This window comes from Haemaphysalis longicornis, unplaced genomic scaffold (genome assembly GCF_048455015.1).
Source record: "Haemaphysalis longicornis isolate Haplotype H1 unplaced genomic scaffold, Haemaphysalis longicornis Haplotype H1 scaffold_14, whole genome shotgun sequence".
Classification (NCBI taxonomy): domain Eukaryota; kingdom Metazoa; phylum Arthropoda; class Arachnida; order Ixodida; family Ixodidae; genus Haemaphysalis; species Haemaphysalis longicornis.
Genome location: NW_027526245.1, coordinates 55041258 through 55185436, shown reverse-complemented (window position 1 = coordinate 55185436; position 144179 = coordinate 55041258). Strand labels below are relative to the sequence as shown.

General features: G+C 46.4%; 1 protein-coding gene, 1 long non-coding RNA gene and 2 pseudogenes across 2 annotated transcripts; 2 read left to right on the top strand and 2 right to left on the bottom strand.

Annotated features, from left to right (window-relative positions):
• Positions 1–8395: 8395 nt before the first annotated feature.
• Positions 8396–49633, bottom strand: LOC144165285 (oxamate amidohydrolase proenzyme-like). The gene is made up of 5 exons (XM_077695410.1): positions 49470–49633; positions 42594–42759; positions 41213–41383; positions 29524–29618; positions 8396–8665 (listed from the first exon to the last, which is right to left on the bottom strand). Exons 1-5 carry the CDS (start codon positions 49520–49522, stop codon positions 8422–8424), a joined length of 729 nt encoding a protein of 242 aa, XP_077551536.1. The 5' UTR covers positions 49523–49633; the 3' UTR covers positions 8396–8421.
• LOC144165113 (uncharacterized) lies at positions 14459–15456 on the top strand (annotated as a pseudogene).
• On the top strand, positions 33180–38472 carry LOC144165334 (uncharacterized; annotated as a pseudogene).
• A 12664-nt stretch (positions 49634–62297) lies between the features above and the next one.
• On the bottom strand, positions 62298–126313 carry LOC144165287 (uncharacterized). The gene is made up of 5 exons (XR_013321441.1): positions 126057–126313; positions 125579–125732; positions 104742–104895; positions 68379–68580; positions 62298–62548 (listed from the first exon to the last, which is right to left on the bottom strand). It is a non-coding gene; the product is annotated as an uncharacterized LOC144165287 (long non-coding RNA).
• Between the last annotated feature and the right edge of the window lie 17866 nt (positions 126314–144179).

Below are 144179 nucleotides of genomic sequence, written 5' to 3'. Positions count from 1 at the left end.
TTGTTTCGTAGGTAGAGAAAGGGGCTTCGATACCATGAGCAATAATTTGAGTGAGGGCGGTATTTTACAGCTTTCTGTCCTCCCCTTCAATCAGTATGCTGCCTCCTTAAAGCTTTAGTCGTTGTTGCTTTTGCCCTGGTCTCCTTGGCGAAATTAGGATATTGCATGGTTTGCCGGTAAATGGGGCTTTGGGAGGCAGATAGGGGATACGAACCCTGTGGACTTTGTCGTAGGTGAAAAAACGTTATTTTCATTTTTCTTGACAGGATAATGTTGGACAATGACGAGGAAGCCGCAGACATGCAATAATGACTCATTTTTAAATTCGATTACTAAACATAATAAGAAAATAGGTTCAAAATGTTTCTAATTTTCGACGAGTAATGTTCCTAGTCAGTAATCCCTTTCGGTTTAACGACTAATATTTGGCCGATCCCCGGATTGGGTATGCGCCATTAACTTGAGGAAACAACAACAACAACAACAGCAACCTGTGCGGACGATATCATGGCTGCCTTTAAATGCTTCCTCCATATCGCTTATTATCGTATGCCATGTTTTGTGCCGCCCTGACCCTGCCCCCACGTAAAATCTTTGGCAAAGTGTGCGGTGCCACATTTATCCTGGCCGGAACTTCGCACTGTATTGGAGTGGAAGCATTTGTCGAGGGCACGCGGACCGTGTCGAGCAGTACCATCTGCAGATGAACTGTAGAGTGGAGCGTAGCAACCTGTTAACTCTGGACTGATGACGAAAACAGGGACAGAGTATGAAGCCCACTTCCCGGCGGGAATGGCCATGACCTCATGATCATAGACCTTGTCATGGCTCCGCCACCAGGCATGTTTTGTGCCATCTTTGTGCCGCCCAACGAAACATATTATTTCAAATTGCATCGGCATGGTATGAAGGAACAATTTACAAAATACCGTACGGCACGAGCAATTCCCAATTGGTGTGAGGGATGCTCAGTTACTAATCATTTTCCCGGGAGCCACGCAGCATACTAATAAGTTGACAGACAAGGCCGCCGTCATCCATACGTGGAAGAAATTCTGCATGACGACTGTTGATGGTCTCTTTTATCTACAGCTTCTCAAATTATCGCTTATTCACGGCGTGAGTATGAGGCTCGGGGCAAATTCAGCAGAAAGAGTGTGAAAGCGTCTGAAATAAAGTGGTCAGTGAATGAAAAGCTTAACAAATTTTTTGCAGCATTCAACTGAAAGCACCAAGTGCTATGCGGGAATTTCACCTGAGACTAAAATCTGCCACGTCGTTCAGTGCTGCAATGGCTAAGTGTTGCAAGTATTTGGGCAGGACCCTAGTGTTTGCACTCTTGCCCCTTAATTTTTGGGGCCATAAATAATAAAAATGATTTTCACATAACAGTGGGTAACATTTATTGCCCATCAAAACAAAATATCTTGGTGAAAACCCCTGCACACTGTGATGCGCATACTCGCGTAAAGATTTTCTTCCTGACACTCATTTGTGTTGAGCTGAAGAGGCACATCTCAAGTAACTTACTTCACTATTATGCAAATATTTATAACGCTGGATCGTAACGTAGAGGGCCGCATGGAGCCTGTGCGAGAAGCTGAATTATGAAAAAAAAAACACGGACGGTATATATTGGCGCTTTTAGTACTCCAGAAAAATATTTAGTGAGTCAAGTATAGCAAATGTGCATAACAAATGTAGGGGCGCTGGTTTTAAAACGCATCTCTAAGGTATCAGAACATGTATTTAAAAAGTTTTGCTCTTAGCTGTGAATGCTTGAAACATTTTCCCGTGGTTGGTCCACAAACGTGGCCATTAGCCTACTAGTCTCAGTCAATAAGTGCCGCTCAACCGCTGTTTGACATCTCTGATTACACTATTGCATAACTGTGTGTTTCGAATACCTCTCGGCTTCTCAAAAAGCGTTTACTATGGAGGCCTTGGTTATATAAGCCTTCTTGTACATAGTGTCTGTTTTCATTGTGGAGAAATTAGGAAATTCTTAGGCGGTTGCGATTGAACGCATATAGATAATTTAAATAGCAGTTATACCCATATACTGCCTCTGCGTCGCACTGTGATTACAGGCTGCGAAAAGACAAATTGTCCACACTATGAAAAAAACGTTCAGCTGGCAATGGGATTGCGCTTGCTGTATATTCTGGTTTTCTGTATGTTTCAAAGCTGTGAAACAGAAATTGGGGTAACATACTGCAACAAATGACACAAACTTTTCGTTACGAAAATCTGTGTTGATTTTTACAGGTTATATATGTTATATCTCCATGCTAAGTGGGTAATCCGCAGATCATGATTTCAAATTTAATGGTATTCGCATAGCCAAATGTTTCACCAAGTGTTCGGCTAGTGGACAGTGAAACGCTTGTGAGAAGAACTGGAGTGATAGGACAGCAGAAAGCACGCAGGTTTTACACTAAAAAAACTGCGAACATAAAGGGAGTTTGAGAAAAATAAATAAATAAGAAGGTTCAGATTATGGGGTAGTTTGTTAGCGCAAATTTTGTTCAGCACAAAGGTATTTCTGGCTTTACTAAAATGAAAAAAAAAACAGAAATAACAGTACGGTCGCCATGACCGTTTAGTCACTTCCACATATGCAAAACTGACTCAAACCTGTTTGAATACTTACACGTAAGCGGCCATTGTCATAGCATTCTTTGCTTTCATAATATGTTTCATTTGTTAACCACATAGAACGGCTCACTTGGCAAGGACCGCCATCCTTGCGGTCATATAATCAGGCACTTTGTCGCCGATGGCAAAATTTTTCTGTAGAACACACGGCGTCTCTTTACATACGGTAGTTTCGCGCATTAGAACCACGATACTGCTGGGAAGAAATGTCAGCGCATAAGGTCTTAGCAACAAGAACATTTTTGTCCGCCGGGAGTTTAAAAAAAGGTACGGACTACAGCCTGCACGGGGAATCAGTAGGGCTATTGTACGAGCTTGCGGAGAAGAGTTGCCATACAAAAAATACGCACAACTTGATAGATGCAGTCAAAAGCAACGGGTATATTTTGTTTTGTTTACAAAAACTGTATCTCTCATTGCTTAGTTGTAGTAAAATATACAGTGAAGATGAAGGTTGAGGTATATTCCTGGCTGTTCCTTGACTAACTCTTGTGAGAAACATGGTGAATTATATGAAACGAAGTTGGGCAAAAATGCGGTTGTATGTAACCTTTTATTTTTAGATGACATTTCACTGTAACGGTTTCAAGTTAATAGAAATACAACACTACAAGAGTCGCGAGGGTTTCTACACAATTAAACATGAATAAAAGCGCCAGCAACAAGCATTATAATAGTCACTTTGAGTTTTTTTAGGAAACAAAACATTCTTTTAAATCACGATTTGTTTAATTCATTCTTTCCGTATTCCTTGTGCACCGTGCACACAGACTAGAACACAAACTATTTTACATTAGAACTGTTGGTAAGAGGTTTCTCACGCTTTTCTTTGTATTTTTGGGCTATTTGCGGGGCGCCCATCTGGTAGGGAGCTATTACGTAACTTGATTTTTTTTCTTTTTTCTGGAAACACACTACGTTGTAGGTATTCGGGCGCATACCAATCACTGCGGCAATTTGTTTTAGAAATTTAAAGAGGTTGAGTACGTAGAATTCTCGATTTTCATTTTGCATGAGGCCTTAGTAGTTCCTTTTTGTAGTGTCCCTTTTTCTTTTCTAGTAATAATTTTATGCCCCTATCTCGTGGGTATTTGAAATCGCAATACAGTCGATCTGCACCACGGAGCAAGAATATATAGGAGGCGAAACGGCCCATTGGGACAAGCGCGGGTGAGCGACCAGATAATGTTACAATAAAAACCAAGGCCTACTGGAAAGCTTCGTAGATGCGACGGGAAGGACACAGAAGCGGCACCTCATGGACAAATTGATGGCGGCTGCACTTATTGCGCGGCTGAGCAGTGAAATGCCGATTGCGGCGGCCGCGAAGTTTCTTCACCTGCGGCAGATGCCCCTAGCCCAACGTATGACAAGCGCTTGTGACATTATCTGGCCTCGCTAGGAAGCCTAGTTCCGCCTCCTATCTTATTCATGCTCCGTGATCTGGACAGACCTTAATCCTGATGGGGTACGGCTACACTGCCAGTTTTCATGGCGATCGAACACGATCCAGCTAGAATTAAATCGTGGTTTCCAACATTGGCTGAGGTATTGAAGTGCAATTACAAGGCACCGGTGATACTGTCGTCGTCGTTGAGTAATACCATCAGAGGCAACAGCTTCAAAGAACGGTACAAATTGCATCAAGGAACATGATTCAAAGACGCTGGCGTAATATTTGTGCCTGTAAGTACAGTTACTTTTTTAAAACTGAAGTTATAAACTGTCAACACCACTGGTAAAGCCAACCTGAAACCAAACGTTTGTTGCATTGGAAGCCTCTGGTTGTATCGAGTAGAACAGTTTTAGCGTGTTCATATTAGAGTAATGTCTCTTTTCGGACGGATGTGACGTGAAAATACCACCGAAGAAAGCGGTCGTAGCTAAACAAGGGCTCACAGACAGCAACACACGGCATCGCACCTGCCGCTGCAAACAACTACGCTAAACGGATGGCCTTTGCATAGCAGCGAATTTGGCAGATACCACATACGACTGCACAGGGTTTCCCGGCGATAGCCGTGAAATACATTTTCTGGTGCCGTGTGGCCTGCGCGAGTGCAATGTCTCAGTCGGGATCTACACGCTTGGAGTATGAGAAGCCATGCGTCGAGCGCGCTAGAAAACTTAATAGTGCTTAGCTTCAATCTAGATTGAAAGTTCCCGTTTCACAGGGGTATTAGTCACGTTTGAACCTTCATGGTATATATTTCGTGCACTGTTGTAACCCAGAAGTTCTGGGCAGGGAAGTTTATTCAAACCTCGCCAGTATTTTTTCTATAATTGAAGCGCACCTCAAGATGATTCATTTTACGCATGAAGGGTTAAAAAAAGATGTATCGAAGATAACGCGATAGCGTATCTTTAATGTCTAGTTATAGAAGGGCGAATATGTACTACCGCTGACTGTAGCAAACCAAACGAAATAGAACTTTTGTATTCTGCAAACAGGTCCGAAAGATTTGTATGTGTGTTTTACAAACCTTTCTCCAATAATTTGGGCTAGCTTCAGCACTACAGATTACTGTATTTATCGCAACAATAGCGCGCTCTGATGTATTTTTTTAATTTATTTACAAAACCACACTCAACAATCCTTATTTAACTGTGCATGTGACACAAACAAAGCAATAAGACGTAGTAGATCACACATTTGCAAGATAACATGCAAGGCGTAAATGAAAGCACATGTCCGGAGTGATGAACACTACTAAAACGGCTACCATTTTAATGCTTGTCTACTCTCCCTCGCCAAGCTCACATGTTCGCCCCGTCCATTTTGGTCCTCCGAAGGTGAGCACGGAGGTGTGGAATGATTGAGCAATTTAAGAGCACGGAGGTGGAATGGTTGAAGTCCATTCAATTTTCGTACCTTACACTCATTAGGCAATTTACTGGAACCTAGGAACCTTTTTATTGGAGTCTAGAAAAGCTCGACGGGCGGTCTGCGCGCGGGACGTTACCGACGGCCCTCACCTTGTTACCTTGTTATATCAAGAACTTTGGTCAATTTTGGACCTTGTTTGCCTTGCTGTGTTTCTCCACCGGCGTTCGGGCGTGGCGCATTCCTTGTTGATGTGTGCATGAAATAATCGCGCTATTCTCTGCTCACGCATACGGTTCGATATCTTTGTTCGGTCAGTTAGTTTTGGGCTACACTTCGTTGAGTCGGGTTGATCCAGGTCTTTGCTGTGACGGCTGGCCTTGTTAAGGGTTACCATGCGAGGGCCAATGACGCCCGGATAAGCTCTGTGGCTGCCGTCTTGCGGCCCCCACTATCCCCTCTTTCCACTTCAGTGTTTTCCATGCCCTCCCCGATGATTGATTGTTAGGCGCTAACTGTTGATTGCCCAAGGGGCTAGGTGGACAGTGAATTAAAATCCCCTATTAAAACCCTGTGTTATAAGATCGCTTCCAGTTGGAATTATTGGAGTACGGGGGAACGAGCCGATCTTGCTCGGTGGCTCGGGTTGCTCGAACCCTTGGGGGACTAATCATCATTGTCCAATCTGTACGGGAGGGGTAACAAAAATATTCTATTTAAAAGATACTATTCTAATTCAAGTGTCGCGAGTTCATGCTGCCACCTCACGTTGGGAAGCAGCTGCCCGTGTAGTTGCTTCTATGTCCTGTCGCCTGCATATACTGTCGGGATATGCAGGCGACTTGTGTTTGTTGTGTCTTCCAGTAACCTCGTTCCACGATGCAGAAGATTCAAGCTAGTGCTTGACGTATATCTAGATGGAATATCGAGGCCGCGTCCCCCTGTGGTGCAGCTAATAAATCGTGTACACGTCTTACGACTAGCTGTGGTTGGGCGTGACGATTCGTTTTTTTTTTTTCAAGAGCTGCTTGCACGCCTCTTAAGCTGATCGCAGATAGGCTTGTTTGCGTTGCAACGGGCCCGGAAATACGCGGGACATAATGCACTGCTGGTGGTGCCAAGGAAAAGTATACGTTCCGGGCCCATGGCGCCTGTCATTATTACGTCGCCTAGGTAACTGAGACGTGGAATGATTCTAAGCCAGCGTCCCCAAACGTCAGAGATGCGTTCCACTGCATCAAGGTATTACGTGTACTGCTGTTTTTGTGGTGATGTCATATTAAACCCTCGTAATTACCCCTTGTGAAAATAAAATTTTCAGTTCGCGCTGGCGCGACATGGCATATGCAGTTGAAAATCCACCCTTCCAGGTGGCTTGGCTCGGTCGGACCCGTAGAAGCTATCTCACCGCAGTCGATATTCCACGAGAGTCCGAAGTAACACAGGTTACTCTGTGTTAATGCTACTACTCTCTTTGTGGTGTAGCGGGGCCGAAAGGTAAAACATTCTTGGGCTTATCACTATAATAATTCTCAATGTTATAAAGACAGGCAAGTTGCCACATCTATGCAGGATTAGACCATTCCCTTCCAACAGAATCGAATAGTGTAGACGAGGCACGCGCGCTTTTGAAGCAAATTCAGACAGAGTTTAGAAACTGCGCAAAAACTTGCAATTATCTATGAAAACCATGATAAAGACGGTATCTTCACAGTTTTGGTCACCTTGGGGTTCACACACTTTCAACAGCCGCCCCCCTCCCAAACAAGAGTATCTGCGATGTTTTGAAACACTTAGTTGCGCGGGTGTTGTTAAGGTTGAAATACACGTGGCGTTGGTTTAGTGTGTACGCTCCCAAAGCGCCACAAGAGAAGAGCTGCTACAATTTTATGTTCGTCACCTCACGCCTGTACAATTTTATCCGAAGTAGGGGTTATACTGGCGTCATGCATTGCTATCGCCATTATACTATTGAACAAAACACCTTGGAATTTTTTGCAATATTCGTGTACGTAAAATACAAACAGTTAAAAATAGGACGACAAAAAGATGTGTGATGACATGAGTTGCTAAACTGATTCCTAGGGCATATTATAAAATATAAAAATGGTTACGTCAACATGGTTGTGTCCGAAAAAGTGTACATGCGACAAGAATTTCTGAATTATACCTCATTGTAATTATAACTTAAATACTTCACTGTACATGTGAAATATTGTTGGGTGATTTCTGCACGAGGTCTATTAAATTGTGTAAAATGAGTTTTTTCCCACGTATGCCATGAAGGTACACTGCATTCACTATATGGCGGCAGTATCAAACGCATGTTTCACGACCGAAAGTTTGCACGCACTGTGCAGACCAATCCAGATATAGCGGTAAACGTCTAAAAGGCTGCCAGCGCAAGCTATACCAACAAGGTTACCGTTAGTGTTGACCGCTGCAAATATAGTGTTTACCGCTACTAAAAGCATTCAAAGAGTAACGTACAACTCTAATAAGAGTTTTTCAGGGCAACTTTTGTCGCCTTATCAGATAGAACAACAAAAATATTTGCTCTAGAAATTATATAAGGCGAAGTACCTTGGTTGTCCCATTGTGTAAGGCAAAGAAACTGCTACGTAGAGAAAATCTATCTAACATTGCCAAGGCGCTGATAAAGTACATAGTGTACCGGTCACTTTATCCAGAAATCGGCAAACATACAAACTGCACTAGGAAGCTTTTCGTGACCAAGTACTTTTGCTCAAAATAATATTTGCTTTACTTTTATGGTTGCCTCGATTTAATCCTGAAAATCACAATCGCTACCGGCGAAGGTTACAGCAGAGAGTTTGAAAAAAGTAGCACCACGAGGAACAACGCAGCGCAGGTAGCGAGGCAGTCAAATAGTCGTCCTATATATATGTACGTATATATTTGCTCTTCCATAGAAACTTTCAGTATCCAAGAGCGGCTCCGTTACAGCGGGGGTCGACCCCGCACCACAGTGAAATTCGGCTCTTGAATGCTTCATTCTGCCGTTCCTGCGGGATGCCGAGGTTGCGACCTCTGCACAGCACGAGAGCGTGGCCCACGTTGAAAGGGTGACCATCTGGATACACTTGGCCCACTTGATGACCACGCATCCTTAGGGCATGGAGAACTTGCTTAGCCATAGAAGCGTCCATGCTGAGAGGACCACTGCAGGTCAAGAAAATACGTTACACTGGCCACAGTACTCACAAAAGGTATATGAGAACACTTTGAGCTAATGGGTGATATCTAGTTATACACAAACCCACTGACAAGCGTACTCACACAAGCACACTCACGCGTCGCACACTCACTCTCACACGCACACTCACAAGCACATTCACACATCTAGGTTTTACACGAGCACACGAACAAACACACTCACACGCGCACGTGAGCAGAAACCTTTTTACAGCGAAATTGTCCGTGAATAGAATCCAGCAGACTATCTCCGGCAACAGAGCAACGTACACCAGAAAAGCAGGAGCACGTAATGACACTTTGTGGCGTTCACACAAATATCCCAGATTGCAAAACTGAGCGCCGCCCCCCTAGGCTATTAAAAAAAATTAAATAAAGAATCCCAATTGCCTTCATATTTTGGCACTGGGCGGCTTTCAATGCTCAGAAAAAAATTTCTTCCCAATAATGTACTCCTGTTTAGATATGACATTTTCTTCCAGGGAGGCGATGTATGTTAGGTTTTCGTAAGCTGTCTTCTCCACATTACATAAGGAACATCAAAGGTTGACTGCCACCCACAGGTGGAGTGTGATTAGAAAAAAAAACTTTAGTTGTTGTTTAATAGAAATATTTTAAAAATTAAGCGGAAATCAGTCGTTAAAAAAGAATTCTCTATTACGCTGAGCTCCAATTAATTTTGATGATTAGTTAGGTCTCAGTCAAATTGTAAACGTTGCAGAAGTACTATTTTCTGTCCATACATGTCCGCCTACGGGGTGAGAATTGTTAAAAAAAAAGCATTAGCTCTTGTTGATTAAAATATTTGGAAAATTATACGGAAATCAGTCGTTAAAAACGCATTGATCATTACGCAGTCTCAGTTACATTTTGATGATAACTTATGTCTCAGTAAACTTGTAAACGTCAGAAGTACTGTCTTTTGTCCATGCATGTCCGCCTACAGGGTGAGAAATTTTACCTAAAATAGCCGCAACTATTTTTTGGCGGAACTATCCGGAAATTATAATGTGACAATTACCAGAAAAAAAGGAGTCCAACAGGACATACCACAGGTTTGCTACTCATCTTTCCTCCCAGGGTGAAAGAGCACTAAGCTTTGTTTTCGTCTAATAGCAGCTACCAGTTACCTGTGCAAAGGGACATAACCGTGTAATCAACGGGTCACATTGATGAAAGCACAAAACTTTCACTCAGAAGAATCGCACGGAAGTGCACTTTTCTAAAAACTCTGGTCATATAAATAATTACCCGAATCGACAGGCAGCGTCATTTGACTAGCATGAATATTTTTGGCCCCTAATACTCTCTGTTCTTATGTAACCTTATGTCAAAAATGTACAAAATAATTAGCCTACTTAAGGAATAGCATACTTAGCTGCGTCACTTCCTTTCATCAACTTGCTAATGAGACCTACGTTTTCCCAATACTTGAATAGGGCGCTTGCTAAAATTATAAGTTTACCTATTTGAAGGAGTTTAAAGACAAGACAGTTTGTGTCATTTTTCATAAATAGGATCATTTTATAACCTGAACATTAAACAGAATAGCACAGAACTATGTTTTACACGTAAGGCACCTACCGCAACACTGCGCAGTTGCATGTCTATGACAAATACCTTTGTGGTACATCTGATCTACGGCAGGCTGCTATCACACCAAAAACCGGAGAAAGGAGCATGCCAACTAACTCAAAACTGGCATGGGCACATGATTTCGCTACAGGTAAATGTGTTGAGGCGTTCAGCGCAGCTTTTAGATCGCAGAATCAAGAAATATGTAAACACGCGCAGCGGTGAACACTGCCAATCGTTCGTCACCTTCAATAGGCGCATCGCGGCCATAAGCAGTGCGTAAGCGGCGTTATAAAAAAAACTCAGCGCCCACTCACGGGTTAGAGGATGATGACGAGTGAATTAGTGTTGCGTGATGTAAGAGGCGTCTTATAGGGTAATTATCACACATTTTTCCCAGCATAGTTCTGTCGAAACAACAGTTACAGCAGTTTTCTCTAACCATGCTTTCTCCGTAGTATGTGATGTATTTGGTGACAGCACAGAGTAATTGTGAACTTTTAGGTGCGGAGTACCTTAGAGCAGCACAATGCCCGTCCGGGTTTGTACGCATGGCATTTGCAATCGCAAAAATTCACACAGGCACCAGCTGGATTCGAGGTTGTGCTTGGTAGACCAGACAGAGTTACTGTCAGTCGTCTCACCCCTACGACAGTGAGTTATTAAATGAGAGTCAAAGCACTTACTCCCTCGCTTGTAACGGTGCGGAGTACCTTATGACCTCTCAATGCCTGTGCGCGTCCATCGGTGCTCCCACCACAATCAAGCGAAAATCAACCGAAATTCGATTTGAGCGGTGAGTTGCAGTTTCATTAACGAATATTCAAAGTGCAACTCACGGCTCAAATAGAATGGCGGTCGGGGTGCGAATCGGATGTCACTCGGGTCGCAACTTGAATGTCATTTAAAGTCCCCGTACTCCGCTCCCTAGCCGTCATCGACAGAGTGGAAATTCTGCCATTTATGCTGGTTATATTTGATCTAACTTTGACAAGCAATCACAAGTCTGCCTAATGATACAGCCGTTTTTGCGGCTAACTGTAATGTAATTGGTTTTGGGATATTTTTATAAGCCAAGAGTTAGAGCCATTCTCTGTAATCATACTCCCTCCCTATGTAGCTATGCTTTATTCTGCAACCTAGCATGTAGAAAAGGCAACTTGCAATAACCAAGCGTACACTGGTCTTTTTGAAGTCGGCTTTACCTGTAAACACAAAAGCAGTGCTGGCAAGCCATTCTTGCAAAAGCAATATAAGTAACCCTACATAAAGATATTTATGGCTTAAGTCCTTCTTATTTTGAGGCTTTTTTGGAAAGCTGAAGGAATGGCGCCCAGGTTCCCCATCTCGCTGATTCAAGTTAACGGGGCACGGTGGAGCTACGCCACCCTGCAATTCCTGTCTACAACGCCTCGTTTTGAAAAGATTATTATGTATTGTAATCACAAAAAGCTTCGTTGTGAAAAGTGCCTGCGCGGTTAGAATGTATTTCTTTGATATTCGCGACCCCTCCATCTGCAGCTATTTTTTGTGTCCTTTATCTTTCGACTACTGTGTGTAGGGCTAGCTGGTCGAACATCTCTGTATATATTGCTCCATTTTCTCGAAAAGAGGCAGTTGTTAGCAAGCGCTTTCAAAGGCCTTTTTTTTCTCTGTCCTCTTTTTGCCCTGTTACGCTCTTACTTGAACCCACTCTCTGTATTTTTTTGTTTTGCTTTCGGGAGATGTGGCCTAGATTGTGCCAGATACATACATACATGCATACATACATACATACATACATATATATATACATACATACATACATACATACATACATACATACATACATACATACATACATACATACATACATACATACATACATACATACATACATACATATATTTTTAAGGGGACGACCATGGCAATGTACATCATGTTTAACACAACACGCTCGTTTACAGATGTAGTAGTTTCTGAATTTCCCAATAATAACTTTAACAATGTACATTATCTTGTTTCAAATCAATTTACTAAAACGGCCAAGGTGGTTGGACACAAATGATTCATTGATTGTCGTTAGGAAGTGCTCACTGGTGGTTTGCTCCGTAATGAAAGTGACGATGCTGGGATGGGCGTACTCAAATTCACGAAAACATTTCAACTTTAAGGTCGTGGATCCTTGAGTGGGGCAAGAGCTATGAAACAATGGCTGACGATCAAGATACTCTCTAATGCGAAATTTGTGTGCAGCGCGAACTGCAGTCTTCTAGGTAACGGCCAGGGTTGCGAGATCTGGCAATTTCGCAGAATACTGGCGAATTGTGCAGACTCGTGGCGACAGAAATTTCAGTGCGGCGACTTGGCTGCTTTCGGGGTCCTTTCATCATTGGTGATTTTATATTTCCCGACCCTTCTAACGATGCCTCTTTTCACAAACAGATACCTATATGATCATTCAGTGCACTTAGGCCGTCGAGACAACCTCAACAAACGGAACAGAACAATCTTTCAGGCAGATGACGGAGATCTGGCAAGGTCTAGATGAATGAGTCACTCAAACACTTCACCGTACAGCGCTACATACCGGCACAAACCGAAATTCGCCTTGCTCTTTTTATATCCGACACATGGGGATGTATGGATATCATCAAAGCCTTCAAGAAACGCCGTGGGTTAACTTGTAAAGTTTCAGTACTCACGAGAGCTTGAGATTTCAAGAAGAGTGGTGGGAAGTCTGAATGACAGTGTTAAATAGGCAATGGAATGTAAAGAGGTAGGGAAAATTGGTAAAAGATGGTGTGCAGCAAGCGCCCGTTTTAAGGTTTTCCAAAGCTTTGAACGCTTTACTTAAACTTGATTATTTTAACTTTTTTTAAACAGTACTCAACAAGCCTCGCTTTCTGACACCACAGAAAACGAGTGAAATGTGTTATATGGTTTCCAACTTCTCGCCATTTCTGCATTTTGTCCGCGAAGGTAATCAAAGAAAACCTGCTACCATCGTCTTGCGGAGCATGTTGACTTTTCTGGCTCGTTTTCAAACACTCACTTTAAGGTCTCGGCCTTTTCGGTAATTTGGGCAATTTTGCGTCGAATTTTTCTACTGCGGACTTCGCAACCCTGGTCAAGGATAATAGATTCAGCGTCTTGGTTTCGGAACTGATCGCGTGAGGAGCGAACATACGGCCGGCCTACAGTGCCGCTTTCTTCTAGTGCGACGATGCCGCTGTGAGTGGTATTTTACAATGTGTGTGAGCCTCCCAAGCGAACGTCAGCTATTGTAGGCCGCTACTCCAAAGGCGCGAGGTGCGTATCCGGAAGGGGTCACAATGTGTTCTAGGGGATGGACCGCGAACTGCGTCTCAGGAATTTAACGCGTCATTGTCGAGCGTACGGCGGCACGGGCTTTTATGGCGTCATCTCGAAGCACGCCTCCACCGCCGCGCATGTTTTGATGCCTCCCCCTCGCACATTTTGGATGCCTCATCGCCGAAGACCGTCTCGCACAGCCTGAGCAACGCCATCTGTATAATCATTGCCTAACGCGTGAGCAAAAAATGGCCAAATATACAATTTCCTGTTGCTCTCTCCTACTCTTTCCGGCTCCGCAGCCTTCGCGCGTGCTTTCATGTCCGTCGGCCAGCGCCGCTTCTCGGAAACTATCCAAAATGGTCGAGAGTTTGTTTATCGTCCTCCCAGCGGCGCTTCTACGCCTTCTTATTTTTCACCATGCCTCTCTGTCTTGGCCTGCACTATATCTTGCTCCGTGGCCTGCACTGATAAAACGACCTTGGCGACGGACGCAAAATAACTTGTGCTGCCGCAGGCTGATACCTACTTTGCGCGTTTACCTACTTGGATCACCGTCCACGAAAAGATCTGCGTGAGGCATCACCCCTCTGTTTCTTTGCGCATTTCGCCCTTGTTTTGTCTCCGCTGTTCACACTCCTCATCGGTACGCACTTTTAAAATTGGGGAATGTACAGTAGAAGCGCCCGGACAGCGGGGCTGGGCCGTCAGCTGCTTATACTTTTGTTTTCTCTAATCTTGTGAAAATTACAAGGAGGTCATATTTATAAAAAGTAATGGTAGAAGTGAGAGCATCAACAAAATCTGGGCACACGATTTTTTGTTCCCGAAATCCTCCAGAGACACAAATATCATTAAAATAGTGGTGGCTGTTATATTGAGTTTCGGTTTACTTTTATGTTCTTTCACCCCCAGGGACCGCGTCTGTTCTTTAGGTATATGATCAATGTGTATATTCAATGTGTATTTATGTATATATTCAATAAACGGCTTTTGTACGGTGGTGCTGCCGGTGCTTACGTCCTTCGCAAACACCACATTGGCGACGAGGATGGGATAACGACACGTCAGGCCACCTTCAGCATCGAGTGCCGTCCGGATCTGCCCCACCATGAGTTTCTCCGGCCTTGCTCCACCGCCGCCGTTCCTCCCGGCGCCCGGCCGTCCGCCATTTCCATGGGAGCAGACTACCTTCTAGTCTACCTTCTAGCGTCCGGAGCAGCTGAGTTCCCACCAGAGCGACGCAAGGCCATTCTTCTGCATTGTTTGGGGGCGGAAGGGCAGCGTATTTACCGGACTTTACCTGCAGGGCAAGCGCCGCAGCACCAGAACCAGCAAGCGCCGCAGCACCGGCAGTACAAGAGAAGCCGGCAGTACAAGAGAAGCCTCCCGCGCCCGCTACTGACGAGTACGAGTGTGCATTCTTCCCCTTCCGGCAGCAGTTTTCGACGTCGTGCAACGTTGTCGCCGAGCGTCATCGTTTCCACCGCCACAGCTAGCACGCAGGCGAGTCCGTTCATGACTTTGTTGCTGCTTTACGGGAGCTCGTTTCGCATTGTTCGTTCGCTTCACAAAATGATGCTCTGCGGGACCGATTTGTAGCCGGCGTTGCTTCCAGTCGCGTTCGTGAACGGTTGATGCTCGAGGGTTCCTCCCTTTCGTTCGATAGCGCAGTGCGAATCGCTCTTCAGTTTGAGCAAGCAGCTGAAGAGCTGAAGGAATTTTCTGCTTTGGTCGAGCCTGTTGCTGTACGGCGTCGTCCCCAGTATTCGCATTCTTCGCGAAAATTCAATTCACAGCCACGAGAGCATTTCCAGCAGAACTTTCCAAGCGCGAGGGGTTCACGTGCGCCGCAGGGGCCCCGCCCCCCCTCGGCGAGACAGAGATAGCCGGTCCGTTTCACCGCACTGTTTCCGTTGCGGCTCGCGGAATCACGGCGCATCAGCGTCGCAGTGCCCAGCGCAGGCAAAGAAGTGTTTGTTTTGCGGTATCAAGGGCCACTTTCAGAAAGTATGCAACCGCAACCGACAGATGCAAGGCAGGGTTCGTGAAGTTGGATTTGATGACGATGCTTTGTCACATGAAAGTTCTGAGCATGTTTTGACTGTGCGGCATCCCGCTCGCAGCGCAATTTACATACAAGTGCGCGTAGCAGATGTCAAGTTCGCGTTCGTTGTTGACTCAGAGTCGTCTGTTTCAATTTTGTCGGATCAAGAATTTCGCCGACATTTTCAAAGCCGTTTGCTCCAACCAGCTCCCCACGTCACCTTGTTTGACTATTCTAAGCATCCAATTTCCATCTTAGGCTGTTTCCAGTCAGACGTTCAATTTAAAGGGCGCTCTGCCCCACTTTTTTTCTACATCGTCCGCGAAGGAACCTGTCTGAAGGGCCTTGACGGCATAAAGGCCTTAAATCTTCGAATTCAGGGCTCCACTCTCGAGTGCCTGCGCACGTCCGTTGCCCCGTCGCCGCGTGTCAATGACCCGACACCTTGTCACATTCCAACGCAGTCAACCCCAAGAGAAATCCCAACAGACATTCAGGCTGTTGGACCGACAGCCAATCCGGAAATTCGGCATATCGGTCTGTCGGTCTGATGGCAGCCTGTTGGCCTGATGGCAGTCTGTCGGTCTGATGGCAGTCTGTTGGTCTGATGGCAGTCTGTTGGTCTGATGGCAGTCTGTCAGTCTGATGGCAGTCTGTCGGTCTGATGGCAGTCTGTCGGTCTGAATGCAGTCTGTCGGTCTGAATACAGTCTGTTGGTCTGAATGCAGTCTGTTGGTGAAGCTATAGGTTTGATGACGAGATTGACTTAGGACACATGCTGTGAGGTGTGGAACTGGTTTACAAGTCTGGCAAGTATGTAGGCGTTTTAGCAAAATAAAAATAGAGAAGTTCATTTCGTGCTGCTCACTCATTTATTTGCGCTGCATGTCGCCGTGCTTTTGCGAAAGGTGCTTTCGCACCACCTTTAGCCTGGCTTCAGTGGGCTCCGCAGACGCAGCCTGGCCACATAGACCTGAAAAAGAGCTGTAGATAGAGAGAATTAAGGGTTCAATGACCTTGTGAACAAAAGACCATGTGGTAAAAGGGTAACAAATATTGCCAAACAGGTTGCCAGTAAAAAGCAACACTTTGGGGAATAAACTAATACCCTGTAGCATTTTTTCTTGCAAGCCAACCCATGCTGGGCCCGCAGCAAACCATTATTCATGAATGGCATTCAGGCACAATAGAGAGTTTTAGCAGTCCGTCGTTCCGTTGGTTACATTGTTACAGGGTTGCCGGAACCGGTCTGCGCCTGCGCGCGCAGAAGGGCGAGGAGGCGTGGACATGGCGAAGGCAGGCGTGCGGAACTTAATTGATTGATTGATTGTAGGGTTTAACGCGACGACGCAACGCAGGCGATGAGGCGCGCCGTAGTGGAGGGCTCCGGATTAATTTTGACCACCTGGGGATCTTTAACGTGCGCCGAAATCTCGTACACACGGGCGTTTTTGCTTTTCGCCTCCATCAGAAAAGCGACCGCCGCGGCCGGCGTGCGGAACTAATCCCCCTACTGTGAAGAATGCCTAAGTGCCCAGACGGGCCCCGGTAAACACGCTAGCTACGTACGTGACGGAACGGACGGACTGCTAATATGTGAGACCATTTATTGTGCCAGAAGTTTCATATTAGGGGATGCTTGCTTTTGCTAAATTATGAGTTAGCTATGAGTTCTGATGCCAGATATCACATGCAATACCTTTCAGGGATGTGACCTTCTCTGGTGTCAGGGCTGGTTTGGGCTTCGTTTTTGCATGGCCCTTGTTCACTACGTTCCGGTGCTACATTAATCTTCTGTGCAGATTGCCTGTTTCGCCAATGTACACTGATTTGCATTCGGCGCACGGAATCTAATAAACAACACCTGGAAGCTTGAAGCGTGAGAGGGGGTCTTTCACGCTGACAATGTCAGAACGTAGCTTGCTAGTGGGCACGTGCACGATGTGCACACTGTGTTTCTTGAAAATGCGTGCAAAAGCTTGATTGATGTGTAGGACGAGAATTGCAACACCTTTTGACACAGGCCTTGTGGACGCTTCTGCCTGCTAATGTCAATGCGGATTCCTGCTAGTCGCCCTCTTAGCTTCTTTTTGAATACAATGCTTTAGGCAGCCACAAGGACTGCATCCAAACGTGCAGTAATTACCTACGTCCCACACATCAGTGAAACTCTCGCACGCATTTTCAAGAAACGCAGTGCATACATCGTGCATGTGCCCACTAGCAAGCTGCGTTCTGACATTGTCAGCGTGAAGGACCCCTTCTCACGCTCCAAGCTTCCGGGTGTTGTTTATTAGATTCCATGCGCTGAATGCAAATCAGTGTACATTGGCGAAACAGGCAATCTGCACAGAAGATTAACGCAGCACTGGAACGAAGTGAACAAGGGCCATGCAAAAAAAAAGTGCACTGGCAGAGCACCGTGAGAGGACGGGACACGTGGTCGACTGGAACAAGGCGAAATTACTGACAACTGAGTGCAATCTATCTTCTCGATTACTGCTCGAGTCCCTCATCGTTCAGACGACGCCCAACATTATCAATATAATGGATGGCAATCCGCACCATATCTATGCAAACTCTTTGCGCCGCGTAATGCCCAATATATAGCTTCGTTTTCCACGACACATGCTCACCGTGAACAAGCACCAAACCGTTAAATGGGTTTTTTGACTTGGTCAGTGACCTACGTTTCATCATTGCAATAATGCTTTTACCTGCCTACACGGCATTTTGTCAAACACTGGACTACACTACATGAGCCATTGCCGTTCTTAACCTGCACCAGAGTATATAACCTTTCACTACTGCTATGAGATAGACCCATAAACGCACTTCAATATGGCCTTTATATTTAGCTCTTGGAAACATGCATAATTTCACCTTTATGTTGCACCTGCTACAGCAGCAGGTAATATTCCAAAAACATGAAGAAAGAAAAAAACGGTGGTTTAACACGCCAAAGCTACAGTCGGGATATGGGGAGCACTGTAGGGGAAGGCTTCGCATTAATTTTGACCACCTGGGTATTTTTGTGCGGACCGAAATCTCAAAACACGGGCGTCTTAACGTGTTGCCTCCATCTGAAAAGCGGCCACACCAAGCGGTATCTAACCAACATTCGCCTCCACAGGACACCAACCTATCCACTGCAGTCAGTTAAACATATGAAATAAGGCGAGCTTTGGAGTGAAAATGAAAATATTAATCACACGTCTTATTTTCCCAATTGATCTACCTTTTGAAATCCACCATGCAACCCCCCTCCCCTACCGGCCTACCAAAACACCTTTGTCTCAAGAGGTAATCAGGCTGTTGTTAATGAAGTAAGTATTTACAATTCGAGACTTGCCACCGTTAAAGACATGCACTTTGTTTTAGAGTTAAGCGACATTAGCCATTTGCAGCACCAGGAGTTAAAATTGTGTTAAGATCAGATTGAAAGCATTGACGGTAGTAGTTGAAAGAAATAAATTACAACATCATCTGCAAATAGACCTACATGGGAGGATATGCAACATGGAAGATAGACAGGACCAAGCAACCTGCCTGGGGGACAACAAAGTGGCACAACCAAAAGTATACAGTTATTAGGAGAAGTAAACTGCATTTGAGAAGAATGAAAATCTTTCGCTCAAGTGAGGACATTAGGGTGAAGTTTGAAAAGTAGTCTGTGGTGTGCAATGCGATTGAATGCTTTACAAAAATCGAGAGAAACTACCGCAGTTTGTAAGCCTGCGTCAATGGATCAATGTCGATCGTGAACAAATCCTGAAAGTTGCGTTTCTCAAGTAACCCTTGTGAAAACCGTGGTGATATTCGAATGTGATATTGTGATTTTATAAATAATTAGCCACCTGAGAGTGAATGAAATGCTCCCCGACCTTGCATATGGTGCTTGTTAGGGAAATTTAATGGTGAAGTACAGTCTCCTGATTTAAAGATTGGTGCTACCTCGACTATCTTCCAATTATTGAGAATAGTGCCTGTCATGAGAGACTGCGAAAAAAGCGCTGTCGGAATTCTACAGACTGCGGGATGTACTTTTCGGTATAGTATGATTAATACCAGTATGATCTGAAGTAGATAAAATTGTTAGCTTACTTAAAATGGAAAGTAGTTCCACACCAGTTTTTGTTGCAAGTTCAAAACCATATCGAAAGATCATAAATGTTTGCTTGGCTTGATTACATACGAATACTTGCTTCAAAGTCAGTCCAATTTCTCTTTTTGCCATTTAGTCATCATTCTCTTCAATATCTCTGCTAAGCAATGACACACTCCGAACGCACAACACTGCTTCATGAAAATGTTTCAAATAATCAGAGGCCACAGCACTGCTAACAGGTATACATCATGGCAGGTTCCACAACATGCAATAACTAACCTGAAAGTACATAATCGGTGGGTGCACCGGTATGGCAGCAGTGCCTGGACCGATGTGTCGAGCAAATGCGCTGGCTTCTGAACGGGTGGTCCAAGCGGCCAGATGATAGATGAAGGAATGATCATTCCTGGCGGCAAAGCGTACAGAGCACCAACGAAAGGCCAGGCAGTACTTGGGTACAGCAGGTGCAGTGTCGGTTGGCCAAGGGAGGCCCTGGCAAAGCTTTCGAAACTGGATTGGAAGGCAGCCGACCCAGGACAGCCAGCAGCAGCACCTGCAGGTGCATAATCTGAGTGTGCTGACACTTGTTGAAATACAAGAAGAGCACACACAAAGTACGAATGCTTACATCAAGTAGATTTTTAATCGCTTAAAGACAGTAACCTCCAAGGCACTAATAAGAACAATCCCGGAACACCCCAAGTGAAATTTAGGTCACAGTAACAATGTATTTAATAGACCCGCAGGTACTGTGAGTGGGGTATGCATGATATATGCAAAGCTCACTGCTGAGCTAATTTGCATGGAACGCATGCTAGCAGCTAATCTGCATCCCTTGCTTTCAATAGGTTCTGGTGTGTGATAGTTGAGGCTCCTCCATTTCAATGTCTGACTTGTATCTGCACGTTCAATTCTCAAATATAAATCGAGTTGAGTGAGTGCCTACAGCTTTCTTGTTAGTCTCTGTATGGCCTGCGGTTTTGCGAAAATGAGAACTTGCGAAATCGCTCAATTTTCTGCACTAATTTAAACAATAAATATGCCTCTGATATCAAGCCCCAGACTTCCCGAGAGCTACTCTGACGGAATCGGCAGGCGCCTCGTAGGCGTTGTAAAATCTCCCCCACTACCCCGAGACAAATCTCTCCCACTACCCCGAGACTATGCTAGCTCCCTGCGAGGCCACATGCGCGCATTTCACCTTCAATTTGCACGTATGTGAATTCTATACCTCTATGAACTCTCAGACGGGCGTCGTCATATTCGTGCCGGACTCGTGAAGCTCGGCAACTTCAGGCGTCGTGAAATCGCCGCAATCGCTCGCTGGCGCGCGGCCCGAACTCTCACCGTTTCCTGCCCGTGCATACTATTTTCTCACTTGCACTTTCCATCTGTTTAACTACACCTCCTGCGTCCTCATCTCTTGCCTGCTTTTCTTCCAGCACTACTCCGCCAGCACCCGGTCGACGCGTACGCTGTCGGGGTGCGTCGGCGAGCGATTTCACGACGCTGCGGCCGAGCGTCACGAGAACAGCACGCATATCGCGGCCCGAAGACCGCAAGGTCGCAACGGCGGCAGCCGGTCTCGCGAGCGCAATAGCTGCGAAGCGCAGTGCACGGAATTCGGGTAGGGGGGGAGACTTCACACCACCTACGAGACGCCAGCCAAAGAATCAAATGTACGCTTTCTTTTTTTTTTTAGCAGACGTGTACTACAGCGCGAGCATCGTAGCCAAGGTCTAGCTTCAGCGTAAATTGATGCTGACTTCTGCGGAAACGGTGGACCGGGCGCGAAAAAAGTATGCTAAATCACCTAGGCTCTCAAGAGTAAATGAGATGGGGGTCTAGTGAACCACTGAACTCGTTCCAACCAAATACAGAATAATAAAAAATGCGTACTTACCCTAGCAAAAACGATGTTTCCGACGTACAATTCTCCTTCACTGTCGTCTTCATCTCGCGGACACGAACAGGCAGCAGGCTTTGTTCGAACGCAATGTCATCCACTTTTGACGCGAACTATTTTATGCGGCGATGATCGTTCTTCCCGGGTCTCCATGTTCGACACACGCGTAGGTTGGAAGGGTAGACATCATCCATAAAGCTTTTATAACTATGATTTAAGCTTGAAATAGATAAAACTGAACCAGCAACCACTCGGCACAACACGCCGTGAACAAACACACAAAAAGTGAGAGATAGTTGCCAGACTTCAATAGCAGCACCTTTATGTTTGACAGAAATTGTGTTAGTGCTGTAATAATGGTAACTATCTTTCTGATTTCAAAGTTTGAAAGGTGTTTATAACTTGAATTTGAGGTTTTTAAACGCAAAAGTGAATACACATACAGTAACTGACATATATACTGATATTGTAAAGAAGTTTCGACGTTTGTTTTGGTTTTGTTTTCACGGCGGGCTTCTCAAGGGAGAAGGGGCGAGACAACAAGCTACTTTGGGTTTAGGAAGAGGGTGGTAAATGTCGGCGTGATGTAAAGCAAGCAACAGGCGCTTACCCTGGTCTTAAACAAAAAAGCTACAAAATCCTCGCCCGAAAAAAAAAAAATGCGAGGTTCGACGAGGAATCGAACCATGGACCTTCAAAACAGTAAGCAGATGCGCTACCACTGAGCTATCTTGACGAGCGGTCGGGGCTCGCCTAAGACAACTGTATACTTACGTAAGTTGTCAACGAATCTTGTCGTTTGTGTCTAGTTTATGCTGCATTTTTGAAATTCTGGCTGTCCTAACGCTTATTTCTCACGCACCGATCTTGCAGACGAGGCCACATTGCTAGCGCTGCAAGCGATTGAGCCAAAGCTCCCTTATTAGACTCAAGAAAAGCTATCGCAGGTCAACCCGACCTTTTCTGCGCAAGCCACGGTAGCCACGAATGAAATGGAATGTGCCGCTAGAATTCTGGCGTTGATAACGCTTGTTTGTCCGGCACCGTCTTGCAGACAAGCAACGTCGCGCTAATACTACAAGCGATGTCACTCCGGGCATGTCAGGCGCATCAAACCCGTCGTGTAAAACGACTGCTAACAGTGCGAAAAACTCTGAATTTGTAACAAGTGGGGATAATGCAAGGCAATATTAGATAGCGACCGAATCATGCAGTAGCGGCGACATCATAGGTACAGCAAACAGGTACCGTGGACGGCAGCGACGAGCAAAAAAGATTTTACAGGGGCCGCCCCGGGCGGCCTGCGCAAAAAAGGAAGATAGAACCCCTGCATACACGCCCTCGAAGAAAGCTGTACAGCCGATTCAGTTTGTTCTTGACGAAGAGCAACCGAGGCTGCAAACAAACTATTGTGCTTGCCGTGGTATGAGCCAAAGCATATCTTGACATCGTTATGTTATCGTCCGTCTGACTGTTACTTATTGAAGGGAAAAATCAGAACACAAACGTTGACGTTTAGCGTCTATGCCACGCTGCTGTTTAGGCCCTAAAAACACCTTCAGGGCGTCTGTCGGTTCTGTCTGATGGCGCGCTCGCGCCGCTGATTACCAACAAGGCGTCTGTTGGCGTTCACTGATCGTGTTGGCGAGCCGGTAAACGCCATCACGGTTGAACTCCCTGTCGGAAGACTACGCTGTTGGGACGATAGAGTGCCGACAGAGCTTCTTATTGGCCCTACAAGCGCCATCAAGGTTAAGCTCCCTGTTGGAAGACTAGGCTATTGGAACGATAGAGTGCCGACAGAATTTCTTATTGGCCCCACAGGCGTGCTGTCAGCCCAACAGGAAAGTCTTGTTGGACTTTTTGTCCGGGAATAGAGCAAACCAGGCAAGCAAACCTTCCCCCAGCCTTGGCACACGAATTCGGTTCACTTTTAAGCCCTGAGTTGGGTCTTGCTAAGCGGTTCACCCATCGTGTCAAGATTCGGCAAGGCGTGCAACCGGTATCTTCGAAGATTCGCCGTCTTCCATATTCACTTCGGGAACTAGTGTCGAATGAACTTCACAGGTTGTTGAGCCTTGACATTATCGAACGTGTCGATGCTTCTGAATGGGTTTCGCCCATTGTTGTCGTTGACAAGAAAGATGGCAGCATCAGTATTTGTGTTGATCTTCTGGAGCCTAACAAGGCTGTTGTACCAGACAGCTTCCCGTTGCCTCATACAGAGGAACTTCTTCATGCCTTGGTAGGCGCGACACACTTCTCAAAACTTGACTTGGCTTCTGCCTACCATCAGGTTCTTTTGCACCCTGACAGCAGGGACCTGACAGCCTTCATTACACATGAAGGGCTTTTTCGGTTCAAAAGAGTTTGTTTTGGGGTAGCTTCTGCGCCAGCGGCATTTCAGAAGATGATGGCCATAATTCTTGATGGCTGCCCTGGTGTGTTGTTCTACATTGATGATGTGATAGTCTTTGACAAAACTGCAGAAGAACATCTTTCGAACCTAACAATGGTCTTGCAGAAAGTCAAGGACGCAGGCCTGAAATTGAATGACAAATGCCTCTTCGACGTTCCCGAACTTTCTTTCCTAGGCCATAAGGTCACGGCGCAAGGCATCTCACCGCTTCCAGAGGAAGTTGACTCGGTAGTTAACACTCCAGTGCCAACAGACGTTGCCGCCCTCCGTTCATTCCTGGGTCTGGTAGAATACTATTCCAAGTTCGTTCCACGCTTGGCCCAGGTGGTCGAGCCTATGCGTGTCCTGCTTCGCAAGAATGAGCCATTCGTATGGTCAGCCGAGGCAGACGGCAGTTTTCGGACGGTCACGAAAATGCTCTCTTCAAGTACAGTTCTACACATGTTCGATCCCACACTTCCAGTCATCGTGTCAACCGACGCTTCCGACTGTGGGCTGGGAGCCGTCCTGCAGCAGCCAAATGGCCCCGAGCTCCGCACAGTTGCTTTCGCGTCTCGTAAGTTGTCATCAGCGGAAAGAAAGTACTCGGTCGGCGAACTCGAAGCATTGGCATGCATTTGGGCGTGCGAACGATGGCACACGTACCTTTGGGGTCGCCATTTGAAGATTCGAACGGACCATCAGGCGTTGGTATCGTTGCTGTCGTCGCAAGGAAGTGGAAGAAGGCCACTCCGAATTGCACGCTGGAGTGCACGACTCCTATGTTACAATTTCACTGTCGAGTACCGCAAGGGGTCCACCAACACGGTGGCAGATGCTCTTTCTCGGCTGCCAGCTCCCACGGCGGCGGCAGAGCTGGCCAAGGAAGAAGAAATTGTGTCGTTGGCCGAGCCGGCTTGCGTGACGAAGGAAGACATCAAGCAAGCCGTCCTCAACGATGGCTGTCTGCAAACTGTCAAGTCGTTCGTGCTCGGTTCTTGGCCACCAGAAAAGTCCGTACCCGGGGATGCCAAAGCTTTCTACTCTGTGCGCGAAGAACTTTCTGTTGTTGATGACCTTCTACTGCGCGCAGAGCGCCTCGTTGTTTCGTCCTCGCTCACGGCTTAGTTCATCGCCGTCGCCCACGAGACACATCCGGGCATCACGCGCACAAAGGCGCGACTTTATGAGCTGTTATGGTTGCCACGAATCGATAAGCAAGCTGAATCTGCTGTGAAAAACTGCCACATCTGCCTGGAGGCAGATAAGTCCGCCAAAACATCGCCAGCGCCATTGCAGCCTGTTGACTGGCCTGAAAGGCCGTGGCACAAACTGAACCTAGACATTGTTGGCCCATTGGAACATGCACCTCACAATAGCCGATTTGCTATAACGCTGGTCGATTACCATTCCAAATGGCCAGAGATATATTTTTGCAGCGACGTTGCCACAAGCACCGTCAAAGACTTCTTAACCAGTGTTTTTGCTCGTGAAGGATACCCGGAGGAGATTGTTTGCGACAATAGGCCGCAGTTCCCTTCACGTGAATTTATCACGTTTCTTCGAAACCGAGCCATCAAGCTGTCTCATTTGTCTGTATACTACCCTTAGACGAATGGGCAAGTCGAGAGGTTCAATCGAACTCTGAACAACTTCATTCAAGTTTCACTCCTCGAAAGGAGACCTATATGACAAGCAGTAACGGACTACCTCTCTACCGCTGTACTCCACAGGCTACCACTGCGGTTGCCCCAGCAGTTCTGCTGCATGGAAGAATGCCCCAAATCAGATTCGGTGTTGTGGGGTTTTCAGCACCAGCTTTTGCAAAAGACCCAGCAAAGGAACTGGCGCGACTGCGCCAAAGGGTCCGGCTTCAACAACAAAGCAGCAAGGAGTACACGGACTGGAGGAGAGCTGCTACGGAACCGAAGATAGCTGTGGGTGATTTAGTTCGATTCAAGAAGCCGTCCGTTCGCTTCAAGGGGAATCGCTCCTTTTCCTCGCCAACTGAAGTGTTGGAGAAGAGGAGACCTGCCTCTTTCCTACTTGCAGATGGCCTCACATGGAACGCCTCCAAGCTGTCACGGGTTCCCGAGAGGGGGACGAGCGCTCCATACCAACGTTCGAAGCTACCTGCGCCGCAGCTTCCAGTTCGAGTGGCGCAGCCTGCCCTGCTGCCGCCGCTCTCTCCCGGGTTGCAGCCGCCGCCCACTGGCGTACTGCAGCCTGCCGTACCGCAGTCGCCTGCTCCTGATCCGCAGCTGCCTGTTCCGGAGCCTGCCGTGCAGCAGCCGCCTTCTCCTAGGCCGCAACCGCGGTCTCCTGGCGTGCTACAGAGCTCTACGAGCTCACTAGCATCTCCGGCCATGCAGCCGGTGAAGCGTCCCCATCGGCCGTCTCGAAAGCGCCGGCCATCGGCTTGGCTCAAAGACTATCAGACGCATTAGTTGTCTGTGTGTATAGAACAGTGTGTATGTAGAGTGTAAATATGTACAGTGTATGCTAGGGGTTTCTAACACTTACTAACAACTAATCACTAAGGGAGGATGTTATATTCAGTTTCGGGTTACTTTTATGTTCTTTCACCCCCAGGGGGCTCGTATGTTCTTTATGTATATATTCAATGTGTGAAGTACAATAAACGGCTTTCGTACGGTGGTGCTGCCGGTGCTTACGTCCTTCGCAAACACCACAGCAGTACCATCCGAAAAAATCGTTCGTCTGTTCGCTATTTGTCTACCGACAATATAAACTTGTAACTTGGCGGCAGAGCAAATGACAAGAACCATGGTTGAAAATGAAGGGATGTATTAAAAGGTAGAACGGTCTATGTACGGTATTTACTGGGCGGCCATTAGAGAGCCAGTGCAGGGTACACCAGAACTTTTTTTGTCGTCGTCGCTGGTCCTGTGTAATGGCGCTTAGTGGTATTGCCCACCACAAGGCCTCGTGAGAATATGTTCTTACACTATTTCAGTTTTACCTCAATTAGGTATCTTTCGCAAAGTGCAGCAAGTATGAAGCGAGCGACACGTTGCACGAGATCCTAAGTGCGCGCCAGAACTAGCGGCCAGTCGCGGCTCAGATGTGAGCGAAACGGCTCTTAAAGGGGTCCTGAAATACCTTCCGCCGATGCGTGGATACCTTCCGCCGATAAAGCACTGTATTAGGAATCTCCTCCCGCAAGAATGTTGTTAAAGCGATGAGTATTAGCTGAGAAATCATAAATGAAAAACCGCGCATTATCGTACCGCCGCGTTTCCTCCTCCTTTCAACTTACTCTCCGCTGTTGACGGCGAGAGAGCCTTCCCTCCCATGATGCTGCGCTCCTCGGCGCTGACGTACTTCCGCTATTGCGATGCTCACACAGCCGTCTGCTACGGGCAAGCTTTGTTGACACCATGAATCCCACACTCCACTCAAGGCTGGAAAAGCGAACGAAAAATCTGGCCGCATGTGTGCGGCTGCCTGGCCTTGCCCTTTCGCGGTGGACGTTGCTGCAGAACTTTGCTATCGGCGGCACGTGACTTTTTATCGGCGGCGAACTCGCAGCCGCACGGGGAGGATTGTGCGCTCGCTCCCTTGGATGCACAGCGCACTGTTTATCCAAAAAGCGCCGTATCAGATGCGGCCCCGCTGGTGCCGGGTCTTATTTTGTCGCGGTGGTAATTCCTGCTGGTGGCATGTGAAAAGGGCATTTTAAACCGATACGGAACCCGTGCACAAAACGCCAGTTCAGCTTGGGGCGACGCGTGGTGGAGAGCGGCAACGTTGGCAAAACATGCTCTGCCGCGGCTCTGAGCTTTCTAGCCCTGGAGCGAGCACCATTTCTTTGACAATATCAAACATCGGTTGCCCTGGCAACAAGGCACAAACCGCTCTAGAAGTCAGTTACGGTTGCGTGATCCCGGTTCAGCTTGGGGCCCCACCTCGCGGCATATGGGCACTGCAGGCATGCCACTCACTCTCATTTGGAAGTGCGAGATGCGTTTGGCATTACAGGAGGCGATGGTGTATGTGTTGTGGACGCCTTTGTTTCGCGATGAAATGCGACGTTGTGCTTCTGCGGGTGGATAGTGCTTCCCATGGTCTGGATTATCTTTCTCGAGCGGCGTACTACTCAACCTCGCATGGGGTATGTGCAGTGTGCGTGGCTAAAAGCCATCTCGGCTTGTGCGCCAGAGTTAAGTGACTTGCTGTTCGTCCCCGCAAACCGCGCGCGAGGTGAGTGCCGAATTTACGAGGGGCAGGAGGAGGCAATCCATCGTCTGTGAATCGCGGTTCGGACTTCCAACGCATGTTGTGACGTGACGTTGTGTTCGTTCGAAACGCATCTCTGGATTGTTTGGAAGTTGAATAAAATGTATGCGTCAAACCCGGGCATTCGGCTCAGGGCGTTCTCTGCGATTGCAAGAAAGGGGTGCCACGGGGCTTCAACGCTTTCTTTATGAAACGTACTCAAGTAAGAGAATATCCATGTCGTGTTATGGCCCTGTTGCATTCAATACAAACGGTTAAGCGTTTGTTTACACTTGTTTCGTTTGTCGTAAAATGTCCAAGCACTCCGGCACTCCGCTGGCAGATCAGCCCGCGAGCCGACACTGAGCAGACGACTCATCTCTTTGCCGGAAGTGCGTGAAAAAGCCGCCCAATAGCAGGATGTCTAGCTCATGACGAACATCTGGGAATCGATGACGTAGACATGTGAAGATGGCGGCGTCCAAAACCACGAAGGAAAGGGTGAGAAAAAAGCGACGAACTTTGCAACAAATGTGTGAGCTTTCCGCTGCGCGTAAAAGAGTAATACTTGGCACAGATGATGTTGACGACCCAATCTAACGATTGCGCTAGTCAATTTAGTGTGCTCAAAACGCCTTTCAGGGCCCCTTTAAAACCCAACAAGCAAGCTGACAGGCACACGTCGTAGAAGTGCGTGCAGCGTTCGCGATTCGCCACGTAAGGAGGGATGTCAGCCGGCGAGCACCAGGTAGCGGATGAGTGCCTTAACTGTGCGTCCCTACCCTTCACACTGAAAAGCGCCTGACGCGTTAGGCAATCTTTATACAGGCGGCCTTGGCCTGATCGGACCGCCCTCCCCTCACACTGTCTCCACACTTTCTTTCTCTGTTTCTTTCTGTCAGGATGCACAACGCCCCTGCCAAACTACAGTAGCGGGCGCCAAACTGCTGGACGCTAAAGGGAGATATAAAACTACAGTTAGCCAGGCCATATAGGTCACTGTCAACAACCCCACACAATGCGCCTTATTTTTATTCTGTTCTAAAAATTTTTCTCTTGTTACACGAAGAGGCGCACAAACGCGACTCATAAAATTATAGTGCTGATGGAAAACCAACTTTAGCCTAGGAACTTTCTGCGTGCGGGATTTCATGCTGCGCTTGTGTGCACGCCCACTGGCAGTTTTGTGACGAGGAAACCTAAAACACTGTTGTGGTCGTAAGATCATATTTCAGCATGTATAAAAGTGGTTCCTTACTCTGGGCACCCGCGGCAGAAATCACCAATTGCGAACCTGCCTCTGTTGACGGATTGCTGCGGGTCCATTCCAAGATGAATCATATTCATGAGAAGCTGCAACAAACGAAAAAAAAGCTGGAGTTACTTTTCTCTATTAAGCAGACTGTTTTGACTTCGCAAATGAGCAAATCGACAGAGAACTCGAACACTGAAGCATGCACGATACGCGGGAAGCGGACTGATTACCATACGTCGAGTATTCCAAACGCGTCGAGCACCGGCATAATGGCGACAAGAACGTAGCCGGTCCATCTATTACTAATGCAGCTGTTGAACTTTCATCCAAGGCATGCGCGCCAGATAGGAATAAGCTCCAGCAAACAGCTACAGAAAAAGGTTCGGCCGTCGATGTCGCTTCAAGGCAATGGTAATTTATATGGAATTTCCGCACGTGTGTTTGCAGAAAAAAACAAATATTTGTAATCAAGAATTTGCGCTCTTGACAATCACAGCTTTTGCGAACACAAAAACGTTCAAAGAAAACACAGTAATTGAACATGTAACGATTACGTGTGTAGGTGGTGACAGATATCGTCATAGTTCTTTGTTTTATTTGAAGGAATCTTTCTCGCCCGAAATAATTTGTAAATTAGGCAGCATTGTCTCGACTGTTCCAACAATTATCTGTGGTACGGCACACGCATTTGTTGCGGGACCCATACGCTTACCTTATATGTATACGAATTTTATCTAGCACTTTAACATCGACACGCTTACCTTATATGCCAATGAGTGTAATAAAGCCCTTTAATATCGCCACGCTTTAGGTACGTTGGGCATATATCAGGTAAAAGTTAACTAGACAGAAAAATGCCTTTAGTGCTGAGCATTTCAAACTTTCACGGTGGCCTCAATATAGTGAACGCGGCTTATACATCTCAAGGTAGGCAGCGAGGCAGTGGAAGTGGTAAGCGAGCATATCTACTTATGCCAAGTACTGTCCCCGAATACGAACCATGAGGCAGACATAATTAGAAGAATAAGAAGGGGCTGGACTGCATAAAGCCGGTGTTCTCAGATACTGAATGGCAGCCTACCGTTGTCCCTGGAGATGAAAAGTGTAAAACAACCGCATCTTACCGGTACTCACCTACGGGGCAGAAAACTGGAGGATCACTAAGAGTGTTCAATTTAAATTGAGGACGACTCAGCAAGCAATGGAAATGAAGATGATAGGTGTAACATTAGGGCAAGAAAACAGCAGAGTGCGTCAGGAAACAAACGCGTGTTAAGGACATCGTAGAAATTTAGGAATTAGAAAAGGGTGTGGGCAGGGCATGTAATGGGAAAGCACGATAACCGTTGGTCATGAAGGGCAACCGAGTAGTTCTTTTGAGAAGGCAAGCGTGGCCGGTAACGACCCAACCTTAGACGAGCTCACGAGATCGAGAAGTTTGCAGCGATACATTGGTCGCCTTTAGCACAGATCCGTGCTTATTGCAGGCCTATGCGAGGTGTCTTTGCTCTGCAGTAGGCGTAGATAGGGCGATTGTGATACGTTTCAGGAGGAGAAAGACATGATACTCTCCTGCTACTACAAAATCCTGACCACGCAATCTATTATGTTCTTCATTGGTGACGATCTTTTACAGTTGGATAAATGCAACTATCTATGCCCAACCATGAATACTGGTCACTTTCTTGTGTAATCTGTTGATTTGCAGTGCGTTTTTGTTCTGTTAAACCCGGGCCTACGTACATAAAATACCTTTTACTCTTCGGTTTCATGTAACGAAAACGCCGATTTTGTCTAGACATGGCTCGAAACATCATTTTTACATTGCCGCGAACCATGTACGGGTTTGTTTATTTATTGTTTGTTTTTACCGCCCGGCCACGCCTGGCTCTGTTATCGGTGTCCACACAGCCCGCCTTTCATTGTTTATTTTTAGGCCGCACGTGCTACCTCATTCAGATAAGCAGACTGTTTCGCCCTAACGGCACTAGCCCAGAATGATCTTCTCTGATCTAAAGTGTTCTGGATGTAAATCGACGGTTCCAGAAATTTCGCGACAAAAGAGGAGACGCCGCGGCATTTGATCGCCTACGCTCGCTTGCGTACACGTCACATTGCTGACTGCTGCTTCGCCGCCTCTGTAATATTTGAGTTGTTAGGGGAGCTCAACTTTGCTCCAATAAACTTGTTTTCCTTCAAGACAACTGCGTCGTCTTTGGTATCGGTTTGGTACCGTGAAACCGTGAATTCTCACATGGGTTTTTAAACTACAAAGACAGTAAGTGCTGCAGTATTGCAGCTCGCGGTACCCGATTTTTGTGATGTTTCCTAGAAGAAAGGTCGCAGGACACAGGACGAACTTTCCAAGGCGGTGAAATGTATGAAAAGAATAATCTGTACACATCTGAAAACGAAGCGCTGAGATCCGAGGCTCGCTCTCTCACTCTAAGCGAAAAGGGCAGAGGAACGGATGGACGATTTACAAAGAGCAGAGATGTGGATGTATTGATCAAGACAGGATAAAAAGGAAGGCTGTTCAACGATGAAACTTTAAAAGCATAAAGCAAGTTCATGTACGTCCGTTGGTTCAGAAGGAGCCACATGTTACAATCGATATACAAACTTTGGACCGAGCTAGTGCAAAAAGCGCACGACGCAAGCCGTAGCCCCAAGTATAGCACTTAGTCAAGCATTCGCAACGCTGTTTCAGTCGTTCACCCATATAACACAGTGTCATTGTCAAAACGAGACCCAACCAATGCAGTATAGAAGGGCAGCAGGAGTTCTTTGTCTTCCCCGTACGATTTCTTGGAGAGAACCTTAAGGATATTCATTGTTTCCAGACATTTATGCTAAAGTTTCGTGATGTTTGGAATGAATGTGAGTTTGTGGTCAAACACAACACCCAAAAACGTGTGCTTCTGGTTCACAGGAAGTGACACGCCATTAGGAGTAATGTCTGGGTCCGGATAGGCCCCAGGCTTCCTGGAGAACACAACGCAAGAGCTTTTTGCAGGATTCTGTTTAAAGCCTTTCTTGTCTGCCGAGCCGGCAAGTGTCTTGACACCTAGCTGGACTTGACGTTCGCATATTGACATATTACATGATTTAAAAGATATCTGTACGTCGTCTACATGCATGGAATAAAAGATTGTAGGTGGGAGTGCCTTTCCAAGAGAGTTCATCTTTACTATAAAGAGAGTGCAGCTCACCAAGCCACGTTGCGGCAGACCATTTTTTGCACATGAACCTTTGAGAGTGCAAACCAACTCTTACTCGAAACATTCTCGCTGACAAGTAACTAACGAGGGTGTTTAACATGTTACCCAAAACACCGTATGTCTTGAGGTCACTAAGGATCCTATAACGCCAAGTTTTGTCGCAGGCACTTTTGAGGACAAAAACACAGGTAAACAAAACTGCTTATCCACGCAGGCATTATTGATGTACGATTCAAGTGCTACCAGTTGATCGTTCGTCAATTGCCCCAACCGGACGCCTGCCTGGCAGCTCTAGAGAAGACCGTTATACTCAAGGAAGTACACCATCCTGCGATTGATCATCTTCTCAAAGAACTTGCACACGCAGCTCGTCAGGTTTATATGACTCTAACTTGATGGGGATGACGGGTCCTTTCCCTCTTCAAGAAAGCCACTATTATGGCCTCCCTCCAGGTGTGTGGAATGTTCGCCGAAAGCCATATTTATTATATTGATGTTGAAGTGTTTAATGGGTTTCTATGTCTAGGTGTTGTTTCATTGTATATGTGATTTTGTCTGGGCCTGGAGCTGAGGGTTTACACGTGCTCAGAGCAGCTCTCAACTCATGCAGTGATAACTGTCAGTTATAAGAAGATGTTGACCTAATGTTATCTTGTATAGGCTTCTTTTCTGCGGGTTGTTTGTGCTTTATGGAAGCGTTTGTGTAGTGTGCTGAACTGAACACGTGTTGGAACAGTTATGCGAGTGTGTCAGCCTGGTCTTCGAGTGTGTCCCTTGTTGTGCTAACCAGAGCAGGCTGTGCGTTTGTTGTTCATTGAGTTTGCGTATGCGTGTCCATATTTTTCGTGTGTCCCTGTAGGAGTTTATGTTATAAAGGAACGCCAACTATATCGTTGGGCCTTACGGCGCCCACATTCTCCTAGCGCCTTGGCCCGTCTGAAGAACAACAGGTTACCCGACATGGAGTACCGACGGAGGATACCCCACGCCTTGTTATGGGCCTCTCGCGTCCTCATTCAACAGTCCTCATTCAACCACGGCCTCCTCTGGTTGCTCAGGGCACCAGAGGCTTGGGGAATGGACTTTTCGGAGGCGTTGAGAATGTGCGCAGTGATGAGTTGGGTACCTTCTTAAACATTGCGGTGTCCAATGGATGTGTGGCGTAGGTTGGATGTCTCTCTAAATGTATTCCAGTGAATGATGAAGTTCTTGAATGAAGCTCTTGCTTCGATAAACCTGTTTTGGGAAGATGGACTGCATGGGCCTTTACCAATGTTTGTTAGTGAGGTGGGGAAGTCGTAGCTACAATATGGGTTCGTGCCCACGCCCCACTCCAGAAGTGGAAAGAGAACATCGGAACCAATAGCCAAATCAAGATATGAGTATGTGTTGTGTCGTATGTTATGGTATGTAGGCTGTTTCTTGTTGAAAAGGCGTGCACCACAGTATGTTGGAAACTTCTCTATCATGCAACCTCGGGAATACGTGCGAGAAAACCTCAAAAAGAAATGTGTACATTAAGGTCGCCTGTTAGGATATATGGTTCGGGCAGCTGGTCGGCCAGCGCCTCAATGTCCGAGCTTGAGAAAGCAAGCTCAGGAGGAATGTAAATGGAGCATACCGTTATCAACCTATTAAATATTATTGTGCTTATTGCTAAAGCCTCAAGGACAGTGTTCAGAGTGGCAGGGTGGAATGGTAAGGATTTCTCGGCGATTATTTCCAGAACTCCGGAACTTCAGAAGGTGACTGCGCAGCAGCGCAGTTCACTAATCCGTTTGCCTTTGCCATGGAGATCTACGCCCTCTTCGCCGTACTCCTGTTTTCTGGACTCGTGCTGCCCCAATCTGCAGCCTCACCGATCCTAGTGACTCACAATTGCGGGATCGGCGCAGGCAACTGGTCACGCCACTTCGTTCACGCTTAGGTGTGTACGGAAGCGCCATCCCTCCCCCTTTTCTGCCCTCCCGGATACCTGGATTCATAATGGAAAACACCATCGCCACCGGCCCCAGCCGCCGCCTCACCTATAAAAGACCATCACCGGCCGCCTGCGCTATGTGGTCTCGGTGACTGCGCAGCAGCGCAGTTTACTAATCCGTTTGCCTTTGCCATGCAGGTCAGTAATTCACACGGTCTATTCGCTAAAAAATCTAGTAATCACTTTTCGTTACAGTCCCCGAGCCCACAGTGTTGCATTGCCATTGCCGCTGAAGGCGCAAGCGTAATTTATTCCTTGTTGCACCAAGCCGGTGACGATGAAACAAACCCCGGCCCTGTTACCATTGAAGAAGTTGCCACCAAATTAAAAAACATTATCCGCTGGTCAATCCACTGTTCTCACCGAACTAAAGGAGTTTAAAGATCAGCTGCAATCCAATGATAAAGAAATACTAGACTTACGTAAACGAGTAACAGATCTTTAGAGCTACTTCAAGTCCCTTTCATCTATGAAAGTTGAAATGGACAGCTTAATGGCTACCATACTTCAGATGTCCCGCTAGATAGACAGCTTATCAGCCCGAGTGGATGACTCAGAAAATCACTCCCGCAGGAGCAATTTAACATTCTATGGCATCCATGACATTAACGCTTCCGAACATTTTCGTGAACCAGGAAAACTAGTCATTGCTCTTTGAGCTAATCACATGGAGCTGAGTATTGAACCAAAACATATAGATAGAGCGCATCGTCTTGGCCATTACGCTGTAGACAAAAAAAGGCCGTTATTGTAAAATTTCATACATTTAAAATACAGCACAAAATTTTCAAACGGCCGCAAACTCAAAGACACCGAATACAGCGTTGGCGCAGACTTTTCTGCCACAGTTCGAATTCCTCGTAGGCATCCTATCGCTTTCGCAAGGTCCCAGTCCTCTCCATTTATGTTGACCTTCAAAACCCTACGCATGGGCAAAAAACGCTATGTATTCGACGCATCGACACAAACAGTTAAAAAATTGCTACAGCTAGTTCCTGGCAATCCACACGTGCGTCATTGCCCCAGATCCACCCCACGCCCACTACTTTCCCTTTCAGTTATTTTTACTAATATACGCAGTTTTCTACCGAAGTGGCACGTCATTTTTATTCTTGTTTCCTCGTCGAGTGGCAACGTATTAGTTTTATCAGAAACGTGGCTATACAGTTACATCAGCAAGCATGAAGTTCCAGCAGACCTTTCAAATTTTACGGTATTTCGGAAGGACCGTATATATAGGCGAGGCGGAGGCGTGGCGATTGCGATCAGCAAAAATGTTTCTTGCAATGCAATTAACATTCAGACTGACCTCGAAATTATATGGTTTCTTTGCCACGCCACTCCTGAAATTGTTTTAATTGGTTCTTGCTATAGAACTCCCCACAGCACTCCCGATTTTGCTCGTAAACTTAAGGACATTTTAAGTGATTTAACTACTGCATTCCCTAACGCCCGAATTCTTCTTTTGTGGGATTTCAATCAACCTCTCACTGATTAAGTAAACCAAATTACTTTGACGTCAGGAGAACCTGAAGCGCACGACTTATTTGATGGGTGCCTTAACTTTAACTTAACCCAACTTGTAGCAGAACCAACTCGCGTAAGTCATACGTGCGCCAATACTCCTGACTTAATACTAACGGATCACCCCGAGGGCGTTTCATTCATTTCATATCTTCCATAAATTAGCGATCACAAGGTAATTCACGCTGAGTTTACGTTCAAACCGGTGTCTCGTCAGAAAAGTAAAAATATATACGTCTTTATTGCAAAGGAAATTACCCAGCCATCATTGATGAACTCCGCTCTTTCTTTCCATCATTGGAATCATTATTCCAAAATAGATCTGTGCAAAATATTTGTAAGTTCTTTACGGACAAAGTAGATTATCTTGTGAGCAAAAATATACGCACATTTAATTTCCAGGCCAACACTCAAAAGCCCGCGTTCACAAAAATGTTAAAACGCCAAGAAAACAAAAAGAAACGCCTCTTTCGTTCAGCCCAACAGAAGGGAAGGCAATGCGCGTGGAAAAAATACTATGTAGCCGAACATGACTACCTAGGAAAGATATCCGAAGCAAGGCACTCTTTCTATAACTGTAACTTGCGGAACGTTCTAAAAAGTGACCCACGCGAATTTTTTGAAATTATCAACCCTGACCCCATGCAGTCTACAAACTTCACCGATGATGCCGGCAGACCAGTGAGTGACGTTGATTGTGCAAATATCTTTATAACTGATTTCATCAGTGTTCACCGAAGGAACAGACCTTCCAGTTTTCATACCGACTTCCACTATCGAACTCTTTATGCCATCCATAACATTTTCTGTGTCTGGTATATTATCTATAATAAACAAGCTAAAGCTGTCGTTCTCCACTGGTGTAGACAATATTAATTACAAGTTTTCTAAAAACACTGTAGATGTCTGTGTCGAATATTTATGCCTATTGTTCTCGCAGTCACTCGCAACAGGCCCACTGCACGAAGATTAGAAAAAAGGGAAGGTCATTCCAGTCTTCAAAACCGGTAACCAAAACTCACCTTTAAATTATCGTCCCATCTACTTAACTTCAGTGCCTTCCAAAACCACGGAACACGTCATATTCACTCACATTATCAGTTTTCTTGATAAGGTTAATTTTTTCATCGTGCACAACACGGCTTCCGAAAAGAATTTTTATGCGAAACTCAACTAGCACTTTTGGCCCATGATCTTCATTCCAATCTCTATAATAACATTCAAACCGATGCCATATTTCTAGATTTCACCAAAGCATTTCAAAGGTACCCCATAAATACCTGTTACTGATACTTTCCCACTTAAACTTACACCCCGCAGTCTTAATCTGGATCCAAGATATTTTAAATAACCGTTCCCAATCTGTCCTTGTAAATGATCAACTCTTCAATTTTATTCCAGTTACATCTTGTGTCCCTCAGGGTTCCGTCCTTGGCCCCTTGTAATTTTTAATATATACGACCTCCCAACGAACTTAACTTGTAACATACGCATGTTTGCTGATGACTACGTTTTGTACCGCACAGTAACTAAATGCATCCGATGGAATTTGCCTCCAAAGTGACCTTAACCAAGTACACCGTTGGTGTGAACACTGGCAAATGGAACTTAATTCTAAGAAATGTAAACTTATGTCATTTCAACGTCGCCATAACTTGCTGACCACTTCCTACATAATTTCTAACACTCATGTTGAACTTGTGCAATCATACAAATACCTTGGCCTAACCTTGTGCTGCGACATAACTTGGACTGAGCGTATTCGGACTATCATCGCAGCTGCTAATCGTACTCTCGGCTTCCTAAAACGTCATCTGCGCAACGCACCTAGCCATGAAATATTACTAACTTATCAATCCCTCGTAAGAAGCAAGCTCGAATATGCGTCGTCAATTTGGAGCCAACAACACGCGTATCTCATTACTGCACTCGAATCATTTCAAAACCGTGCTAATAGGTCCATTCATTCCTCATATGGCTATCACATTAGCCTGTCATCTTTAAAAGTAGAAATCGGCCTGTCACCTCGGTCTTCCCGCCGCCGCATTGCTACCCTTTGCTTGTTTCATAAACGTTTTCACAGTCGACTTGCAATCGAACCTTACATCTCCCCCGCATTTCGCAGATCATATCGCATTGGCCATATCTTTCAAGTTACCCGTCAACGTTCCCGAACCGTTGCTTTTGCTGCCTCATTTTTCTTCGTGCAGCAAAAGACTGGAATAATCTCCCCCGCCATACTGCAGCAATCACCTGTCCGTCAACATTTATGCATAGGGACACAATTCATTTTTCAAACTAACTGATTGCTTTTTGTACGTTTTTTTGTAACCCCGCTCCTTATGTAATGTCCCTCCGGGGACCTTTAAGGTAATGAAATGAAATGAAATGAAATCAAATGAGTGTGTGCAGCCAGCCCTATCCGTTCTGAATACCTTATAGCCATTTACGAAATTTGTGTTCTTGGAATTCAGATGTGTTTTCTGAACACACATTAACCTTTGCTGATTAGCATGCATGATCTCTTACACGTCGTCAAGATTATTCAGAAGGCCTGTGCAGTTTCATTGAACCATATGGTTTCTCCCTATTATGATGTGTTAGACCTACTGGAGTGCGACTATTAACATGAGGTCTTTTGGGGCTTGCACTCTTGGGAGAGTTTTGTTACCGGTTCTGGAGGTTTGGATAAAGCTACCTGCTCCTTCCACTGCGAAGCAGACAGGATAGGCCCCACATTCATATCGTCATCAGATCTGAAAGGGGTACCCGGCGGACCAGACCACCCGGACTTGGCACCCTTTCCGGTGCCCTTCGAGCGAGCCGCCACCGCCGGGGGTGGGAACTGCCGCGGGCGCATCCGTCTCCATCTCCGGGCCCTCGCGTGTGCTTTTGGCCGTTGGAGAGGAAGCAGTTAATGATGCAGCATCCCCACCAGCCGCATCCACAGCCGCTGCTGGCTGAGCAAGCGGTGCGGAGGCGTGTTGGGCTGTCCGGGGCAACCCTGGGGGGGGGGGGGGGGGGGGGGAAGCGGGACCATGTCCGACTCTTGGTACTGGGTCCCCGCCGAAACCAGACGCTGCTCCGCCACCCGGCGAGCTGCGTCGGCGTAGCTCCATATGGGAAAGAGACGAACCTCATTCGCGCCTTTGGGAAGGTGATGTTCGCTTTCACTTTTGAGGCAATAATTTGCTTTTCCAGCGTGAACTTTTCGCAGCTCCTAGAATAGGCAGCGTGCGGTCCCTTGCAGTTTGCACAGTTGAAGCTCTTAGATTCACAATTGTCAGTTAAATGATCTTGTGGTGCACATTTTGCGCACGTCAGTTTACTACGACAAGAGGTTGTGCTTGCCCAAACCACTGACACTTGAAGCAGCGGCGTGGGTTCGGCAGGTAGGGTCGGACCGGAAGTTTTTTGAAGCCTGCGTTGACCGACTCAGCCAGTGTTGAGCGGTCAAACGTCAATAATCGGTTCTTTGTTTGTATTATTTGATCGCTTCGACGTATGGTGATTTGCCTCACTGCTGTCTTGCCCTGATCTCGAAGGCCCTCGAGCAGATCTGCTTCAGTCTCATTTATTAGTTCGCGATCAGAGGCCACGCCCTGGCCGCTACTGAGGCAGTGATGGGGCGTAATCTTGATGTCAATGTCGACCATGCGCGTTTGCTCGAGGAGGCTAGAGGATTGTTGTTTGATTTGGACTTCAATTGGGATTTCTCCCCTTGTGGGCTTCTTAGCCTTGTACGATTTGCTATGAGGCTTTCAAGAAACTTGGAAATAAGAAAGAGAGACTGGGAAGTGATGGGTTTTGACTTATCTAGGTATTCCATTACCAAAAAGCGCGAGAAATTATCGGGCTTCGGAATAGAGATCGAAGACAATAGAGCAAAGGATACTTCGGTTCGCCCCTTTTGAGGGGCAGTCACGTTTGGAGGGGGTTTAGAAAATGCCATATGATATAGTAGAACGCAGGGGGCAGGGGTACTTTCTTCGTCAGCCTTACCCTGATAGCGGAAGAGGTCCCGGAGCTCCCTGCCTGGTAAACAGGCAGGTAGCGCTTTCACCAAAGCTTCACCTGGGCTCCAAAGGCCACAGTTTCAGCTTGCTTACCCTTCACCTTTAAACACATCACCCCGGTAGGTTACAGCTTATGTTGGGGGGCTCGGGGTCGGCGGTGTCGCCAACACCGTCACAAAGATTGCTCAAGCTGCTCCATGCGGGTACCGCAAGGACCTTTACGTCTCCGTTCTCCGCAGGTGAAACCTCAAGGCCCCCTACGGAAATAGCCACTTTAGTTCACGGTGAGTTACGCTACCGCAGTGGCTGGGCTGTTGAAAATAATGTAGCCTGAACAGTGCTACGCGCAGATTGTGAAATGAACTATTGTAAACCCCTTAGTACCTCCGAGTAACGAGCACAGGGTCACCTTCGGCATGATTCCATGTTACGAAATCTCCCCGCACCGTCACCGTTAGAATCTTCAGTTGGCAGTTCCAGGCAGCTCTGGGGCTGTCTGGGCGTGTTCGACGCAACGTTGTTCGCGAGTGCTTGTAAACGGACAGAAGACGCGCGTGTATTCCCGTGAGCCAAGTAACAGCTGAAAATAAATATGTGGAAGGAGCGTTCCGAATAACTACTACATGCAGTAGGTAGACTCGTAGATCATACTCACAGTAAAAAGTACGACGTTGCGTCCCAGATTTTTGCTTGCCGTCGGCGGCGGTATACATTTTAGTCTCGATTGTAGGTCTACCCCTAACTTCAATATTTCATGTATGAAGAATGCGTCGACCTAAAATAGCGCAAATACCGTACTTAGCACTTAAGGTTAGAGGTCCATGCCATTATTTTCTGCATCGTGTTGTAATGGTAACGGTACTACCATTACCTCATGTTAGTTACTAGCAATATATATTACGCGATTTCTAGTCACCCTGTCTAATTTTAAAGTACAAACACTGACTAACCTGAACGGTGAAGCACGGTTGCCAGACGCCCCCCATTGTTCCAAGCGTGCAAAGCCAGTCGTTCGTGCGAGCGTCAGTCACCAGGACTGGCATGAGCGTGTGGAAGGGTTTCTTACGAGGACCAAAAGCATTTATGTGCCCTGGGGTGAGGCTGAACGCGGAGCCTCGGGTCTGAAAAACAAAATATTGCTGTCACCATTCAGAAATTTTCGGCTAGATTTACTGCTCTCATTGCTTGGTGGCTAGATAACCGGCGCAAAAATGAATAAAGGAAAGAATAATAGACCAGTGGAGCAGGTTGCCTAAGGAAATACTCCGAAGCGTGAGAAAGGCTAACATCTACAATCGCAAATAGGATTATGTGCTGAGAAATAAATTTTTCGCTAGAGAATCTGGGTTTTTTTTTGCAAACATATTAAAAAGCTGACCAACCTCCAACCTGTGTATGACCATTACAAATAACTACCCTAATAGCATAAATGCCACATCCCCAAATGCCGACAGGCATCGTCATGCAACACTGTTTATCGGTACCGCATTATGCTATAGGAAAGGTATTTCAGTGGCAAAGGCGTACTTACTCCTCGCGCCGGTTCTAATTTATTAAAGACCCCACTAACTATAGCATCTCTTTCTTGCTCCAATGCGAGGTTCGTGCAATAGTGTGTGGCATATTGGCAATAAGTTTCAAACATAGAATGAGCATCCTGTACGTAGACCACAAGATTAACTCCAAACAGCAATAAAATTACGGATTGTTGGCATATTGTGAACCGTTTTAACAGCAGAGATGCTTAAGCTTTGACCTCCGCGGTGTAGCGTTACCCGAAAAGTCAACCCGGACTAGCGCGCGTGAGCCTTCGCCTTGTGAGGAGCAGCCGGCGTCGTTCAGGCTTGCGCGGGGAATTCCGCCACGTGATGAGCTGACGTAATATCCCGAGAAACAATACCGAGCGCAAGTGAGCGTGCGCCTGTTGAAGAGCGCCCGCAATATGCCAGCTCTACGTTCGAGAAGGCTCTTGCCATAGTACCTGGCGTGAAATTTCGCGAACATGTCCTCGCTTGTTCATGTGCATTTGGTTTTGATGTAGTCGGAGGGGCGCCGAGTTCCCGCCCAAAAAGTAGAGTTCACGAAGCTGGGTTACGTGGGCTCTCGCGCGTGCTAATGCGGTCCACTTTACAATAGATGTGACGGCTAAGTGCAAAACGAACCGGCTTGCCTGTCATGGAGACCATTCAGCGGCTAGTTCCGAAATTTATGGAAGGTGCAACAGGCAGGTCTCGAACGAAGTGCCCGCTGAGCAATAGTACAGGCTGAGCAAATTGTTTTACATGTACTTTTTAGGGAGTCCCAGATTGGGGCCGAATGTATATTGCTCACGTGAACAGCAAATCCGTGCTCCTCCACAACACCGCATCCGAAGAAACGAGCATTGCTTCCCAACAGGCCACACACGTTACCCGCCTCATCCACCGCAGCCACGAACGTAGTTCCACTTGCTCCTCCCGTAGGTGACGCTGCGTCTGGGAACACAGTTTTCGCTCTCCTGGGAAGAGGCACCACATTTACAGGTTAAACCACAGTGAACGCTCCAAAATGGACTCGGCACATTGCAGCAAAGCACGCCATCGGCTTCTGCGGTACCTTGCCGTCATTGTTCTGTGCCCTAGATATTTTCCAACTAAAACTAGCCATTTTTGCATTTTTATAACTCTAACTCCGTAGCCCAGCGAAAAATATGGATGCACAGTGCCAGCCGACGCGTTGGCTGGAATTCAAACGCGAATACGTAAGTGACGGTACTGCGCCAGCTGCGCTCTCTTTTGGCGTTGGGGTTCTTCAATCTGGTTCAAAAGAGTCAAACATTTGTGTTTACATCGTCACAGCGATGGCGGAGCTGTCTTTATCCACCTGATGTAGGTGTTACGGGATTGGCACGTGGAATAAGGGTCGTATAAGGCATCATTATGCGTAACCGCGACATGCCTGTATGCTTTGGCAGGGCTATGGCGATCCGGCGTCCCTTACTACAAGATACCGTGCTATAGCGGATGAGGAGAAGTTTAGGTAAACGACGCTTCCAGGTAGGATACCATCAACAAAGAAAAGAGGTGGTAACCTTGTGAGGCATGGAAGACATGTACTGTTCAATTTCAAAGCAAAATTTATAAAAGTACGGCAATTTAGAGAGTTGTAATGAAAAATTTCGTCATTGCAATTGTTTCCAACTATGAGACCGATACTTCAAAATCCATGAGGATTGCGTAGATGGACGACACCCATAGGGAAGACAATAGGATGAGCGCTTGTCCTGTTGTCTTGCTTAGGTGTGTCATCCATCTGCACAATTCTCATGGCTTATCAAGTATCAGACCCACTGGCCCGTCAACAAATCTTCATGAGGGCGATATGCAGAGCGATATTCTTTCTGCTTTATTCTCATCTATATCTATTGTATGACGGTTGGTAGTTGTGGTTGTAGTTATGGGTTTCTTTTTTGTTCCAGCTGATTCAGGATTACACAGCGTGTTTGGTATTTTTGTTTGTTTTCACACCACATTGGCTTTGTTCCGCCTGCGTAATACCCTCGTGCAGATGGCATATAGGGGCGCACTGAAAAAAATGAATAAATAAAAAAATGGCTTCCCGTACAATACTTCCATGAGATGCCGAAAAGTTTTTCAGTTTTGTAAGGCAAGGGTTTTTTGCAGAATATTCAAATTGATGCAGCTGGAACCTACAGTTCTCCCGAAGTGTTAAACAAAAATATGAGAAATTATGCTAATTTTTTGGTGGTGGCTACTGTTTTCTCAACTGTTAGGGCTTCACAATGAACTTGGTAGTAGAAATATGGCGACATTTTTTCACACCCCAAACGCAATCTTATTTTTATCTCCCTTCAAGCTGTATTTTAACTAAATAATACTCATGCGTGGCGCCTGCCGTCAATGTAGAAAACGTCCTGGCTTCTTCATCACCACCTTTAGCTTCAGCACAGTGACATGAGAAATTTCACACATTTTTACGCGTAACACCTTCCACTTTTGCAGAATGTTCCACCCCACATGTCTCAATGCACGATGTGCCTTTGGATGAGAAAACTGTAATTATCTACATAAAGCTTAGCCTCCTCGGCAACATCGGTGTAGGACTGACAGGCCGAGATAGAATTAGCCTGATTCCGTTTCATTCAGCTCACTTCAAAAGGATGAAGCGTGCTGTCGCCTATTTGGGGTTTTCGAACAATGTGGCGCCGTTCTCTTCCCAGCGTATCCAAACCTGTTTTCAGGAACAACTTGGCTGCCGTTTTCGCACCAGTTACAATGAGCATTGTTGGACGCTGTTACTGACTGTACTGAGTAAGAAGTAAGAAATCTGAAACGAAAAAAAATGTTGTGGAACCAAAAACGCACTCGTCTTCATACATTCACAACGTGAAAAAGATGGCCTGCCACGCCGGTGACATATTGTCTTGTTCTAGATGTTTGCGGATTCTGCAAGGTATTCAGTGCAATATTTGGTATTACACCCCCAAAAATTGCCAAGCTCTCCCGCACATAAGCCTACGTGCACGCCAAACTTGATCTCAGTGAAAATACAACAAATTCATTCTGCGTAATGAAAATGCAAGACGTTTGACATTGAAAACATTCCTCAGAGGACGATAAAGAAAGCCTTTCCTTTCGCTGACACGTACCCTAATTCACTGCGGATTATAAAAATCACGGCCTACACTTGCGGCACACGTCGGTTGACGCGCCTTCTCGAGAGCGTTCCTGCGATTCGGCGTGGTGCGCCGTGCATAGCGCACGTCCGCTAGCTGCGCTAAAGAGCGCCACTAGCTGGTGAGGGGAAAGATAGAGACAGAGACATAGAGAGGGTAGCATTCTTAGGAGCAGGGTTTCTCGCGACTCCACCGAAGGCGCGAGTCACTGTGGCATGATGTGGCACCCCTTTTGTGCGCGCGGGCACCAACACTGCAGGAGAAACCACAGCTGCGGGCGAGAAGACCGAATGCGTTTTATTCGAACGTCATCGAAGGGGTGTCAGCCAATAAAATCTTCGCCTAAAAAAAGAGGCACCAAAACTGGCCTACAGCGGGGATGGAAGGAGGCTTCCGATATGCAATATCTTTCCTGTTGGATATGGTTCCATCGTAAACAGTGGCCGCTGCTTGAATAAACTGCTACACGACCAAAGCATGCAGGAGGCTGTACGCAGCGATCTGGGCATTCAATGCGTGCAGTATGGTTGCGAACGAGAGATAATGGTTCAAGGCTTGAGATAGCAGCAGCGAGCCGGTCACGCTAAAGATCGTTGAAGCTCACACAATCGTCTATTTTCCTAATAACTACAGGAGAGGAAAACATATGTCATTTATTGATGTGGTGCATAAACCACCGATCCGAACAATATACTTTCAGGATGAGTGAGCGCAGTGGTGTGTTCTCTTGCCAACCTTTATCCTTCCCGCTGTTATTTTCTATACCTTTTTTATTGAATGCATAAAACTCAATAAAAAATATCAATGAATAACACTCCGTTACGGTGTAACACCGCTCTTTTATGTACTGGCCGGAGTAACTGTGACCCCGACCTGCTAGCAACATGTGATGTTAAAAAAGGTTTGTAAAGAACTATTGCAAAGGTAACATTTTAAAATAATGATAAATAGGAATTTGGTTGATGCCGTGTTTAATATAAAAAACAAACTTTAAACAAGCAGCCTCAGTTATACACCCACTGATTGTTCGTATTTAACAAATATATTGCCTATTTTACGCATAACATTATTTATCGTCATGTGGTGGGTGATTTTGTCACCCTCACATAAATGCCTAAGCTCACTGAACAGAGAGTACAATTTTTTCACAAATTAAAAATCTCACATACATTTCAAAAATTATAGCGCAAACGAACCTTAAGAAATTTGCATGTATATAGCCATGCTGAAATTGACTTTGTCGGTACTCCTGAATTAAGAATGGTTTAGAAATCTTGACCACAAATAAAGTATATGGTAGCAATGGTTAAAAATTCAGATTGGCATATTTCGGACCGACAGAAACCAGGAGATTTTCGGAAACTGCTCAAAAAACGATGCGAAGCTTTGAAGTAAGGTCAATTAGTAAAAAAAGGGACGATAAAGGGCAACAAACATTTGCCCTAATTCTTCTTCTATAAATCTTTTGATGAGCGACGATACTTTAGCGCACAAAATGAACACATTCTTGTTTGGTTGTAGGTTTTAAAGCGCTGACGCAACGCAGGCGATGAGGCACACCATAGTGGAGGGCTCAAGATTAATTGTGATCACTTCGGGATCTTTAACGTGCGCTGGTATCTCGTACAAAAGAACAATGAACACATTCTTCTCCTCGCCTAAATTTCGCTCTTTGTTTCTTGCATACAACCTTTCCAGTGGAGTAATAGTCACGCTAAATGTAATTAACCTGGTCAGGGGCACAAAATGGTTCCATGCTCTCAGTGGCAATGTGACGTTTAAACTGAACCAAATTGAAACCAGCGCATTGTACCGTTGTTGAACGAAAGCGTGGAATTGCTAGTTCATTTTAGAGTGGATATGAATTAGATTGACGGCATGTGTCATCAAAAAGATACAAGGAGGCGCTGTATGCATCCCAGTTTACCACGTGTTGCCCCCGTAAGCGCCCACTCCTCCGAGCAGGGTCTGTATTTTGTCTTGCATTGCAGTTCTGCGCACATCCACTGTGTCCTCATGACACCAAAAACCAGTTATCGTTCGACAAACATGATTTAGCCGTGTTGAGTCATAAAACATGTGCACAAAAGTTCAGCGCCACCACCGGTTAGATGGTGTGCCAAAATCATTGCTGCTTATCCAACGTCGCACAGTGGAGTGGGTCAATTTCTTGTAAACAATGTTTGTGTGACCTAATTAAAGCCACGCACGTAGTTTTCAGTAAGAGCCAGCCTGGCTTTTTTTTAGTTTAAGTAATCAATTTTCTAAAAATGGTTCAAATTGGACTACTTTCCTTCTAAATATTAATTTAGGTGCAACATTACTTCTTTTCACAAGTCTGTTGCAATACCAGTAGAATATTTCCTATTGCTTAAGTTCGAAACAAGGGATACGGTGGGGTAAGGGCATGAAACCAAGGTATATGAGGATCTGTCAGAGGATTTATCATTTTCTACTTAATACGGCACGCAAAAAAGAGAGCGTATGCAACGCCCCTTTACGGGCCAGGTTTTGCGGACAATCATTTCTGTAGTGATCTTAAAGCACGCTTTTTGTGAAGCCAAAAGAAGTCAGAAAAAGTCACCGTAAATATATGCAATTCGTACAAAAGTAATTTTCCGGTCTGAAATTTAAATGGATTTGAAGAAAACACTGTTTTTAGATGAGCACTGGCATGCGTTCACTCATAGGATGTTGACAACATTCTAATTTTGAAAAAAGTTTAATATGTATTTGAATTAACCGACGAAACTACTTCTGCCGTAGCACGGCCCATATGCTATGACAAAACTTACTCAGCCATTCCACTTTGTGATGCTGGACGTCCTGCAACACACCGACACTTTTGATAAAGCTGTTGCAAGTTTGAGAACCAAAATTAATTTCGTTGTTTTCATCTTCCCTGCTCGTTGTCGAAGTAGGCAGCGCGAGCTGTATTATAATTGAAAGCAAACAAGACACGGCAAACTCCGTTACTCAGATCGCTTCCTGATGGGCGGTGCTGAAAACTGAGAAAATTAGTGAGTTGTCGCTGCAGATCGTTACTAGGGAGAAAACACCTGGCTTATTGAATGACTGACGCCAATGCGAAAATGGGAGTGTGGTGTTGTATTTGGGATTTTTGTGATCAGCCCTAGGCAAGGAACATGTATTAGCTGGGAATTGTGCATACAATGCAATAAATTGATTCCCCGGACAAGTTTCTTCTCTAAAAATTTAGTGGCTCTAAATACAGTACGCAGGAATTGTTTATATATTACCATTGCAGCTAGTCTTCATACATTTGTTGTAACATTAACTCGGTCGGTACTGTTTTGATGATGGCTACTACAAGTGAAAAGCCCGTGTATAGAAATATGTACTTTTGCTAGAAATACTATGTTAAGTATTTAAAGGAAACTGATAAGTGTACAAATTTGTCGGATCACAAACTCCTTGAAATGCTTGGTTATATAATGAGAGCAGTACTTTCACAATTTGTAGGTCTCTGTCACTATAACGTACTCGTCAGTGTGCAGCATTCGCGAGGAAATGAGGGCGAGAAAATTACGACAATTGTGGGTATCTACTGTATCTGCTTTAAAGCCAGGTATTCTTCAAGAGGCAAGCTCGTGCACGCTCTGAACAACTTGGTTTATTGATTGAATAGGGGTGGGGAGTTGTGGCAAAAATATTTGGATAGTAATAACTTACCTGAGAAAACCACGACTAACAAAATATTATATGTGCATATTTATTCCAAACCGTGCCAAATTACATCCAATATCACAAATCTCTGCCATACCAAAACATTTGCCACAACTTTTACGTGCCAGAGTTGTCTTGATACCTCAGCCTCGTAATAATAACATAAGGTAAATTGGAAATAGTAAATTTTAATAAACAATAGCTGGTTAAAAAGAGAAAGGCAGAAGTGTAATTCTCATATCCAAAATATTTAATTGTGCTAAGCAGCTTATGGTGGTTTGTGGCCTTTTTTTATTTGGTTTAACCATTAATGCTGTAAATGTTGCCGGAATGCCGTTATGAAAGGCGATAGGGAAGCCTGATTGGCACTGACAATTTTATGAGGTAGAAGCAACCTGGGTTGTTGTTTTTTCAAGGCTCATTTGTTTTGTGCAAAATAAAATGACCAGTGGACATCAAATAGCCGTCGTACAGACATTAAAATCAGAATTATAATATTCTTCCTCCCTTCATTCGTCAATTTAAAAATGAAGCCAGGCTCTGCAGGTTGACCACTAAGTCTACCTAATTATAGGAAAATTTACAAGTATGAAATACGCTTTCTTCCTTCAGTGGTCCTAAATCGGTTGTTGATGATGGTGACGATGATTGTGGCACCCAGATATTTAGGTGTTGGCCTTCACCGATAATCAATTTTTGTCAATCAGCACTGAAGAAAACCGTTTTCAGAGCAAGCATTTATGAACGCATTTGCTCCCAAGTATTCATGCAACTCCACTTTTCCCACAAAATGTCGAAGCCATGTACGCCGCCACTGCCGCTTTGAGTGAATAAGGCTGTCATACCTGTCATAGCTTATTTGGCTCCCAAGGAAGTGCGCTCGCTCCCTGGACAACATTGTTCCAAGAGAGGTGCCGAAGGCAGGATCTGCCACGTATCGCAGACCGTCGGCGACCGCATGTCGGAGTGCCTCAATGACGACGTGCTCAAAATCCCCTGGTGGGTCGTCCGCGCCGGCGGAAAATGATCGAAGTAGACAAAAAGCGAAAGTAAATTCAAAATCAGGAAGCTAAAAAAGAGAGAATTGCTACAATTTTATGAAAAACAGAAAGAATGATTAAGCTTAGCGCAGTTGGTGCACTTGCAAATGTGTACCCCCCTGAACGGCAAGAGAGCGATGAAGGCACCTTTGTGTCTAAACAAAGGATGAGTAGGCAACATATTCGACTGTGTGAACAAATTCTTAAGAAGTGTGTGAGCCCGGTGAATGAGTCGTAATTCTGTTCGCGTATTCTTGGGATGTTTTAGTCAACTTGGATTGCTTGAGTGATACGATATGCATCCCATTCCGCGACAGGTTTCCTGCGTCAAAAACGTTAAAGTAGTTCATAGGTTCTGCATATAATCGTTTCATATCCATGTTTAGTTCGACAAGGTCTGCAATGTGCATGCAGAATCACGTGCATGCAGAACGTTTTCTTCATTTGGATATACAAATAAGAAATACATAACGTGTATTTGCGGACTTTATGAAACTAAGGTATATCAGTATACAGCCGGTAGAAGTATTTCGCTTTCACGTCCTCTTGTTTATTAGCAGTTATTTTACCCTAAATTTTCAGGCTTTTCGTATGAAAGAAACTCCAATATCTCCTGTGACGTGTGGCTGTAGAAGGTCTGTCACCGGGTTAGGAGAATCCGCAGCACAGGCCTTATGCCCACGTCCGAATAGAGGACCCACTTTGACAGAATACGAGGTTCGTTCCTAAAACAGGCTTTATCATTATTCTGACTTTATTTTCATAAAATATTCCACACAAAAAACAAACCAGGTTAGGCAGTGGCTATTCCTCAGCCACTATCAGGAGAAGTCTCTATGACATCACCGAATCTTGTGCTTACGATTGGTAGCCGTCGAGAAGAGCTACTGCCAGGAAACACAACGGTACGACTGCCGGGGCCTCTGTGTGCGTTTGAAAGTAATATTTCATTTCTAACGTGCAGTTGTTTCTCTGGTGGCCATGTTTAGTGCTTTTCTCAATTCAGGCACTTCTCACATTGTGCAGAGCAAAATTTTGAAACCTTTCCAACACTTGCTTGTATTTCTGCTAAATAATTATCAATGTACCTGAGTAAGTTACCAAAGGCTAGCTTTTTTTCAATTTGATCAGGGCTATATATTTTCTTTTTTACTAATTTATTGCGCGGCCGCTACAGTATGTGTACCTTTTACAATATTCCTTGTCATAAGTTTCTGCTTGTTTTCTTTATAAACGCCCGCCTCTTCCTGACCCCAGTACTCATTCGCGGCTTCCTAAGTAAATTCTAATCGAAATTTCTAAACTCCGTCTAGAGAGAAGAGCTTCTCAGCAGTCCAGAATAAAATGAGTAGTAAAAAAACGGCCGGGTTATGAGCAGAAACATTCTTCATCTACTTTGCAAGCGTCTGTTGAGAGTTCTTAAAATATGTATAACGCTCCACGTTACGCCCAACCACCCCCTGGATTCCAAAACTGCTGCTTCGGCACCACGTTTGAGTCTTGGGCACTCACAAACACCAGTGATTCAAATTCACAACTCAAATCCTCGCATGCAGCTGCGATTAATTGCTGCCATTGTGTGCAATGGCACGGCGCAAGCCGGAAAGTATGATGCGGCCCCTGTTTATGCCAAACAACAGTGACTTCTGGCTAGTGGAAGAAAAACCTGTACTATCAAGGCTTTGTGAACTGACGGGTCGGATCACGTATGGCTAGTCAAAATTTTGGTATTAGGACCAAGGGTATTTTCTGCCATAGTTTTGTGCGCACAGGCTTATTTTTTTCATATTCTAAGAAAACGTTTCATACATCTGCAAAAAGACAACGATGCTTACTATAGTATACTTCCAGGACACTAGTACTCCCAGGAAGTACTACAAGCTTCAGAAGCGGATCGCACAGCTCACGGCCGATGCACCCTATATGCAGCTATGTTCTGCCGAGAGAATTGGCTCACACTCAGCGACGGGCTTTGGGGTACATTGAGCGACCTTGAAGTACTAGTACAAGAAAGTACTGCTACTATAGTACTTCTACCATAGCACATATCACAAGCAAGGAACATATACAAATGGGAACAACCCCAGCATAAGTGGACTTGTCACCTCCACTAATGGCGTGAACGCGCTAAGGCATCGTTTTAGAGCAATATCGCACAGCCGTTGTCGCCTCTTTCATACACTTCGCTTTAATTACATCAAAACGACTACTTCAAAACTTGATTATAATCACGAGTCTTTTAACAAGCCCGCGCTACACACACGATGAGGCGCGCACAGTGGAGGGCTTCGCAATATTTTTACCCCTGGGAATCATCAAGGGGCGACTAAATCTCGAACAGGCGAGCGCTTTTGGTTTTCGCCTCCATCAGAAAAGCGGATACCATGCCATGAATGGAACCCACGTCCATACTTTAAAATTAACTTTATCGTTTGCTGGCTGACCCTAGTCTACATGGTAGTCCCTATTTATGGCATTCCCCAAAAGGAGCTTAATAAAGATGGGCGAGCTCGGCATTTAAATCTGCAGTGTGATTTTGTTCTTTGGCGGTGTACTGGTAACCAGACGTTCATCACACTTAGCACCGTGTCGTATTAATGATACATAATCGAAGAGGCGAACTAGCGTTCTTTACACCAGAAAACATCATTAAAATGGCCACAAGCAAACGAAAGTCGAGCGTCGTCTAGAACATGGGAAGGAAAACCGTGTTAGCGCACTCCTAGATTGCCCTGGGCGGTCTCCACGTTATAGCTGCCGTTCACGTGACGAGCGATCCGTCCATCGGTGAGTTACTCTTGGCGTTGTGTATTGGTTGCCTCAGCAGGGGTATTGTGCAGGTTCGCTGATTCGCTCCTTCCTGTCTGCTCCCGAAAGCTTGGTTACGCCCAACACGGCTGGGCTTCCGTAGCTCAATCCAGCTGACTCGGCGATGTCTGAACTCGGTGCCTTGCGCTGTCCGGCACCCTTCCACAAGCATCATCGCTGACCTGTGGTTATTCGTGACCCCGTCTGTTCGGTCGGCCACCCCGCTGCTTGCGCTCTTCCATCGGGCTCTACTTCCTGCTCTTCCTTGGCTCCTCCAGGAGAAAACGTGGCGGAATTTCAATGCTGCGCTGGCAGTCTTCAGATTGTCGTCCCACTTTTAAACGTTCATTCTGGAAGCAACTCGTTAGGATGCTCATGTTTGATTGGGGAAGCTAAAAACTTGTAGAAAAGTGGCAGCTGTGGGGACATGCGACGGTGAATAAGTCGGGTACGTTGCACTGAACATGTTTTTCTTCTTAAAATATTTTAAGAACCATTGGGCACAACAGAAAATAGTGAAGTACATAAATAAGGTGCAGTTGTTTTGCGAAAAGAGCATCAAAATGGCAAATTAGGCCAAGTGACAAAAGATTGGTTGAACAAAGAACATTGTGACTGGCTGGTTTAAAGTGGGTAGCATCTTTGATGGCAGCGATGGTGTCTTCCGCCTTGTAGAAAAAACACGCAAACTCAAAGGAAAGCCATCATGTCTCAAACACCTATTTTGTCTATACGAAAGCAACAAATACGTCAGGGCTTTACTTATTCAGACAAGTCGCACACCTAAGTGTCCGGTCGCAGTCCATTCGTACAGACTCTCCTTCTGCTTGCCTTGTGCAAACTCTCGCACTGATTTCCAGGAACAACAACACAGTCATACCGAACATATTGTACGAATTGAGAAATCGGCTGACGTCCAGTGCGCATCCGGCTAGTACGGTTCTCCCAAGACCCATTGTATGGTGCGTTTCTCTCTTTGATGGCCTGCCAAGATTCCCTCGTGCACAGTCCTGATAGCGTAATCCCTCAAGTCCTTCGGAACGACCACCTGCTCCACCTGTCTCTTCTTCGGCCCCGATATCGACGGAGCACGACCCCGCTCTTGAACCCGAGCCTGAGAGCAGCTGTTTTTGAGGCCACCATCGTGCGCAGTGCTGTAAAGCTGTTTAGCACAGTTTGTGTCGTTGTTCTGAGTTGTGCTATTGTCTTCCGTACTGAAGCCTCGTGGGTTTACGGGACAGATGTGTAGCGGACAAATCTTCGACGTCAACTGTGCGAGGTTTTCGCCCACTCCCTAAACGATGACACCTTCACTGGGGCGTCGCAGTTAATTTGCAAATTACTCTGGTGTTTTATATCACCTAAATGATGCCGGGGCGCATTTCGCTGACGTTCCAAAGTACCACGTCATAGAGTGGGCTCTCAATATATTAGGCAAGCACTATACTTTGTGGGAGTAGAAATTTTATTGCAACTCCACGTCTGGAATGCACACGACCCATCTGTACAGTAGTCGAATATTTCTTGTCTGCCCAGACGCCTTTGTGTTCGGAACGAGCGATCGCCTGATGACGACCGTATCACAGCCGAAGCTACGCAAAAGGACCGATTGTCATTTGAGCCATTGCGGAGCTGTTGCCACGCGCCTCTTGATGTTGTGGCTTTGTGCACAGGAAGCAGCAAGCCTATCGCTCGCTCCTCATGCATTCCCATTGATGGTTTGTTGGAAGAAGTTAGAGAACAGGAAACTACACCATCTGGCTTGATGGTGTCTGGCTTGAGGGGAGAACATGTTCACTTATAGCGCGGCAGTCCGCATTTCCAGCATGCGGTGGCTTGTGGTCCCCTTGCTTTCGTCCAGCAGTCTGGACCGGTCTGGCCCATCTTCCCGCAGCGGAAGCCAGAACGCTTGAACTTAGCGCTTCTGCACTCGGCACTATTGGCAGGGTCAATTAGAATGATCGATTCCTACCCTCCTTTGCTTTGCGAAGTTCATCAAACCTCCGTCTTCCAAGTCGCACTATGTTGCGTCTCCCAAGGAGCCCACGTCTTCATGGCCTCGCTTTTCATAAATATAGTGAGCTCGTCGTCACAGTGACCGAATAAATGCTTGGCGACTATTTTATTCTGGAACGTCTTGTACATTTTGTTTTTTTCTCATCTCTTACTAGTGCTAAAACATCCGTCCTGCCTCCCTGCGCCAAGGCGCGTGGTCTCCAAATTGAGGGGTTGGCTTTCCCAGAATTTTACTCTGCACCACCTTTCGGTGTACCAGAAATGCTGTAGGAAGGTCTGCTATCCTTACTTTGTGGTATCATACGTAGGTGGTATCATACGTGCCCGGGAGCACATATAGCTTCAACAGACAAACAGATGCCCAATGAAGACGCATACCCGTCGTTCGGCCAACGTTGACTTACGGCGACTCGCGTGAAAGTGGAGCATCGCATACAACTATGTCACCATCTCAGGTGAGCTTAGCAAAGGTCGTATCATCCAACGCTCAACCACCCCCCCTTTACCAGCATGCAATAACACAGTTGCAGCCACACAATGCCCACCTAGTAAAGGAGAATGCTCTTCTAGAAGCTAAACTTCCATCTCTCGGAGCAGAATTATCTGGGATGCGAGAAGAGTTTCTCAGCACAAGCAGCATCATCAAAGCCAGCGCCCAGTCTCCCGCATCCGAGGAACGCAAGCGGGCTGAAAAATGCCCAATTCCAACAAAAGGGCAGCATCGCCAACTTCCCCAGAACACACAACCCACCCCTTCCTTACCATTCTTCCAGCAGATACAAGAATTGATAACGCGGTCTACGGAACCTATGAAAGACAATCGTCTTCCCATCCTTATCAGCAAACTACTTGGTGCCATTCAAAACCCCCTTCAACGGTCAGAGCGGTTGGGAATACTGCTCGAGCTAATCCCGGAAGCGCTTAAACGAAAACTCACCCTTTTTCTGCTGAACGTCTACAGTAGACCACAGAGCTCTCCCCCCGCCCTGAAGAAAGTCATAGAGCAAGCTGCCCACACGGTGGCCAACCATGCCCTCCTACTATTGGGCGACTTCAACGATGCCCTTCTGCTCTAAAGGTATACCTATATTACCCCAGGAGCAGTGTGCTGCACGTGTATATCATGGATCACGTTGTCACCCTTCTAACTGACCACCAGCAAAGCACAAGAATAGGCAACAGTGTGAGCAGGTAGACTACCCCTGACGTCACCTGGACCAAACATGTCCTCAATGTCAGTTGGTCCCACTTCGGTGAGTACCTGGGCAGCAATCGCGTCATCCTGGCCACCGTCATTACGGGGAAGACTATCATGCCAAGATAGGTACCACCCGTCACACGGATTGGGCCAAGCTGAGAAAGGATCGAGGACAACAAAACTAACCCGAAGTTTCCCACACCACACCTTCCATACAAGACTGGATCACACAACTACACCAAGACGTGCAGGAACACACCAAGCAACTACATATAGACCACAAATACCACGGCGTGCATCGACGCTCGGCTTCTCCACATGTGGGATGCCTGCCGCAGCGTTATCTAGTGGTGGAAGAAACAAAAGCATAACTGGAAGCTTAACAAGCGGATCGCACAGCTTACGGCGGAAGCATCACGATACGCAGCTATGTTCTGCCGAGAAAATTGGCTCACACACTGCGACGGGCTGTGGGGTACATTGAGCACCCGCAATATCTGGGAACTGCTTCGCTACCTCATTACTCCGGCCACCAGCAAGGTGGAATCACAACAACACATTACCCGAAACATCCAACAACACTCCGGATATATGGCAGATCTCATCGATATACTCCGGGCTCGGCACTTCCCCACTCCCCGTGAGAGCGGCTCCCACCATACCCTGATAGCCGAAACACCCTACTCGACGAGGACATCTATCTACATGAGGTCGCGGTAGCCGTGATTGGTTTCAGCAGATACTCAACCCCGGGCATAGACCAAATGACGAACACGTTTCCTATCAATGTGGACGATCAATCTCTACTAGAGCTCGCCTCCTACCTAAACGAAATGTGGCCGGCTGGTATTCGTCCAGCTGAATGGAAACCAACGGATGTCCGCCTTATACCGAAGCCGAGCGAACCACCGAGCATAGAAAATTTACGTACCATTTTTCTCACGTCCTGCGTGGGGAAGCTTCTGGAACACATTGTCCTTAACCGGCTCCAAACGTACCTAGAATACCGAGAAAAGCTTGCCAGCACCATGGTAAGCTTCGGCCCCAATATTTTCCCGCAGGACACACTACTTCAAATCAAACGTGAGGTAATCGCACCGGCCACAGGAAATTTTTCTTCTGCCATTTTGGACTGGACTAAAAGGCGCATTTCACCATGTGAAGCACACCGCCATCTTGCTTCAAATCAACTCCCTCGGATGCGGCGCGAGAACCTACCAGTACGTGCAAGACGTTCTCACCAAGAGAAAAGCCATCCTCAAGGTCGGGGAAGACGTCGCAGATCTCTTCTTTCTGGCTCGGCGCAGCACACCTCCGGAACAGTTCTATCACCCACGCTGTTTAACATTGCCCTGCTAGGCCTTCCTTTCGAAACGTGGCACCGGTATTCACCATGACCTGTATGTGGACGGCATTACCATCTGGTCTTCCATTCTATCTACAGGGGAGATTCAGACCCGATTGCAGACGGTAGCGGACGTAGCGAACCGCTACTCCCAATCGTGCGGCCTTAGTTGTGCCCCTGTACTCCGGTGGCGTAGAGGTAGAGCATCCGCCTCGCGTGCAGAAGGACTGTGGCTCAAATCCCGATGCCGGACTACTCCCAACGGATTTAAACAAAGAAAACCCGCGTATTGATGGAATTGCAAAATGAGGCTCGGGGTGCGGCCTAACCACGGCGACCATTGCCGGTAACGCACTCCCTCACCAGAGCAGGATTGATCACCCTGGTGTACTAACGGCCAAAACCTTCCATGAATACGCCAATAAACCCACGGCCACCAGTCTCTACTGGCTGCGAAGCTACTGACCACGGGTGTGGTAAGATCTGTGACGCAGCTGAGGGTGCTAACAGTCCCTGGATTCGGGAAGGCCGCCATTGAAGTCCGAAGCCAGCAACTTTTAACCTGAGAACCTTATCCAGCGCAGCGAGTCTAGAGGTGTTGTTCGAGGAATTAAAGGGCATTACATGGGGTGTCACATGGCTCAGTGAGGTTGAGAGGACAGGTAACTCTTTACGGAACTCATAAGTGACACGTCCTATGTCACCGTGGTCTATCGGACGAAAGAGAACTGGGAGTGGGGCTTCTAGTCACTAAAAGCATAGCTGGCAACATAGAAGAGTACTATTGCATTAACGAAAGGGCAGGAGGTCTGGTAATCAGGCTCATTAGGAGGTACAAACTCAAGGTTGTACAGGGCTACGCGCCCACATTCAGCCATGACAACCAACTAGCTGAACGCTTCTATGAAGCTGTGGAATCCGCAATGGCTAAAGTAAAAACACAGTATACTGTAGTTATGGGAGATTTTGATGCTAAAGTAGGCAAGAATTAGGCTAGAGACAGGGCAGTTGTGAACTATGGTCTGGGATGTAGAAACACAATGGCGGACCTACTAGTCGAGTTCGCAGAACGCTATAACCTACGCATCATGAATACCTTCTTCAGCAAACGGGAGAGCAGGAAGTGGTCGTGGAGGCGACCAAATGGGGAGCATAAAAATGAAATAGACCTCGTATTATGCAATAGCCATGCCGTCGTGCAGGAGGTGGAGGTGCTGGGAAGGATAAGGTGTAGTAACCACCGTATGGTAAGGTCTCGAATTATTCTAGATTTGAGGAGGGACCGCAAGAAGCCAGTACGAAAGAAGATGGTTAATAAGCTAACAGTAAGACGTAAAGTAGAAGAAATCAGGTTCACACAGCAGCACCGTTAGTCAGCTCTTACCGAGCAAGCAGAGCTTACGACACATGAAGCCAGCGACAATCTTACACGCATTACCACAGAGTGCGCAGTAGAAGCCGGGGGCACGATGGCTAGACAAGATACTGGTAAACGTTTCCAGGAGACGAAAGATCTAATTGGGAAACGCAAACGATGGCAATCGTCACACAAGCTGACAGAATAGATCAAGCTGAGCTTTCAAAGTTATTCAATAAGCGTAAAAACGGAGGCAGCCTCAAAGCAGTGAAGAGGCGTCTTGGCGTGGGGAAAAATCAGATGTATGCACGTAAAGACAAGCAAGGCAATGTCATCACAAATAGGGATAAAGCGGTCATAGTAGCCGAGGGGTTTTATACAGATCTGTACAGCAGCCGGGGCATCCAGGATAATGCCGAACGAGGAAATAGTACAGAGGAGATAGACCCCCCCCCATTAACGACAGAAGAAGGAAGGAAGGCTTTGAAAGCAAAGAAAGGGGCAAAGCACAGGGTGAAAATCAGATCACAGCGACCTCTTGAAGGATGGCGGGCAAACCTTAATAGTAAAACTGGCAAACCTGTGCTCGCAATGCCTAATGACTGTGAGTGTACGGGAAAATTGGAAGAACGCGAACATCATCCTATTCCATCAGAAAGATGACATGAAGGACTTGAAAAATTACAGGCCCTGCAGCTTACTGTCAGTCGTGTACGAGGTACTTATCAAGGTAATCGCCAACAAAAATTCTGCCACCTTAGATTTAAGTCAATATAAAGAACAAACAGTGTTTTGTAAAGGGTATTCAACAATGAACCATATTACCATGATCAATCAGGTGATAGAGTATTGCGGGGAGTACATTGAACCCCTGTATGTAGCCTTCATAGACTATGAGAAAGCATTTGACTCGGTCGAAACCTCAGCAGTCATTAAGGAATTAGGGAACCAGGGTGTAGATGAGCGTTATCTAAGAATGCTAGAGGATATTTACAATGGGTCCACAGCTGCCATCATCCTTCAAAAGAATAGCAATAAAACACCTATAAGTAGGGGCATTAAACAAGGAGACACAATCTCTCCAATGTTATTCATGGCATGTTTACAAGAAGTATTCAGAATGTTGGATTGAGAACAAGTGCGAGTAAGAACTAATGGGGAATGCCTCAGTAACCTCTGATTTGGTGATGACGTTGCCTTGCTAACTAAATCGGGGGACGAATTGCAAAGCATGCTTTCCACACTAGACAGAGTATTACCGCTGGCCTGAAAGTTAATATGCAGAAAACAAAAGCAATGATCAATCACCTCGGAAAAGCATAGCGGTTTGAAAGAGTTGGCGAGGTAGGGGAAGCGGTAAGCGAATATATCTACTTAGGCCAAGTTGTGACCCGGATCCAAACCATGAGGCAGAGAAAATAAGAAGAATAAGAATGCGGTGGAGGGCATACGGCAGGCATTCTGAGATAATGAATAGCAGCCTACGATTGTCCCTGGAGAAGAAAGTGGATGACAGCTGCATCTTACCGCTACTCACCTACGGGGCAAAAAATTGGAGGCTCACCAAGAGGGTTCAACTGAAATTGAGGACGACTCAGCAAGCACTCGAACGGAAGATGATAGGTGTAACATTAAGGCAGCAGAAGAGAGCGGAGTAGACAACAAACACGTATTTCAGTACATATTAGTAGAAATTAAGAAGAAATGAACGTGCGCAGGGCATGTAATGCGAAGGCAAGATAACCGTTGGTCATTAGGGTAACAGAGTGGATCCATAGAGAAGCCAAGCATTGCAGGGAGTGGCAGAAAGTTAAATGGACAGATAAAATCGCGACATTTTCAGGGATAAATTGATCGCAGCTAGCACAGGAAGATTAATTGGAGAATCCTTTGCCCTTCAGTGGGCGTAGATAAGCTGGAGATGGTGATGGTGATGAGTTGTGCCCTCCGAACACTAAATCTCAACTGCTACTGGTGTCCCCCCGAAAAAGTCAACCACCTGGATTTTCGCCGATCAACATCCGCATAGATGGCCATACCATCGCTCCATCTCTACATATCCAAATTCTTCGCATGACTTTCTAAGCATACCGCACATCCTCCATTTCATTCAACCTATTGAAACACACATACGAAGACGTAACGCACAAGATCAGATTCATTTCCTTCCAAACACGAGGTATGGGGCAGGCGGACACGCTTTGACTAGTCTAAGAATTAATCATACCCCGGATCACCTACTCCATTCCGTACGTTCTTCTGTCTGCGTCAGAACTCAAGAAAGTAGACACAATAAGCCTGAAAGCCTACAAACAGCCTTGGGAGTCTAAGTAAGCACCTCAACCGACCGACACCCCAAGCTTGGCATCCACAATACCGCAGAATAATTAATCGAGGCCCACCTCTCAAGCCAAAGAGTGTGACTGGGAGCCACAGAAGAGGGCAGAATTCTCTCTCGCCTAGGACTTTCAGCACCGCTTCAACATTTTCTTCCTGGCTTAAAAATCATCTCACACACTACCCGTCAATGCGTCCTTGTTCCTATCTACCACGCAACATGCACCCTGTGCCCCACGCGGCGAGACGAGAGGGCAGAGGCAGAGCAAATTCGGCGGCAATACGGAAACTAATACGGCACTGCCTACACGGATGCTGCCACACACCCCGAGATTCAGGTTACGACCACTGTTGCAGTCATGAGGAAACACCACCACACCAGTCTCACTATACCTCACCACAACCCACTCCAACCGGAGGAAGCCGCCATCGCCCTCACCGTCAGTCAAACCACAGCTACTGCCATCATCAGCGGCTCGCCGCAGGTGTGCCGAAATGTCGCCAACAGAAGAATTCACCGCCCAAACCTCAACAGTCTTTGCACAACGCCCCCCAAACCGTTCCATGAAGATCATCTTCGTTCCCGGTCATCTCGACGTCGCTGCCAACGAGACCGCAAATCTCCTGCCTCTAGAGCTCTCCCACCGAGCCGATGTTGCCGAAAGTAAGCCTTAGTGCAGGCACCCAATTCTCAGGTACCCAAATTCACACAACGCTACCGACTAGAGACACAACAGTACCCTCCAGCCACAAACGACTCCCGAGAAAGCTGGAGTGGCTGCTGCGTGCCCTTCCAACGAACACTTTTCCCCACCCCACCATACGTCACATTTTCGCTCCTATCTGTTCCACCGGACGCCCCCCCGCAGTGCCGCTTCTACGAAGCCCCCAGGACACTGTATCAAATTGTAAGAGGCTGCGACGAAACCCGACTTTCCCGCCGCAATCGCTATCCCACCTATGACCTTTAGGAGAGAGCCTTGGGCTTGACGCTAATCCTTCGAGGATTAGCGTCAGCTGGTTGAGAGGTCTGTGGATGCGACCCGAGCTCGAAGTGTCCTGGACCAAGAAAGCCGCCCCGAAGACTTCATTTTATTTTGTCCCAATAAAGAAAGTATATTCTCTCTCGCTTATGGCGACTAATCTTGGGAGGAGTTTGTGAATGTAATTAGTCTTGTAACTCAAAAAGTACAGAAGTCATTTTCAGGCTGATTTCACTTTTGTTATTGATATAGTAAACGACATATATGCTCCCAGCTTGATAAGAGTGGGTCAACAAATAACAGAATAGGTTAGTTGAACTAGGCATTATAATGTTTTTTTTGTCTTTGCCATAGAAGTTATTGTGTCTTTTTTTCAGAAAGCCTAGCATCATTTGAAAACAGAAATATCGGTTTCCACTTAAATTTATCAATATGCGGATTATCAAAATACTCTGGCCCCTTCTGTTGTCCTGTTTCATGTCACGCCAAATTCAATCCAGGATTTTGGCCAACTAGTGTACCGGTCCGTTTTAGTAATCTGCACTCAATTACATTGTAATATCTCATGAGCAAAGTATACTCACCCGGAAGCTTTATGGCGTCAAGGATGTTCAGTGCCTCCAAGATTATGGCCCCTTGCGTTGGTAATGGAGTGGTGTGAACTCGCACATGACCGCGATAAGTAGTGCAAAGAGGATCCAGTTCTAAAGGTTCTGGCGAAGAGAAGTGATTGGATAAATCTTCCATGGACAGGACTCCACCCGCCCGTTGAACAAGTTTCACCACATTCTCGGCCACAGCACCCTCGTAGAAGAACCGCGGTCCTTCTCTCGCAAGTGCCTGCACATTGGTTGGAAATATATGTTTATCTTCATTAGCTACGGAAACGGTCGTCAGGAATTCGGAATATGTTGAACACTGAACCCAACGAGGCTCCATTCCGGTAAAAAAGAATAGATGTCCATTTGGAAAAGCAGAGTTTTTGCGTTTGGTTGGCCAAACCTCGGGCATTAGTCTGTCTACATGATTAACATGCGAAAGCATTGAGGCTTTCGTCACCGGTACTTATCGAAGACTGTGTACTGCTTTATGCGACGTGAGTTGCGCGACATCTGCGGAAAAGCAGTAAGCTTGACGGGTTGCTCTTGCAGCACAGAATTCTTTTGCTTTCTTCCCCGGCCTTGTTGCCGTACTTGCGCGACCAACTGCCTAAAGCCAGCCTGAAATAGGTGGCACACCTGAAGTAGATCCACCAGTCAACAATACTGCCCGATATCTGCCAGGATGCGAACCTCACCCAGTTCATGTATCGGTCTATATGGTTGAAGGAACCTGAAATATAGGATTAGGCTTTGGTCGCAACGTTATTGTTCGCCTCTTTTCACCTTCAAATCAAGCGAGCGCCATTCCTGGCGCATTGCTTTTAGTTGCAGCCCCCAAAGTTCTATTTCAATATCCGCGTCTCACAATACCTGTGGTTGATTCCCGCGGCTGAAAATGCTTCCTTTAATATTCATAAAACAGAGCAGCTTTATACCGTTCCGCTAAAGACCTTAGCATTTAAATAGGTTCTCAGGGGATTGGGAAAAATTATGCGCCTTTCCGTAAAGCTGCGACGATGGTTGAACACGAGCTTCGTGTACCCGGGGACAACTTTCTGTGGCAATGCAGAGAAAGCTATGCGTGAGAAAGGGAGCTAACGTCTCTGTGTTACTGCGCCAAAGTAGCTCCCAATAAACTTTTTTCGGTTGCAGTTTCTGCTTGACAGATACGCCTTTGATAGAGTTCATTCCTTCGCATAAGCTCAGTAGTGACTGCGCTAAACCACGATCACAGAACATGCAGGCATATGGGCGTCTCCTTCTCCACACTTCATTTGTTTGTAATTACAAGCTAACGCTGGAGAATTATTTACCGGATTAACCCCGAAGTGAAGTGAATTTAGTCGGTGCTGCTGTTTCGACATCATGCACTGATTTTTAAAACCTTCTGGAGCTGAAAACATGGCTGCACCACCGCCATTTGTAACGTACATACTTCGCACGAACACGGCATACTGAATCGGCAGCATGTACACAGGCTTGCGCACACGCTCCTTTACGCCATAAACTGGCTAACCAGATGATTGCCGAAAATGCCGTGGGTGCCGCTTGCATCAATCTCCCTTTGGCGTACATATTGCAAACCACTTACTTCGGTTGGTTTGACAGGGAAGTTTTTTTCAAAATGCTATGGGGAGAATCAAGCGGCGAGCTGCCGAAAGCCGTCAACGAGGACGCCATGTTATTTTTCGTAATTTTTGTATGGGAACCATTGCCAAGACAGCGGCGACGGCCGCAAAAAAAATTCCTGTAATCTGAAAACTATTGCTTTCACTTACATATGTCCTGCCTAGTTATCAAGTGGCATCATCAATCCAAGTTTAGGAACTACATCTTTACGAATTGCGTATGTTACAGCCAGTTAATTTTTTTGGTGGGCTACTTCCAGTTGCGCAGCGAAAAGGCGTCGGTGGGCTTCGTAGCATTCACTGAATACCATAGGAAGTTTTTGTATGGTGAAGGATGTTGCTTTTTATCGTCTGTGTTTTCCAAACCACTTCGACCATTTTGAAGTGGAGCAATCGGATAGACTACGTGTTTAAAACGCGAGGGGCCCCGGTTTGGTTCCGGCCACGGCAAGCGTTTTTTTTTTCTCTCACTTCACACACTATTATTCATCATCATTGTGAGGAAAACTTTGCTTTCCTCCAGGGCGTTTTGGCGTAAAAACGCATCACTATTAAGTAAAAAGATTTGCTTGAAAAAAATACACGTTTTTACACAACCGGTATAAGGCAACACCGGCTGATACAGCACCCGTATAGGGAAGGAAATGTCATAGTGCTCGCATTGCAAATAATGTTCTGGTGCATGCCGGATTTTACGATCAAGGTGCAAGGTTGGGACTTGTTGTTCCGCACGCCATGAAAGAACCGTTGGCCGATAGAGCTAGAAAGCGTTTCTATAAATGAAGAAACTTGTAGAGCAGGCACGGAACTACACCGCGGCTGGAACATTGAGCCCTGCAGACCGCGCCACGCCGTCAACGCGGCCGCCGCAGCCGCAGACACGGCGTAACTCGTGACCGGAGCGCCCTCTCAGCGCCTAGGGTAAAGTCGCACACGCTTTGGAAGGCGGAGTTCAAAAAATCAAAAAGTTTGAATAGACGTATGTTTTGATCGCGTCCGTCTGCGCCGCCATCCAAGACCTTCGCAGTGAGGACGCGGTGGGGAATTCTACGTCACCAAAAAAATGAAAGGAACGCAAGCTTTATTTATTTCTCCGTAAATAACGCATCGTTGCTTGTCGAAGAAACGGTGAAAGAGCAGGAAAACGTCTGATCTTTCAGTGTCAGAAAAAATTATTCACCCTTTAGTGTCCCTGTAGCATGACAGGCCCACTTGGTTTACTCGACTGCGGGATTTCGCGCTTGTTGTGCTGCTTCGAGTCGGTGTTCTTGGCGTCACTGTTCTAAATCTCAGCGAATTTAGGAGACTGCTTACGTTCTCGCTCAGGAAGTCCTGCTGAGAGTTTATACTGTCCATGTTGTGGCCCTAAGCATAAACTCCTAGACAACGGCTGCGCGCATATGACAGCGTAACAGTTCCCTGCTGAGAAAGGCATTTTTCCGCTGCTTTCTTCGTTACCAGTGGTCTGCCTGCGGAGTCAGTTGCGTTATCACAGGCAGCTGCAGAGGTAGCCAACGGGATCTAGAGGCCGTTTTCTGATTCGTTCCTCCGCTCCACTCGCTTCCTTGGCTCGGCTGAGGAGACGATTTCGCAATGGTTATGCATAAGGGATTGGATTTCAAGAATCTCCTCCAATGCAGGCTCGGGCGGAGGAAGGATTCAGAATACTGGGGTAGGATATTTGGACTGATGTAACTTGAGGAGCCGCTGGGGGTCACCGTGAAAAGGTCATTCGTGACTTGCTGGTTAAAACCCACTGCACGTATCAGGCTCATTTTCGGTATCTTCTCACTAAGCAGCCACTTCGCGCAAAAAAACATGTATAAATAATTTTTCGACTGTTCATAATACTTTTCATAGCCTTTGAGCTGTATGAAATGTCGTATCTGTCGATCACACCTTTTGCGGTCATCACGTACTTTCAGGGTTTCAAGCGCACTTATTCTCTGTATCTGTTACGTCATGGTATGGTCTGTTGTTTTGGCGAGTTTGGATATCTGAGCTGGGAGAGTGCCCCTCAGTCCTATCAACTGTCACACAACCTCGTTGTTTTGGTAGGCTAAATGTCGATAGGGAGGGTGTTCTGGCCGCGGTGCTACTGCTGGACATTCCAGGGTTCCAGGTGGGCGTTAGGATGCATCTAGCAGCCATACATGGCACGCAGCGGTCCAGGGCAAGGCCTCCGGGAGCACGAGATGGAAGTATGTACCAAAGCTCGCGTGCCATGAAGCAGCGCTGTGCAGTCGTCTGCTGTCCTTTGGGGCGTTTCTGCTGGGATTCACGGCACCGGGATTTAAAGGAGCAGGAGTGGTGGCAATGGATCTTGTAAGGACGCTCGGTAATGACTTCTCCCTTCCGTACCGAACTCATGACGGTGATTTCCCCCTTGTCATGCCGTATTCATTCTTTCCAGCAATATGTGCTTCTACACAATCCCAGATGCCACACCCTACTGAAGTTTCTAAAGGCTAATAAGAATTGGCCTTCTTGTTGTGCCGTCGTAGCTTAAGTTTCTGCTTCTCACTTAGGATCCCCAATCATAGGAAATCGACACATTAGGGTAGATCTGAACATGGGTCGATACATTTAGTAGGCCTCCTACGTTTCCGAACTCTTGTTTTTTTTATGGGTCGAGTGATATTCAGGGCCTGCGCACATTTATGGTTGCACGATTTTCTGGGTAGCGGCCTGCTTTTCACATGCAGGCAAAAAGCGCAAAATACCCTTGCGCTCAAGATTTCGGTACACGTTGAAGATCCCCAGATCGTCAAAAGTAGTCCGGAGCACTTCACTGCCGCGTGTGGCATTGCCTGTATAGGGTCTGCTCGTTACACTTCATAATTAGTCAGTGTACCATTTGCTCATTCTCATGCTTTACGACACCCATCTATGCCGATACAAATGATTCTATTGTTATCATTGGCTGAGTAGTTTCGCCGCAGATGAGCATTGCAATTGCACTATTGCCAATAAAACTAAATTTAGGAGGCAGCTGGTCAGTTGTGTCACTTTTTAGGGAATTTCAGCCCTTTCTCTTGTTCGTTTTGTATTACCATCTGTTGCATCTGCGTGAAGGGTCTCATGTATTATGCTATCTGAAAGATGGTGACGGTGATATTTAAAAATCTACTTCCATTACGTGTGAGATGAGGGTCACGAAGTCCTTGTTTGCCTAATAAAAGAAAAACTTGCATTTCCCTCATCACGTACTTGAGGTTCCGTAAGTTTTCCTCATGACGTAGTCAGCGCTTGCAAACGCCATGGTGGCGTTTTGGAATGAGGTCGGTGGTCTAGAGGCAGCTGTATGTTTTATTCTGCGGTTACAATCTGGATGCTCCTGTTTGAGGACTGAGTTTCTGTAATTGTGCTACCAGATTTCTTTCGAACTTTTATTTTATCAAGGAACACACTGCAATGGTTATGGCAAGCAGTGCATCTGCAGAAACTGTGAATATGTGACCGGGTGCTTTGTCGTATTTCTACTTCGAGTCACAGTTCTCATACGTACGTATCAGACATTGTTTGGAAGCTTTATCGACACGTGGCTAGATACATCTGGGCTCAGTAAGGCTCGCTTTGTTGGCTCGATACGGTTTTTGGACTACAATTACTCTTTGAGATTGGTCTCCATTTCGAATTGAGAATTTTCTGCTAAGAATAGAGCGCACTGTCAATATAATGCGTGGGACGGTCGTAACGCAAGATAGTAGACGTAGTCTTCCGAGGTTGAATAACCGGCGTGTGAGCATGTTGAAAAAAAAAGAAATAATTAGTCCTTCCACCAAATAAAAGCGCCCACCAGTGCTGATGAGTGAGGGACACCGAGTATCGACAAAAGGTATGAGCTAATGGGAACATAAGAGTTTTTCTCCTACTGCAATGGGAGTCCTGGGTCGCCGTGGTCTTTACTGTCGCGGGAGGGCTGTAGTCGTGCGAAAATTATCAGCGGCAACACTGCCGACGGTGCCGCGTCTTTGGCGACCACACGGCTCGAAGTGGCAGAGTCTCTGTTCTGGCAGAGGCCATATTTGGCATCAGCGGCCTACACCCAAAAAACGACGCAAACAAATTCACAGACACGAACGCCCCAGTGAACAAAAAGTCTCGCGGTTCAAAGATAAGCGGTGCTTGAGAATTGATCATCTGCTCCGAAGACGGCTACCGCCCCATTGGGGGATCCGAAGAAAACTAGCGACGCACGTGAACTGAACAGGAACCACTAAGCGTAGAAATTTTATTGGCTGAGAAAAAAACGCGTGCATTAACCCAACCACTAGTGCGTCGCTTAAAGAGGGCCGGTAGATTGTGAAAGTAACACTAGGCGGCAATCAAACACAAACTTGGCAGGACAGATTAGTATCACCTGCTATGCCCACAAAGTATGTGTCCCGTTGTGCGAAAGGTATTTATGTTTTTGTGCACTTACGCAGGTCAACTTACCTCTAGAAAAGCCGCGAGCGGCTTGTTGACGCAGGTCTCGCCAAGATTCGGAACTTTGTCTCCGTTTAGAAAGTAACTTCCACCAGGAATGGTGAACAAGGGACTCGTAACGGTTTCCCCATGCTGTTTGCTTGACGTTGTCCATGGCATAGCCATTATTTGCCAGTGTTATAGCTGGGCCAAATAGTTCATGTAGGCCGAGCTGAAATGATAAAAGAAAACTGTAGAACGTTTTATAATTTCTCGCTCTGATTGATTGCCTCTACGCGTTTCTTCACCCTGGTTTTAAAATTGGCACAGGTTTTGGCTTCCAAATCACAGAATATTACCTAATATTATATTACCATAATAATATTACCATAAGAATATTACCATAATAATATCTAATACCTAATTTCACTCCTTTTCCGAGAATTGTACTACTGCCTCAGGAAAACAATAGCGGTATTTTTGTTGAGAGAGTAGCAGCACACCCAACCTGACAGCATCCAGTTACTCTACCCGGAAGTGGTGCGTTGTCCGCTAAAACGAGGATCGAAATACTCTTCGTGAAAGATAGGTACTCCCTTCAACACGGTGTACCTGAACCCTGTATGAGAGTTGCAATACCACCTTCAAGGTAGAATTACATCACTCTTATTAGGAGCGAATAAGCTCTAATGTCTCCGGCGTTACGTTATTCTGCATAGGAATACTACTGAACTGTCTGGAAAAGCGTTGCGGTACGCCTCAAATGCCTTCTGCTATTCACCGCGAGACAGCGTGTGTCACCGACTGATACCACCTTTACCCTCCCCAGACAGTTAAAAGCAATCAGGAAGGCACGAGTAATTTTAAAACGTGACAGTCAAGGATGAACAAACTGAGACTTTATTTTGCAAGAAAATAGCACATAAATACCCTTCGTTCTGCACTTTCACACAAAAAGGAATTGATTTCAAATTAAAATGTATATCACCGCATAAAAATGTTCCTGCTGCACTTCCATATAGAACGAAGATCTAGCATCTGCGTGAGACACACTGAAAAAATTTATGTATAAAAATGCAGCAAAAAAATTGCAACTGAGACCATTTGAGATAGGAAGATTACATTAGGACATAAATATGGAATCCAGTAAACACACAAATAATAAGGGACATACATTGTCACAAAAAACTGCATACAAATACGCCAGTGCGAGAATAGTAAGCAATACTAAATTAAAACAAAAAGACCTTCCGTACATTAGTGAGTTCTTCACACAGAGACAGGAAATTCAGCTCTGTTTTAGGACACATTTACGAAACATTTACGCGTAAAATGTAGGAAAACAAGAGCTGAGACAAAAAACGATTCGGCTTTGAGTACTATTACGCGTTATAAGACGGTGTTACACACGAAGGTATAAAGACATTGACAGAATAACACTGCAACATTTATGAGTTGAGGGTACAACAATAAAAAGCACTGCGTTTTCAGTAGTAGTGCTCTTAAAGTACAGGTTGCGGTGGCAAGATTAAAAGAGGCATAACTGAGAAATAAAAACAAACACGCTCGACCTGCCTTCTCCGTAATGTATGTGGCACCCTTCAGAACTGTAGCCATTAGGGCACTCAGCTTCAGTCGAAGTAACATCTGCATAAAAAAGCAGGCACGCTTCTTCTCTGGCACGTATTGCCCATTTAATACCCAAAGAAAATGGCAGCAACAATGCGAACCTATCCAAGATATGCACGGCTGTGATGTAAAGTGTTTTGAATACAATGGCCACTCCTGCTGATGCCTCGGGGCCCTCCACAGAGAAAACCTCTTCGTGCAAGGAGCGTCTTCCCCTGTTTCCTACACGTGCTGAAAGAGTGGCGCAGTAAACAAGTTCTACAACAAAAACATAATTTCGTGCGGTTGAATGACGTTACATGAGGTTTCTTGAGCGACAGCTTAGTTTTTCCATGAAGAGCCCGCAGTAAATGCACATATGCAATGCTCCTCCATGCCGTCATCTGTCTACATGCGAAAGCACAGTGACTTTGGACGGAGCCAGCCCCTCCGTTGGTTTTGTTACACTCGACATACAGACTTTCGACCTGGCTAGTGCGAAAAGCACCCAATGCCAACCAAGTCGCAAGTGTAACAATGGGTCAAGCATTCGCAATGCTGGCTCAGTCGCCGAACCATACACCACACTGCCATAGTCCAAACGAGACCCAACCAAAGCAGTATACAAGCGCAGCAGTTCTTTCTCAGCCGAATAGGCTTGGTGGGAGGGAACCTTAGGATGTAAATTGTTTTCAGACACTTATGCTTACGTTTCTCGATGTGGGGAATTAATGTTTTTGTGGATAAACACAACACCGAAAACCTCGTGCTCCTTGTTTACAGGAATGGACACACCATTAGACACATGTCTAGGTAAGCATGGGCCTCACGCTTCCTGGAGAAAACAATGAAAGGGCTTTTTCCCTGGTTAAGTCCAAAACCATTCTTCCCTGCCCAGCCGGCAAGTTTCTTGGCACCCAGCTCGACTTGACGTTCGCAGATTGACATATTACATGTTCTAAAAGATATGTGCACGTCATCTACTTACATAGAATAAGAAATTGTAGGTGGCAATGCTCTTTCAAGAGAGTTCATCTTGACTACAAAAAGAGTGCAACTCAACACGGCACCTGGTTGCACACCATTTTCTTACTCAATAAAGTATATCATTGCGCTAGTTGGGTATACACAACAACTTAAAAAACATCGGAAAAAACTCGGATGGAGAGAAGGCAAGCGCTCGTGTCTGCTTGCCGTCTCTCCATCCGAGTTTTTTCGCGCTGTTTCTCAAGGTAATATTTTCTTGCACGTGAACCTTTCAGAGTGCACAACCAACTCTCGCTCGAAACGTTTTCTCCGACAAGTAACCAACACGCGTATTTAACATGTTACCGAAACACCGAATAACTTGGGGTCACCAAGAAACCCGTAACACCAAGTGATTTCGTCGGCCTTCTGGAGGTCGAAAAACAGTTACGCAATACTGTTTATGTACGAAGGCATCCTTGATTTACGAGTCAAGTGCGACCAGTCGATCATTTTTAGATCGCCCCACCATGCTTGTCAGGTACCTTTCGAGAAAGCCATTGTACTCAACCAAGTACACGAGCCTGTGATTTATCATCTTCTCGAGAACTTGGCACAGACAGCTCATCAGGGCTATGAGACGGTAACTTGAGGGGCACGACGGGTCCTTTCGCTCCTTCAAGAAAGGCACTACGATGGCCTCACTCCAAGAATGTGGAATGTGCCCTGAAAGTCATATTTATTATATTGATGTAGAAGTGTTTTAAGGGTGTCTGCGTGTAGGTGTTGTGTCATTGTATATGTGATGTTGCCTGGGCCTGGAGCTGAGGGTTTACACGTGCCCTCAGCAGCCCTCAGCTCATTCAGTGAAAACTCTGAGTTATAAGAATATGTTGGCCTATTGTTATCCAATAAAGGCTTCTTTTCGGCCGATCGTTTGTGTTTTATGAAAGTGTATGATTAGTGTGCTGAAGTGGACACGTGTTGGAAGTGTTGTGCGAGTGTGTCAGCCTGTTCTTCGAGTGTGTCTGCTGTTCTGCTGGCCAGAGGCAAGTTGTGTGTTTGTTGTCCTTTGTGTTTGCGTATTCTTGTCCACACTTTTTGAGTGTCGGTGTAGGAGTTGATTGATGTTATCAATGAATGCCAACTATCTCGTTTTGCCTCCCGGAGCACACGTTTTCCTAACGCATTTGACCTTTTGAGCAAAAGGAGGTGTCTTGACATGGGGTACTGACGCAGGTTACCTTACGCCTTGTTCTGGGCCTCTCGCGCCCTTCTACAATCTTCATTCCACCACGGCCTTGTCTGGTTGCGCAGGGCCCCAGACGCGTGAGGAGGGCCCCGGACCACTTTTCGGTGGCGTCGAGAATCTGCGGCGGTAGTAGTTGGGTTGCCTGCTGAGCGTGTAAGTGTCTTATCGACGCGTAGTGTAGTTTGGATGCCTCTATAAATGTATTCCAGTGTGGTCTTGTTTCATTGAACGTGTTCGGGGAAGATGGACTGCTTGGGCGTTTGCCTGTATACGTTAATGTGTTTGGGAAGTGGTCCCTAGCATATCCATTAGTGCCAACATCCCACTCAAGAGATGTAAAGAGTACAGCAGAAGCCATAGCCAAGTCGAGGTGTGAAGAAATATTGTGGCCTTTATTATAGTATCTAAGCTTGGTTTTTTGAATAGGCATGCTCCCGAAGAGTTTAGATGTTTTTCAATAAGGCGACCTCGGGAATCCATAGGAGCAGAGCCCCAAAGAGAGTTATGTGCGTTCAGGTCACCTCAAAGAATGAAAGGTGCGGGTAGCTGATCTACAAGGCCGTCGCAATCCGCGCTCGAGAGCTGGAGATCAGGAGGGATGTATATAGAGCATAGTGTTAGTTACCTATTGAAAATAATGGTACGAATGGCGACAGCTTCACGGATGGTCTGTGATTTGATAGGGTGACACGCCAAGGTCTTTCGGGCAATAATGGCCACACCCCTTGAAGATGTGCCACCACCATTCCTGTCGTTCCTAAATACCAGGTAACAATTAAAAAAAAATTGTATGTTGGAATTGAAATGGGTTTCTTGTAGACACAGGACCCTTGGCTGATTGGAGTGCAGTATCTGGTACACACCCTCAAGATTTTTAAGAAGGCCTCTACACTTTCATTGAATTATGTTTTCTCTTCCCATTATTTAGTAATATAACTACTTTAGTGTGTATATTTATGTGTCGTATTTCGTGGCTGTGACTCTCGTCTTTTTGGGCTGGTCAGGAGGTGTTCGAATCCGGACACGTTCCTTGCCGTGCACCGCAGACAAGAACTGTCCGACATCTATTTCGTTGTCGGAGGTCCTCGGAGGGCCTGCGTGATCAGGCTCCTTAGACCGCGGACCCTTTTGGACGCATTTTGTCGGGACCAAACTGCCGAGGGATTCAAGAACGCCTGGGATGGCGCCGGCGATGCGGCGAGGATGGGAGCTGCCCCGGGAACCTTTTAAATGCAGAGCATTTCTTTAACTCGCACTGTCGCCCGTCGTCCCTCGGCGTTGCCCGCTCTCAACAACAGGTGCGGGCGCGCATGCGCGTGCTCCGGCGCTGAAAGAGGCGTTGCAGCAGCAGGTGCTACCTCCTTTCCCTCTAGTGCGCGCGCTAAGGCAGCGGCGAAGCGTCAGCGTCGAGCGGCCGATCCCGAGCGTCGAGAACGAGAGGCCGCCGCCAGTCGTCAGCGTCGAGCTGCGGATCCTTCGAATCGAGAGCGAGACACGGCTTCGAAACGTCAGCGGCGAGCAGCGGACCCCGCGTTACGAGAACCAGATGTCGCGGTCGGCCTTGTTGACGTAGTCCACGACGTACGCCACGCACGCGTAGTGGTCGAGGATGATCTGCAGGTACATGTTGGAGTCGAGAACCCTTCCGATCCACGGGTTGAACGCGTTCACGCGCTTCTCGGCGGGGGTCCTCGCGTGAAGCTCGCACGGACGTGACGCGCCAGCCCACAGAATCTCCGAGTACTCCTTCCCGGACCACACGTCGAAGGCGCGCAGGAACTCATCCAAGCTCGCAAACTTCCCGTGCTCCAAGGCCTCGTGCATTTCGTCGTACTGTGCCTTCAAGCGCTGTCGACGCACCCGTACATCAACAACTACAACTACCACTGCCAACTACCACAACCTACGCCACGTGACCACCCCCAATACTCTGCATTTACTCGTGTCCCTCGCGCGGGGGCATGCGAAGAGGTTTTTAATATCTATATTAATGATTTAGTGCTTGTTAATCACAACAACCAATACGTAATTTATGCTGACAATAGAACTGTGTTATACCCGCCGCGGTGGCTCAGTGGCTAAGGCGTTGCGCTGCTGAGCACGAGGTCGCGGGTTCGATTCCCGGCCGCGGCGGCCGCTTTTCTGATGGAGGCGAAAAGCGAAAACGCCCGTCTGTTCGAGATTTCGGCGGACGTTAAAGATCCCCAGGTGGTCAAAATTAATCCGGAGCCCTCCACTACGGCGCGCCTCATCGCCTGCGTTGCGTCGGCGCGTTAAACCACACAATCAATCAATCAATCAATCAAGAACTGTGTTATTTACCTCGAACTGTGCTGCCAGCCTTGAAACTAAGGCAAATCTTGCTTTAGAAAAAGTTTACCGTTGGAGCATTGATACTCGAACTAAAATAAACGTCGATAAAACGAAAGCCCTTCTGTTCAGGCAAAAAACAAGTACATTACCTTAAGAAATGGCATTACACTAGCTGGTTCCAAAAGTGAAATTGTACACTCAGTTAAAATGTTAGGTGTCATTTTGATGATTGCCTGTCATGGACTAACCACTTGCGTTCTTGCGGGCAAACTTTCTAAAGCTGTAGAAATGCTGTTCTGTGTGAAATGCCTCCCTTTGAAGTAAAAATGGCAATCTCAATGCTTTTTTCTCCAGCTCCTCCGTACCCTCGCGTATGATTTGGGCCTTAGGAGAGGAAATTGTGGACGCAGCAGCAACCCCAACCGACGTGGTTCCCATCCCAGCCGCGGCTAGCTAAGCGAGTGGTGCGGAGGCGAAGGCGGGACCAAGTCCGACTCGCTGTACTGGGTCCCCGCCGAAACCAGCCGCCGCTCCACCCCCCGGCGAGCTGCGTCGGCGTGCCTCCCTAGAGGGAAAGAAGCGAACCTCTTCCGCGCCTCAGGGAAGGAGATGTTCTCGGTCACTTTCATATTGATGATCGTCTTTCCCTGTTGGAACTTTTCACAGCTGTGGGACCATGCCACGTTCGGCGGCCCCTTACAGTTTCACAGGTGAAGGTGGTGGAGTCCCGGTCTTCGGTGGGTGTTCATGTGTGGCACATGTCGCGCAGATCGTTTTGCCACGGCAAGAAGTTGTGCCGTGCCCGAACCAGTGCCACTTGAACCAGCGGCGCGGGTTAGTTAAGTACGGACGGACTCCACACCTCACAAAACCAGCATTGATGTGCTCAGGAAGTTTTGATCTGTTGAATGTTAAGATTATATGCTTTGTGGGCATTTCTACATTGTCACGACTAATGGTAACTCTCCTGACAGTTGTAACGCCCTGATTCAGCAGGCCTTCCAGAAGGTCGGCCTCTGTTTCACTTAGCAGATCTTGTTTATATATCACACCCTGCGAGCTGTTGAGGCTGCGTTGGGGTTTGACACTGATGTCTACATCTGCCATGCGGGTTTGGGTCAGGACATTTGTGGCTTGCTGCTGCGTCTTGTCTTCCACCAACACTTCGCCTGTTCGTAGATTTCTTGCCAATGATTCCTTCAAAGAACTTGAAGACGAGCGATACAGACTGGGAGGAGACGGGTTTTGATTTATATACTGATTCAAGGACCAGAAAACGGAGATAGTTTTCAGGTTTCTGTATGTTGATGGTTGGTAGGGAAGAGAACAAGACTTCAGTGCAGACCCTTTTCAGGGTCCGATCACGCTTTGAGGTCGATTTTGATTTATCAATGCGGCCCCGGAAAACAGAGGGGATGAGGTACTTTCTTCGCTCGGGTTACCCTGATACCAAGAGAGGTCCCAAGGCTCCCTGCCTGGTAAACAGACAAGCAGCCCATCCGCCGGAGCTTGACCTGGGCTCTGACGGCCACCGTTCATGGTTTCTCACCCTCCACCTATAAACACATAGCCCCGATGGGATACAGCTGATGTTTGGGGGCTCGGGTTCCATGGTGTCGCCAATACCATCCCCAAGATTACTCGGTGCCCCGTGCGGGCGACTGGATAATCTATTCACTAAAGAAATGTCGTAACAAGGTGAAAAAATGTATTTCAGAAATGGTAATTGGGAAAAACCTGCAAAATGGGACAGGTTCTCAATTTATTCTCTAGCGACGCCCCTTTTTTAAACTAAAAGCAATTCCACTAACTCAATAATAACGGGCAAAAATGTTTGTGCGTCATACATATGTTCGAATATTTCAAGCCCTTTAGGCCAAAGCAGACTTTTCTTTCGTTCAGACCCTTTAGCAACTTTGGTAGCACCCTAATAATCTCACACTGCAGAGTTTCTTTTCCGAACTTTTTAAACCTTTTGTTACCTATACATGCTGGCTATCACACATAACCATAGGCACACTGTTGAACAGGTTGCCGAATTAATTTCGAGCTCCCAGAAATGGCTCAGCCCTGAGATCTTTACCACACAGCACTAGAAGTTTTTGGGTCCGTCCAAAATCTTTTGCAATTCGACATCCTATAAATACGAAATTTAGACCGACAAGAAAAACAAACGGTTGGATCGTGACCATTTACCTGAACAAATAGCCTTTTCAGGAGCATACAGCATTTGCAAATTGAATGTTATATATTGGCACAGATTAACTTTTTCATATTTTTTTGTGCAACTTCTGCTCCTTGTCTCATCCCCTGCCCGGTGTACCTTGATTCCAAACCAACTGGTCCAAATGTCCCTTTTGCTGCAAAGCATTGAATGGCAACAATCAGGTGTTCCCTGACGTTGACACCAGTACGAATTTGGAACTCGTAATTGTGCAGAAAACAGCATACCACCGTACACATTTAGGGAATTAGGGCAATACGTTGGCTGCAAGGCACAGCTTTGTGGTGCAAATGAGTCTTGAAAAATGCAGGAAATGCAGTGCAAACGACCATTGGCCTACTGTGTTTTCTATTGATTATCCAGGAGAGAGAAATTCAGTGGCTGCTGGCGAAAGGCAGCATTTCCTAGAACGGCTGGAGAACTCACTACGTTTACAAGGCTCACATTGGAACTTCACGTCTGTACCACGTTATTCTTCATACTTCTTCTGTCTGTACTATTGGAAGTTCCACTTAGCTTCTAAACTGTTTGAAATGACTCACGTCATAATGCATGTCCCCTGCCGTGAACCTTTTTGTCCGTCCTAGCTACTTTACTCTAGTGATGTTTCATTTCATAACGTTCTGGTTCAAATTAAAGAATTTACTCCGTCATCATAATCATCAGCCTACTCAGGCCCACTGCGGCGTGAAGGCTTCTCCCATTGACTTCCAACACCTCCTGTCCTGCGCCGCTCGAGCCCAGTGTTGGCCATCGAATTTCCGGATTACATCAATTCATCTTGTTATTGGTTTTCCCCTTTTTTCTTGACCAATCTCTCCGTAACTACTGTAACTACTTTGTTACCCTAATTGTCCACCGGTTCTCGGTTTGCCTCGGTATATGGCCTATCAAAGACAATTACTTTTCTTTTACTTAAACTAGGATCATCTACTCGAGTTTCTTACCTGATCCAAGAAGCTTGTTTCCTGTCCCTAAGTGTTACTCTTAATATTATCCCTTCCATGGATCGTTCAGCCGATCTATGTTTGATTTTCAGTTGTTTATAAAAGGTCCCAAGTTTGAGTTTTTTATGTCATCACTGGCAGTGTGGACTGGTTTTATATCGTTTTGAGAGACAGCCATAGGTTACTTTTCAATATTTCGGATTGCTTGCCTAGTGCTCCGCTGTCCATAGCTATTCAGCCCGGGATTTCTCTCTCGTAGTTAGGGTCAGCGCTAACCATCTGCCGGAGGTAGTTGTATTATTTTACTTCTTGAGCTTCGTTCCTTAAGCAGAAGAGGGTGCTTTCTTCATGCTTAAGCCTCATTGCTCTAGATTTAGTCATATTTATTTTTAGCTTTACGGCCATACTTTGTGATCGTAGTTCATCAAGCATTTCTTGCGGGTGTTCTGCCGCCTTTTCAGCAATACTACGTCGTCTGCAAACCTCAAATGACTTAAGCATTCTCGTTTCTCCTTATTCCTGTCTTTTCTCTGTCGAACGTTCTCAATACGCTCTCCAGAGAGGCTCCACCGCCTGTTAAACTGAAAGTGTTATTTGAAATATTGAAAGATTGTTCTGAGGCGAAAACTAGCAGCATATTCACTTACCTCAACTAAAGCACAACAGTAGTTTCAGATCCTAGGCTTAGTACAGTTCTAACACCAAAGTAAAGCTTCGCCTGGCTTTCTGTTTTGAGGGCTGGATCGAACTCAAGTAAGTGACCAATTGATGGTCGGTTGTTTTATATGAAGGTTATTCGCTTTTGAAAGAGTTTAGAGATTCTTCTACTTTCTCTCGGCTGCTTCTATTTTGCTGAGTTCCTGCGTCATAATCTAAATGTGGACAGCCACAGTTTGCACATCTTATACATCACCAAAGGTAGCATTCCACACCGCTATAAGGGAGACATTAAAGAATCAAACTGGTAGCACATATTATCGAAACGAAATATAGATAGCTGCTGTAATGAAGTTTTGAGGGAAGACAAGATTTCAAATAGTGTTACCTTTTTCTTAACCTTGACTATGCTTATAAAGGTTGCATACCGTGCAGTGTTGCGGAATGGGCGTCCCAATTCCATTCCAATTCCATTCCGGAAAATGACAATTTGCCTAAATTTCATTCCTTTCAATTCCTCGGAATGCAAAACGTCCCCCATTCCCACTCCTGGAACATCCTGGCAGTTGAATCAATTCCTTTAATTCCTTAACGTATGAAAGGTACGTTGGTAGTTTTGTCGGTTATTTAAAAGTTACCAATGAACCCACTATTAAGCTGATGTTATACAAGCGTTAAGAACTGCCAAAATACGCAAAACACGTCACCAAGGTCAAAAGATGGTGGCTTCGTGGCATATCTCGTGCGTTGTAATTACCCGACTAATTACCACAGGGGCAGTTCTCCCGGTAGTTATTATAGTATTTGCATGCTCAGCATGTTTTTACAATTTGTGATGTTTTACTGGTGTTTAAGCGTGAATGTTTCATGTTAAGGTACCCGCCGCGGTTGCTCAGTAGCTAAGCCGTTGCGCTACTGAGCACGACGTTTGCGCTGCTGAGCACAAAAGCAGCCGGCCGTGGTGGATGCTTTTCTGATGGAGGCGAAAAGCAAAAACGCCCGTGTGTATGAGATTTTGGCGCACGTTAAAGATCCCCAGGTGTTCAAAATTAATCCGGAGCCTTCCACATGACGAGCCGCATCGCCTGCATTGCGTCGGCGCGTTAAACCCTACAATCAATCAATTTAATGTTAACGTGACAGCATGTTCTATTTTGTGCTGACAAAAGTATGGTTGAAGAAGACATTGTATTCCTTTTGAGCAGTTTACACGCGTATGGAGCGGTCGTGAGTATTGTTCGAAGTATAATTTTGTTAACGGTGAACACAACTTCCGGATCTGGTGGTATTGGCTGGAACAGTTCACTGCTCGAGCACCCTGTCTTGCCTTTGCACCAAATACGGATCAGGGGCTGTACAGGTCGTCAGCACTCACGAATGTAAAGCGCGCCTTGCAAACGCGGATGGGGTGAGAATTTTCTGTTTGCGTGTGCGCAGGTATGCAGTGTCTTCCTTGCCGAAAAGCTTCTTTACGTGCGTCAGGTATACTCCACTGCGCACGAGGGAAAGTTCAGGCTATGCATAGAGTATTTGCGAGTCGCGACCTTTTTGTGGCTGTCTAGATGGGAACCAATGCGCAGGGATATTTTTTTCTCCCGTTAGGGTATACTAGGATAGTGAATTTGTTTGTGTACTTATTTGCGTCTTGGTTTTTTTTTTGCAAATTGGCAGATAGTCACACTTTTAAACCACGCAACCTTTGGCTCTAGCTAACTAAAGGAGTTAGAGAATGCGTTGCGGCCTTCGACTAAGAAAAAACTTGTACTGAGGCCTGTATGACTAATTTGAGGAGTTGCATGCAGTGGAGTAGCAATGTACGTTTCTCGAAGTGTCCTCTTGTCTGGGCGATCAATCTAAAGAAAAGATGTAAACAAAAATGATAACGATATTAATAAAAAGGCACGTTCCTCAATTGGCCGGTGTAGTGCTGTGGAAATCGCTACGCTAGAAACAGTGCGTAGTTGTCCTTGGGATTTTTATATGCTTCAATAAAGGTCGCAAGGTGCAGTGCAAAGTGCAAAAAAGCTCTATTTTAGTTTCATTCATTAAAAACACAAAGTGTAAATGACGGCTGCTTTAACGGCCAGTTATAAAAACAAAAAATTAACATAAAGAAACAGTTGCGTTCTCCCTATGCCTTGCGCTTGACAAACATGAGCTGCTCGAAATACCTGTTTGACAGCCGGTTTCGCTTCGCTGTCATGATCAGCGATGTCATGGAAAACACGCGTTCCACATCAGCTGACGTGGCATTCACAGTGAACACTGCCCTTGCCAGTCTGGAAAGCAAGGGCAAACGGCTAGCGTTCGCTTTCCCGTAGGACAGGGGCTTAACCGTGTCTGCAGAAGTTCCCTCTGAAAGGTACAGGGAGACTTCCCCCGCCAGGGCTCCAGGCATATTATCTAAGCGGGTGTTTTCATTTTGCCTGATCATCAGTCGGCTTGGCCGCTTCACAGTCTGCATTCCAGACGGTGCTGGCGCTGTCCTGCCCTAACAAAAGAGGCCCCCTCCCCAGATCAGCAGAACGATTTTCTCGGGTGTTGCAGCTGATCAGCAAGAAGATTTAAACCGTGGGTCTAGGAGAGCACCCATCAAAAAAACTGAGTCAGTCCACGTGCTTGCAAACCGCTTCTCGAGGCTACGCCGTAGGCCTCTAGCCGCCTCTTTGCAAAGAAGTGTTCCTTTGGTTAGAAGGGGTGGTACATCTGGAAAAGCAGCAAAAATGGAAGCCAGAGTGGGCACGTAGGGGGAATTGTGAATATAAATACGAGTTTAACAAGCCTAGACTGGAAAGTGAGAGAGGGACGTAGCCCAACAAAGTTATTTGAAGACGGGCCACAAAGGACCCACGCCCCCGTTTTCACTGTTTCGACCGGCATGGGCACCCTCCAAAGAAACAGCTGACTCGTGAACGACTTTTCAAGGAGGCATCTGGCTCCAGGTTATCCCGTACTGGGGAAGGTGGTAGCACCGATCTTCTCGTTCTTGGAAATTTCGTCCGGAAGTTTCGTCCGCGAATCGCCGCGTCGGAGCTGGGAGGCGCAGCCGCGGCCGCAGTTCCTGTTACACGGGCTGTCCTGGTTCGGCTGAATGCCCGAACCAATATTTTAGGCCTTCGTCGACGCTGCTTCGGGCGAAGGCGTCTGTGTGTCTACGCAGAAGGGATAGTATTGCAAAAGTTCTTGGGGGAGAAGGAAAAGCGCCAGGTGAGATGTCGCGTAAGCTCACATGCGAAATCTTGCGACGAACACAAGCATCGCACCAGCGTCTCGCTGACGGCGCGGTGTGATGCCAGTCGCGACAGGTTCCGGAATCAAAAAAGAAAAGTGAAGGCTGGGGAGACAGCTCGCGGCCGGGGAGAAGGCGCCGCCGAGGTAAGCAATCACAAGGCGCAGTTGGTGGGACAGGGGGGAGGATGCCGCCGCCGTGGTTCACCGCGACGGACACCAACGGCTTAGAGCCGTGGTTATTACGCAGGGAATCGCGACGAACATCGTAGCAGCATTGTTACAGTGTACTAGAATAGACTATAGCGCTGTCTAAGGACGGAATGGACCTTTTTCAAGTACTGGTTCCTCTAGTGGCCGCCACGGTGAACTAAAGTCGGCAGTAAGGCACGAATCCAAAAAAGTTTGGCTTTCGGAAAACTCGCGCACAAAATATCCTGATCCTGCAGTCCCTCCCGCACTGACCCGTCACCCGTACCTTCTCACACATTCTCGTGACTAACCTGGGGTGTTCAAAGCGCCCCTTTTCTGTTTTTTTTTCATTTTTCTTACCTACTCACTGGCAACCATGTGCTGGCAGCGTGGTCAGCCTCAAACGTCGTGGCCTCTTTTCTTAGAAAGCCATTATTGTGCGCACTTAGGAACCCAACCCAAGGTGTCGAAAGAGAAAAAACGAAAGAAAACGTGCAGCGCTAACAGTATAGGCGCTCCCCAAGGGAAGACCTCCGGGGCGCCCATTTGTTTGAACTTGTTTGAACTTGAGTTCTTTTGCGTGTTTTTGGATATTTTGAAACAACAACGCGTAGAAGGAAAAGCGCTTTATTTTTGCAAACATACATGTAACTCCACTCCCATTCCATTCTGGGCAAAAGGCACTTAATTCCATGCCCATTCTATTCCTCCAAGTATCACCGCAATTTCATTCCCATTCGATTCCGGGGTCGTGAAAATGTGGAATGATTCAGGAGTCATTCCGATTCCGGGCTGGCAATTCCGCAACTGATACCGTGTATCAATTTACGAAAAAAAACACATACGATGTCTCCTTTTTATGACGGGGGTGCATTCTGTTTAGTGAACCTTCACGTGCTCCCATACACAATCCAGTGGTAGTCGAAGCCCTCACTTTTGTATCAATGGAAGTTTTAGATGCATAATATAAATTATAGTAGTCCTTCTTCCCTATGGGACCTGCATCCAGCTACCATATTTGAGGTAACGCTGAACAAAACGCTGTACTTAAATGTATAGCTGTTGCAAGGAACAAAACAAGAAACTAGTGCAGGACTTATATAGGTAAGCATATAGTGTCATTCTGATTTGAATAAAAAACATTGTTTGCTGGTGTAAACATACTTCCGTTAAGCATAGCAATGACGCATTTGCAAAAGGTTGTTCTACAGTCTTTATTCTCGTTAGCTGTCGGTGCCTAATTCTGTAGTTGGTGATTGCGGTATTGCCTTGCAATATACCCGCGCAACACTAGAGGTATGTTACTTTATGTGCCCAAGTGGATACTTTTTAAGAAGCAGCCTTCATAATATGTACTTATTAGGTTCCTCGTCTTTTGCAGCATGCAGTTAGTCCCAAAAAGAAAGCCACATACAAAATGTAACTTAGCGGCTTACCTGCGCGCTTGTCTTCACAGAACAATAAATCGCCTAAAAAGCTATACCACTTTTTATTCCAGTAGAATTTTGGGCCCGCCAGGCACAAACCTTTGAATACTGAGCTGCAAAGTTTATATTTAACTTCCATTTTGGAATTGTTGTGCAAGGTTCCGAGTCGCTTGTGAACGTTTGTGGCGCAGGAAGCAGCACACGATGCACCACCAATGCTGATCATACTTCTGTACCGGACGTACGACATGCGAGTATTTGTGGCGTCCCAATAAACTTCGGGCTGCATATACGCTGTTAATCGCAGCATGTGATGATAGCACATAAGCTCGATACTGCACGATCCAAATGTCCGAACATTACCAGTACGGGCGTGCGCTCTGAGAAGACCCGTTTCTGTCAACCTTTCCCTGAATAGAAACGTAAAAACCCTTCTGAACAGCACTTTAATCTTATGCTGTACGCACGGCCGCCACAAAACTTTTTGTAACCTGCAAGACAGCCACTTTAAACCTTGACACCCAGCTAAGAGTACAGGATAGGCCTGCTACTATTCGTGCGACCGCTAACAGTGGCAGGATGCCAATTTACCGAACAAAGAGATTCAATTGCCAAGAATTGATACTGCTTGTCCACGTAAATCTCGGGTATAAAAGTTGCACATAAAATCTTTAGCGCTACACAGCGCACAGACTGACTAACACATCTCTGTCAGTTCGTGTGCTCTGTAGCGTTATGAAATACCTACTACCCTGAATCCTTACCCTCTTACGTTAAATCTATGCAACGGTCAGAGTGAGTCACACAAACGTAAGGGCTAATGGCTTACGCGGACTGAAGTTAGTGAGTAACTCTGCTTCATCAAATATATCTTACAAGAACATGAGGTCGAGTGCCCACTTACCTCATTTTTGGGCAACCTTGCTTCGTCTGGTAGGTAAATATTGGGTCGCCATAGTCTCGAAAGATCCCAAGCTTCATGCGGGAACTCCTTTCGACCTATAAGGCGCGCATCCCTGAGTGCAAGGAGTACCGGTATCGGTGGCCGCGCGGTCGCTGCTCCCAGTTGCGTCCGATAGAAGAGCTAGTTCTATGCCCACACGCAGGCGTGCCTACATCGTCCTGCTACCACGTTTTAAAGCCTTTCCATAGTGTCTACAGCGTGGAGGTAGACAGAGGGGATGCAGGGTGCAAAAAAATAAGTCAGATAACGTCCGGCTAACGCGCACGCAGAACTTATTTCCTTTCGAAATTGACCCATATTCTCTGTTGGCATGGATGAAACTGCGCCAAATCCATTTGCCCTCTTCGAGTGTTCCTTTTGGTTGACGTCATATAACAAACACGCACTCGCATTGCGAGTTCGAGCAAGGATGACAGCTCGGACTGTCAGGTCGGATGAATTGGTTATTTAGTATACTGTCACAAAGCCAAGGACGACGCAGTTGTCGTGCAGGCGAAACAAGATTATAGGAGCGAACTTGTTCTCCCCTAACAAGTCAAAAGACTACAGAGGCGGCGAAGCAGCCATCAACAAAGTGACTTGCACAGGCGAGTGTCGTGGAACTGAATGCCGCGGCTTCTCCTCTGCAGGTTTTTATCTTTCGGTGCGAGTGTTTCTAGAACGTCGATTCCCATCCAGAACATTGTAGATCACAGATTATTCTGGGCTAGAAACGTTAGGACGAAGTGTGATAGCCCGTGCGGCATAAAAGTAAAGTTTGGAACGCAGATAACACAGCCGGGCGTGGACCGGTATTAAAAACAAACACATAAATAAAGAAACCCATACATGGTTTGCGGCATTACCCCCCTCTAAGAGTGCATCGACCCGATGCTAAAATAAAAGACAGTCTGAACAAACAACAACAGAAGTCCGTCATCTTGCAAAGTAAGGTTTCAAGCGAACCACGTGGACGAATTCGGGCCGGGTGCACCATCGTGATGTTCCGAAATCACCATCGGGGATCACCTCGTAAGTAAGTTCGCCGACACGTCGTAGAATCTGGTAGGGCCCGAAATACCGTCGCAGCAGCTTCTCACTGAATCCGCGTCGTCGGATGGCAGTCCAAACCCAAGCACGGTCCCCTGAGTGGTACTCGACGTCTCGGCGTCGGAGGTTGTAGCGCCCGGCATCCACCACCGGCTGGTCCGTCGTACGAACTCGAGCGAGCTGGTGGTCCTCCTCCGCACGCTGAAGGTATCATTGGACGTCGGGGTTGAGGTCGTCACCTTCTACATGCGGAAGGACGCGTCAAGCATCGTACTCGGCAGTCTTCCGTACACAAGCTCAAACGGCGTCATTTGCGTAGTTTCCTGGATAGCCGTGTTGTACGCAAACGTGACATACGGTAGCACTTTGTCCCAAGTCTTATGTTCACCGTCGACGTACATTGACAGCATATCCGCGATCGTCTTGGTCAGACGTTCCGTTAGTCCGTTCGCTTGGGGTCGTACGACGTCTTTCTTCGGTGATCCGTGTTGCTGTAGCGTAAGATTCCTTGCATAAGCTCCGCAGTGAAGGGCGTTCCGCAGTCCGTGATTAGGACTTCAGGGGCTCCATGTCGGAGCACAACTTTGTTTAAAAAGAACTTTGCGAGTTGTTGTGCAGTCCCCCTCGGAAGAGCGGCTGTCTCTGTGGAGCACGTCATGTAGTCTTCCGCTACAACAATCCACTTGTTCTGTGACTGTCACGTAGGGAACTGGCCCAGAAGGTCCGTTCCAATCTGTTGAAAGGCCCTCAATAGAACGACGATCGGTTGCAGAAGTCCGGCGGGTCTTGTCGGCGACGTTTCTCGTCGCTGGCAGTCACGGCAGCTCCGGACGTAGTGGGTGACGTCGGATGCAAGGCGGGGCCAGTACTACTTCATCTTGATTTTCCCAATTGGGCGAGCTGTGCCAAGATGTCCGCAAGACGGTTCGTCATGGCACGCTTCCAAAATTTCGTCACGAGGATCTGCCGGGATGACCAGAAGGTAATTCGCACTCGTTCCGGGGCTGAAATTCTTCTTCACGAGAACGGAATTTTTCAGGCTGAATGAAGGTAAGTTTCGTTTAAAGGCCCTGGGAACGCTGACGTCGCATCTATCCAGGTAGTCAATCATGACGCGTAACTCGGGGTCGGCATGCTGTTGGACGGCTAGATCGCTCTCAGTCACGACTCCGAAGAACGCGCTGTCTTGATCGGACTCTTGTGGTGGTGGGTCGACGTGGGCGCGGGACAGGCAGTCGGTGTCGGAGTGTTTCCTCCTGGATTTATAGACGACTGTAACGTCGAATTCTTGCAGGCGCAAGCTCCACCTACCAAGACGACCAGAGTGGTCCTTCAAATCTGCGAGCCAACAGAGCGCATGGTGGCCTGTCACAACCTTGAACGGTCTTCCATACACCTATGGGTAAAATTTCGAAATGGCCCATATAATCGCGAGTCACTCTTTTTCAGAGGCTGGGTAATTTTTTTCTTCCTTGGACAGACCACGGCTGGCATAGGCGAATAATTTTTCACACCCGCTTTGCTTTTGCATGAGAATGGCACCCAAGCCTATATCACTGGCGTGTGCATTTCTTTTGGGTGTTTTCGTCGAAATGCGCGAGCACCGGCGGACTTTGAAGGCATTGTTGCAGCTCACAGATTGCTGTTTCTTGGACATTTTCCCAGCTGAAAGGGGTGCTATCTTTCGTCAAGCGGGTGAGTGGCTCTGCAATGCCGGCGAAGTTTGCGACGAAGTGCCTGTAGTATGCGCACAGTCCGAGAAATCTCCGCACGCCCTTCTTATCTTTCGGTCTTTGGAAGTTCGCTTTGGCGGAAGTTTCCGCGGGGTCAGACCGGACTCCCGCGGCGTTGACGACATGGCCCAAAAACATAAGTTCCTCGTACGCAAAGCGGCACTTTTCATGCTTAAGCGTTAACCCCGACGTACGGATGCCTTCGAGTACAGACTGCAACCTTGCTAGGTGTTCGTCGAACGTCCGGGAGAATACCACAACATTGTCGAGGTATACGAGGCAGGTGTGCCACTTCAGGCCAACTAGCACCGTGTCCATGACTCGTTTAAATGTTGCCGGCGCAATGCACAACCCAAACGGCATCACCTGGAACTCGTATAGGCCATCCGGGGTTAAAAATGCAGTCTTCTCTGGATCTCTCTCGTCCACTTCAATTTGCCAGTAGCCGGTCTTCAGATCCATCGATGAGTACTTCGCGCGGCAGAGGTGGTCACGGGCGTCGTCGATTCGGCGGAGGGGGTCCACGTCCTTTTTGATCATCTTGTTCAGTCAACGGTAGTCAACGCAAAATCTTATTGTGCCGTCTTTTTTCTACACCAGTACGACCAGCGCAGCCCAGGGGCGTTTCGATGGCTGTATAATGTCTTCGCTGATCATGTCGTCGACTTGAGTCAAGATGGCTTCCCGCTCATGTGAAGAGACGCGGTACGGTGACTGTCTAGTAGGTCGGGTGCCATCTTCACTTATTATTCGGTGCTTCGCTAGAGGTGTCTGACGTAGTTGTGAGTTCGACGAAAAACCCTCTCTGTAGTGACGAAGCAAATCCAATACTTTCTTCCGTACCTCTTGCGGTAAAGCCGGATTCGCGTCGAAGTAATTAGGAAGCTTGAAGCTATCATCGGCTGCGCGTTCTAGGACGGCAACCGCGATCACGTGACTTGTTTCTCGCGTTTCTTCGAGGAACGCAATTGCAGCGCCCTTGTTGAAATGCTGGTATTCCCCGCTGAAATTAGTGACCAAAACTTGGGATTGGCGTTGCTCAAAGAGCGCAATGCCTCTTGCGACAGAGAAACCCCGGTCGAGGAGCAACCTTTGGTCACTCTCTACGATAGCGTCGATGTCAAGAACCGCATCTTCACCATAGACGCTGATCATCAAGCTTGCGTGGTGTGGCAGGGTGACATGAGTGTCGCCGATCCTCATAGCAACACGGTGTTCGGAGTTGGGTTCCTGCGTCATGCAGTGATCGGGGGAAAATGTTATAGACTTGGCCTATAGATCATTTGGCCTGTAGATCAGTTATTACACCGTTGTCGGTCAAAACGTCCATTCCGAGAATTACGTCACGGGAGCATTTAGGTAAAATGACGAACGCCGTAGGGTACGTTGTGCTGTCTATGGTGACGCGCGATGTGCACGTTCAACTTGGCGTCACGAGTGGCCTCCTGCTGTGCGTATGTGCGGACCGTCCCATCTGGTCATAACTTTCTTCAGCTTAGACGCAAATGGCCCTCTCATTACTGAGTAGTTGGCCCCCGTGTCAATGAGAGCGACTATATCAAAGCCGTCGATGGACAGCTGAACGTCGGACGCCGCCTTTCTCGAGTTCCTGGTGCGTCGTGGCGTCGTATCTCTGCTTGTACGTGTTGACAGTCGGGCACTATGCGTCGTCGTCTTCGTCGTATTCTCAGCGGCAGGTTCGGTCACGTCGGGTACGCGTCGCGCCTTTTTGCTCTCGTCGTATTCGGAAGTCACGTCAGGGTTAGATCGGGTCGTCGGGCTGAGGGCATGTCGTGAATCATGGTCTTCAGCGAGTCGCTGCGTCGTTGGAGGGGTTACATTTTTCCGCGGTCCTGCAACTTTACCTCCAGAAGTTGCTCCTTTTAGTTTCCGCCGCGTGGGCTGGGGGACCTTCTACGTGAGAAGTGAGCAGTGCTGCGGCGTTTAGGCGACTGGTACGGGTAGGGCGACGGTGAACGGTTGAATCGGGCTGGTCTTTGGTTGGTGTTGGGCAGGTAGTCTTCGATCTCAGTAGGGTGCTGGCCGGGTCGGGCTCGTGGTGCGTCGACGGAGAAGCCTCACAAACCGAGCCTCTTGTAGTGGCAGCGACGGTAGATGTCGTCGGCCTTTCCGCAGTGATAGCACAGCGGACAATTATTGGGCGTTCGCCACACCTCGACCTTCCTTGACGCGGTGATTTGCACCGCACGTGGTCGAGCGGCGACAGGGGGCGACGGTACGGAGCCTCGTGACTGTAGGGCCCAGGTGGGTGAGGCCGCCCAACAGCAGCCACGTAGGCCATGGCTTGCGGCTCGTGGTATGCTTCTGACGCCGTTGACGTACCAAGCGCTTGCGGCACTTCTTCTGTAATCACATCCGTAAGGGAAGCGACTTTGGGCTGCGGCGGCGTGGGGAGAAGTTTCAGCAGCTCCTCCCTCACTATTGCGCTGATAGTCTCACGCAGGCTGTCTGCCGGAATCCGCATGCTGTCAACGTAGTTCGCATTGGCCGTGCCAATAAATTTGCGGTCACACTGCTTAGTACGCATTTCAAGAACCTTCTCCATTGTGCTGGCTTCGGTCACAAATTCGGCGACGGTTTTGGGCAGGGTGCGCACAAGTCCAGCAAACAATTCCTCCTTGAAACTGCGCATTAAGAAGCGTAACTTCTTTTCTTCGACCATGCAAGCGTCAGCAGGTCTGAAGAGCCGCTTCATCTCTTCGACGAACACAACAACACTTTCGTTATGGTGTTGTGTCCGCGCCGGCAGCAAGACTTCGGCCCGCTCTTTTCGCACAACCGTGATGAACGTCGTTAAAAGTTGCGTTCGGAAATCCTTCCAAGAGCCTAGGGAGCTGTCATGGTTTTCGAACCAGATTCGTGCTGAGTCCTCAAGGTAGAAGAACACTTGAATCAGTGTCTATGCGTCGTCCCATCGTTTGAACAGACTGACCCATTTGACTTGCTCCAACCAGTCTTCGTGGTCCTCCGAAGGTGACCCATGGAATGATGGGGGCTCCCTGGATTGCTGAACAACGAGGGCAGGATTGGGAGTGATCGTCATGGTACCTGCGTTGGTCATAGTGGTTTTTACGACGTCTTCTTTTTTCACTTTATCAGGAAGCACTCCAAACTCTGGCTGGAGACCTTGCTATCGGCGGCTGACACCAGTAGGGCTTGCTTCTTGGCTTGACCAGGGCTTAGGGTGCATGTACCCAGCACCTCCACCAGATGTCACAAAGCCAAGGACGACGCAGTTGTCTTGCATGAGAAACACATTTACTGGAGGGAAATTGTGCTCCCCTAACAACTCAAAACAATACAGAGGCTGCGAAGCAGCGGTCAACAAAGTGACTTGCACAGGCGAGTGCCGTCGAACTGAATCCACGGTGTCTGCTCTGCAGGCTTTTATCTTTTGTTGCGAGTGTTTCTAGAACCGTCGGTTTACATAGAGAACATTGCAGATCACCGGCGATTATTCCTTGCTAGCGACGTTAGGGCGAAACAGTTTGCTTATCTGAATGTGATAGCCCGTGCGGCATATAAATAAAGAATGGAAGGCGCGCGTTGCTTGAAACGCAGATAAAACAGCCGGGCGTGGCCCGACAAACCATAAATAAGCAAATCCATAAAGGGTTCGTGGCAATATAAATGAAAAAATAAAAATTACCAATACAATACATATTTACTTAAGTTTTAATTACTTGTGGCCGTAGATTCCTGTTATATGGCATGTAAAACACATCACATAATGGAATTGTCAGCTTTGCATATAGGTCACATAGCATAGTTTCGCTGGTCGCGAGGATTCTGTTTGGGTGGATTTCACTTATTTCAAAAAAAGCTTCCTATTTGAAATATAGTCAGTGTTTCTCTGATAAAGTTTGCGTTGCAGGAGAGTGTAGCGTCATGCTGAAGGTCAATACGGATGAGTAAATATTTTATTTGGGAAACGAGAGCTCAATCACAAGAATTTGATAAAGGCGCTGTCAAATGGCAGAGCAGGAACTTGCCAACGCCCTTTCATCTCCTAGCCACCAACCAGACCTATCCGCTGTTTAGATGTGGGGGGTTTGACCGCCATAGTTGAGCACGCGCTGTTAGAATAGGTTTCAGCTGTTGCGTCGCACCCCTCCTCTTCAGAGGGAGCATCATCTTGATGCTCAGGCGCATTCTGGAGAAGAGGCGGCAATACCCAGATAGAGATGACGCCACCTGCCACTGTCCAGTGCTCAAAGTTACTGGTGGAAAAAATGGACGTTAAGCCCCTAATGAAGTTTCAGAAGCCAGGGTTGCCAGGTCACCCTCTGTCGCAGTAGGGATTCATTCTAATCTTGTATACGAACCCAGGGAATGGCCTGCGTCGCAAGGAGTGTGCCATATGGTCTGGTGCGACTGTAATTGCCGTAACTAAGGCGGCGAAACGATATTATACAGTTCGGCATACCTGGGCAGCAGTTTTTCTGAGCGAGAACGCTGGCGCATTGGAGCCCAGACCCACTTCTTGTATCCGAAAGCATGCTTATTTAGGCTACACGAGTCGGTGCCTTGTTGGTTCTGGATCCGCTGTCGCGCCACCTGGCGTCCTTCTGCCCTTTGGACGAATTCACTGCGCCAGTGGCGTCTTACCTTCGCAAATACGTAGCCTAAGTGTAGTGTATTGTTACCAAGTTGACCATAAACCACTTGGAAAGGAATCATTCTAGTAGTCCGTCGAACTGCCGTGTTGTAGGCGAATGCTGCGTATCACAGAATTTTGCCCCATCTTTTTTGCTCCATCCACGACGGACATTAAACTCATGTGGGAGGAAGTGCTGTTTAGCTTATCTGTAACACCATTGGTCGGGGGGTGGTGCAAAGTGGTTTGACTGGGAGTGGCGTGAGTGTGTGCCATGAAGGCCTGCATGACGTGTGACGAGGGTGATGATGGTGGCTCGTGTTTAGAGGGCGCGAGACCAACTTGGGCAAAAAGCGCCAAAGACAAAGTTATATACAATACAGACGTAATTGTAAATACTAAATTATGCCAGGAAAAACAAAAATGAAACAAACTAAAACGCAATAAATATATGTGGTGTAGAGAGACTCACATATAGATATGTGACGAGCTGTAACAGTTTTACGTGTGGTAAAAACTAAAAAATACGCTTAACAGTGAACAGTGGGTGGCCGAACAAGACCTATGATGGGTGAGAGAGTTGTGTTCTCTAACAAATGTTTGCGTGGTATCGTTCCGAATGCCTTGCTTGTAATAAAATGTGAACTAGTGGGTGGGCCTCTCTGTACCAGATACACAGAGGTCTTGAAGATCCCGCGAGCAGATGTATGGTCGCAAATGTCATTTTATTGTGTGTGAATTGTTCTGTGTCTGTTCACTCCACGTCGTTTGCCAGGTTTTACGAAGGTGTTGTCTGATGTGTGGCTTGAGGTCAGTTTAAGGTACTGTATAAATATTTACAGTATTGGCTAATGTAGCAGCACTGGCCCTTTGATCAGCGGTCTCATTTCCGACAATCCTAGAGTGGCCTGGAACCCAGCAGAGAGCTGCCTAAAGGTTTTATGCATATGCACACATAATACCCCAGAACAAGATTAAAACCCTTCAAAAAAGCTCCAGAAGGCCTTCCAGACAGAAGCGCCCATACAATGCTAAGACAGTCAGTGTATACAATGAACTTAATATTTGAAGTTGGACATTGTGTTTAAAGACAATTAAAATAGTCTACGCTTCCATTGTGAATGCACTGTTACAAAAGTTAAATGTTTTACTGACATCAAAGGTTGACCCAATCAGCCCAAGACAAAGCAACGGCAGTCTTGGACGCTTTCGCTGTAAAGCTCAGCACTACAGTACTTCTCCCCGAGAAACAAGAAATGCTGCACAATCATAATTCTTGGTGACCTATTTTTCACTTCGCGAGAAATAAACGTCACACGGCACAGGGCGACTTGCCATGGTGGAATGGAATCAATAAAATAAAAGTCACACGGCACAGGGCGACTTGCCATGGTGGAATGGAATCAATGATGGCTGACTTGTGAATGTCTGAAAACGGGACTGCTAGCTCAGAAGCTTTCTAGGAACCGGGGCTGAAACAAAACGGCAGGGAAATAGATGAACCATTTACTGTGAGCATGTATCAATAATAGTCTATATAAAGGGATGATTTGTCACACACATAACTTTGAGGCGTGCAACACCCTCTTGTGATGTAGGGACCATTTATCGAACTGTACGTGCAGACTTTGGACATGGCTACTGCGGAAAGCGCAACATGCAAGGCGAAGGCCCAAATGGAGCACAGGGTAGAGCATTTGTAGTGCCGTATTTGTCGCCGACCATTACACGACACCGCCATAGCCCAAGGGATATGCCACCAGGGCGCTAAAACCACGCAGGAGGAGTTGGTTATCTCAACCACAGGATTGGTGTGAGAATACTTCAAGAGTGCGCATTGTTTTTAGCCATTCTTGTTTAAGCTGTTTTCACTGTGGGATGAATGCCAGTCTGTTGTCAAGTATTATAGTTAGGTATGAACTTCTGACACCTTTTAACAAGAATTTACACGTTGTTTGTAGCAATGCCAGGGTTAAGATTGATCCTCCGCACATGGGTGAATACAACGCAAGTACTTGCTTTCGGGATTTATTTTAAACAATTCTTGTCAGCCCATCGAGCAATGTTTTGACACCAAGATAGAATTGACGTTCAGAGGTTGACATATTACATGAATTAAAAGATATTGCGACGTCGTCTGCCTGCAGAGAATATGGAAATATAGGTGCAATGCCTTCCCAAGAGAGTTCATCTTTACCAGGACAGGGTGCAGCTCAAAACACAACTTTTCGAGACTCCCTTTTCTTGCACGCGAGTCTGCGCCAGTGCACTTTCAACTCTTACGCAAAACGTTCCTTCAGACATGTAACTAGCAAGGTTTTTTAACGTATTGCACGAAACTCCGAATGGCTTTAGGTCACTGAGGATCCTATAAAGCCAAGAGGTGTCGTAGGCCTTCTTAAGGCCAAAAACCACCGTTGCGCACGCCTTTTTGTAGATAAAACCGTCGCTTTTGTACGCATCAAGGGTCACAAGTTGTTCGTTTATGGAAATACCAGCCTGAAGCCAGCCTGGCAGCCCCGGAGAAAACCATTGAACTCCACAATATCTATGTCTCCTCTTTGCTATCTTATCGAAGAGCTTTTACAGGTAGCTTGTAAAGAACATAAGACAATAAGTTGAGCGTAATGTTGAATTCTTTCCCTCTTTGAGAAAGGATACTACTATCGCCTCCCTCCAAGACGTCCGAGGACGCCCTGTAAGCCATATTTTGTTGTATGGGTGTAGCAGTGTTTACAAGTGTGTCTGCATGTAGGCTTTGTATCATCCTCTTTGCAATGCTGTCTGCGTCAGGAGCACGTGGCCTAAATGAGCTCAGTGCAGACCTTAACTCCTAAAGTGTAAGTTCAGAGTTGTAAGGAGAATTTGACTTCTTAATGTCTCTTAAGGGCTTCTTTTGTGCAGACATTTTGTGTTGCATGGAAATCTTGGTATAATTTACTGAACTATACACATGTTGCAAGTGTCGTGCGAGGTGTTCGCATGGTTGTCAAGTGCGTCGTCTGTTGTGCTGACAAGGGGCAGGATGTGGGGCTGTTGTCCTTGGTGTTTTCTTATGCGTGCCCAGACTTCGTGTATATCCGTGTATATGTTGGTGGACGTTTGAAAGGCGTGCCAACGACTCACGCGCACATGCTTGCCTCATTGCGCACACGCCTCCCAAGTGCTTTTGCGCGTTTCAATCACATGAGGTTCTTGGAAACTCGGTACCAGCGAAGGTCATTCCACGCCTAGCTCTAAGCCTCTCGCGCTCGCCTACAGTCGTCGTTCCACGAGGGCTTCCTCCGAGACCTGCCAAATGGACTCTAGTGCGCCATATAGAATATGCGCCGTGAGGAGCTGGGATGCCTCATCTAATTTTAGGTGTGCTATGAATGTATGGTGCAGTTTTGATGTCTCTGTGAACGTAATCCAATTCACTCTTGCGTTGTCGAACGTCTTGTGGGAAGGTGAACAATTTAGAGCGCTACCTGGGTATGTGATAGTGGTAAAGAAGTGGTCACTATTTTAACACTTTGTGCCCACGTCCCACTTGAGAGGTGACCAGACAACTGCACAGCCGATCGCTATATCGAGGGGCAAGTCGGTGTTGTGTGCTATAATATGGTGTGTAGTCTGTTTAGTAAATAAACATGCTCCCGATGCTGTTAAAAACCTCTCAATGAGGCGACCTCGCGAATGAGTTCGGAAAGATTCGAAGACCGAATTATGGGCGCAAAAGTCACGAACTACGAGGACTTTATCAGAGCTTCAAAGTCAGAGCTTGTCAGTCGATCGTCCGGTGGATTGTACAGAGAGACAATCGTTGTTCTTCTATTGATAATAATCGTTCTCATAGCAACAACCTCAAGGATGGTCTGTAATGGGAAGTTATGACACGCCCGATATTTTTGTGCCATGATAGGCACACCACAATAAGAATATACGCAACTGCCCTGTCTTTTTTAAACCAAGTAACTGCTATAAAAATTTTTATGGTTGTTGTGTACGTGGGTTTCTTGTAAGCACATTTCCCTTCGGTGATCGGAACACAGAATCTCATACACATCGTCTAGGTTTTTAATAGGGCCCCTACAATTCCACTGGATAATACCTTCTTTTCTCATTATTTCGTTCTACGAGCGACTATATCTAGGTATGTGTTTATGAAAGTGTAAGAAATAAAAGTAGATGTTTCGATTGACCTGGGTCTGCCTGGTATGGGTCCAGTGAGTGTGGAAGATGTTTTCAACATTCACTGTTTTTTGGCCGTGCTCTCGCTTCTTTCACAGCACGCAAAGAGGCCGCGTCATACATCTGTTCGCCAGAAGCTTCAGGAGTGCACGAAGTGCGGTCTGTGTGACGCCCACCCCGAGCCCTACCTGCAGTGGTCAGACTTAAGGACGGGAGCCCGCGGGAGGCGAAGATGTGTGTGGTTCCAGGGGTTCTTGTGTCTATATCCTCTCTCACATCAAACATATTCGGGTGCAGCGGATATGGACCGAAACGTGCCGCACCACTCCCGATGGGTACCGTCGTCACTACAATCACCGCAGTCTCCAAAAAAGGTGGACGTCACGGTTGTCGGCTTCCTAAAGTAGTTGGGCTGGAAGCAGATTAGCTTCCACAACTGTAACAGACGCAGGAGATGGCTGCTCAACTGGGGGTCGGGAAACCAACACTTCAGCAGGGAGGCCGCCCTGCGTCACTGTGCTGACCAAACATTGCCCCAACCAGCTACGGGCAGCGCTTGAACAAGATGTGGCCGAAAGCAGCCTGTGCTTTCAGCACCTCAGGAAAGGTGATATATTCCGTTAATTTCATCTGTAGAACTTCATTTCCGGCTTAGAATTTCAGGAAACTTCTCAAATAAGCCATCTGTGCGCCAATTCGATTCGCACGTTTCTCTTTACTGGTTCGACTGTCACTCAAAGAATTATCAGTCTGCGCACATTTGGCACATGTCAGCTTCCTTTAAAACGATTGAGTTCCACAGCTATATGGTTGGCACTTAAAGCATCGTCTGGGATTAGAGACATATGGTCATAAATTGCAGCTTCAAAAGCCCACTTTGACCATTTTTGGTGGGGTTCCGAAATCAAATGTTCGGACCAGATGCTTCGTCGGAATTTGTTCATTTGCTCTCCAGGTTACAATTAGTTTGACGGAAGTCACTCCGTGAGGTAGAAGCGCCTCAAGAAGTTCCACCTGTGTCTCAATCTCAAAATCTTTTCCGAAATGACACCTTGAGAGCAGTTGGTGTTTGTATTTGAAGTAACAGTAATAGCAATGTCAGCCAATTTGGTTTGATTTATTAGGTCCTCTCTTTGATTTTTTTGTTTCACTTCAACAGTTACGTCACTGGATGCAAGCTTATTACCATCAAAGTGTCAACCAACAACAGACTCAGTGCGTTTGGTCAAAAGAATGTCGGACTGTTTTGCAACCGGGGTATCTGTTCAGGAGTGTACTCCAAGATACCTATGGAAATGTTGTCTCCACTTACGCTACTACTACGGAGCAACCTGGTTCGGGAGGCCGATCATTGGGGAGCAAGATTTACAAATACCACACGATATTGAAAACAATACCACCATCTTCCCGCAGGGAAACCCTGAGAGTTATCAAAGCAGTCATGGGGTCGACTCAAGTGGACTTCGTTTCGGTTATCCGCAGACTTCATGCTCACATAGTCTATGATCGCGCATTTCACGTTGTGGAAGGCCACGCGGAAGGTGTTCAACTCGCTGGAGCTGAGGCCTCCCTCCTTGTTGGGGCCGGTGGTCTTCCGAGAAAGCTTGAAAGCCGCGTGCACAGTGGTTCCTCCCGCTGCCACAGCCACGTTTCCGGTGCTCGTGCAGTTGACGAACGCATTGTAGGTGGTATTGGTGACGGTGTTGCTGTACCGGTTGTAGAGGTCCATGGCAAGGTTGAGGACGAACGTCTTGCCGCAACCGGCCGGTCCGGTGAATAAGACCCGTAACGGAGGTGCTGACGGCTTCGTCTGCCAGTGGATGATCTCGCGCAGTAGCTCATGTTGTTCCGCGTTTGTCATCCTCATACAGTTGTAGTAGTCGTCCCGGTCCATAATGTCCTTGCGCTTGCGCACTGCCGCCCACAAACTCACGTGTTTGATCAGGCGCATCAAGTCTTAACTCGGGATTAGGTCGGCGTCTTTGTGCTGGGTTTGGACGATCACGGCAGGAGGAGGTGCTGCTCCTTTTTCTTCTTGTTCTTCTTGTTGTGCCCCCTTGTCCGCGGTGCGGACACTGGCATTGACGCTGGCGTTGCAGGTGGCGTTACCGGTGCCGTTGCCCGTGGCACTCATCGCGGCTTTGCGGGAAGAGGTTCTCTTACATGAAGATGACGACAGTGGTTGAAGGCGGAGCTATTTCGTGACGAATTATTTGGTTGTCTAATCCGTAGGGGCATCCTGCCACAATCATCATGAGTGGTGCCTGGCCAGGCATGCGCAGTGGGGGTGTGGACGCCGCACGGTGAAGGGAAAGACATAGCCCCGACTATGAGTAGCTTCGCATCTAGAAATCTGGGGACGGGGTTTTTCTTCCGGAAACTTGCCCGATAGTCAGAGAGGTCCCGGAGCTCCTTGAAGGTAAACCGACAGGGAGCCTATAAGCCATAGCTTGACAAGGGCTCCAACGGCCACCGTTCGATGCTCCTAACCTTTAAAATTCTCGCAACGTTAGGCAGCGGCTTAAGTGTGGGGGTTCACGGTACGCGGTTTTGCCACTCACCATCACTAAGATCACCCAAGGTGCCCCGTGTGGGGTATATGAGACTTGCTGCGGAAGCTCTTCCTTTGAAAATTGCGAACTCTGGAGCCCCATCCAGTAAAACATTGTTGTATATAAAAACTGCGGTACCTCAAATAACGCAGCCCTTAAGCCAAATATTGTCTCCGCGCACAGCGTGATGTAGTCGGTCACCACAAAAATTTGTCTTTTTGTGGAAGTCGCAAATTACCCTAGGCGATCCCTCACGCTGGAAAGGCGCCTTTGTTGGTTTTATACACGAAGAAGTCTTACTGGTTTTACATGCCGAATCTTACTCCTATGCCATTCATGGCTGGTCCTAAGAAAATGCTGCATTGTTTTCAGCAGCTCCAGAGAATGGTATATTCTGCCGAATCCAGACCAGTGTACGGCTATCACCGAAGTGTCCAACCGAGAATTTGTGGTGGCAAGCATTTGAAATTTCTGATCCCTTCGCCGTATGCACGAGCAGTCAAAAGTGCAGTTTGTGTGACGAAAGTCCGCTTGCACAGCAGGCCGTCCTGGACACAAAATGAAAATGCATCCCGCATGAAGACGCATGGCATCTGAACGTCGACGCCGTACATGCGGTGGACAATAAAGGGTAGTTAGAGGTCTTCTCATTCAAATCGGGCTATTTTGCAGGTCCTGGGAGCTCCGATGAAGCGAAAGGTGTCATTTTTTTTGCCTGCGGAATCGATGGCGGCTGTGGACAAGCAATCCGCATCAATGTCGTATTCTTGCAGCCAGAAGCCTCATCTCCCAGGGCGTCCGGACTGGTCTGGCAGATTGGCCAACTGTCGCAGATAAGTCTATATGGGCTGCCATTATTCAATGACAGAAACTTACTAATGGCCCAAAAAACGACTAAACACTCCTTTTAGTTTTTAGAGCAATTTGCTTAAGTTTTAGGGGGTGCGGCTGGCATAAGCTAGAACTCGTTCTGCTCCGTCTTGCCACTGAACGAAGGCTGCACCAAGACCTACGTTACTGGCGTCTCTGTGGATCTTTGCGTGCGCCATTTCGCCAAAATGAACTAGTATAGGATTTTCTTGTATGCGGTCATGCTTGTCAATGAACGCCGTTTTCTCGTCTCGCGAAATGAAGGGCACATCGTCTTTTCTTTTACTTTCTGTGGCTCAGAAATGTTGTCAAAAACGCAGAAAACGCCTCACGGCCAAAATACTTTTTTTCGGCTGCCATGGGGGAACCAGTGTAAAATCCCATTTTATCAGGCTCGGATGAGTCTCCTGTGCTGATTATGTGTCCTAGTAAACGGAGCTGTTTTTTTTTGCAAAAGTCGCACTTTTCAAGGTTTGTACTTTAGCAAGCTGATATCTTAGGTTCTTGCACCAGCCGTAGCATGCGCAGATGTTCTTCAGCGGTTGCTGAGAAGACAACGCCGCCCAGGTAGAGGAGACACGTCAGCCATTTTAAACCGTCTAAGAAGGTGTCCATTATTCGCTGGAATGCTGTATTTTCCAAGAAACGACCAAGCGGACGTATTTTGAACTCCTGAATTTCATCAGTTGTTACAAACGCGTCTTCTCTCTGCTTTCTCATCAAGTCAATTCGCCGGTACCCACTTCGGAAATCTAATAATCAGAAACAATTTGAATTCCCGAGCCAGTCCAACGCGTCACTAATGCATGGATGCAGGTACACGTCTCGTTTCTTCAAGTACTGGATTTCGGAGAGCGCTATCTTTTTTTTCGGCGAGTACACCAAGGGATGCTCCAAAACATGTTGAGGGCTTAATTGCGTCGTCATGTAAGATTTCTATAACTTGGTTCCGGTTGGCTTCCCGCTCTTTTTAGGATGAGGGCTACGGGATTGTTATACCGGCTCGGTTGTTTTGTTCATGATGATTTGATGTTCAGCAAGAGGTGTGTGTTGCCCCTTCAAAAGAGTGGAGAAGCATTTGGGAAAATGGTCGAGTAGGGCGGCCATCATCTGTTTCTGGTCTGGCGAGAGGTCTGGATGGATACGCGTCTGTGCTGATACAATGAACAATGAACTTTATTGACATCATGTACATAGTACACAATGCCGGAGGCCGGCAGACAAAGCCATCTCAAGGACAGCTTGATGGAGCTGCGGGCACCCGTTTGGGCACCAGCGTACAACAGTGTTCTACAGTACGAAAAAATAATAAGCCACGTAGAAATATGACATTCCTTTCGACATTCAAAGAATGTAAAAAAAACAGACGACAACAACAACAACAACAATAACAACAAGAGAAGGCAAAAAAAGAAAAAGAATTGTGTACTGAACAGATAAATCATTCAATACAGGACCCCAAGGAAAATCACTCAGTGCATATAGATTACCTTCATAATACATGCATACAGGTTTATATATAGAGTACACTATACATATAGAATTACACAAATCATTCAATATACGAGCGAAAGCAAATATGAGCTGGTTATAAATCGCCATGCCTAGCGTACACCAACGTAATCACTATAACTGACACACATAGGCATGCGCGAGCTATTATATTGTGTCAATGTAATTATTTGCAAGAGAGGTAACGTATTGCATTCAAAGTGTTGCTTTCCAGCTGAAAGTTAAGTTCGTGTAAAGCATTGAGTTGCCTCGGAAGCCTGTTTGCCAGCATATGTCGCCCATATGTTGTTCTACAAGTTTGAACTTTGCAAATTTCGCAGCTTCGCGTTTTATAAGGATAAGAATTTCTTTAAGGGCTGGCACGCTCAGTCAAGAATGCATGTTTCTTCTTTATTTCTTGTTTATAGGGTTTCGTTATTCTAAAGTTGTAGATCTTCTCAAAAGAATTTGCATTGTACTTTTCAAACACCTTGTAGGTGTGATAATGTGAAGGCACGTCCTCTACAGCACGTAGAAACCTTTTTTGAAGAGAATACGTTTTTTATGTTTTCTTGACAAGTGGATGCCCAAACAAGATGGCAATAGTTTATTCTTGAGGAAAATAAGGAGTTGTAAATTATTACCATTATATGTCTAGGAAGGATCATTAGATTGCGGTAAACTAGCCCCGCTATTTGAGATAACGTCCTTGATATTGTGTCGATGTACTCGTTGGAAGGTAGGTTTTCCTGGAAGACCACTCCTAGTGTTTTAATGTTTGGTACAATTTCAACCGTTGTCGAACTCAGCAGTATTTGTTCCGTAATATTACCTTCTTATTTTTACTTCTGAATAGTGCAGATTTGGTTTTGCTCGTGTTTATTTTAAGGTGGTTTTTCTCAAGCCAGCCATTTAGATTTTTTAAAACAAAATTTGCTTCGCCAACTAATTCGTCCGTTCAATTTCCTCCTTAAAATATGCTGGTATCATCAGCATAAATATTAAATTCAGCACTACGGCTAATTCTGATGACGTCATTATTATAAATATTAGAAAGAAATGGTCCCAAGATGGTCTCCTGTGGTACACCAGAAGACAAAGGCAGTATATCGAAAAAACAGTCGTCGATACCAAATGTTTTTTGCGGTGTTCCCAATAAGACGTAACTGGGTGCGCGGCATTCCCTCAAAAAAAATAACGGTTAAGCTTTTTAATTAGAATTTTTGGTGATTTATGTGATCGAAAGCCTTAGAGTAATCAATAAACAGCCCAAGAACCAACTCTATTTCTTCAAGCGCTCCCAAAATGAACTCTTTTTGTTTTAGCAATGCGAACCCTTTTCTAAGTCCTTTGCGGAAGCCAAACTGTGAGCAGTTTAGAGACTGTGTTTCTCTTCAAAATCTGCAAGACGATGTAAAATAACTTTTTCTAGCAATTTTGACATGACCGGCCGTATAGATACGGGACGGTAATTTGCCATGTCGTTTTTGCTTCCTTTTTTGTGCAAGGCTGTTACATTGGCTACTTTAATTTTACGAGGGAAAACAGCCTGGCACAAACAGGAGTTAAAAATGTGCGTAAGTATAGGTGCGAGCAAATCGGAGATGTACTTTATGGATTTATTTTGGAAGCCATCGGTGTCTTTAGCAGTACTGGTTTTAATTTATTATTCTATATTGACTACTTCAGCCTCATTAACTGGTTTCAAGCAAATAGAGCTGCTGTTATGCGCAATATTTTTAACGTCATTCTGCAATGTAGCTGGTGGTGAAACACCTACAAAGTATTGATTAAATGCGTCCGCCAGAAAATTTCTTGTGAGCTGTACGTCATTTACAATTACATTGCTCACTTTATCATGTAGGATGTTAAGTTTTAAGATGGAGTTTAATCTTTTTCAGATAAGAATGGTGCGCCCGTCAGCAGATTTAAATTGGTTAGAGTATTCGTCACACGTCGCTTTTTGTAGGTCCTTGCCGAGACAGTTACGAATTTTTTTTTAAATCTCGAAATAAGCCAGGGTTCTTGCTTCTAATGAATCAGCTGTAGAGCTTTTTTTTCTTGTATTCTTTTCATAATCTCTGCGCTAACCCATGGTTTCCGTATGTTTTTCGGTCTTTTAATATGCACAAAACAAAGATTCATAGATAGAGCTGAAAATGGCGAGAAATGTTTCGTGGGAGCTGTTTGCATCATTACAAGACAACACATCATACCGTTCCACTAACTCTATTCTTTCCCGAAACGTCAACAAGGCATGTTCTGAAATTTTTTGCACTTTTTGTATTCGCTGCCATATCTTCTGCACGTTTTTTACAGCAAATGAATATCGGCAAGTTATCGCTAAGGTCACACGTCAATACATTGGCTTTGACCTTATAGATGTTTAAATTAGTAAAACAACGTTTCAATAACGGAGGATGACTCAGTGGTCACTCTTGTGGGTACATCTAGTACGTTTATACCAAGCGACCGTCACGCCACTTAGTGCTTACTAGAGTAATTTGAGGATGATAAATACAAATATTGCAAAGCGGGCTTACGCTGAAGTTTATTTATAGCGCCATAGGGCGACTGGTAGAGACCCCTTACTCATGGAACTGAATCACGGAATAAATGGACGAGCATTGTACAGGACGAGCACTTCACCGTAGAAGTGAGGCACAATCGCAACACTGGACACATTTTTGTATTCACAGCTGCATTCACAATTTTTTCCACCTGAATCTACACCACTCACGGCCGATACCCTTAAACCGTACCGACGCGAATTTTACAGAGGTGACATAAACACGTCATAACTGCGAAACCCGTACCATTGGAAAACAAAGACTTCATAGCTGAAACTACACCGTCTAGGTTGAAAACTTTCTCGCGTAAGAAGCCCTAGGTGTCTTTAGGAATTCAATAAAATTTGTCACTTTTCTGTACCTTTTTGGACGGAGCAAACTTTCGTGGGAATCACCCTTGCTCGTTAAGCAACGCTGTCCACGTATGTTTTCCTAGGTGTTACACGTCCAGTCGCCCTAAATTGCTATTCATTCCATTATAAAATTCTACATTCTACTTGCCCATGCACCGCTGAAGCAGCAAATGCGACCGGGGAAACAATACTATTACGACATGTATAAAAACTGTGAATGAAATTTAATCAATTCTTAGCTACTTTCTGACTACCCATTATTACTAGAAACATAACTGAAAGTAAAAAACCGTTAAACACCCTAGCTGAAAGCCGAACTAATGTGTTGAGATTTTTATAAAGATGAAAGTTAATCAGTTGGTTACGGGTAATATATGTTACGGTAATTTGCTTTTTTTCAATAAACGTGACGAAAAAGGTGCGATTAGATTCTATTATCTCTACTCTTCCGGAAGTTGAACGGCCGCTTACACCAGTTTCCACAACGAAATAACTGTTCTGTTCCCATAGAGCAGTTATTTTTGACGTTTCCGACAGTTCGCAAGGCTTGTTTTTACAGGTGGCAAGTGTGCGTCCATGTATCTGCTAAGACGGGGAACACAGGTTTCGTGCTGTCCTCGGGAAGCAGTCATTTTTCTCAAAACTCCTTTTTGTGAACGAGGTAAGCAGTTTGCCTACTTCATCGGGAAAGTGAACCGCTGGTTTAATAATTCATTAAGCCCTTTCCCAGCGGAAGGTGCACTCCACCGACCACTCGATCAGCGACACCTATATCTATGCCGGCAGATGGCACTTCCATTTGCATTAAAGAGGCAATTGATGCCTGGAGTTTCAGATGGAGGTCTTCTGCCGGGGATATTCTCTGCGTGCTTCATAAGGGGTAATCGGTGGTGATGGTCATTGATGTGACGTAATATTGAGTAGGTAATTGCTTGCGAAAGTAATGCAATTTACTCAGAGTGGCTGGTTACTTATTAGTGTGGCGTAACAGGTTATGCGGGTCAATTGCGGTGCAACTCTTTCTGTCACCTTTATAGTAGTGCATCATGCCTCACTTCTACGTCGGAGTTCTAAAAGTTTGGGCGTCCTGTGCTGATGTGACTCCAATTCGAAGTGTTGTTTGTATTAGGCGTGTACTGTTTTCAGGACGGTGAGCGCTAACGAGAAGATACTCCGTTGTGATTTGTGGCTTTCGTTTCTATTGCGTCTCTGTCGGAACAGCTTACTTTTCCCGATCCGTGATGGGTAGCCATGTGGAACCATGCCTTCACTGTGCCTGGAACCGTGACATACAAGCCATCACGCCACTTCCTGTCCACAGAATCAGATTGCTGCTTTGACATTGCCATCTCCAGAGTCAGGGCAGCCGGGCTTCGGCCACTGTAGAAAATAGAACGCATGCTGTGCATTTTGAAGAATCGAAGAAGAAATACAAATTACCTGTATTTTGTTAGTACCTTCTTCGCTAGATACAAACAGGCCAAATGAAAACTGTCTTCTTTATTGGGTCCAGAAATCGCACTGAGAAAGCAGTTTTAATACCCCTGCTTTATTGGTGGGTCGTGATTTTACAGATTATCTGGTCGCATGCGGAGCAAGTACAAATGCAAAATTCATTGCTCTAATAAAAATTCAATCAGGAGCCAGAACTAAAATCTTCACTTAAATGTACTCCTGTGCTTTTACTCCGCAAGTACTAGCAATCTACTGCTGCCTATTTTGCCGTGCAATCTGTAAATCCTATTTTGCTCCGAACTTCTTTGTAAAATCCAGTCTTTTTATTGATAACAGAGTTGCACTTAGAAAAATGCACAGCAGAGGAAGGGGGCTAAGCACCATGTGGCTGCCTGACATTAGGAAGAAAGTCACCTTTTGGGGTGAAATACTAAACTGGCATCCACAACATGGCGCGCAATGAGTACGACCTTGCTAAAGATGTACCTTTGGCTAACTAACGTTCCGCCTAAACATAGATGTCATGCGTAATATTGGCCTTCAGGAACTAGCAAAATACCACTGAACAAATTCGTAATGCCATGTCGTCTCTTCTACTGGCTATAATTTGTTTATTCATGAAGATCGTCGATTGCGAACTATTCGCGTGCACACTAAACAGCGATACTCCGGATACGGAGTAAATAGATTTTCCTCGAGCCCACTCCGTTTTTGAAGTATTTTTTGTTTAGAGGGGTAGCCACGTGAAACCATGCCTTCACTGTGACGGGAACCGTGACATACAAGCCATCAATCCCCTTTCTGTCAACGGAATCAGCTTGCTGCTTTGACATTGCCATCTCCAGAGCCAGGGCAGCCGGGCTTCGGCCACTGTAGAAAATGGAGCGCAATACCCAATCCTGTCCAATCCCCGGGTAGGGGGGAGATGTTTTGCCAATAATTTTTCGGGCTATTTCTTGCTGTTCAATACTCCGCGAAGGAGATGTTTGCAGGCATTTATTGAAGCATTTTATGTAATTCAGAACACCGCAGTACGATGGCGCATTTGTACGCTTCCGGTGCAGCATTTCATTACAGCCAAAGCTCTACCATGTAAAAAAGTGTTTTCCAGCGTCGAGTGGATTATCTTCTGTTCTTCTGAAACCCGCTGAGCGAGGACGTTGGATACTTGCAAAGTACCAAAAATGTATTTATTGCATTGCCCTACTCATCATACCAAAACTTCCACAGTAAAACAATAAATTGTTCCTTGATATTACAAATACCAAGGCAGGCATTTGAGCTTAAAAAGTAAAACATATTTGCTTTCGGAATAAATACCCACATATATAAACATATCAGCAAGAAAAAATAAATACACCTAAAGTCGACAAATAATTCTCATCAACCTAACGCTCAATAGAACACATAACATATCGTAGAAGTTTGCGCAGCTTCCGGCATTGAGTTCATGGCTAGTTTATACTACTCAGTGAAATGTTGGTGGTTTTGTGTTGGCTACAGCAGGCCTTTTTTAATATAGGCGAATGGAAAAATGCTCATGTGTCGATAATTAGGGGCATGTTGGAAACCCTAGCTAGTCAGAATTATCCGGACCCCTGCACCACGGTCCGGAACCCAGCCGGGGTTCATTTGAGGCGCTCAAAAATAACACAGGCCGGGAAGACAAGGGCACGGGCTAAATTCCATGCAAATTTTATCGAACCAGGTAAAACATATACGAGCACAAATACGGCTTACAAGAGCTGACATCTGGAATATGGCTCCGGTCCTTGTCGTATTTGTCCGTGTCATTTTTATGTGCTTAAGAACTTTATAAACTTTTAAATAGCACTAAACTCAAATCATTGTACACTTAGGAGTGTGAACGAGATAACAACCAATTTTGTGCATCAACGTTGGTTTTCTCCTACACCCTTTGCCTACATGGTTGGGGCGTGAGGAAGCTCGGTGAACAATGATACGTACCGGCACCACTTGTGGAAAACGAAATCTAAGGTTACACGACAACGATTTTCTCAACCGGAAGGGGTGTGAAGCGGGAAACAAGTGCTTGAAGCAACATCACCTTGACCATGGTGCTTGAAGGGACACCTCTTTGACAGCAAAGTGCTAAAACGCAGCACGTTTTCTGTGCATTTAGATAGGGAGACCGAGAGAGAGAGAGAGAGAGAATTACCTTCGTTTTGAAAGCAAGTTTGCCTAGAACTGAATGGCGGCTCCCGGCCGAAGGCTCGCGGCAACTGTGGCAGCCCGGTCGAGTACAAGTAGTTGAATCTCCGCTTTCAAACTGCTCGCCGCGTCCTACCACTGATCGATGCTCGAGGTAGGGCGACGGGTTCAGAGGACAGACACACGTGATGTGCGTGACAGTGTCGAGGGGGTCACATAGGGTACGACAGTTGGTGCAAGGAAACGGAGTAGGATATACCTTGTGAAGGAGACAACTGGCGGGTGACTTGGACTGGAGGACTCACCATAGGCATTCCTGAACCTTGAAAGCAAATGTCGCCCCCTCTGCCACTGCAGTTGTTCGGCAGCAGTACACCGGGCAGGAGCAGTACACCGGGCACAATGGTCACTAACCTATTTTGCTTCATGGTACAAGTTTTTGCTGCCGTACTTCAAGCACTGCAAGTTCAACCGATATCGACTCGTCGCGCTGTAACTGGATTACCGACGAGCCATGTTATGAACTCAAGCTTCACGCTATCAACTCAAGGCGACTGTTGGCGGGCGAATGGCAGGACCAACGTGACATTTTTGGAAGATCGGATGATTGCCCCTCGTTCGGCGACGTCACACCATGTGACAATCTCGGATGCTACAAAAGGCTTCGCTTCGTCTCCGGTAGCTAGTGGGTTCTGCGGCAGTACACCGGGCACAATGCTCGCCAACCAATTTTGCTGCATGGAGTAGGTTAGTAATTACATGCCTGTGAAATGTTATAGTAGCGATAACCGATTTTTAGTACGGCTGCCTTGCCCACTGAAGCTTAGGAATTCCTTTACCGGTACTGTTTCTTTTGGACTAAGCTTTCTCACATGTGGTGACGTCGAACCAAACCCATGTCCAACTGACAAAGAAATGTTAACTAAACTTCTGGAGGGCCAAGATCACATCACTTGACCGCATCCGTTAAAACAACCCTAACGAGGCAGGGTGAGATAGAGGAGAATGTTTTGTCCATAACAAAAAGGCTTAAAGGGTTGGAACTACAGTTGACAGCGATGAATGCGCTAAAGATGCAAGTCAATAATTTGAAAACCATCGTTGAACGTCTCGATAGAAATACGTCCTATCTACTGAATAAGGTCGATGACTTAGAAAAGAGAAGTAGGAGTAACATTATTGTCTATGGCCTCAACGAACAAAGCCACGAAACAAACAAGAACCTAAATGATAAAATAAAAAAACAGCTGTTTCAAGAAAAACTGGGGCTTACAATTACTAGCATGGGGCGGTGCCACAGATTAGTCAAGCCCAGAGACATGAGCCCCTACTTTATCGTAAACTTGCAGGACTACCGTGGGAAGGACTGGATTTTTGGTGCGAGCAAAAAATTGAAGGGAACGGGTTTGTCGGTAACGCCTGACTTCTCAAATAATGAACAAGAGATAAGAAAAACAGTATGGCAAAGCTCGGATGACGAAAAAGACGTTGGCGCAAAAGTCAAACTGATTTTGGATAAGCTTAGTGTCGACACAACAAAATTTGTGCGGGATGTTGTGACATACAGACGCTATGAGGTAATCAAAGCTGGGAAATGACTTCAAAAAGAATGTGGGCTGGCTTTCGTAATGTTGAATATTAACTTCCGTAGCATCCTAAATAAAGCTGCTCTGCTGGAGAGTTTGTTTATTGAACACGACCAAGACATAGCTGTACTTACCAAAATATGGTTAAATAGCGACATTTAGGACTGTGAATATATACCAAAGAAGTATCATATGCTTTGCAATGACCGCAACAGAAGAGGGGGCTGAAAAACGATCGTTTTTGGGATTCACTTCGAGTTATAAAAACGCCAGATGTTTTGTTGACAGAAAGTTTCTTTTGCAAATTTTATATTGTAAATGTTAAATACGTCTTGGGAGCTGTTTACCATCCACCCAGCTCCCCTGCCACTTTTTTGGGAGGATTGAAAGAATATTTACATAGCCATGTTAAAGCAGAAGACAAACTGATTAGAGCTTGCGATTTCAATTACCTAATATTCACTGGTTCAATTTTTGTTCTCTGATCGTTACCACTTAACAACAAAATGCTTGACATTGCCTGCATGTTCGATTTACTCTAAGGCGTAGACGATTACACTTGGATCCAGAATGACTCTCAGGCAATTCTTGATTCAGTTTTTGTAAGCGGAACTATTACAAAGTGTCATGTAAGGGGACAGCTGGCATCTCTGATCCAGTGGCTGTAGTATTAACTTTATTGAACGTTCCTTCTACCAGTTCAGACAGAATACAGTTTTACCCAAATTTCTCGAGGGCCGATGACGAAGCTGTTCTTGATGCCTTGGATCTTCACTACGATACATTTCATAACAGCACGTGTGTTATCAATAATTTGTGGTTCTTGTTTAAAGGTATTGTCTCCGATTGTATACGTTTTGTCCCTAGTATAGCGAAAAAATCGCACAATTACGACTCTTCTATTACTCGAGAGGCGTTACAATTGCAGCGGAAACTTCAGCGCCTTAAAAAAATGATAAAATTCAAGCACTTTTGAAATCAAAACATAAAAATAATGAAGCGTCGAGTCAAATAAAATTACGAATATCTGCAGATAAATCAAACTATTACGGTACAACGATTCCAAGTTTAATCATGGGGTCGCCCCAGCGGTTTTGGCGGTTGGTAACAGCCACCTCAAGCTCAAACAACATATTTCTGATAGACAACCAATTCGAATATTTCAAGTCTGTATTCACGAAGGATGAGGGCAATTTGCCTGTATTTGCTGCGACTTGTCCGAGTATTCCCGAACTAGTTCTTTCCGAACAGGGTATTCTAAATTTGCTCTTGAAGCTCTAAACCAAGAAGTCTTCTGGCCCAGATGATATTCCCAATACGTTTTAAAGCGTTATGCAGCATGTTGCGCTAAGTACTTATTTGTTTTACTCTCTAGGTCTATGAGTCAATGTGGGTTACGGGATTACTGGGGTACATCCAGAATCAAGCCGATACACAAAAAAGGAGAAAAGTCGCGTATTCCAAATTATCGCCCAATTTAAATTTTATTCACTTTATGCAAAATTTTTGAACATATATTACATAATCACATTTCTAATTTTCTCAAACAGAGTAACGTCCTTAAAAAATTTCACCATGGATTTGGGCGCAGTCATTCTACCTGTACGCCGTTAGTTGAGACTCTTCACGACTTTGCTAGTGCAATTATAATAAAATTCAAACGGACGTTATTTTTATGTATTTTTGAAAGCATTTGATACGGTTTCTCACAATAAACTTTTGCACAAATTAGACACCGTAATAAAAACGAGAACAAGTCGCATGAATTTATACCTATCTGACGGCAACAATTAGTTTGTTTCAATCGTACGTCATCCAGATATGTTCGTGTTGATTCTGGAGTTCCCCAGAGATTTATGCTAGGGCCCTTATGGTTCTTGAGTTTTACAAGCAACATTGTTAACGGACAGCCAGTTGGTATCAAACTGTGCGCCGATGATTGTATATTGTACAACAAAATTGAGTGTGCTGGTGGTCAATTTAGGTCAATTGTGACTTTGAAAAAGATGTGGATTGGTGTAGGCAGTGGCAAATGAGCATTAATTTTGACAAAACCGTGTTCATAAAAACAACACACAAAATCCTCTCTTTCACACATCTACACTGCTGGCGACAGTAGTATGACAGAACGACACCAATATAAATACCTGGGTTTGTGGATTTCAAACAATCTTAACTGGAATAAGCATCTGGATACTGTCACGGCTAATGTTCTTCGAAAACTCTTCTTTTTAAGACGTGGTTTAAAATTCTCAACCCTCTCTCTACGCCTTCTAGCTTACAACACAATTATTCGTTCCATCCGGAAATGATTGTGGATCCATACAATCAAAGCAATAATAAAAAAATTAAAAAACAATGAAAAAAAAGCGGTAAGGTTTGTACAGAATTCATACGGGCACCCATCGCTAACTGCACTTCTTCATAAGAGCAACCTGCCAACAGTATCTGAAAGCAATCGAATACCACGTCTTAAATTTTTCTAATTAATAGTTACTTGGCAGTACGCTGTTGACACCTCCAATATCTTTCACTTTTTCACTGGTTACGATACAAGTGGCTGACATGTACTAACAGTATTACCACTCAATACACGAAATAACTGCTTCAAATGCTCATACTTCACGGGAACCTTTGTCGATTAGAACAACTATCTAACAATGCGGTAACATAAAAATCACTTAAGGCTTTCGAGTCGCATCTGCTCATGTGATGCATCTTTTTTCTGCTTTCTGTATATTTGTGTATGTTTCTGTGTGCGTTTTGCCCTGAAAGTTACTCATGTAAAATATGTTTCTTCCACCCTGCTAAGATCTTGAACAAAGATCGCAGTATTTCTAAATAAATAAAATAAATAAAACATCAACTGTCTTGCCTACTAGGTCTTTGCCGCAACTGGTGCATGACGTGTTGTAGTTCATGCAGTTTCTTATATCTACCCTACATGATGCCCTCTACCGCCGAACTCTTTGAGGCAATTATCAGCTAGAGGCGTCATCCGCGCATAATCTAAATAAACTTGTTCAAAAACTGTTTGAGACATTGAAATCAGAGAAAGCGTGGTTGGAACCGGCCGAAGCATCTGTACACGGTGCACTGGCTGTTCCGGTCTCGATCGTAGAAATGTTGAATGGGATTGTGGACAAACCGAAGGCGGAAAACGGCAGTCTTGTTGCAGGTAACAAGGTGCAGTATGCAAGGAAAGAGAGCTTGGGCAAACGTGTCTTCGACTTCAGCATTATTCTCGACTGAATAACATTGAGCTAAAGGTTATTCCTTGTACTCAGGCTGAACAGTGCGACTACATCGTGAAAAGAAAGGAATCTACGATGGGCTGCTCAGTTGGTGACAGCGACATTGACGTAGCTTAACGCGTTCCTACAAAGTCCCAGAAAAACCAAAACATCATCGTTCGTGTCTTCTGCTCTCGGGCAAAAAAACCCAATTTTATTGCAAAGGCGACTTATCCATCCACGCAGACCTCAACAACATTTCCCAGTGGTGTCCCATACGCAGAATGGACCTATACTAACAAATGCAAATCCATGCGAGGTTCCCGTACTCACTTAGAGTGCGCAGGCGGTTACCGTCACAACTATTGCCTGGAATCATTCTATTTGTACCGTTACCTGGGTGTCCCCATTACTAACACCCTTTTATTAAAAACACATATAGAATACATAATCGCCAAGGCTAATCCAGCTTTTGGTTACCTCAAAAATTTGCCCACCTCCCCGCGAGGGAAACCCTGTGCAGATGCGACGCATCGTTGGATTCACTTGGTGTTTCCGTTGGATTGATTCTGAAATCGCGTGAAACGTGTCGGGAACGCGTATGTTTACTATGTTTTATGTTTAATATTATGTTTTTTTGGCCAATCTTGGTCAATCTCTCTAAGTGGTATGCTTGGGGCTTCGCTGTCGCAACCAACTTTACTCCATCATTGTTGCTGTAAGTGGGAGTTTCTTTTCTTTTATTGCAAGTGTTAATCATTGCCCCATCATACGTTGTATCAGTAGCTTCTCGACGTAGTTTAAATGAGTCAATGATATAAGGCGCGTTCGTAGCATTTGATTCTGTCTTGTTTTTGTGGCGCAGTGGGAAGAGCACCATGTACCTCCCGTTCCGCCCGCAGGATCATGGGATCGAAACCGGGCGCCGCTAAGCATTATTTTTTTATAGTATGGGGGAAGGGGTGTGGACGGACAACGCCGTAGGGAGGGACAAGGCGAGTGAATGAGATACAGTCGCATCTAAAAAGAATTCTTACTTGGCTTCATCGTACTTAGAGTTACTGCTGTACACCAAGTAACTTTGCCCACAATTAGAGCACGAATCTGCAATTTGGAATCCAGGCCATGATGCACTAACACACGCAGTCGAAGGCATTCACAACCGCTCATCTCGTTTCACTTTGGGTAACTATCATCGTACAACCAGCCTAACTGTCATGGAAGCGATTTAACATCCTCCATTCCTTGCAATCTGCCGGAAGCAGTCTTGAATTCTTCTTTTACGCTAAATATTCTGTGAAAATCCGCCAGTGCGCTCGCTCTTGATTGTACCTGCCTGATTTATACCATCGCGTCGCGATAATTTGTAAAAAGGTCAACGTGGCTCGCTGTAACACATCAGGGTACCTTCAGTCCTTCTCTCCCCCAACCAGGAATGTCTACCAGCCAACCTAACAAGCATAGCTGACCTCATACTATTAAAAATGCATTGTCAAACCTGGTTTATTTGTTTCATGTGTCATGCACTTCTTTTCTTTTTTCTCTTGATGTTAATTTTGAAATTTTGCATCTGTTTTCTTGTGTGTCTTTTGGGTATCTTTGAGGTATATTACACCTCCCCTCTGCAATGTACGCTAATATACCTTGAGGGTATTTTCACACACTAAATAAATAAAAGGATAAGCTCCGTACGAAGGATTTCTGGTTCGCGGGAGGACAGAAGTATCAAAAGAACAGACTGTTTGGAAAGCTCTGCTCCGAAAAAAAGAGAAAGAATGGCAATTCCTTTCCACGAGCAACTGGCATACAAAGCCTAGAAAGCCTGGTGATAGCAAGGCCCTCTGCATGGCCAGTGACCGAGACCTAGACGCTTTTGGAAAGACTGGGCATGCGGTGTGATGGCGCTTCGGGTTTACAGGTTTACACACAAAACGACTCTGTACCTGTCAACTGATTAGCAAAACTCATTCCTCACAGATTTAGTTTCTTCGGGCACACCTTATATGCGCGCACCCTCAATAAATATCAACAGTTTATGCTCACAATAGCTATCAAGGATAAACCATTGGCAGCCATTCATATGCATTTCCGAGACTTTGCTGTCAACTGATGGCAAAGAACTTGTACGGCATTCCGTCCTATCCATTTGAGTACTGTAAGAGAGACACAAGTGCCCATGGGGGCGCCGAAATATTCGTATCTACGCCCATTATGCACAAGCGACGAATGGATCTAAATCTTACAATAGCAAATTGTGAATCTGTATGTATCCAATTCGATGAGGAATTCACCTTACCTCAGGGCCGTGCAACCAACCTAGGCTTCGTCTATCAGTCGATATCGTCTTTGTCAGAATTTTGCAGTAAAATAAACAACCACTTGCCACAGTATCGATTAGAAGATAAAAGGCCGTCATAATGGGTGATATCAAGATTAACCATTAGGCAAGTGATCCACTGCAGCCACTATCGGATACACCAATTACTTTCTTGGTTATGGTTTTCAGCCCATAATTTTTTCTGGTGTGACGTTTTCATCAGGAAACACAAGCACATTCTTTGGCCCTATATTATCAAAGGCAGTTTATGTCCGTGGGTGTGACATTCTCAAGAGCGACATAACTGATCACTGTCCAATCCCCTTTGTCTCCTAATAATTCCGGTTCGTTTGATAGGCCTGTATTAAACAAAGACAAATTTATCCAACTCGACGGCGATGCTGAGTTGTCGGGTTATGCGTTATTGACCTACGCAGATGCACCTTATAGTATATTCATGTCTAATATACAGGCTTGTCAAACCTTTTTCAGACCGCAAGCAAATTCCCAGAGAAATTCGCAGCTCTACACAATCCCTAGCGAAGTCTCATATATGACTACACGGGACAACTTGTACATGAATAAAAAGAGGTCTTTTAAACATTTGAGGCATTTTTTTAATAGGACGTATCCACCTAACGCGAATTTCCGACACAAGCGGAAGTTTGTTACCGGACCTAAATGCAACGCCGTCGAAGCTATTATAAGATATATTGAGCAAGGGGAAGTTCATGGCAACAAGTAATAAAAATTATGCCATGAATTGAGCAATATTGGGATGTTGAGTTTGAATTTGGCTTTTACTAAATTGAAATACTCAAGTTGATGCGGCATTCAAACAAAAAGTTTATTTAAATAGACTGTCAAGGATGGTGCGATTTACTTTTGGTTTGAAAGGCACGAAAATATGCAACAAGAATTCAAACCCCCAGAACTATACCATGGAAGCAGGTGAATTTTCTTGGCACCATTAGCAGCTCCTTTTGAATTCTTCCCGAGAATACGTTCCTCGGCCACGTCTGAGGCCACTCATGAAGTAAGGAAGCTCGTCATTGCTTCGTCATAAATTTAAAAAACCCTTCTCAAGAAGGCTGCTCATGTGCTCTTTTTCACCCCAATGAAGTAGTTCCTACTTCCACAGGGAGTGGGGATTTGCCATTGCTTGCAAGCAGCGGCTATTTATTAAGGTATTAAAACGGTAAATATTGGAGTAAAAAATAAATATAACTACAGTTATTTTGTTGGCACGGGTGAGGCGAAATTAAGGCACGGTTCGACACCTATCAGTTTAATTTTATTCACCTTTTTCTTCCATTCACTACGTCATTTACTACTATGGTCAGATATTTCACCGATGTCCTGATTGCCGTCTCAATTCATAATAGGCCAGCTCCGGAAAGCAGAAAAAAAGCTTCCGGAAACACACATAAAACAGTATAAACAGTGAAACCAAAAGCAAACTTCTATTGGGCACATAAATGTGGCTCATTTTGATGCGCGAAACCACAGGATCTGGCTTATTTTCCATACGATTTGCGTACATGTTTTCAGGGCGTTATTCCAACAATTTTCTTGTCACCCCTATTTTTAGGGAAAGTTGCCGAGCTTTCCTTGTCAGAGGAGTTTTATGCGACTGAGTTTCGGTTTGTGGATCTTGGTTATTTCGAAAGAAAAACGCACTTCTGTCACCATACTCATACAGCTCAAATCTAGCCCATTCAATACTAAGCGATACCAATAATGACATACAGTGGCTATAATGGCAACGCTACTGAGCTACTCACGACTAATAGATTACTTCAACACGCGGTGTGTTCAAATAAAGCCTTGGTATTCCTATGCAGCAATCACTTAATAAACTGATACCTACGATCATATTTCACCACGAAACAGTAAATAATGGCAATTCTACCGGTTTCGCCTCAAAAATTAACTTTTAACTGCAAATGTGAATACTACCTATAGCAAACACACTGCTTATTTTGCAGCAATTTCAAACTCCAATAGGCTCCTTAGTGAAATTGAAACGCGAACATTTATAAAGGCGTTCAGAACACCACTTTCTTGCTACCTTTTATGACGCTTAACATTGCATAAACACATTTTGACAACTAGTATATTTTGTAACTTTTCTTCTTTTGTTCATCTGTACACTGTTCTACTTTCATTTTATTTTTGTGAAGCTTGCATCTCTAACATTTTTGGAATTTTTGTATGTACTTGCATACAGGAGGTCCCTTTACAGCCGTCTGCTAGGGCACGTCTTTCAGCAAACTCACCTATGTATGCCGTTTATAAACAGACGATAAACATTATTATTCTTTTTCTTGGTGCGGGATGAGTGGCCACAGCGATAGCGGCGTCGGGAGTGGAGGTGATGCTCCGTTATTTCTTGGTACGAGAGGGGTCTATCGCGTGCCGAGAGAGCACTGTAATAAGGGTTGGGAGTATGCCAAGTACCACTAACAAGTTCTTATGCTGCACTGTTGGCCGCTTCGTTGCCTGCCACCCCACTGTGGGAGGCCCAGTTTGGGACAGGGTCCAGACGATGTTGACTGCTTTTGTAGGGGATTGTGGAGGAGACGTTTGAGTGCTGTAGCCAAAACTGCGAAATATGGTGTCCACCCGGAACCGAACCGAACCGAAAACCGGAAACGAGCCGGTGCTTTTGCCCGAACTGAACCCGAAGCGGAACCGTTATTTTTAGGGCATGCTAAACCCGAGCAGGAACTGAATCGAAAAAAAAGATAACGCCTACCGTTTAATATAAATCATTTTTCTTAACCGTTGTTATTTGTGCGCAGTCAATGCCATTCAGGCCTCTGTTCCTTTACGTGCCTGGAACTTCGTACCAGCTCACGCACTTTCCCCTCCATGCCACTTACCTACTATAACTCCATGATGTTTGGATTTTTGTGGCGCAAGGCCGACTGAGGGCAAAGAGCGCCAAAGTATGGTAGGTTCATTTAGGTGATATGAATGTAAAAGTAAATCATTTCAGTAAAAATAAACAAAGTAAAACACAAGGTAATGACGATGACTGGTGTAAAGAGCCAGGTTGTCATGATGCATGGTAAGAGATGACATTTAGAAACTTGACATAAGTGAGAAACTTAAAAACACGCTCGATGAAAAATATGGGCTCGTCTCTTAAAAAGTACGATGGGTGAAGCGGGATGTGTTGTCTGTATAGTTGTGGAAAGTGTTTGCGTCGTGTTGTGTCAAGTGCCTTGCATTGAATGAGTATGTGGATTACGGATAGGCCCTCTCCACACCCGCTACACAGGGGTCTTGGAGATCCCGTCAGCAGCTGGGAAAGTGTTAATCACTATAATTCACTTTTTGTAGCAACAGGGGAAAGGAATGAGCCCAAATGCAGCAATGGTGTGTTGCTGCTAGTAGAGCGAGCAGAGTACGAGGTTGAAGAAACCAGACCAAACGTAATGTTATTCTCGCCTGCTTGCAGGTGATATTGACGACTTTTCCCTTCCATCGCTGCGACGTTATTGGAGCAATCGGGCTGCAAGAGTGCTTCAATGCGCAACGGTGAAAGCCCCCACCGGATCTGTGTGAACGTTTTGCATTTCATTATGTGCCTAGAAGGCCTCACATTGGCAAGGTGTAAATACTTAAGGAGTGTGACCACAAGACGTGCTCAGTGGCTAAGCCGTTTGCCGTTGACCACAGGTGGGTTCGATCACCCTTCTTCGTGACTGTTTTGTGAAGTATATGGAAAACGAGAACATCCCTGTGTCGTGATTACGACCGGAGTTACATATCACCAGGTCGTTGAAATTATCCTGCCGAACTGCAACACACGCCGCTCCTCGGAACAGAGGTGTAGCACGGGTCATCAAACGCGCCAATATTAAAATTGTGTTCACACAGAAAAACAACAAAATACAAAGGGCGCAAAATGTTGGTCCTAAAATATTGTGGAAAAAGTACGTAACCTCGAGTAAAAAACACCAGAATGTAGATATTGGTCTATACTTTTCTTTGTCCGATTTTCACAACCAAACGTGTCAATAATGCAAAGGAAGCGAGTGACGTTGCCAGGTTTTCAGGATGGTAGAGCGGAGAAGTTACTTTTTTTATTTTACAGATACAAATGTAATAGATATATCTTGGAAACCCTTTGGCGTTAGGCGTTTTATTATTCTTTTCGCAAGAAACTGCATCCGTGTACCTTGTCTTGGAAGCAAAAACAGCATCAAAGAAGCTGACAGGCGCGGAGAGCCATGCCAGTACAACACACTCCCATCCACCTAGCGCTCTTCTTTTCTGCTTGTTCTTCAGTTTTCTCTCTTTCAGCTCTAAATTGTTTTCAAAGATGCACGTCCAGTGACTGCCCAAATCGCTACAATTACTCATACTGCTCCTCATTACCGGAGGGGAAGTACTGGTCTCGACGAATGCGCCTCGCCAGAAAAGTTCCATCTCGTTCTTCGCGCGTCAAATTTTTCTGAAACTTTGTAACGAGATAATTTGTGATAATATCCCCAACGTAGCAGACGAAACGATGGGCGTGGGTCCGGTACGAGGACATATTCATTGTCACGCACACAACCGGTATATTACCGCAAAACCAACTTTAGTTGTCACAGCAATTTTTCAATACCTGAGCCTCAATTCGGTAAGGCATTCGATTCTAATCGAAAGGCGTGGGTTCGGTCCCCACTCTCGGCGCGTGTTCTTCTTTCTTTCTTTCTAACGTAATTAATAAAAAAAGTAATGTAGCGTCACTAACGGTAAAAAAATAGTCTAACCATTCCCCTATGCCTTCTTTGGTGTTGTAGACTGCCGGCATTTCTTTCTGTATTTCCTAACGAGTCCCTCATTTCCAAACCCTATTATCGTGCGAAAGCTTAGCGAGGGCCTAGGTTCTGGCAGCCTTGATACCAAGGTAGCTTAAGAGGGTTTCCCTGCCAGTTACTCGCTTATGACAGGCTGTGCACGTTCGCGACACGCCAAGGGGGAGGAAAAGAAGGTCCCCTTCTCCTCGTCTAGTCTGCGTGGCGCTGGCTACCACCCTCAAGCGTCAGATACAGTTGTAGTAAATATAAATATCCCAGAAAGTGAAGGTGAACACAGTCGCCCAGATTGCCGAATTGATAAGGCATTCCAGAACTAATCGAAAGGCTTGGGTTCGGTCCCCACTCGGGGCGCGTGTTTTTCTTTCTTTCTCACTTAATTATTAAAAAAATATTGTAAAGTCACTAACGGTAAAAAAATACTCTAACCATTCCCCTATGCCTTCTTTGGCGTTGTACCGGTGACGCGCATGTAAACTCACTGCTCGTGGCGGTGTGTGCTTTGTAGTTTTTCCCTGCCGGAGACACCGGATGTTTTTGGGCCTTTCGCCACCCGTGAACTTGTCGCATTTCCTGTTATCCCCTGCACCCGCGTTCATGCAGTGTGTTCCTCCTTGCCTCTTTCTTGCCTCCTCCTTGCCACCTTGTTCCTCCCTCTTCCGTTCGCCTTCTTCTTTTTCCCCCCTTTTTTTGAAGGCTCTTTTTCGCCTGCCTTTGGCAGAATAAGCTCTGTATGGTGTGTGTGGTCGTTTGTGTGTTTGTTTCCCATGTGGCTTGTGTTTCGGGGCACCGCCCCCCCTCTGAGTCCGTACGATGTTACCCAAAGCTTTCATTCCTGAGGAAGAAGACCTCAGGTCGAAACGTTGGAAATAAAGTCTCCGAAGAGCGTTCTTCTACTTTGTGTATATATATATTTGTATATATATATATATATATATATATATATATATATATATATATATATATATATATATATATATATATATATATATATATATATATATATATACATATATATACTTGAGAAAATGGTAGACGCACGACTAAAGACAAAAACAGTGGTTTACTGATGTTTCGACTGCGGGACCAGTCTTCATCTTAAGTACACAGATGAAGACTGGTCCCGCAGTCGAAACGTCAGTAAACCACTGTTTTTGTTTTTAATCGTGCGTCTACCATTTTCTCAAGTATTTCTTCTGGCTCCTCGAGAAGTTTTCTTTTACTGCTTATATATATATATATATATATATATATATATATATATATAAATATATATATATATATATATATATATATATATACATATATATATCGAGATCATGAGGTTCGATGGGCCAGTATAAAAATTGTGAAAGAAGTCGACTGACACGTTTCCCGTTTTTGTTGCCAACAGTTTCGGAGTTAGAAACTCCTTCTTGAGGGCTGTATTTTAATTTCTCACATTGCGCCTTTATGCAAAAACTTCTGTGAGGGAGGGTTACTTCCCTCATCCCTGCAGGAGAGGTCGCGGGTGAGGGGTGTTTCAAACAGTTTGAGCAAGTGAGGCATTCCGATTGGCTAGAAAGGTGGAAGGTGAGGGAAGGGGAAAGAACACGGACGAAAAGGCAGCACGAAAAACGTAACAAGAGGGACACAAGCAAATACAAGATCAAAAACAAGAGTGAGTCCTGCGCGCTCCGCAAATGGTGTAACAGTAGTCAGCAGGAAAAGAAAAGGAGCAGAAAAAAACAAAAAAAGGGGGGGATGAAGGGAGACGGACATAAGATGGCGGCACAGGCATAGATCTTCGATTCGGTCAAACTGCAAGGTCGCATGCATGCACGGCCCGCCAAGTCAACACATGGTCCCCGCGCCATACTCGGAATTTCCTGTCCCATTTTCGGTTTTGTTTTATTACTGGTTAAACCTACAGCAGCTCTGGTACAAGAACTTAAGAGATGTGCTTGTTAAGGCTAAAATTGGGATCCCGAAACAACACTCAGGCTGCCGCCCATGCGGGAAAACGCACTGCAAAATCTGTCCCCTCACCACCCCAACCGACACGGCAAAATCTAGCTTTTCCAAATTTCCCTTCCGAATAAAAGAAAGCCTCGACTGTGATTCAAGTAACGTCGTATACAAACTGCACTGCGAAATGTGTGGCAAGGACTATATTGGCCAGACCGAGAATGCATTCCGACTCAGATTCTACAACCACAAATCCCACGTCACCTCACAGCCGGATCTACCATTTTCCAAACATATGCGCCTGCCGGACCATTCCATTGAGCATATCAGAATCACTCTTCCGCAGTCCGGCTTCCGCTCTTCCCTCGAACGCGAGCAGAGGGAGTCCTACTTTATACATAAATTCCAGGCATTCACCCATGGCATCAATGAGGACCCGGGCCGCCTCTCATTTTTGCGACAAAAAGCTGCGCCTTAGACGGAAATATCGGGACCTTTCGGGCATTGGAGGGGGTGAGCGCAGAACCGGGACCACCCATACAACTTAAAAAGAAAGCAAGAAGGAAAAAAATCGCGCCAATCCACCCCGTGAATGTGGTTGGAAAGCAAAGCTGTAAGCGGCAGCCATAACGATTACCCATGTGACGTCATTTAAATTCACTCACATCGCTCTACAAATAGTAAAACCATAGAGAAGTGAAATGCACTTAACCCCACCATTTATTACTTCAAAGAAATATTCTTGGTAAGGTTAAATCAATGCATGATGCATGAACGGTGTTTGGTTGAGTTGTATTGGTGTAGCACAAGAGTTGAAACTTTTTTTATAAAAGTAAAGTACGGTCCAACCCGGTGTTAGACGATCTCACTTCTACGTCTCTGCGCCACGGACGGAGGCTACGAGATTTGCGGCAGAGAAGGAGGAGGAGGAGGAAGAAATACTTCTGTTCAGATTTCTGAACGGCCCAGAGTGCCGCCCTGGGGAGTGATCCCTTCTTCTATGGGGCCCATATGCTGTCCGCGCGGCCTGTGTTCTGTCCACCCGCTGAGGCTGGGTAGGTAGAGGACAGCAGCATCTGGACAGCAGCATATCCCATTGCTCTTGTTGGGTAGTTGGCGGAAAGAGAGGAGAGTGCTCAGGGCTAAAGTCGCACATCCCGATTACGGGGCGGAGTGTTCCTACTTCTGAGCAAAATTGACATTCAGCGTCGTAGCGATTCGGATGCATTACGTGAAGACGCGTAGGCTGTAGGAAGGAGCCCGGATTGTATGAGCCGTAGGGTAGTTTGTTGTTCTCTGGAAAGGTCAGGGTAAGGCGGAGGTACGGCCTGTCTCAGAAGGCGATAATGCTCGGTTATCTCCCTGAACGTGCCAAGCGGGTCACTGCCCTCGTGCAGCTCCATAGCACGGGAGGTAAAAGCGCCGGATTGTTGGGTGGGCGTATTTGTTGCCCTCCATTGAAGCGTGAGGGGGTGTCCAGATGAGCTGAATGAAACCGTTTGGGGAGTGGTTTTTTAGCACGCGCAGAGCAGGTCAGGACACCGAACCCGACTGGTAATTCCAGTAGGCTTGCTGGGAATCGGTGACTACCTACCCTCCGAACCCCTGGTTGAGTGAGAGTCAAGGTGATGGCTGCCTCTTCTGCTGCTGTTATTTCTTGGATCCTAAGCGAGGTACACGCAAGGAGGTTGGTTCTGGAGGTAGCCGCGAAGATGGCGTATTGCTGCCCTCGATGTTTGGAGGCGTCTGTGTAGATAACTGCATGATCCCCAGCGAGGGTGGTGTTTAGCGCTTGAGCCCGTGCTTTTTGGTGACCCTCGTCATGTGAGGGGTTCATATTTTTAAAGAAAGGGAGCATCTTTAGTTTTAGTCGCCAAGAGTCTGGGAGTACGTCAAGAGGAGTGACATTCTAGGCTGCCCAGCCAATCTGGTGAAGCATGCGGTTACCCACCGCAGTTATGAGTCGGACCTTCTGGTTAGAAAGATGGCCTTCTATCAACTCTTCCACAGTGTTGTGTGGAGCACCGTGCTAAGCAGCCTCTGTGTGGACGCACTCATGAGAAGACCAATGGCCTGCTCGACCGCCTGTCTAATCATTATATAAAGCATCTCTATGTCTTCCTTGTTGAGAAGAAGACAGGGGGTTAACGTAAGTGACTGTCGAGAGGCCAAAAGCTTCAATTAATCGAAAGGTACCGGATTCCTTTAGGCCTCGCTTCTTGGTGGCAACTCGCCTGATCATGTGTATGATTTGAATAATGCTGTTTTTGAGGCGTTGCAAGGAGCCGTCACTCTTGGCGTTAGCCTCGAGATGTAAGCCCAGAACCTTGATGCTGGGGCTTGGAGTGATGGCCTGGCCATCAAGGAGTATTTGTATGTATTCCTTGATTTGGCGTGAGGGCGGACGAAAAGGAGCTGTGATTTTTTACGTGAACACTGGAGGCCACAGGCTTTAGCATATTGGCGTACTAGAAGTGAGATGCCATGCATTGATGTGAATTTCCTTTAATTTTTGTAACTCTTAGTACATGAGCAAGGTGCGCACGTGGCCGCAAGACGGGAGTGAGTGGTTACGTGACGCTTTCACGTGGCATTCAGCGAGAACGCAGGGGTTAAACCCGTAGATGTGCTTGGTGAGTACCCCACCTGGCTTCCCCGTCTCCGTTGGGCTCGTAGCTAAGTCGGTAAGACAACGGGCTCTCGCTTTGTTAGTCGATTAGTTCCAGGTTCGATTCCTGGCGGTGCCAGTAAATTCTTTTATTTATTCGCTGGAGTTTTCTGGTGACACCAACGGTCGCGAAAGAACCCTTGGGGGGTAGAGGTAAAAAGCTTTGCTTTAAAAAGGAAACCCCGCTTTAGGGACCAAGTCAAGCAAAACAAACGGGTAGAACGCCCCAACACCCCTCCCCCTCTTCCCCGCCCGTTCGGCAACCACCACCGTCTGATCAGTGACCTTGAACATCTGTGAGCGCGCCCCGCGGGCCCGCCGACGCACGGCGGCCTGAATTATGACCGCCGCACCACTGATAGACAAACGGCCGAAGAATGCGCCGCAAACGAAACCAAATCCAAGTGTTACTTGCTCCGCGGCTCGCTGGCCGCGTAGCAAGGCTTTGCCGCACCACTCGGTTTCGTCGAAGTGGCGCCAAGAACAGAGCTGCTGTAGGTTTAACCAGTAATAAAACAAAACCGAAAATGGGACAGGAAATTCCGAGTATGGCGCGGGGACCATGTGTTGACTTGGCGGGCCGTGCATGCATGCGACCTTGGAGTTTGACCGAATCGAAGATCTATGCCTGTGTCGCCATCTTATGTCCGTCTCCCTTCATCCCCCCCCTTTTTTTTGTTTTTTTCTGCTCCTTTTCTTTTCCTGCTGACTACTGTTACACCATTTGCGGAGCGCGCAGGACTCACTCTTGTTTTTGATCTTGTATTTGCTTGTGTCCCTCTTGTTACGTTTTTCGTGCTGCCTTTTCGTCCGTGTTCTTTCCCCTTCTCTCACCTTCCACCTTTCTAGCCAATCGGAATTCCTCACTTGCTTAAACTGGTTGAAACACCCCTCACCCGCGACCTCTCCTGCAGGGATGAGGCAAGTAACCCTCCCTCACAGAAGTTTTTGTATAAAGGCGCAATGTGAGAAATTAAAATACAGCCCTGAAGAAGGAGTTTCTAACTCCGAAACTGTTGGCAACAAAAACGGGAAACGTGTCAGTCGACTTCTTGCATTATATATATATATATGTATATATATATATATATATATATATATATATATATATATATATATATATATATATATATATATATATATATATATATATATATATATATATATATATATACACACACAAAGTACAAGTACGCTCTTCGGAGACTTTATTAAAGAAGGTTCCCGTTCTCCCCGTGTAGTCAGAGTGGCGCTGGCTACCACCCTCAAGCGTCAGATACACTTCTAGTAAATATAAATAGCCCAGAAAGTGAAGGAGAACACAGTCGCCCAGATAGCCGAATTGGTAAGGCATTCGACATGTAATCGAAAGGCGTGGGTTCGGTCCCCACTCTGGGCGCGTGTTTTTCTTTCTTTCTTTCTTCTGTATATTTAAATAAAATGTTTACTTCATTAACCGTAGTGAAAAAGAAAAGAGCCTAACCACACCCCTATGCCTCCTTTGGCGTTGTAGACTGCTGACCTATCTTTCTGTATATATATATATATATATATATATATATATATATTTATATTTATATATTCATACTTTTTGCATTAAGTCCCAGAGAAGTTGAGCATGAAGCCTGTCATATCTTTTTTTAAGGGACTGTTGCATGTGAAGTTGAAAGCACACTACACATGTCTATTCCTGGGTAGTGGACTTTGCATTTGAATTCTGGAAGCCCACATAATCTGCCCAGATATCATGTTACCAGAGCAGAAATTTAAACCACATCCTTCTGCTGGGTAGTTTTTGTTTACGTACAATATGCAGAACTCTTCTGTGTCTATTGTGCAACAGAAAGATGTTAGTTGTCAGCCGTTCTCACCTTCCATCGACGCAGCCTACTTTCTTGGATAGGGCGTCGTAGTAAATTATGAAGCAATCCCCGCCAACACCGGCTGTGTACGGCTGCACAACTTGCATGCAGGCTGCCATGGCAAGGACGGCGTCCGTGGCATTTCCACCTCGGCGTAATATCTCTGAACGAATAAAGAGCAGTGAACGTAAACGTTGAAAAGCAACAACTAAAAATCATGCTTGTTATTGTTCGCACCCTTTTGAGAGACTGTTGCACGGTATCTTAGAGTAACCTTGGTTTACGTCCAGATTGCGGCTCCAGAATAATTAGGCGCGCTCCACTTCCCATAAATATAAATGTTAGATGTAGCGTGCAACATATTTTTTCAGCTAGAACAGTTATACTCCTCCGGCCGGGATTCAAGTTGAAGCAGTGCAGCCCGCGGAAAAGTTTAAAGCACGGACATGCAAACACAACAATACTAAACAAGTGGAAGGGGACCCACCTAATCCGGCCTGGCTTGCAAGAACTTCCTCGCTAATGACAGCTGCGTGTGGCATAATTACGGGTAATTTCATTGAAAAGCGCCGTGATTTCTGCCAAGTAACTGATGCTAATAAATAACGGAGAGCGCCATTCCTAATGAAACTGCGCATGGTGAAGTGCTCAGCAAGGAAACTCAAGTGCGAATTTCCGTTTGGTATGCAGCACAATTGGCTCAAAACAGCGCAGCTGCCATGGAATGAGAATGCGGATGTGGATCGGAAGTGGGAACACAACTACAGAGTATACAGGCCACGGTTGCTGCATGCACGGGAACACACATGGCCACCAGCCCGTTAGGAAGGCCATACCGAAATAAACAACATCTGCGCTTTGAGGTACTCTTGCACTGTGCGTATCCCGAACTAATAGAACGCACTACCCGTGGTAGATGGCTTGTAAATGCTTCCACCGGGAAAGCGCAGCAATTTTCAAGTTGAAGGCGACCAATATTATCAATGAGATCAGCAATCATGTAGACTTCCAGCGGTCAGCGGATCCTAGAAATGGTTTCCACACATAATATTGGTTCAGCCGCCTCCCGCACGGTTCATTCCGCTGGTTAACGAAACAGGCGGCACTCCTATTCGGCTCCAGATAATTCACCATCATATGAAGAAACATCCGTCAGAGATATCGAACATCTCAACTTGTTCTGCACTGTTAATTTACAGGACATGCATATGCTAGCCTTGTTCCCACAAAATGTGCTGTACTACAAAATTATGGCACACGTTCTGCAGCACCAGGTGACGAAAAATGTTGGTTTTTTTTAAGTTATGGAACACATTCTCTACTAACTGGATACGGGAAATGTTCCGTACAAATGGGCAGCAGTAAATGCCCCGTGTAGCTAGATTACAAAAAACGTTTCATATTCATGCTGAAAAGGTGATGTTCTATAAAGCTTAACTACCGGAAATGTCCCGCATAGGTGGGTTACTGAACAAACACTGTATTAGCTCAGTGTGGAACATGTTCCGTACAACGAGACTGCTGGAACTATACCGCACAACCTAATTACAGTACAATTCTTATTCTTTATAACTACAGGAATCGTGCTGTGATGTCCTTTTATGTCACATGCTGTATTAATGAAGTCAACATGCACAATTGCCATCAATTGTTAAAATGGTAAATGTACTCTGTGCTATAATACGTGTTTCGTAATGATATACACGCTCGCAGCATACGCTCAGCCAGAGAATACGGTGCAATGCAATGCATTTTTATTCACTCGGAATCGTTCCGCATTTACGAAGCCTAAAAATGTTACAAGCTCAAGGCGATTTTTAGTGCATTTGTAGCAAAAAAAAAAGAAACAGCCTTGAGGGGCAGGCCTTTCCTTAAAGCGTGGCGAACACAACCGTTCAGATTGACTTGTTGTATGCATTGCATTCCAGCATATTCTTGTTACGCATTGATTGCGAGTGCGTGTTACATAATGAAACGTTTATTGTAGCAACAAGTACATTTTTCACTTTGACGGCTCATGAAAAATCAACTTCGTGCAATCTGCCGAGATCGACATGGTAAAAAACGCACTAGACGGGGACATGCGACGAGTGCTAGACATCAACTGAGGCTTCACTGCCAGAAAATGCAACACAACTATACATGCGCAGGAACTCTAAGGAAGATACGGAAGGCGCAGCTTTCACAGAGAATGTGACTGAAGCTGTAGATAGGCTTTTTGTTTTGTGTTCAAAGCCCGAGACGGCGTGCTCACGCAATTAATATTTTCCTTGATAATGTAGAACGCCTAGTAGAACTCTTTTGCACCATTGTCTTAAAGATTCCAGGGTGCCTGTTCCCTGCAAGGCAGGCGTGCAAGAGCACCGCCGGCAGTTATCTAAAACATGTCCTCCCCCGCCAATACATTTATGCCTGCGCGATGCTCACTCAATCATTCATTAATGCAGCGTCCGTCCTTTGGACGCAGCATCTTCACAATCTAGTGGAATTCTGTACACCACACCTACTTTACAATCCACAAAGCGTGTAGAGTGCTTAGTTGTGCAGACAGCCTTTCCAGCTTTTTCTTAATAATTTTTGCATACGTGCGAGCTTGCTTGGCGATGAAAAAACAACCTGGGTGCAGCACCTTCCCGCCACTCTTTTGAGCCGGTTGCACATGTTGTGTACACATGGCACGAAGACAGGCCGCTCCTTCTGCCGTTCAGGTTCATTCAGGCTTGCCTGGCTCCCTGAATTTGTATCTTTGATCAGCCTTCCATCTATGCAAGCAGCAATTCTGAAGGAAAACCGGCATCGCGCTGGTGTCGAGCTTGGAGCTGAAGGCTACATGCAATTTGTTGGGCCCAGGACTTTTTGAGAGCAGCGCGCATGCGGTTTTTGACGATACCCTTTTTACGATTGTGGAATGGGCCGAATCGTAGCTAAGGACTGGCTTTTTGGACCGTGGATGGTAACTCTAACCCACGTGACCCTCATTAAAGAGATGCTTATATCGAGGAACTGAAGGCATCCTTCTTTAGGGAACAGAAAAAAGAGTGTGAGCCCTATGCCAAACTAATTAAAAACGCCTAGAACTTGGCTCACGAGTTTATCCGAATGAGCAGCCCGCACATTCTTCAATAGAACGAGGTAGTCATCTACGGATTGACACACTTTCTGAATCTTAGCACCGATGACTGTGTTAACGCACGTGTAAATACGCTTGTCACGAAAGGATAAAAACAAAGAACCTAATTTTCACTTGAACAAATCACTTAAATCAAAAAGACTTCCTTTGGTGACAATCGTATTCAGACATGCCTTGACACAGTCTGTGGTGCTAAGATTGTAAAAGTCTTCCGTTACGTTGGTGACTACCTCATTCATTTGAAGAATGTGCGGGCTGAGGATTCTAATGAGCTCGTGAAGGAAGTTCTAGGCATTTTTAATTCGTGTGGGAAAGGGCTCAAATTCAATTTTCAGTTACTTGAAGAAGGATGCCTTGCGTTCGCCCATAAAGGTATCTTCTGCTATGAGGGTCAGATGTGCTGGAGTTACCATTCCCGGTCCAAAAAACGATTCCTTAACTACGATTCGGCCCATTCCGAGATCGTAAAAAGGGTATCGCGATAAACTGCCTGCCCACTGCTCTCCAAAAGTCCTGTGACCACCAAGTTGCATGTAGCCTTCAGCACCAACCTCGACACCAGCGCAATGCCGGTTTTCCTGCAGAATTGTTGGCTTGAATAGATGGAAGCCTGATCAAAGATACAAATTCGGGGAGCCAGGCAAGCTTGTATAAACCTGAACGGCAGAAGGTGCGGCCTGTCGTCGTGCCGTCTGTACACAACCTGTGCCACCGGCTCAAAAGAGTGACGGGAAGGTGCGGCACCCAGTTTGTTTTTTCGTCGCCAGGGAAGCTCGCACGTCTGTGCAACATCCTTAACAAAGAAGCTGGAAAGGCTGGCTGCACAACTAAGCACTCTACAAGCTTCGTGGATTGTAAAGCAGGTGTGGTATACAAAATTTCACTAGATTGTGGAAGATGCGACATCGAACGGACGGACGCTGCAATAATAAAAGATTGAGTGAGCATCGCGCAACTATAAATTCATTGGCGGGGGGAGGAAAGTTGTTAGATCACTGCCGGTGGTGCTCTTGCACGCCTGACTTTCAGGTAACAGGCGTCCTCCGCATGCATTATCCATAAAAATTATGAATGCGGGAGCGCACTGTTTCTGGTTTTGCACACAAAAGAGAAAGCCTAACTACAGATTAATTCACATTCTCTGTGAAAGCTGCGCCTTCCGTATCGTTCCTAGAGTTTCTGCGCATGTATATTTGTGTTGCACTTCCTGTCAGTAAAGCGTCAGTTGATGTCCAGCGGTCTTCTCGTGTCCCTTTCTCTACTTCTGTCCCTGTCTAGTGCGCTTTTACCATGTCGAATTCGTATCACCTACTAGCCCATATTTTTTAGTTAATAGTCTGCTTTCTAGGTACAATAGACCCTGTTCTTCCAAACTATATGTTCCGGAACGCTTCAGTAACTTCAGCGTCTTTGGTCAACCTGGTCGCCATAACAGTGTGTCGTTCTCGTGGAGTAACCTTCTTCATCAACCACCAGCTCACCGCGCTTGAGGTGCTGAAACGTTGGTGCCTTGTGTGCTAGCGTTGCGCCATACGAGAAAAATATTGAACATGTCGCGCTCTGAGCTGCGGTCCCAGAACCGTTACTACAAATTCTGTCAACGTATTTTTTCGGCATCCCCGGTCAACGGCAACCAACTGCGTGAATCCATATTTCAGACGTTTTCTCGGGAAGCATAAAAAATGACCGAGTTTTTGTGGGCAAGAACTCTCCCGTCCCTGATTACCTGGACCAGAAAGCGTGAGGAGGAATGCCGTTCTGGAAACCCGACGCTCCTTGCAGATTTCCCTTTTCCTGAAAGTCTACAAAATGTGTTGAACAGAGGAACAAAATTTGCACCGACCGACGTCCATAAAAATCCAGTAGGACTGCTTTCTGTAGTAAGAAATGTCACAATTGGAATTCTGCCAGATGATGAAATACTGGTTTTTTTTTTCAGAAGTTGCTGCCTGCCTTAGGTCTAGAAGACCGAGCTGCAATGGTAGACTGCAAGTTCGGGACCCAATGAACCTTTTGAAGAAAAATAACTGCACTCTTGGTGTCTGATGTAGAGGTTGGATTTGTAGTTTTTCCTAAGGGTGACTTTTTTGAAAAAGCACAGCAAGCCATATCGAATAATTTTATTCCAGTTATGTGCACAAAGAAATATTTAGGGAAGAAGCCAATCCCCATTTGTGGCCAGATTAACTTGCAAACCATAAGAAAGCCATCGGTGGTGCGAGAAAAGACCTCTTAAATGTTTTTTTTCAGTAAAAACGCCCAATGAGGAATGCCATTCAGGGCGAGTGTGACGGAGAAGGATTCATGGCAAGGAACCCTCTCAAAATTTTGCTAAGGCATCATAAATTACTTCAGGTGAATGAGCTTTACCTTGTGCTTAACTCGGAAAGAGTTTTGAGCTTCATTACTGTACCACTTTCCCAAGAAGCCGCTGCAAGCCTGTTCCATCGACGTTGCAAACCTGTTCTGCTCGATACCGCAACCTTACCTCTTCTGTGCTGTCCAAGAAAGCATCGACGACTTTTTCCCTGTTGCTTTTGAGAATTCTATTGGTGTTAATATCGAAAATTTTCTGGAATTATTATATTTTACCTGTCCTCTACACCAGTTGCTTTTAATAGAACACCCTTTCTCCAAAAGGATGAGATTTGTATTGGATCATGTATTGCCGCCATTTTAAGTGATTTGTTTTTATCATTTTGTGAGAAGCGTATTCACACGTTCCTTGACACAGTCTGCGGTGCTCATTTTCTAAAAGTATTTCGTAATGTAGGTGACTACCCGGTGCTTTTGAAGTTTGAAGAATGTGCGGGCTGAGGATCCGACTAAGATTGTAAACCAAGTACTAGGTGTTTGTAATTCATGAGGCAAATGGCTCAAATTCACCTTCGAGTTAACTCAAGAAGGTCCCTTTCAGTTCGTACACATAAGTATCTTTTCCCATGAGGGTCAAGTGCGCTGGAGTTACCATCCTCGGTTCAAAAAACCAGATCTTAACTACCATTCGGCCCATTCTAAGATCTTAAAAGGGGTATCGTCAAAAACTGCATGCGTGCTGCTATCAAAACGTCCTGTGACCACCAAATTCCATATAGCCTTCAGCACCAAGTTCCACGCATTCGCAATGATGGTTTTCCTGCGGAATTGTTGGCTTCTATAGCGGGAAGCCTAATCAAAGATACAAATTCAGGGAGCCAGGCAAGCTTGACTGAACCTAAACGCCAGAAGGCGCGGCCTGTTGTAGTGACGTGTCTACACAACCTGTCCGACCAGCTAAAAAAAGTGGCGGGAAGGTGCGACACCGACGTTGTTTTTTCATCGCGAGGCAAGCGCGCAGATGTGCAAAATCTTTAATAGAGAAGCTTTAAAGGCTGGCTGCACAACTAAACACTCCACAAGGTTCGTGGATTGCAAAGTAGGTGTGGTATACAGGACTCCACTAGATTGTGGAAGATGCTACGTTGGACAGACCGGATGCTGCATTAATGAAAAATTGAGAGAGGATCGCGCAGCCCTAAATGTATTGGCGTTGGGAGGCCAAATGGCAGATGACTTCCGGCGGTGTTCTTGCAAGCCTGACTTTCAGCAAACAGGCGTGCTGTGCAACGTGAGGACACAGTTGGAAAGAGAAATCATCGAGGCCTTCGGTATTATCAAGGAAAGTGGTTAATGCGTGAGCACAACATACCTAATTTTGCACACAAAAGAAAAAGCCTCTCTACAGCTTCAGTCACATTATCTTTGAAAGCTGCGCCTTCGGTATCTTTTTAGAGTTTCTGCTCATGTATATTTGTGTTGCATTTTCTGTCAGCAAAACCTCGGTTCATTAGTGCGCTTTTTACGATGTCGGACCCATATCACAAACTAGCCGAAATTTCTGCGTTGGATAATGTGCCGAGAGCCATACTTTCGTTGTCCCTTTGAATATCTGCTGAAGTTTAGTAGTGCTGTCTATCTGGTATTATGTCTGCCCTTGTTGACCATCTTAGCTCATACTGAACGACCGCATGTTTCCGTTACACCTCAAGTAACAACAAAAACTTTCTGTAGCCAACAATACACTTACACTAGCAGGAAAGAAAAACTCCCAAAAGATGCAAAAAACTGTGTCCTCACAGCGTTTTGCGGCACCTGTAGCCTCGCTATGAGAAAAATAAACGACTTGTCAAGTCAGGCTGAAACATTTATTTCCTCTACGGCAGAAATATACTAAAACTTAACGTGCTTTTATATGCAAAGTAATGAATAATAACAATGCACAGCAAAGAAATGTTCAAAACTTCAGCCCTTCCAACGTTCAGCGTTTCAAAGTAGTGTAACACAATGTCGCCTCTTCATCCCGAAGGTCTCCATGTTTTGAAAGTGCTGCGGACTTCAGGCTGCATGTTTTTTAACATTTCTCATTGAGTGACTGTACCATCTTCTGGTCTCCTGCCCACAAGTTGCCTGGAAAATAGGGCCCACAATAGGTTTCTTCGGACCCACAGGTTTGCATCCCCACCACCATAAGCGCCGATTCACCAACTGCTATCATGCAAACTAATTTATTTTCAGCATTTTATACCAGCAAATTTACACAAAACAGATGCCAAAGACACCTAATTTTTTTCACAAGGCTATTGCTGTACATGGCAACTGTTTTTTTTGCTTGAAATAAAGCCACATACAAAAAACCATCACAAAGTTGACTAGATAAACAAATCTGATTTAGGCCCGCTATTAAAAAAACTTGTTTAATGAATGATTGATTGATTGATCGATTGATCGATTGATTGATTGATCGATTGATTGATTGATCGATCGATCGATCGATCGATCGATCGATTGATTGATTGATTGATTGATTGATTGATTGATTGATTTATTTATTTATTGATTGATTGATTGATGGATTGATTGATTGATTGATTATGTGGTTTGACGTGCCGATGCTCCTCAGAGGACGAGGCACTCTGTAGTGGAGGTCTCTAGGTTTATTTTGACCTCCTGGGGATTGTTAACGTTCGCCGAAATCTCCAACACGTACAAGTTTGCTTTTTGCCTACTTCCGAAAAGCGGCCTCCTCGTCCGAGAATAGAACCCGTGTCCTTAGGCTGTTGGTATTAGAAGGGAACTTTGAGAACTGGGCCGAAATACGGAGAGCATATTTTCAGAAATGAATAGCAACCATACTAGCACTGTTTCCACTTAAACATAGGTACATTTTCTCCACAGCCAACTTTGCCGGGCGAATGCAGCGCTAAGCACTCCAGCATGACTCTGAGGTGGCTGAGCCACGCTGATTGCCTTGAGCACCAGCGTGCAATCCTTCCCCAAGGCGCATGTCAGAATATTAATTGAATGTATTTTCTAAATACGACAATAATTTCTGAAACAAAACGGATGAATAAGGCAGGCTTTCACCCTACCTGCTGAGTCGTACGCAAACAGAACTCTGAACGTTCCTCTCAAGCTGCGTGTTTTCCCCACCGATTCCTATTTTTTTCCTATATACAAAGATGTGTTCGTTGCATTTTGAACAGCAGAGTGAGCCAGTGAATTATACGTACTTGAAATTCCACCAAGCTGTTCAGCCTGAGTACCACAAGCGCAATTATTAAGAGGAAATCCCAATGGTTCCTTTCTCTGCATCATCAAATAATTTATGCACATTTTATGCAGAAATGCATTATAGCCGGGGGTTGTCGTGCGTCCCTTGGCCGGCTTCCGCAGCGCGTCTGGTGATGATTGTGGCATGATGCCCCTAGGGATTGGCCAACCAAACAATCCATCACGAGATAGCTTCGCGTTCAAGCACCATCGTCATCTTCCTGTAGGGGAACCGCTGAAGAAGAAGAAGGAGAAGAAGACAAAGCTGCGAAGAGGAGGGCTGCGTGAGTTTTGGCTACCGTTACCCTCCTCGGCCGGCGCATCTTCCCGATCTGAACCCGGTCGAAGAGCGGCTCATCGCGCCTCGACTCGAAGGTGCCTTCCTCGCATGGTACCCGAGGACGTTGCGTTCGACGTTCACATCAAGCGGAGGCTGATGAGTCCGGCAACGTACAAGCGCGGGTTGGTGAAGCGCCGCAACATCCTGGCTTGGCTCAAGCACCTGGAACACACCCCGCTGTATCGCGCCATCAACGTTCGGGTCGATTGGAGTCGGCTCGATCACTTCGATGACGGCGGCGAACGAGAGGAGCGCCCGGACTATATATAAATGCAGGGAGCGCGCGCTTGGTGCCTTGATAGCGATGGAAGTCGGTGAAGTCGAATCCCTCGCGGCAACGGTACCGACAGAAAGAAGCGTAACACAATGCAACTCGAGCATTACGCCTCTTCCTGGCGGTGACGTCACTGCAGGTGCTTCAACGTCATAATCGGTTGGAGAACCCTTCGGAGGTTTAGATTACGCTCACACTCTCGCCTCTCTCTTCGCCGTTAATCGCATCACACTCATCAGGCACCCAATGCATTTCTGCATCCTCACAATCCCCCTCGGGGAGGTGCGGGGGAATTTTTTCCGCATTTACAAACTAAACGTGATAGGCTCTGCAGACGTTGAAATTGCCAAATGTTTTGTGAACTATGTAACAGCATAAAATATTTCGTCTTGAAAAGCACACACGAAAGATCATTGTCTCACGCACTGAAAAGCTATGAAAAATAAATAGCATTTGCTTGAACAAAAATTTAGGATTTACGAGCTGCCACTAAATGTTTTCCGCGAACACGTTTGTTGCTAATTGGATGGATGAGGCTAAATGCACTGCAATTACTTACAAAGATTCCAACTCACAGCTTAAGGTGTGAAAAAAATACAACTGCCGTATCGCTCCCACATATGGTTTGAATCTTGTGCTAGCCCAACCTCCAATTAAAGTTAACCGAAAAAAGTTGTCATGAGCGCATTCTTCACCGCGCTGGTTTTTACTGCTTGTATGCTGGAATGCACGTGAATACCCTTATAGTTAAATGACGGAGGGGCAGCCTTAGTCCCGAAGGTGGCAGGTTGCCCCTATCGCGAGGCTTGAAAGGGGGAATTTTATATACCTCCTTGTAGCCCTGTATGAGTGAAATACCAGGTGTGAAGAGAAGATAACAGAATGCGTCCTGAAATATTGTGATATTGTGAAAATATGAATTCAAAATTGTGATTCAGTGTAGAGACCTCCAGACTTTATACTCGTTCCATTTACTGAAGTGAGCGCTTTCGCTATACACAAACAAACATAAAGTTCGTTGCTACCATTACCACTTATGGAGAATCAGATTGTGGTTAGAGTAGAACATGCCCGAGTTAGTAGTTCTGGAGTATACATGTTTCTGGAGTATACATGTTTCTACAAATGTAATCACGTAGAACATCCTGCGGAGAACTACCATGCAATCTGGCGCCATATTTGCAAACACGGCAGCCTCATTAGGTTCTTAAAAAGGATCACTAGCTTTCATACCAAACCGAGTACCTCCTTTGTAAGTTTTTCGAGTAAGCGTTATGACACACGAGATGCTCTGGCTGCATTTATCATGCTGGGCGTCATTCAAAGTTGCCTTGACATGACTTCTCATACGCAAGTTGAAACAAGTAAATCGGCCTTCGTTTACCAGCATAGTGTTGCAGTGGTATTGAAGAATGTTAGAATTTATTTTAATAAACTTAATAGTGGCCACAAAGCTGCTTTACACGGTGCTACGATAAATAAGCGCATTCAAGTCCTGAGCGGGCTCGCATTTCTACTGTGCAAGTGTTTTTTATATATGCGGAAAATTGAGCTGGGTGTTGCAGCTTCGTCTCATGTCATTGTCCGGTGCCTACAGGGAGCAACTACAGCCAGGCCTGGTTCGAACTACCGCCTTGCATCATGGCGCCACGTGGGGTTGCTATATTAATACATAACCACAAAAGTTGGTACGGGATTCAGGCTCTAGGCTTCAGAGGTAGCATGGAGTTCCTCACAAAAATGTACTGCAGGGAAACCAGTGCTTGGAATCACAAGCAAGCTTAAAATTACGGGAAAAAACATTCTTATAAGATTCATGATTTGCTTGAACCATTTAATGGTACAGGGCAATCCTCTAATGCCAATAATGAAAAAACAACAAATTAGCACTATAATCAATCATCGCGTATATCTGAATGCCATAAAAAGTATGTCCACCATCGTTCTCGCAACCGACTAAATTTTTCACTGGCAGTGAAAAATGTAAAATGCAGAGCATACGGTTTGAGAAACAACGCCTTCGTTATAATGTTGGTTTTATCCCGTTTACGCCTCTAGCCTTTGTGCCAGTTTGTTTCTCGGCTGCTGAAGGTTCTCCACCTTTTTATTTCACCACTGCCCGCTGCTAAACTTCCCCGCCCACCCCCTTTGGTTGGCAACGCACTGCTCCGGCTGAGCTAATTCAAATACACTCCTGAGGAACTAAAAAGTGCCGCTATTGGGGGAGGAAAGGCAGCAGCAGTGGGCCGCCCCTCCGGCAATTTTGTTACACGAAAAAGAGTTTGGATGCCTCAGATTGTCAGCTGCAGGCCAATATTTGGGTCAATGGTTGCGCTTATCACTTTGTGATTCTGTAAAAGAGCTCTCTCTTTTCACAACAAGGGCAGCCCCGCAATGCCCGGTATCTGCCCACAATTGCTCAATTTTTGTGATCAAAATTTTAAATCACTAAACTTACTTAACCCCAACCTACCCAATGTTCCCAAAATATCCACATCTCAAAGATACGTAGGGATGCCCCTGCTACTCTGTGTATTCTGCTACTCTGCTACTGTTCACATAGCATGACAAGGTGAATACTTTTCGCCCAGAATTCTGCTGCAACAAACACGCAACACTAGAAGTCAGGAAAACAGATACTAGTTTTTACGTTTTTAACTTTAGTTTAAGAGAACAGATTATCAAAACACGGTGTGAAAGTTGTACACGTATGCATGAGAAAACATCTCCAGTTCGTTCAGCCTAAGCTATCCAACACACATTGAGCTCGCTGCACCTCTTTAGTAGCAGGCGAACTGCCTTATGCGAGCGCAACTTAATGCGCATCCGTCTTAAATGCCACTGCAATGAAATCGAGCTAGCCTAAGCAGGTGTTCTGTAACCACAAATAAGTAATGCACATCCAGATGCATACCTTTGAATGAACGCAAACACTGCAGCCACCTCGCTGCACTACTTCATCTTGAGGCAATAGTAGCCATCATGCCAGAATGAAATGTCACGTCTTTGAAGAAATTTGCACCGTCAAAAATTACTCTCCATGAGCAATCAAACATGCTTCCACCTAAACAAAATCAGAAACGGAATTTAAAAAGGTTGTTGAAACGAACTCCGCACTCCTCATATGTCAGCAACAGCACGTGATAGAAATAAAAAGTATTTAAAAATGTCTACTTCAAAACACGAAATAAGGTTTTTTGGACCATGATTCCTGAGTAACGCATGCAGTTTTGATTTCCACATAAAAAAATAAACTGAAGAAGCACAGTGTTTACCAATAACACTAAAAACAAAAAAAAAACATTTGGAAGACGCTAAATTTATTAACCGAAATAGTAAATTAGTATCTCGCCGTAAACAAGCCCTTATTATTCGCTCACAATACTAATGCCGACCGCTATACTGTGCTTGAACAAGTATCCTGAACTACTTTCGAGTAGCGTAAAACATTGGTAGCTGAAAACTGACGCCGCGTTTATGTAGAAACGTCAATACGCGAGTTGGGTGAATGACCTAGCTCATTATATTTGACCTCACCTAACACTCGCATCTTACTCATCAGTCACCTCTATTAGTGGACTTGACCTTGCAAGTTCGCTTTTATGTCAGATGAGTGCACCGGAGTTTGCCCACACCTGAGTAGCAACTCACCCTCTACCTGACTTCAATGTCGGCCCCATGTCAACCTCAAGCTCATATGCCAAGCCTTTTTTAAATCTCAAGAATTCAAAACATGCTTGGAAGACGTTGCAGCAACTGATATGGACGTAGCAGGCACCTGAAATGGACACTTTATATACAAGGCATCAGTGCTAGCATTTCCAAGTATCAGTTAGTATAACGCAAATTCCAAGCCAAAACTTTTCATATCTTGCAGAACATTGTAGAGGTTCATTAGTATTGTATAAGTGAGGCAAAAAGTTTGCCACGTGACATCAGTGAGCAAAGGGGCTAAAGAAAATAATGTTGTTTTGCAACTCATTTTTTATGAAAAAGCTAGATGATATTGCGTTTTTTAAACATCACACTATGAATAAGCATTGTGCCTGGGTCACTTTTATAGCCTCGTGTTATAAGCCTGTCAATATTTTAGATGCGAAACAGCTTATGGTGGCGCCTGTTCCCGCCACCGTTGTGTGGGTGCCGTTGTGCGGCGTCCACACCCCCCCCTGCGCATGCCTTGCCAAGCACCACTCATGTTGATTGTGGCAGGAAGCCCCTAGGCTCTGGCCAACCAATGAAGTCATCACGAAATAGCTTCCCGTTCAACCACAGCCGTCATCTTCCCATAGGGGAACCTCCTTCCACAACGCCGCGATGAGGGCCGCGGGCAACGCCGCCGGTAACGCCACCAGCAGCGCCAGCGTCAACGCCAGTGTCAGCGCCGCGGACAGCGCCGCTGAGAAAAGGACTCGAATCGCTTCCACGAAAAGGCAGCAGCGACAGGCAAATCCCGAACTTCGGGCACGCGAAGCCGAAAGGAAACGTCCACGCCGCCCAGAAGCTTCTACTGATGCAACGACGGCTAGTGCAGCTGAAGTTACACGTCAACACCCGTAAGCAGATCTTAAAAATCGGGCTCGGGAAGCTGAAGCAGAATGCCAACATCGCAAAAACGACTCTGAGCTCCGGGCACGGGAAGCTGAAGGGCGCTGTAAACACCATCAAGAAGCTCGGGCTTGCGAAGCTGAAAGGAAACGTCAACGCCGCCAAGAACCTGCTACTGATGCAACCAGGGATCCGGCAGCTCAAGCAGCACATCAACGCCGGCAAGCAGACCGTGAACTTCGGGCTCGAGAAGCTGAAGAGGCACGTCAACGTCGCAAAGACGATCCGGAGCTCCGGGCTCGGGAAGGTGAAGGGTGCCGTAAACACCGTCAAGTAGCTACGGATGCAGCAAAGGCTCGCGAAGCAGAATCGAAACGTCAACGCCGAGCAGCGGATCCTGAAGCGGCGCGGCAACGCGAGTCGGCTGTGAACAAAGCCAGCCGCTTAAAGCAACTACTGCGACCTAGGTACTCCGGAGCCGACGCGCGATTCAAGCGCGATTTCCTCGACCGGAGCTTCGGGCACAACTGTAGTGTGTGTGACTGGATTTGTTTCAATAACAACTTGACCAAAGTCGGAAGCATCGAGAACGAACAGTACCGGAACGAGGCCATCGGTGTGCTGCAACAAGAGTTCGATAGCATCACTGTCACGATTTAGCCCAGCGTTCGGGAACCTGGGAGGGTAGGGGTTTCCTCCAGCCGAGAGACAACATGCAGCGTGCTGGTGGTGACGGTGACTGACCGACGAGCACAGCAGCTCGCGGTGTTTTTTCGCCAGCCACACACAATGTTGCCCACCGAGCCTGGTGGGGCCACTAGGCTTAGCGGCCAACGAATATCAGAGATGGGGGGGCGCCACACACTTGTAACACCCCTCACCCCCAAGTTTCTTTGTCCTACGCAAACACAAAACAACACCTGTCACCCCGGCGAGTACCGGTCTTGCGGTCTCCGCTGTCTCCCACTCCGACGGACCACGGGTTTCGAAGCAGTGGTGGCAGCATTGGGTGCGGCCTGTGCCACACTCGCACCAGCTGTCAGCCTTGCAGGTGGCACCAGACTTGCAGGTGGCATCGCAGAGGCACGAGTAGCACCAGCCCCTGGTGCTGTGCTGGCAGCGGTCGCTGAGGTTGGCTCCCCTGCCTGCTGGCGTACTACAGGGGCAGCTGAGGTTGCCAGGCGAGGCCTCACAAGGTCAGCATGCAGGTGCCACGTGGTCCCATCGGACATGCGAAAAAGCAGTGATGACGCACTGGCAGGAGAGACCACGAGTCCGGCAGACCAGGGTGGACCAGGCCGGAAGTTCCTGGCGAAGACCGGGGCCCCAGACTCCGGCAAGGGCCCAGGAAGGAGTCCAGGCTGAGCCAGAGCGGCGGGCCCGTGGCCAGGCAGCCGGGCTGCCCCAGCAGGGGTGCCAGCACCTGCTCGGGCGCCTAGGGGTCCCCGCACAGCATGCACAGCATCAGCCGCAGGTCCGGCCGGGGCCCTTCTGGCCGCGGGCGCACCTGGTAAATGTACAGCCGGCCCGCCGGCCACTCGATGCTCTCCACCAGCGCCCACAGCGCCTGCTCCAGCCGCACGGGGTCCAGGCAGCTGCCGTCGTCCACGAAGGGGCACTGCAGGCTCTTGGCCCGGTTGATGCCCTCCTCGCGCAAGAAGTCCCCCTGGCCCGCAAACACTCTGACCAGGGGCAGGCCGTGGAAGGGCAGCCGGTCCTTCTGCTCCAGGTTGGCCAGCAGGGTCTTCTCGAGGCTCTCGCGGATGTACTCCAACCCCCTCTGGCTGGCGTACACGCACAGGCAGCCGTGGGGCAGGGGCTCCGTGCGGAACGAGTTCTGCGGCAGGCCCACGTCGCCGTCGATGATCCTGAAGTCCAGCGCGTACTGGGCCTTGTCGTTGAGCCGGAAGCCCTGTGGGTGTGCCTGCCGCATGGCCTGCGCCACCTGCTGGGCGCTGCCCCCGGCGCCCAGCACCACCAGGTGCAGCAGGCGGCCATTGGCGCCCAGCACCCCGCCGCCGTTGGTGCCGCCCCCCACCCCCCGACGGTGCAGCAGCTGCTGGAGGACGCCGTCCATGCAGTCGGGCTGGGCGGGCAGTGCTCCCTCTTGCACATGAATTCTTGCCGCCGTGCCGGTGAATGTCCTCACCCTGGGCTTGAACAGGGCCTCGAACTTCATCAGGAGGCCTGGGACGTCTGCCACTGCATGCACTGCTTCCTGGTACTCCAGCAGCCTCACGCCCAATGCCTGGATCCAGTTCCGACCCAGCAGCGTCGGTGACGGCCCCTTGGTCAGGCACAGGGCCAGGGTTGCCTCCCTGTCGCCAAGGCGCACGCTGACCTGGGCTTGACCCTTGACCTGGGCGAGCTGTCCGGAGTAGCTGCACAGCATGACGCCTGACGCCTCGATGGGCACGCCAGGAAAGGTGCGCTTGAAGACTTTCCCGGCCATGACCGACACACTGGCCCCCGTGTCCAGCTCCATGGAGATGGGGCTCCCGCAGACTTCGACTGTGAGCATGTATGGTGGCACCGACGGCTCCACTGTGCTCGCGTGCCACATGTCGAAAATCTTCGGGTCTTCGGCCACGACGTGAAGCCTAGCCTCTGCACCCGAAGCTGCTGCCGCATGCCGCCGCCGCCTACCCTTGCGCCGACTCCCTCGGCCGAGTGCTGGGCCGGAACCTGTGCTCGACACCGGCTGCTGCTTCCGTCCGTCCGCCGTCGTCCCCCCTCGGCACACTCGAGCAATGTGCCCAGTTCTTCCGCACGCAAAGCACTCCGCTTGCGCGAACTGGCACTGTGAGGGGGGGGGGGTGGTCACCACCGCAGCGACTGCACCTGACATGCCATGTCGCCATCTTGTTCACCGCCGCCTCCACCGACGGTGAGCCGGCCGCACGTGCTTTCTCGCACGCGTCCTTGGCCGCAGCCTCCATCACCAGCGCTGCCTTCACGGCGTCGTCCAGCGAGGGGTCGCGAAGCTCTAGGAGTCGCGTCTGCATGGCAGGGTCGTTGGTGCCGCAGACGAAACGGTCCCGGAGCAGCGAGTCGAGCTGGTCCCCGAAGGCGCAGCCGCTCGCCTACCCTCACAGCGCTGCGACGGACTGCCCGAATTTCTCTTTTTCTCGGCGGCTCCGGTTGTTGAAGCGGAAGCGCTCCATTAACGTCGACGGAGCCGGGCTGTAGTGCGAGCGTAGCGTCGCGAGCAGCTCACCCAGCGACTTGTCATGCGGCGTGGCCGGCTTGAGCAGGTCGAGCAGGAGAGCGAAGACACGGGTCCCGCAGCTGGCCGGGAAGATGCCGCGCTGTTTTGCGTCGGGTGTGTCGTTCGCCCGGAAAAACACGCCGACTTGTTCTTCGTAGACCGGCCAGGCGGACCCTTCACCGTCGAACGGCTCGAGCCTCCCGTACAGCGGCATGGCGTAATGGCATCTGGCTTGAGGGGGCGGTGTCTCGGCGTTCTTGGTGGCGGCGCTCTCGGTGGCTTCGGCCGCTCCGCGGGCTTCTTCCCTCGACGCCAGTGTCACCATTTAGCCCGCGTTCGTGAACCTAGGAGGGTAGCGGTACCCTCCAGCCGAGACACGACATGCAGCGTGCTGGTGGTGACGGTGACTGACCGACGAGCACAGCAGCTCGCGGTGTTTATTCGCCAGCCACACACAATGTTGTCCACCGAGCCTGGTGGGGCCACTGAGCTTAGCAGCCAACGAATATCAGGGATGGGGAGGGGCGGCGCCACACACTTGTGTGACAAGTGTGTGGCGTTCCCCCATCCCTGATATTCGTTTGCCGCGAAACTCAGTGGTCCCACCAGGCTCGGTGGGCAACATTGCGTGTGGCTGGCGAATCAACACCGCCGAGCACGGCTGCTCGCGGTCAGTCACCGTCACCACCAGCACGCTGATGTCGTCTCTCGGCTGGAGGGTACCCCTACCCTCCCAGGTTCAGGAACGCGGGGCTGAATCGTGACAATCACTGAAGCGGATGGCGCCAACAACAGCAACGTCATCAGCAACTACGCCGAGTACACGGTGTGCCGCTTACAAGGACGCGGTAACGTCAGGCAGGCTGCCCCTGATGAGCGAGAGCTGCGAACCTCAACTTAACGGAAACGACGAAGTGAAAACTATTCGGAACTTGATTCGACCAGATGGCTCCGTCGCATACTACTCAGGGTTCCCCTTGGGGAAGATGGATAATTTTTTTACTCAGGTTAAGAAGGTATTTTGTTTGAAAGTATAAGTAGGCTGAATTTCAAGAACACAATAAAATCGCTAGTACACAGCAGTGTCCGCACAGAAAAGCATGCACACTGGTATTTAAATTCATTAAAACCTAAGCTAAACCCTCCATCTTATTCAACCCAGGCAAGTTATTCAAAGCAGTGGGAACAGGCCAAATAGCATAAAAGCAAATGGGCCCCCTTCCTACTGCACTAAACAAACTTCTCACATTTTCAATGGCCATATGCTGCACAGTTGGCTTATCACTTCCTGGCCACTCAGCCAGCTGCCAACCAAAGAAATTATCCGGTGCTTAAAATACATTTCAGTAAGCATGTGATGTGCACGAAGAGCAACAGCATAGCTTGGATTGTGCCTCTATCTGCAATTCCTCCTTTGAAGAGTCATTACCAAAAGCAGGACAAATTTACCACTCCTAGAGGTGACTCAGCTTGCGCAAAAATTATGGGGATGCTTAAAAACCTCTACGAATGTGAAGGCAA

Excerpts from the sequence above, each read along its gene's own strand:
- LOC144165285 (XM_077695410.1), bottom strand. The coding sequence starts at position 49,522 with ATGTTGTCCAGGGAGCGAGCGCACTTCCTTGGGAGCCAAATAAGCTAT. Across the intron at positions 29,619-41,212 it reads AACCGTGCTTCACCGTTCAG|CTTCTCATGAATATGATTCA; the intron begins GTTAGTCAGTGT and ends CGTTTGTTGCAG. Across the intron at positions 8,666-29,523 it reads TTCTGCCGCGGGTGCCCAGA|TGGTCCTCTCAGCATGGACG; the intron begins GTAAGGAACCAC and ends CTTGACCTGCAG.